The sequence below is a fragment of the Mercenaria mercenaria genome, chromosome 9 (genome assembly GCF_021730395.1).
Source record: "Mercenaria mercenaria strain notata chromosome 9, MADL_Memer_1, whole genome shotgun sequence".
NCBI lineage: Eukaryota > Metazoa > Mollusca > Bivalvia > Venerida > Veneridae > Mercenaria > Mercenaria mercenaria.
Window position 1 is genome coordinate 58,443,100 of NC_069369.1, and position 128,870 is coordinate 58,571,969.

Below are 128,870 nucleotides of genomic sequence, written 5' to 3' on the forward strand. Positions count from 1 at the left end.
ATAAGAGTTTGCAGTATACATATTGTACTATGAAATTAACTAAATTTTGTCTTTGTAATATTTTTTATTTTGGAGTTTGACTGCACATGAAATTTCAATATTTTGGGGTAAGCTTTCGGTCTAAACAAGACTCAAACATTTTACAAACAGCATATGTACTATAAATCATCATATGCTTATGTTGATGATAATTTGACCAGCTGTTAAGGCTTTAGTGCAATTTTCAAGAGAAAAATACTCGGCCTGAAAATAGGGAACAATTAACCATGGCACAGTCCTGTTATATATAAGTTATTTATATCTGGAAATTAAACATCTTTCAAAATACAGTCCTTATTTCATAAAAAAGCCTATTTGGCGAGGGATATAAATTCACTGAATTTGCTTCATTCTCCATGTAATTATTATGCTTAATGTTATATTATCTTTTCATCAAAACTGAAATTTAATTTTTATTTATTCATTAGGCAGTTACCATGTAAATGAGCTAATAAGGCAAATCAGAGAAATAATTGATTCTGATATCTACTGAAGAGTTCGAAAACAAAGTCATACTGTCTCTCAATGGATAAAAACTGATGATCGAAACAAGTGTTCAGAGGAAACGCAAAGGCTTATGGGTGAAAAATGAGGTCAATATCATTTAACATGCGTAAATCTGCTGTGACTTATCCATTCATCTAATCCTTTCCTATATATATTTTGATATGTATTCAGAAATAATGTCTTAGGCTTCAGCCAATTCATTTTGTATTACTCAAAATATCATGCTGTTAGACAGCTTAAATTAGCAATTTCGTACCCAGGTATTATTTGTCAATTTCAGCTAAAATGGCTGTCATCCCCTTAGCATTATCCAAAGTAACTACTTCTTTTCTTTGTGCATATTTTAATATGCCATGTGATTTATCCTCTTAATGTCATAATTAAAAGTCAATTTTTCCTTAATGTATGAATGGCAGTTACAATGGCACCAGACCAGAAAGAAAATGCCTCTGAACATGTTATACCCTACCCTTAGGTATGCTACAAGAACCATGGTCATGAACGGGGAAATGCACTAAACCATTTCAATCTTATATTTCTCACTGATTTGACACTGAATCACTTCTACTTGCAAATATCTTGACTATTCCCCCATATGAAAAAGCAGTATTTTTCTGTGCTTTCAACACTTCAAAAGATGCACTTTGTGCATTATCTAAGCCGCCGATTGTTAATATAACTGTTCTTATCTGGAATAGGCAGGTATTATTCCTCCAAATATTTTGTCCCAGTCCTTGATTATTTTTTGTATTTCCTTCCGTGACAGAGTGGTTTATGTCGCTAATTTCCAATCACTTATCTCTCACTGATGTGGATTTGAAATACTACTGCAGAAGAAGAATTATTTCATGAAAGGAAGGCATCTAGCTAGTTTAATTCTACACAGGAGCCTGAGAAAATAACTGGAGAGGCACACAAGTGTTTCCCCATCCTTAACGCTAGAAATAAGCCTTATTACTTAAAATCATGACGTAAATCATAACCAAATGGAAGCTATTATCATGTACCTTCGGCATACCTTTTGACTAAACACTTTCGCGAGACCTTTTGACTAAATGCTTCAAAGAGACATGCCAAGAATTCGTGACATTGTCTAAATGAGATATGAAACCAAAATGTTTAGTCCTGTTTGGCGCCATATAACCTATACTGTGTTGATGCGCCGTAAAATCCAAATAAATAAATAGTCTCGGACAGATTTGAGTTTTCAAAATTTTCTAATCCGTGATGAAGTTTAAGAGTGTTTAAATAAAGTTTGTACATGTATTGACTACTTACCTGTCAAAAATTTTATAACAAATTTACAAGAGAGCCATTAAGGCCTTGTATCACTCACCTGTCTTAGTTTTGATCCCTAGACAGTTGAGTTTCAAATTTGACCTAGATTTCAATAAGAATTTGATACTGGGTGCATGCAGAACCTTAAACAAATTTTCAAAGTAAACAAGAGGCCCAAATTGGCCTAAGTCGCTCACCTGAGACCGACTTTGACCTAATTAGATCTTGCTTGTGAAAACGTATTCAATTTAAACTTGGGAGAGGACCATTTAATGATGCCACAGACCAAGTTTAACGAAGATCCATCAAGCGGTGCATCGTAAAAGGTTGTTTAAAGGTATTTCTATTTTTAGCTCTAGCGGCCCCTAAAAGGGGCCAAGTGCCCTCCATTTGAATAAACTTGGGAGAGGACCATATAACAATGCTACAGAACAAGTGTGATGCAGATCCATCAAGTGGTTCATCAGAAGAAGTCGTTTCAAGGATTTTCTATTTTTAGCTCTAGCGGCCCCTAAAAAGGGACCAAGTGCCCCCATTTGAACAAATTTGGGAGAGGACCTTATAATGATGCTACAGGCCAAGTTTAATGAAGATCCACCAAGAGGGTCATGAGAAGAAGTTGTTTAAAGGTTTTTCTATTTTTAGCTCTAGCGGCCCCTAAAAGGGCCAAGGGCCCGCATTGAACAAATTTGAAAGATGACCTTATAATGATGCTACAGACTAAGTTTGATGAAGATCCATCAAGCGGTTCATGAGAAGAAGTCATTCAAAGTTTTTTTCTATTTTTAGCTCTAGCGGTCCCTAAAAGGGGCCAAATGCCCCTATTTGAAAAAATTTGATAGAGGACCTCAACAGGATGCTACAGACCAAATTTGGTGTAAATCTGACCAGTAGTTTCAGAGGAGAAGATGTTTAGGTAAAAATGTGGACAGCGGATGACAGACGTCGGACGAAAGACCATCCACCCTACACTAATAGCACACCCTGAACCTTTGGTTCAGGTGAGCTAAAAAGGGCCATAATCTGGATTGAATTCAACTTAGAGTTTTATAACTTATTAAGATGACTGGGAAGCAATGTGTCAAGTTTCAAGCCAATACATGCAATGATTACTGAGCTATGAACTTGCACATCAATACCTAACTAAGGTATGATGTCAACGCATACACCCAGGTGAGTAGAACAGCTCTCAATATTCTTCGAACAGTCAAGCTAAAAATAAAATTGGAGGAATGCAGCTTTTAGGCTGCCTCACAAACACTGTATGGTTGACTTTATAGACAAAACTGACAGCTAATTACTGTAAGTTATCTATTCAAAAATGGGTAAGAAATAACATGTAGAAACAGATAATGAAAAAGTATAAAATGCTAAAATTACATGCTAATAAAATACTTCATGAAAAATTTCTAAAATGTAAACCGGGACCTATAAATCTGAGAAATAAAAGATATATCACTAAACTACACTACCATGAGCTATAACGTAACATGCAATGTACAGAAAACATATGCCTTAACAATTCATTTGAAGAAACCCTGAAGATATAAAATATACATAATGATATGTATAATGCTGAATATTCATTTGATAAAAACTGTCCATAATAAACAGACACATATTTAGCAAAAGTCTACTTAAACTTACAATTACACATTTGTTTAATTTGCTGTTTTTAACACTGCTTTTTTTTTGTCCCAAGAAAGTTTTACAGTTGTAAAGGGCATTTTGGTCTCTGCACATGACTTTGAGGATACATATGTTCAGTCAATGAGTACAAAAGGCCCATCTGGGACTAGATCCAACAACAAACTGCTCAACTTTTACAATTCAATTGTAAATCATGTGATCTGAAGTCCTTCGACCCCCTCCCCAATCAGAAAATCCTGTGCTCTAATCATTTAACTCTCCAGGCCAACTCTAGATACCGTGATAAAGCAAATATTCATGGAAGTCTAATATTTTCATGGTTCCTCAATCAAACAAGAGGGCCATGATGGCCCTATATCGCTCACCTGTTATCATTGCACTTAAGGACAAGTCTTCAAAGCCAAAAGATCATAATAAAGATCAATCAAAAGAATTATGAGAAAATATAGTTGAAATTTTCTTAAAGTAACTTTAAATAAAATTATTCTCAAATCAGGCCAGTAGTTTCACACAAGAAGATTTAATTTTAAAGTTTTCTATATGGCCATATAGGGATAATGAGTTTCTCTTGCGGGCCGCCATGTTTTTTTTTTGAAGAATCAAAATTATCTCTAGGAAGAGGGTCATCCAAGGCACATTTGTGTAAAATTATTTTGAAAACGGACCAGTAACTTTTGAGAAGAAGATTTTCAAAGTTTTCTATATAGCCATATAGGGAAAACAAACCCAACTCCCTGTCAGGGGCCATAACTACAGAACCCATGATGGGATCTGGCCGGTTCAAGAAAGGAACCAATATCTTGTGGTGATACAAGTTGTGTGCAAGTTTGGTTAAAATCAAATCATACATGAAGCTGCTATTGTGCAGACAATGTCAAAATAGCTAATTTTGGCTTTTTCAGGGGCCATAAGTCTGGAACCTATCATGGGATCTGGTCGGTTCATAAAAGGAATCGAGATCTTATGGTGAAACAAGTTTTGTGCAAGTTTGATTAAATTCAAATCATAAATGAAGCTGCTATTGTGCAGACAAGGTCAAAATAGCTAATTCTGGCCCTTTCAGGGGCCATCACTCTGGAACCCATAATGGAATCTGGCCAGTTCAAGAAAGGAACTGAGATCTTATGGTTATACAAGTTGTGTGCAAGTTTGGTTAAAATAAGATCATAAATGAAGCTGCTATTGTGCAGACAATGTCAAAATAGCTAATTCTGGCCCTTTCAGGGGCCATAACTCTGGAATCCATAAAGGAATCTGGCCGGTGCAAGAAAGGAACCGAGATCTTATGGTGATACAAGTTGTGTGCAAGTTTGGTAAAAATCAAATCATAAATAAAGCTGCTATTGTGCAGACAAGGTCAAAATAGCTAATTCTGGCCCTTTCAGGGGTCATAACTCTGGAACCCATAATGGGATCTGGCCGGTTGAAGAAAGGAACCAAGATCTTATGGTGATACAAGTTGTGTGCAAGTTTGGTTAAAATAAAATCATAAATGAAACCACTATCGTGCAGACAAGAAATTGTTGATGCACGCACGGACGCACAGACGACGGACGAAGGGTGATCACAAAAGCTCACCTTGTCACTATGTGACAGGTGAGCTAATAAAATTCTCATTCATTTAACCTTTAACACTGCAAATCCACAAACTCATATCCCTATGTAAAAGGCATTCTGACCATACCATGACATTTCATGCCAATGAAACTGAATGATTTCCCAGTAACTGCAAATATAAATCTATATATACAAATTAAAACTATCTCAATAAATTTCACAAGACGTTTACAAAGACTTTGTCATAAATCTGACATTATGCAAAAAATATTCATTCAATAATGTTTGGAAGTCACACAAAGCACAAAGTTCCTATAGCAGCACAAGTTGGTTAATAACAGTCACTTATGATATCATATACATAAATTTTGCAAATAAAAAAGAAGACTATATAAAACACTTCATATAGCTGGTTTTGTTCTAATAATATAACAATATGTCTACAGTCATTCATATCACATTCCTTTTCTGCTTCATATTCTAAAGAACAGAAAAATATGGCATCAGATAAAATATAAAACATTCTGGATTGTAAGATTGTATTGCCCGAGTACTCAAATATTAATTTGTCACTTTGATTAGGATAACAAAATATCCTTTCTTTTCTTCTCAGACAAGTTTATCTAATTGTTTCTTAACATTATCAGATGTTGTAATTATTACTAAATTATCTTTTGCTCTTGTAGCGAGACTCAGAAGAAACTTCTTAAAGTCTGCATGTTCCTCATTCACATAAGGATTTATACCAATCACAGCTGCCTTATCCAGTCCACTAAACCGCCTTACCGTATCTATGGCAACACCTTTTTCCTCCACAACAGCATTTTGTAGACTGTCTTTCCCTGGGCTCACATGGTCTCTTGATGTGCCTACATCTGGATCTTCAAATTCTGATTCATTTCTATAAAACTTCACTTTGGGTCTTTCTTGATTACTTGTCTCCATGGCAACACTGCCTTCAATTTCATTTTCATTGGTTGCTAAGTGATCTCCAGAGCTTTCATTGGATAAAACTGAATACTGGTTGCTGGTTTCCAGGGGCTCCATATCTTCTAAACTGTCATCAGAGATGTCCTCATACTCAGACTGAGAACTTTCTGGTTGTCCAGGTTTCTGACCTTTACCACTTGAACTCTGACCTATATTTTGTTCTGAGCCACACTGTTTCAAGTGCTCCTCAACTGATCTAAAAGACACCAAAATGTTGAAATTTTATTCTCTGAATCTAGATACTGAATGTCCGGAAATAGGAGAGATCGTATTTGTATACAAACCTGTTATATTTTCTATATTTAGAACCAATAAGACAGTGATCGGGTGGGCAGAAGCCGACCATCCATGTTTTTTTGCAAACAGTGATGTTTTTCTAACGGTCTAAACTTTCTTAAAATGCAAATTATATCAATAACTTTTTGATCAATGGAAAGGTTATTAAACAAGCAAATTATTAATTACTTTTAATTTTTATTTCAAAATAAAATGGATTAATTATGAACGCTTAACTTACAGTGTTTTTCTAAAAGATTTGAACATCGCTACGCCGCTTTTAAAATTATTATGTCATTTCGAAACGGTTATTCATTGAAAAAAGATATTTGAATACGAAAATATGAAAACTGTTAGTATTGCAAAACTTTTTGAATTTTGAAAATCCATAAATGAGCAAAAAGTTATTAAAAATTAAAAATTCCGATCCCATACACAAATGATGTAAAAACTTTGTTTTCCCCACCACCAGATAAACAGATGTTAATGCGTGACGTCACGGCGATCTCTCCTATATACCTAATGGTTTTATTTTCTCAACAACAGCCACAAACAGCATAACTAAGAAAGAAACACGAATTATTTGCAAAGTGAATATTTTCATTGTCTATAAAATTGCTTAACAAAAGTGATGTCAAAATAAAGAATTTACATTAATATCAATCCCTTACCTTAGTAATTTCATGCAGGAAGTTACAAATATTTCACACAAAAATTATACACTAGCTTTGTTAAAAATAGCTATGCATAAAATAGTTTATAAACAAACATCTTTCCAGTCAAATCTGAGTGGACTTGACCTCAAATAGTGTGACCTAAATACAGTTGATTCAAATGTTTCCATACCTCCTTGTTGACATTTCCATCTCTTTCTGTTCCTGTTCTATGTTCCCAGGTGTGCATGATTCATTCAGGTGTATATCTGACAATGTAGACTGTAGCCGGTCAAGTTCTGTTCTTTTTCCAACCAAAATCGCTATGTCATTTTCATGGATGCCATTTTTCAGCAGACCAGAGACAACCCTGTTCAGTAAATTCTTCATTTCTGTTTCTTTACAAGATAGTATGTCCACACCTGTTATTTTAGAAAAAATAAAATATTACACATTTCTAACAATAAAATTTAGCATTATTAAATCTATATTTACAGTTCTTTCCTTTGATTTAAACATAATCATATGATTAAAGATAAAAAAGCTCTACAGACACATAAGCAAAGCTAAAAATACGTACTGGCCTTCAACAGTATGTCATGACTATGAAACAATGGGAAAAATGACCAATGGCTGCAAATATTCGTATTTGATTTTTCTTTTCTCAAGTAACCATCGATTTGTTGATTTAAACAATAAAAAAATTGCTGAATTTTAGGTTAGGTTGATATAAGGATTTATCAACCAGGGAAAAATAGATATCATCCTCAGGCTATGCCTTTGGTCAGTTTCTAATCATTTTTTAGGTTGACATATTCTCATACTGCCAGATCTCAAACATAATAACTATACATTATTAACAAATTTTCTATATGCATGGTTTTTCTCAATATTAGCATTTTCTCATAAATTCTATCAATCCTTTTAGGGATGAACACAGTATATACTGTTGCGCTGGACAATGAACTATTTCATGCACAGAAGATCTGCAAAAAGTCATTCAGGCACTTCCTATTGATGGAGCATGTAACTAGCAGTGCATAAAGCATTTTGAAACTAAGTTTTTGAAAACTTTGTCTAACTGATTGGGCTTTTTTACCATAAAGTTTGGTAATCAGTCATTCTGATGAGTAAAAATCATGAAGAAATTAGAACATCAACTGGTATAAACTTAAATCACTTGAATACAACTTCATTTTAAATTTCATATTCATTACTTTTTCCTCTAATAATAACATCATTGTTCCCTTTAAAAGGATTTCAAACCAATCATTTCATGTAAATCAAGGGTCAAGTCGAGAGCAAGTCTAACATCAATTAATTTTTCTGAAAAAAATTTAAAGTTAAATTTTGCATACCTTTTCCTGAAGAGAAGTTATGTGCCAGTTTTGGTAAACTCTGTATGTGCTGATAGACAGGACTGCATAAATTGTCCACATTCTCTGAAGCCATCATGAGGCGGGACGTGAAGTCGAAAATCTCCTTCGTACTTCTACTCACTTCACTGAGCATGAAGTTATTCTTCCCTATCACCGACGGTAAACCTGCCTTGAATTTGTGCACCTTTTGAGCATAGTCCATGAAAAGCCAAAAATAATTGCAGCACCGGTGTAAATGATTTGGTGCCTTCTGACTGGACAATTTCTCTGCCAATGAATACCAGTCACCATCTCTGTCTTTGAAATTCTGGACTTCGTCTACTATGACATTGCAGATTCTCCCATACTTTCTGTCCATAACACTTTCATTGCTGGCTTCTGCCAACAACTCCCTCCGTGTTGTAACCACACAAAGGTCATGTGACCTGTAACAAAAATGCAATTTTCATTTTTGAAAATATATCCATCTTTATGTATGATAAGGGATCTCAGCTGAACTGAGCTGTGCTAAGTCTTATTATTAATAATATGAAATAGAAAATATAAACCAGAGCTGTTTGTAAAACACACATGCCCCCATGATGGCCTATTTGAGGCAACTGAGTACAGTATGTCTTTTCAGTTTGAAGTATGCTGTAACTTTGAACACCAAACTAACACGCTCATATGTATGTTTGCATTTGATACCATGCCAACATTATTTCATTATGTAGCCTATAAACTGTATTATGCTTGAACAAATTATGCATATTCGTAATACACATGAATTTGAACAATGAAAAAAATGCAAACAGTCTAATTTAAAAAATTATTATGCGAAATGAAACTGATTATAATATACCTGACAAAATCACATAGTTTGTCATTTTCTGCCAGGTAGAGTATGTTGTCATGACTACAGCCACGCCTTCTCAGCTCCTGAATCATCTGAATGGCCGCCACAGTTTTACCTGCACCAGCCGGACCATGTACCCATAATTCCCTGACAAACTGTTGCATCCATAGCAACTCAAACTGATCATGAGTCAGCAGAAAATAGTAGCTGCCATTTTGATTCATTGAGGAATTTGTCTGAGATCTGGCCATATATGCACCCATACATATTGCCATTGAGTTTATAATCTTTTCAAATTTTCTTTTATTTGAGCAAAAATGAGTAGGGTATATGTCTCTACTTGACATCTCTCTGTCTAAAATCTCATGAAGGTTTGATTGTCTAATATCGATTATGTGTGAAGTCACGCTAAATTTTTCTGTACAGCCACCATATTGGACGAGTTTGTTTTTCAATACAGCAGCCGCTGTCTGAGAATGATGTATAACCTGCTGCGATACAGAGACAACTAATGTCAGAACATGTATACTCTCAAACTCAGTTACCACGGCAACATCACATAGAATATCACTGCAATGCATCATGGGTATTTTCAGTCCCCAGCACTCCATGCCAAGGCAAACTGAGTTCTTTCCCTTGAAATAATTAAAAATATTTCTAATGGCTTCCCTATAGTTGGTGTCTGCGTAGCTCTCAATATACAGCCGCGGCTGGACATCATCTGGTTTTGCTGTAAAGAGACAAAACCAATATCATTGGTAACGTAACTGATACTGAAGCATATATTTAGCATTTTACACCTTACACAGAAGAGCAGCATCATGAGGTGCACAGTGAAATATTTAGTATTGAAACATTTATTATTATGTTTAACCTTTACCCTGCTAAATTTCTAAAATGGACTGGTCTATCATTCAATTTGGGCAGTACCATTTATTATTCAAAGGGGTATTCACTGATTTCTTGATTGAATAGCGAACAGTGCAGACCGTGATCAGTCAGCATGGATGTGCAGTCTGATCTTGGTCTGCACTGGTAGCAAAAACAAAATCACTTGCCACAACCAGGCTAAAGGTTAAGAGTGAAACAACCACTATATTTAGCTGCTACTATTTAAAATTGTTTGTTTATTAGTACACCCAGACATAAATAGTGCCTGTTCCTGTTATTGGCATGGCATTCAGCATACCATTGTGCACATATCTGGCAAATAAAAGTTTGTTAAAATTTATAGTAAGGTAATTCAATAATGCTCCGATATCTTTAATAAATTTATTGTTTTATAACAAATTGCTGCTGTAGAGAAATTTATTAACAAAGTAACAGGTCTTGCTGAAAAAAAAATATCTACAACTATAAGGAGATATGATATCATATTTGCTCTGAAAAGTGTGGGCCGCAAAAATAGTGTAAACTTGCAGCCACTTCTGGTCTCATTGAAAACTAAGACATTGTCTACCTTCTTTCTTTTGTTTTCATGCTTTTAACTAATCATGAGTCAGCAGAAAAACAGTAGGTGCCATTTTGATTCACGAGATACTAGTCCAAGCTCATGCTATGCATACATTGTACTTGATCTATTTGTTTTCCTTTGAGAATAAAATTTAGTATCTTCCGATAATTGTTTCTTAACTCTTGTAACTCACCAAGAAGAACTTTGTTTTTTATCATCTCTACAGTGTTTGGCAGTGTAAACACAAGTGGAGCCCTTGGTACCATCAATGATAACTTCTGGAATCTGTGGTGCAACTCTGGTACATCTGTAAAATATACAATTTTGCTGCATTCACATTTGTAAATCAGAGTTTTGCATGTTATTTGCTTAGGCAATACAGCAACTTGGAGGTAAATATAGTTCAATATGTACAAAACTTCTAGTGAAAACAGAGAATGCCTAAATCATATCCAGAGAATACATAATTTGCCGGGTGTCATAATTTATGTGTCAGCTTCCTTATCACCACTTTTCAACATAACTGCAGACAACTGACATAGCAACTGTTTCCAGGACTGACATTGTCTCAGGAAATTAACAAAGTCGAATAAAAGAATCTGAGGTAGAGGAGTCTTGACTTTAGACATAATAAATTATTGTCCGAAAAATTGCCTTAGAACATTTGTCCTGCCTGGGGATCAAACTAGTGACATCTAGATTCAAAATCTTTTGCTCGATGTACTGACCTTACCTGCCAGCTGTATTCATATACATGTAAAGTACTGTTTATATTGTCAGTTCACTTCAAGGTCCAAGGTTATAAACTAGGGATGGGAATGAATACTGAAATCAATATTCGAGTATTCGGTTTGCCATATTTGAATATATTCGATATTCGAATATTCAGCTTGTTTCAATGGAAGCTTTAAATTCTTATTAAGTAATTGGCATATACACAATCGTACGTAATAAGGCCTAAAAAATGTTTGTTTTGGGTAACCCGACCTTACTTAGTTAAACTGTCGACCCTAGTGTTTTATTTCACGATTCTGTCAGTATAATCATGAACATATTTAACTAATTCAGTCATTTTGAAAATTTTCAATTGGCATGTAAAAAGCCGATAAACTTAACGAGGGCAGACTTAAACCTCCTTCAACATGATCTTATGCATCAATCATAAAATTATGTTATTTCTTGATTTTATTATAAACTACTTCAAAATTTATTTCAAATACGGCCGATTTCAATATATGAATTGCCCGGGCGGTGAATGAAACCGTGTCTGCAGACGGTCTGAAATGTCGTACAAAATATTGTAAAAAGATCGCCAATATCTACAAGTTTTTTGTTTTTGAAAAAAAAAAATTCTAAAATGTTAAATAAAACAGGCGCCAATAAAAAAAATTTCAAATCAGTCTAGCAAACAAGAGGACCATGATGGTCCTGAATCGCTCACCTCTTCCCACATGACCCAGTTTTGAGTATGACGTCGTTTTTTCTATTATTTGACATAGTGACCTAGTTTTTGAGCTCATGTGACCCAGTTTTGAACTTGACCTAGATATTATCAAGATAAAAATTGTGACCAATTTTCATGAAGATCCATTGAAAAATATGGTCTCTAGAGAGGTCACAAGGTTTTTCTATTATTTGACCTATTGACCTAGTTTTCAAAGGTACGTGACCCTGTTTTGAACTTTACCTAGATATCAAGATGAACATTCTCACTAATTTTCATGAAGATCTCATGAAAAATATGGCCTCTAGAGAGGTCACAAGGTTTTTCTATTTTTATACTACTGGCCTAGTTTTTGACCGCACGTGACCCAGTTTCGAAACTGACCTAGATATCATCAAGGTGAACATTCAGATCAATTTTCATGAAGATCCATTGAAAAATATGGCCTCTAGAGAGGTCAAAAGATTTTTCTAATTTTAGACCTACTGACCTAGTTTTTGACCGCAGTTGACCCAGTTTCAAACCTGACCTAGATATCATCAAGATGAACATTCAGACCAACTTTCATACAGATCCCATGAAAAGTATGGCCTCTAGAGAGGTCACAAGGTTTCTTTATTATTTGACCTACTGACCTAGTTTTTTAAGGCACGTGACCCAGTTTCAAACTTGACCTAGATATCATCAAGGTGAACATTCTGACCAATTCTCATGAAGATCCATTCAAGGGTATGGCCTCCAGAGAGGTCACAAGGTTTTTCTATTTCAAGACCTACTGACCTAGTTTTTGATCGCAGTTGACCCAGTTTCAAACTTGACCTATATATCATCAAGATAAACATTCAAACCAATTTTCATACAGATCCCATGAAAAATATGGCCTCTAGAGAGGTCACAACGTTTTTTCATTATTAGACCTAGTGACCTAGTTTTTGACGGCACGTGACCCACTTTCGAACTTGACCTAGATATCATCAAGATGAACATTCTGACCAATTTTTATGGAGATCCATTCACAAGTATGGCTTCTAGAGAGGTCACAAGGTTTTTCTATTTTTAGACCTACTGACCTAGTTTTTGACCGCACATGACCCTGTTTCGAACTTGGCCTAGATATCATCAAGATGAAAATTCAGACCAACTTTCATACAGATCCCATGAAAAATATGGCCTTTAGAGAGGTCACAAGGTTTTTCTATTATTTGACCTACTGACCTAGTATTTGATGGCACGTGACCAAGTTTCGAACTTGACCTAGATATTATCAAGATGAACATTCAGACCAACTTTCATACAGATCCCATGAAAAACATGGCCTCTAGAGAGGTCACAAGGTTTTTCTATTATTTGACCTACTGACCTAGTTTTTGAGGGCACGTGACCCACTTTCGAACTTGACCTAGATATCATCAAGGTGAACATTCTGACCAATTTTCATAAAGATCTCATGAAATATATGGCCTCTAGAGAGGTCACAAGGTTTTTCTATTTTTAGACCTACTGACCTAGTTTTTGACCGCACGTGACCCAGTTTCGAACTTGACCTAGATATCATCAAGATGAACATTCAGACCAACTTTCATACAGATCCCATGAAAAATATGGCCTCTAGAGAGGTCACAATGTTTTTCTATTATTTGACCTACTGACCTAGTTTTTGATGGCACGTGACCCAGTTTCGAACCTGACCTAGATATCATCAAGATAAACATTCAGACCAACTTTCATACAGATCCCATGAAAAATATGGCCTCTAGAGAGGTCACAATGTTTTTCTATTATTTGACCTACTGACCTAGTTTTTGATGGTACGTGACCCAGTTTCGAACTTGACCTAGATATCATCAAGGTGAACGTTCTGACCAATTTTCATGAAGATCTTGTGAAATATATGGCCTCTAGAGAGGTCACAAGGTTTTTCTATTTTTAGACCTACTGACCTAGTTTTTGATGGCACGTGACCCAGTTTCGAACTTGACCTAGATATCATCAAGATGAACATTCTGACTAATTTTCATAAAGATCCCATGAAAAATGTGACCTCTAGAGTGGTCACAAGCAAAAATTTACGGACTGACGCACGGACGGACGGACGACGGACGACGGACACTGCGCGATCACAAAAGCTCACCTTGTCACTTTGTGACAGGTGACAGGTGAGCTAAAAATCAAGCACACGATCCTCTCTTTTTTATTTGCTGAATTTCGTAGATATGTTCTGAAGTTTTGAAAAATCAGGATTAAATCAAATTCTACATTGTAGAAAAGAATTTCGATCCAAACGTGCAGAACTACCTTAATCATCAACACTTTCAGTTCTTGACTGGTAAATTTATATTAAGATTTTGTTGTTGATGAAATATCTTCATAGTATCATAGTACAGAGTTCATACCTCTAAGTGGATTAAGGACGGCTTCTTTCCACTGGTCAAATGTGAAGTCCACCATATGACCGTCTGTGTTGATGTATGTACTAGTTGGGCAGTTTGTGAAAACCCCACCAGGGAACTTACATACAGAAACCACAACCACCACTCGGCTTACCTGAAAAAAAACCAAAAAAACACAATGTTCAGTTTGTCAAGACTGGCATATAAAGGTAAAGGTTTCTTCTTTAGCATAGGTAAATGACATAAGTCCCTGCCTGGATTGGATGAAGGAACTTATTTCAAGTCAAGCCTATGGCAGGTATCTCCCAAGCATCCAGCCTAGGAAACAGCACCGATTTAAGTAAATCACTCAGCAATGAACGTTATTCTCGATACCAGATGTGACTCGACCTGCTAACCACCGTGCCACTTACTGCCTATGTAACCTCCAAGGATACAAACTTTCAGTTTTTAGATTAAATTGAGCAACACCTACTCTTGCTAAAAATTAATGTAACCTGTTTAAAAAAACGTTTGTCAAAATTACACGCTTTTTTTTTCTATGGTAAGGAAAACATTGGTGAAAGTAGGGATACTTAAATACTTACTGTCTGATCCATGAAATAAACAGAACATTTTATTTTTTTAATATTCTTTGTTTTTGTTGAGATTAAGGTCACACCGACACAATAATAGGTCATATGGTGACTGTCCAGCTTTTCATGGCAGAGGAATACCCAAGGTCCCCTTCCTGGCATTATTTGCTCACAGGTGGGCACCTGGGTAGAACCACCAACCTTGTCTTAGCCAGCTGCATTGCTTCCTCTTATAGGAATTTTATCCCCAAGTTAGGTTCGAACCCGTATCAATTAGGGGCGATTGGAAGTCAGGGATGTTACCACTCAGCCACTGAGGCCCCCTTTTCATATGAGATCTAGATATAAAATATAAATCATTCTAAAGGCCTCCAGGGGTAGTATAGGATTTTTTTTTAAAATTTTGTAAATATATGTGAATCTTAATTTACAACCAAAAAAGTATTTCACTTGGTGCACAATTTTTGCCAATGAAAAATATTTATTTTTTTCCGAATTTTACAAAATTTCTACAAGAAATCGTTTTTACTTAGACATCCTGAAAGTTTAATAATATTTCATTGAGAAATAATTTTAATACCTTTAGGTGTCCAATTGGCAGAAATTTATAGAGAACAAGGCAGTCTAAAAGACAGCTATATCCCCTGCCGTTGTTACGGATAGTGGCTCAAACTTTTGACCTTGAGTTATGACCATGACCTTGAACCACCATGGCTGACAAATGGGTTCTGCACATCGTCTTGATCAGGTGATCATTTGATCCAAGTTTCATGATTATCCTTCAAGGGGTTTAGGAGATACAAAGCAGACATGAAATGGAAGGCTCTAACCTTTGACCTTGACTTGTGACCTTGACATTAAGTCGACATGGCTGACTCATGGATTCTGCATATCGTCTTGATGAGGTGATCATTTGATCCAAGTTTCATGATTATCCTTCAAGGATTTTAGGAGATACATTGTGGACACAAAATGGAAGGCTCAAACCTTTGACCTTGAGTAGTGACCTTGACCCTGAGCCGACATGGCTGACTCATAAGTTCTGCACATTGCCTTGATTAGATGATCATTTGACCAAAGTTTCATGATTATCCTTCAAGGGCTTTAGGAGATACAGAGCGAACATGAAATGGAAGGCTCAAACATTTGACCTTGAGTTGTGACCTTGACCTTGAGCTGACATGGCTGACTCATCAGTTCTGCACATCCTCTTGATGAGGTGATCATTTGATCCAAGTTTCATGATTATCCTTCAATGGGTTTAGAAGATACAGAGCGGACACGAAATGGAAGGCTCAAACCTTTGACCTCGAGTTGTGACCTTGACCTTGAGCCGACATGGCTGACTCATCGGTTCTGCACATCATCTTGATGAGGTGATCATTTGACCCAAGTTTCATAATTATCCTTCAAGGGGTTTAGGAGATACAGAGCGGACACGGAATGGAAGGCTCAAACCTTTGACCTTGAGTTGTGACCTTGACCTTGAACTGACATGGCTGACTCATAGATTCTGCACATCGCCTTGATGAGGTGATCATTTGACCCAAGTTTCATAAAAATCCTTCAAGGGGTTTAGGAGATACAGAGCGGAACTAAAAATGTTACGGAAGACAGAAGGACAGACGGAGACCATTCTTATAACCCCAAACCACTCGTGGTGGGGGATTAAAAATACCCTAGATATGTTAATGATAAAATTCAAAACTTACTATTACTTTTTAAAAGTATTTCCCACCTCTGACTTTTTTATACTGATGAATAATATGAATGTTATTGCCTCATATTTATAAGTAGAAATCAAGGAAAAACTTTGTTACAGAAAAGGTTTCTAACAATAGGAAAGATTGTAGTCCTGTAATAATTAGTTGTATACAGGATATCAGAAATATAATGACATGCAAACCTCTGTCTTAGTTTCTACGCCTATAAATCAACAACCTATACCCACCTTTTTAGGCACATTTTCTACAGGAAAGAAGTTGATATCCCAATGAACTCCTCTCACTGGCCTAACAGAGCTGTCACGCCACATCATATTGTACATTCTATTTGTCACCAGCCACTCTGTAAAGAAAGGACATTTATTTTATGTTAATGGATGGATTACTGTCTTTCATCACTAAGACATAATCCGTATTACTGCATACCACTCACTGTGAGCGAGACAGCTTTGCGGATCCACTTTTGTAACCATGCTTTATTCTTTATAGTATATTTCTCAGTTCAAATAATGTTACTCAAAGAGAATTTCATAATGTTGTAATAATAATAGAATGTTGATGGCTTTAGTATGATGTAGTCAGGGATCAAACCCCAACCTCACGCACTCAAAAATGGACACTAACCGTTTAGTTATTGCGGCGAAATATTAAATAAGCCTTCTTCTCATTATTCTGAGCTCTTTTAATTGTATTTCAGCTTTTGTCGAGTATAGATGTCAGTTACAAAAGTTTATTTGCTACATTCCATTACGTTTACAATTCAAGTAACAAAGTTCTTAGAATTGTTTTTATTCAACAATCAAAGCTTTACATGATGACTTCCACACTCGCTTTCACATTGGACCAAAACTTGTAATCATCTGTACTGTTTCTCCAAAACAAAAATTTTCTTTTTAATAATTTGTTGTTTTTTTTTTCAAATTTGAACTGTTGCTTTTTTTATTCAAAATGAAGGCTCTATAAAAGCCGAAACGTAGGTCTAATAAATAAATTGTTAAACTTAACCTGCTTTGATTGTGTGGTTACATTACACCTCGGTGTCTTTTTATAGTTATTCAAAAAAAGTTAAACCACAAATGGTCACTGTTTCTAATAATGAAGTGATAGATTACCCCACTGATTTTAATGGTTTGTCGTAATATTTTCAAAAGAGACAACAGCTGAAAGTGCAATCAGTATTTCCAAGGTCTCAGTTCAATGAGAAGGCGTATAATTAAGAGAGAAGGGTGTATTTATGTTTTCAAGCAGCAAACTGAAAACCTACACAAAGCCATCTAAATGCTCCCATGCTTTCAATACATGTGTATGCTTGTCTGTAAACCCAGTCAGAGTGCTCCATATGATCAACTTAAACCTATCAAACAAGGACTCAGGGTTGCCAGCACTCTGGGTGAATAAAATTCCCTGACTTTTCCCTGACCAATTCATGTTTTTCACTGACCAAAACCGCCAAACATTTAAACGGACTCCTAACCTCCCCTATAGCCGTCCAATCCTCCCATTATTTTTTTTCCAAATGTTTTGTATTTATTTTCCAATATATTAAACATAAACATCAAACACAATGATAATAAACATGGTTTTCTTTCTTGTATGACTGTTTGGTGGTCAAGTCAATGAAACATAATTGTGACTATTGGTCAGTGAAACCTAATTATTAAGAGATACATATCAAAAACATCTTTGCAAGACATGTAACTATCAAAAATCTAACATCTTTTAAGGTACACTTTCCTCATGGTAAAATATGAAGTATGGTTAATAACAAGACCATTGGAACCCTGCTAGTATTAGCAAAATATCATTCTCAAAAATCCAAGATCTGTTATTATACAGTTTCCTAGAGGCAAAAACAATAAAACACCATGACTAATAGCAAGACCATTGGAATCATATTGACAAAGCATCACTCTCAAAATCCAAGATCTCTTAATATACAGTGTCCTAGTCACTGTGGCAAAAACAATAAAGCATCATGACTAATACTGTAGTATGTTTAAAGAAAAATGGGGGATTTAAACAAATTAAATGCATGTTACAGTATTACATCATTAAACTTTGTTTTTAATTACTTAAATTTAATGCTTGAAGACTGCCATAGCCACAAAAGTTTAAAATAATTAACTTCTTCGAGCTTTGAAATCATTTTTCCCTGACTTTTCCCTGACTTTTCAGGATTTTCATTTTTCACTGACCAAATTTTAAAATTCCCTGACAATTCCCTGACCTTGAAAAAGAAACCAATTTCCCTGACTTTTCAAGACTGCTGGCAACCCTGAAGGTGTCATAAGATTGTTCCCTTTACTTGTAAGTCAGTATCACAGCAATACATTTAGGTCATTGGTGACTTTCAAACTTTTAGTGGTGGAGGAAGATCTACCCTGTAGGGGCATGAACTACCACTCGCCTTTCATGAGCAAATTGAATAGCTCTCTTATATCAAAAAATTCTGCAACCCGAGCAGGGTTTGAGCTATCAGCACTGAGAGGCAAATTACTCCAGACATTAATAAGAAGCTGCGTTCAATAAATGCTTCATGCCACCAGTGGCAGCCTTGTTGATAGATTTTGCACCTAAGTCCAAAACGAGGTCAAGGTCAAACTGAGGTAAGGTGATGTTTGAAGATGGGGAATGGTCACAGTTTACATCTGTTTAAGTATCAATTCATTCTAGTAAGGGGTATTGATGCTAGACGAAACGGTCCCATTTGGTTAACCAAGAGATGGCCAATATAAAGCAACCTAAGTCCAAAATGAGGTCAAGGTCAAGGTCAAACTGAGGTCAGGTGATGTCTGAAGATGATGAATGGTCACAGGTTACACCTGCATTAGTATCAAGTCATTCTAGTAAGGGGTATTGATGCTAGACGAAACGGTCCTTTTTGGTTAACCTCGTACGGATGGACGAACGAACGGACGGACAGGACAATCACTATATGCCTCCTGCATCAGTAGATGCTGGGGGCATAACAACTCAGCCAAAAAGGACACCTCCCAAACAGTGATGCAAAGCATCCAAATGTACAAAACCCCTAATTTCAGTGCTGAAACACTAGTAATTCTGTCAGTGTATAACCATGCGCAGATCCAGCCAATTTTCTTTGGGGGGAGGGGGCAAGGGTTCTGACCGAACCCTTACTATGTCAAACATGTGTCTTTATACACTAAACAATTTGATGTGATTTTTGTGGATATTAGCCGTTTACAAGTACAGGGTTGTCAATAAGTTTTTGTTGAACAGGGTGAAATAAAAAAGTAGGCGACCAGCTGCTCCGGGTGCATTTCCCCTGGAAAATTTTGAAATTCAGCGCTTCATTTCCTGCATTCTGGGTCATTTTAGGAGCATTTAAGAACACCTTTTCCACTGCAATTTTATATAAAATATACCCCTTATTTTCACATTTTTATGAGCTCATCTGTTAAATTTGGGAAAAATAATAAAATTGTGTTTTGTTAAAGGTAAAATTCTTTGTTTCTTTAAGATAATTAACATAAATATGAATTACGTCGGGGTAGTATGTAGCAGCAGCCACATACACTTTGAATGCGGTCCTAATGTTGCCTTTTCGAAAAAACATTTTCTTTCCTTCTCCTTTTCTTACCTTGTTTTAGGATTTTCCAGGGGACCCCCCACTCTGGATCAACGTATGATAACTATGTCCTACCTAAATTCCTTTGATCGGCTGGACTTAGTTCCTCTCCGATGACAGATGCACGCGTGTCGCCTATTCCAAAATAGATATGTCCTCCCTCGTGGTTAGCAAAAGCAGAGACATACTTGATCATCAGTCCACTGACACGGTCTGGTAATGTGTTCTTGCCACCAGATCTGTTAAGAAAAAAAAATCTTGAAAAATTAAACAATTTTGTTTTAACACTTATCTTGCTATATTTCTATAATGAACTTATCCCCTTCCAATTTGTCACTGTGACCTTGATGTTTGACCTACTAATGTCAAAATCAATAGGGGTCATTGGCTGGTCATGATTTACCTCCCTATTAAGTTTGGTGATCCTCAGGCCTAAGCGTTCTCAAGTTATTGTCCTGAAACCGTTTAACTGTTCTTGGTCACTGTGACCTTGACCTTGAACCTACTGATCTCAAAAACAATAGGGGTCACCAGCTGGTTGAGACCAGCCAACTTATCAACTTTCGTGATCCTATGGCCAAGCGTTCTTGAGTTATCATCGGGAAACCGTTTAACTGTTCCGGGTCACTGTGTCCTTGACCTACTGATCTCAAAATCAATAGGGGTCATCTGCTGGTCATGACCAAACTCTATATCAACTTACTTTGATGATCCTAGGCCCAAGCGTTCTAGAGTTATCACCTGAAAACTGTTTAACTGTTCTGGGTCACTGTGACCTTGACCGTTGACCTACTGGCTTTAAAATCTTAAGGGGTCATCTGCTGGTCTTAGCCAACATCCCTATCAACTTTCATGATCCTAAGCCCAAGCGTTTGTGAGTAATCATCCGGAAACTGTTTAACTGTTCCAGGTCACTGTGACCTTGACCTTTGACCTACTGATCTCAAAATTATACGGGTCATCTGCTGGTCATGATCGACCTCCCATTCAATTTTTATGATCCTAGGCCAAAGTGTTTGTGAGTTATCATCCGGAAACTGTTTAACTGTTCTAGGTCACTGTGACCTTGTCCTTTGACATACTAATCTCAAAATCAATAGGGGTCATCTGCTGGTCATGACCAACCTCTGTATCAACTTACTTTTATGATCCTAAGCCCAAGCGTTCTAGAGTTATCACCCAAAAACTGTTTAACTGTTCTGGGTCACTGTGGCCTTGACCGTTGACCTACTGGCTTTAAAATCTTAAGGGGTCATCTGCTGGTCTTAGCCAACATCCCTATAAACTTTCATCATCCTAAGTCCAAGCGTTTGTGAGTAATCATCCGCAAACTGTTCCGAGTCACTGCGACCTTGACCTTTGACCTGATGACCTCAAAATCAATAGGGCTCACCTGCTGGTCATGATCGACCTCCCATTTAATTTTTATGATCCTAGGCCACAGTGTTTGTGAGTTATCATCCGGAAACCATTTAACTGTTCCTGGTCACTGTGACCTTGATCTTTGACCTACTGACCTCAAAATTAAGGGTCATCTGCTGGTCATGATCAACCTCCCTATCAACTTTCATGATCTTAGGCCCAAGCGTTCTTGAGTTATCATCCAGAAACCGTTAACTGTTCTGGGTCACTGTGACCTTAACCTTTAACCTACTGATCTCAAAGAGGGGCCTCCGTGGCCGAGTGGTTAGAGTCGTTGACTTCAAACCATTTGCCCCTCATCGATGTGGGTTCGAAACCTCATTTGGGGCGTAGAATTCTTCACGTGAGGAAGCCATCCAGCTGGCTTACGGAAGGTCGGTGGTTCTACCCAGGTGCCCGCTCGTGATGAAATAGTGCACGGAGGGGCACCTGGGGTCTTCCTCCACCATTAAAAAGCTGGAAAGTCGCCATATGACCTAAAATTGTGTCGGTGCGACGTTAAACCCAACAAAATAAATAAATAAATACTGATCTCAAAATCAATAGGGGTCATTTCCTAGTCATGACCAACATTCGTATCAATTTTCATGATCCTAGGCTCAAGCGTTCTTAAGTTTTCATCCGAAAACCGACTGGTCTAAAAACTGACCGATATACCAACAAGAGGGCCATGATGGCCCTGTATCGCTCACCTGAGTACCATTGCTCAAAATGATATGATCAAGTTTTGACATAGAGCACATAGGAATACATATTACATATCATCAAGATAATCATTTTCTTGTAACAGTCCCTTTTGACCTAGTCAGGGTCAATTTCCATACCAAGTTTGAGGGTCCTAGGCTCAAATGCTATATTTTTTGTACTAACATGACTATTCCTTACCCTGGAAGATGTAAATAACATTTAAAACCAATCTCAATGAAATTTCAAATCAGTCCTATAAGTACTAACTGATATAAATCCATTTTGATTACGATCAGGGGAGGTAATCAGATATAAAATAACTCTGGAACCTATGATTGGATCTGACAGATTTGTCATGGAATCCAAGATTTATTGTTGTTGAAGATATTTTGGAAGTTTGTATCAAATCAAACCATAAATGAAGTCTCTATATGGCTGCAAAAGCCAAAATAGCAAATTTTGGACCATAACTCTGGAACCCATGATGGAATCTGGCCAGTTTAAGAAAGGAACCAAGATCTTGTGGCGATACAAGTTGTGTGCAAGTTTGCTTAAAATCAAATCATAAATGAAGCTGCTATTGTGCAGACAAGGTCAAAATAGCTAATTTTGGGCCTTTCAGGGGCCATAACTCTGGAACCCATAATGGAATCTGGCCAGTTTCAGAAAGGAACCAAGATCTTATGGTGATACAAGTTGTGTGCAAGTTTGGTAAAAATCAAATCATAAATAAAGCTGCTATTGTGCAGACAAGCTCAAAATAGCTTATTTTGGGCCTTTCAGGGATCATAACTCTGGAACCCATAATGGAATCTGGCCAGTTCAAGAAAGAAACCAAGATCTTGTGGTGATACAAGTTGTGTGCAAGTTTGCTTAAAATCAAATCATAAATAAAGCTGCTATTGTGCAGACAAGGTCAAAATAGCTAATTTTGGCCCTTTCAGGGGCCATAACTCTGGAACCCATAATGGGATCTGGCCAGTTCAAGAAATTTAAGACATCGAGATCTTATGGTGGTACAAGTTGTGTGCAAGTTTGGTTAAAATAAAATCATAAATGAAACCATTATCGTGCAGACAAGAAATTGTTGACGCACGGACAGACTGACTGACGACGGACGAAGAGTGATCACAAAAGCTCACCTTGTCACTATGTGACAGGTGAGCTAAAATAGTCATCACCTCTCTCTAGCATCTATTTCGGACATTTCACTTAATCCAGTCAAAGTGTAAATATTATGCAATTTTTACAATAAGTATACTTTGTTTAAACTGTTACTGTTCCATGTTCATGATGTTAAATACATCAGATGACTAAGTATTAATATCTGTTTTTACAGTTTACATTTACATTTACAGTTTTGATGGGAGTTTAAGGTTTAGGCAAAGCCTCTTGTGTCCCATGTCTCTTAGTTACATTCCAGTGGTGGTCTAATCTTTTTTTGAATGTTTCCACTGTCTGAGCACTTACAACCCTTTCCGGCAATCCATTCCATGCATTTACTATTCTGATGGAGGAATAATTTTTCCGAAGAAGGAGTCCTTTCTTAAAGAGTTGGTTTATAAAGCTTGAGTGAATGTCCTCTGGTAGATGAAATATCTGATAACTTGAAAAACTTGTCAGGATAAGAATTGTATCCTGAATTGTATTTACCAGTCAAAAACTTATAGGTTTCAATTACATGCATGAAATAATGTTCACTTGCTTTTACTGCATTTTTTTCACAGAATTTGACATCTGTTTAATATATTCTTACATGTGCAATGACAGCAAATTATCTAAAACAAGACATTATGTTTTTACAAAATTTTAATATGTTTTTACATGTGCAATGACAGAGGATTATACTCCCCTTAACTCTTGGTTATAAAACAAACAATTATTTTTTTAATTCACACAGGCAGTGAATACTGTATAAAATGCATTAAAACTTTTGGGCATAAGGGTCACCCTTAGTTGTAAGCCTTATTAAAAAAATTATGATATTAAAGTAAGACAATTTTTAAGACCTTATGTGTAGAATCTACATGGTTTTACAGTTAAATCTCTTTGATCAATTTTACTATATCTGTTTAAACACTTCAAATACCTTTCCAAATATAAATGACCTACTTTAGCCTTTAACATTTCATAAAGTTTTATCAGTAAGGATTACACTGTGTTCAACAGGTAATGCAAATTTGAGGTAGCTAGTGTAAAAAGATATGAGGTTAATACACTGCCGATTTATAGTCATATCCATTCATAGTTTGCAACTAGACAATTAATCTTTCTGAAGTTGAACAAATTTAAAGATCTGAAGCAAAAAATATCTTGCACAACTAATGCTCAACTATTCCAAGCAAGAATATTACCCATAATATTAACCCTTAGCCTGCTGGTGACAAGTGATTCTGCCTTTGTGACCAGTGCAGACCAAGATCAGCCTGCACATCTGTGCAGTCTGATCATGGTCTGCACTGTTCGCTATTCAGTCAGTATCTTTTTGGCAAGGACCCCTTTTAACAGTTAATGGAACTGAAAGATGGACAAGTTCATTATAGAAATTTAGCAGGGTAAGGGTTAATATATCTCTAGAGTTTCAAGCAAGTATCTGCATTAGTTTTGAAGATAGTAACTTGCATAAAAAGACTTTAACCAGAAGTTTTTAAGTTCAAAAGGGGACATAATTATGCAAAATACATGTCAGAGTTATGGGACATGATGCTATGACCTAGTTTTATAAACCCGAAAAAACATGTGAAGTTTCAATTCAATATTTGCATTAGTTTTTGAGATAGTAACTTGCATGATAGGTACTACAAAACTGGTGTTACCATTTTTCTGTTAACACCACACCTGGTTGTATTTATTAGAAGATGCTTAATATAATATATTTTCATGTGGCAGTGCTATCACTTCAGTAAGATTTCTTTTATAAATAAATTTACGCAGATAATGTAGATTTTCTCATGGAAACAATGGCCATATTGGTGCACATTTGGGTCTATTCCAAAAATCAGCATTACCAGTTCATCACAGTGGATTAGAACAGGAAGTAATCAATAAATAAATTATGGTTGTTTTCAACAAAAATGGACTTTAACCAAAAAAAGTGGCTATATTGAAACAGTGCCTGTGTAAGTGTTGGATCATCGTAAATGATTATTGCAGGTGAGTAAAACTTAAATAGTTTTTTCAAACTGCTACTTTTCCTTTTAAGTCTAAAAATGTTTTCATGTCTGAGCATGCAAAATAAAATATTAAAGAAGTCCTACCGGTAGTAGGTGTATAATGTGACCTCATTACCCCAAATAGTGATTATATTGTTGAACAAAATCATTGTTTGGACTTCAGATGTGTAGAAATTATATGTGTTATCTAGGTGGACACAGATGCTTCAACATACTGTCACTGTACAGTCATATATACAGGATATATTTTCTATATCATAATATAAACCATGATTTTATCACATACTAAATTACACTTTCAGTCTTCTTTGTTTATCCCCCTGCCAAAGACGAAGGGGATATTAGAAATGCTCTCCGTCCGTGCGTCCGTCCGTCTGTCTGTCCGTCCGTCCGTCCGCAACGATCTTTGTCCGGAGCATAACTCCAAAAGTACTGGAGGGATTTTCTTCAAACTTCATACACTGATAGAACACATTGGGAGGAAGTGCAGTGTGCAAGAACAATAACTCTACCTTGCCTATTTTTTGAGTTATTCCCCTTTATCATATTTTCTTAAAAAAATTTGTCCGGAGCATAACTCCAAAAGTACTGGAGGGATTTTCTTCAAACTTCATACACTGATAGAACACATTGGGAGGAAGTGCAGTGTGCAAGAACAATAACTCTACCCTGCCTATTTTTTGAGTTATTCCCCTTTATCATATTTTCTTTAAAAATTTTGTCCAGAGCATAACTCCAAAAGTACTGGAGGGATTTTCTTCAAACTTCATACACTGATAGAACACATTAGGAGGAAGTGCAATGTGCAAGAACAATAACTCTACCTTGCCTACTTTTTGAGTTATTCCCCTTTATCATATTTTCTTAAAAAAAATTGTCTGCAGCATATCTTTTTCATGCATGGAGGGATTTTGATATATCTTGGCACAAATGTTCACCACCACGAGATGGAGTGTCGTGCGCAAGAACCAGGTCCCTAGTTCTAAGGTCAAGGTCACACTTAGAGGTCAAAGGATACAAGAATGAAAACCTTGTCCGGAGCACTTCTTCTTCATGCATAGAGGGATTTTGAAATAACTTGGCACAAATGTTCACCACCGCAAGACAGAGTGTCATGCGCAAGATCCAGGTCCCTAGGTCTAAGGTCAAGGTCACCTAGAGGCCAAAGGTCAGATACAAGAATGACTTTGTCCGAAGCATTTCTTCTTCATGCATGGAGGGATTTTGATGTAACTTGGCACAATTATACACCATCATGAGACGAAGTGTCATGCGCAGTTCCCTTCTTTAGAATTACTTCCCTCTGTTGTTACTTTAAATAGCTTTTATTGTAACTTTTTCATTACTAGTCGTAGGGAAAAATCGAGACCACTTTTCAGTAGTACAACATGCATGCTACATCCAATTTTGAGGTGTATTTTGACCAATCTCTACCTAGTAAAGATTTTTGTGTGGACTTACAATTTTTTTTTCTTAAGATTAACTTCCATTAGTTGTTACTATAAATAACTTACGTTGTAACATTTTTATAATTGACCACAGGGAAAAAACAAGACCACTTTTCTGTGGTACAACCTGGATGTTACTTTCCAATTTTAGGTGTATTTTAAGACATCTCTACCTCGTAAGGAGTTTTTTTGTGGACTTAGAAAAACAAAAGACTTAAAATGATTACTAAACAACCACAAAATTAAAATTCCATTTGCAAATACAGCTGCTAGAGTAAAGAAATTTGCTGTGACGGGCATATATTGTGACATTCTGGCACTCTTTTTCTCTGTTAGCTTTCCATTCCTTCTTTTTACAGTAGCCATATAGAAAAACATCATACAGCTATACTGTTCATGAAAATTAATAAAATTTAGCAGTAAACCACTTCACCACTGAATAATTCTTTCCTCCACATCTTTAAAACCCGTGATGTGGACCACAACTAAACGGTTTTTCAAAGCTTCTCCCAAAAAAAAAAAAAACTTTCAGACACTAACTTACCAGGAACTTTAGCCTTCAATTATAATATGCCCGGCGGGGGGATTGGCCATGTCTAACATGGCTCTTGTTTAATATGAAAACACTTCTAGTCTTGTTAGAGTTTTATCAAATAAATATTAGATCTACTAATTTATAGATTACTCTTTTCAATTAATCTTAAATTATAATTGGTTTAATTTCTGTCATTGTCAATTTTTATGTTTGGTATTACAGTTACAATAATTGTATCAATGATTAGTATGACTTTACAGTATTACAATGTTTCTTGCTCTAATAGAATGAATGATACTGATCCAGTTTTTATGAGAAATGGCATTTTGTTCTACAGGATATGACGTGATGCTGCTATTGGAATGAAAGTGTTATTCCACACAGACTTTTCATTGTAATGATAAATATAGTCAAACTTGTCTTAAGCAGCCAGCAAAGTGAGCAGCACAATCTGGCTGCATAAGGGAGTTGACTGCTTAGGACAAGTTTAAATCAGAACAAAAGGTAAATTTGGGAAGTAAGCTGACTGGCTGCTTAAGACAAGTGGCTGCTTAATACAGGTGACTGCTTAAGCAGGTTCAACAATATGTTGTTCCTTTTTCTAATAATATATACACCAATAGAGTAAATGGTCTTATCTTTTATACTATAAAGTCTTGAAATTCTTTTTCAGAGTGTGATCACAGTAAAGGGAAATGGAAGTATCTGAGAAAAAGGCAAAGCAAATTCCCTCAACATCCATTCTTCAAGGTTCCGACGATGATGCCCAGTTTTACTGCATACCATGTGAACAAGAAGGGCACTGTGTACAAGCCCATGGTTACTGCCAAAACTGTGCCGAGTATCTCTGTGAAACATGCTATAGAAGCCACAGAAAACCTGCCCCTTGCAGAAATCACGTCCTTCTGGATAGTTCCAAAATGCCAAAATCTCAAAAGTATCAAAGGTCCCATCCAGTTGCACATGACCTAGTTGAACCCTGTCCAAAACATCAAGGGGAAATCATAAAGTATTACTGCCATGACCATGCCTTCTTTGGATGCAGTCCATGTATTACAATCAATCACAGAGCGTGCAAGGCAGACTACATACCAGATGTTTCAGAAAACTTTGTTGCCAGTCAAGAATATACCAATCTTCTTCATTCTTTGAAAACCCTATGTAATAGCTGTAAGGAAATCGCAGTAACAACCAAAGAAAACAAAAGGGAGATAAAGAAACGCACGAAAGATTTAAGGGAAAAAATTGTAAAGTTTAGACAAGACATTAATCATACATTGGACAAATGGGAAATGGAGCTCAATCAACAAGTCGAACATATCTTTGGTAAAGAGAGCTCAAAAGCTGAATCTGTAGAAACAGAGTGCATTGAAGCATCAACTGAAGTTCAAAAGATGCAGAATGACATTGAAACATTACACGAATCAAGCAAATTAAATGAGCTGTTTATCAAAGTAAAGAAAAATGAAAATAATCTGAAAAAATATGCAGCACTCATTGACCAAATGCAAGAAAAGAACACAGTTTCTGATGTCACATTTGAACCTAATTTGGCTATAGAAAGAATGCTGTTGGAAGAAACCAGCTTAGGATGGCTTATACTGCAGCAAGATGGTGGTAGTAAGTGTCTTTCTACGACAGCAAAAGAACAACCATACAAACATCATAAAGAACCAGCCATGGAAAGAAAACAACAAAATCTTGCTAAACAGGCAGGAGGTCAAAATACCAACACAAAAAAGGTTTCTGACAAAGAATCTGTCAGCCAAAAGCAACAAACCATCATGACAGAGGTTAAAGGTCAAAAGAACAGTGGAACAGATGTTTATGCCAACATTACAGCCACCCAATCTGGCAAAATAAAGGTAAAGACAGAAAAAGACAGTAAGAACTGCTAAATCACAGGAATGACAATCATTTCCAGAGACAAACTTGCAATAGCTGACTATGGAAACAGTTCCATTAAAATAGTTGATACAAAGCAATCTAGAATTTTATCTGATAAGAAACTGAATTCTCCTCCATGGGATGTGGTACTTTTGCCAGCAGATGAACTGGCAGTAACAATTCCTGGGAGCTATATGATCCAAGTATTATTTATATCAGATCAATTTTCTACTAAAAGACAAATCAAAGTTAAAGGCCTATGCCATGGACTTTCTTACTTCAATCAAAACTTTGTAGTGACATTTAAATTACCTACAAAAGTTGAGATATTGACAGTACAAGGTGATCTTCTAATGACATTCATGAATGATCAAAGTTTTCAAATGCTCGACCATGTTGCTGCAGATGACAGCAAAAATCTTATCTATGTCTCTGATGCTCAAGTTTCTTCTAACAAAATAGCTTGTCTAAGTTTGAATGGAGAGGTTACAGGTATATATGAAGACAGTAAACTAAATTCTCCACGTGGCCTTGCTGTTCTAGAAGATGGGTCACTACTTGTTGCTTCTTCTGGAAGCTCAAAAATATGCTTGGTTTCACCAGACTTCAAAACCAGCAGAGTCTTGCAGAAAACTGATGGTCTCAACATGCCAGAGAGTGTAGCACTTGACAGGGAACAGAAGAAATTATATGTTGGTTCTTGGAATGACAGTTTCATATCAATATATGAATTAAAATGGTAGCAATGGTTGATGGTGTAAGTACGTCAGTATGATCAAACTATACCAGACTATCTTCCTATGGCTGAAGAGTATTATGTCTGATACTTATGTACAGAAATCAAACTGTTAATTGCAATTTGCTGTTAACTGTTAAAACACTACTACCCAGAATTATGCTGTTAAAATAATTTTGTTACAAACAAATTCTGCATCTGTAAAAGACCGCCTCGGTAGCCTAGTGGTAGAGCGTCCGCTTCGAGTGTGGAAGGTCGTGGGTTCGATCCCCGGCCACGTCATACCAAAGACGTAAAAAATGGTACTAGTAGCTTCCAGTTTGGCGCTCAGCATTAAGAGGATAGTGCTAGGACTGGTCAGTCTGGTGTCAGTATAATGTGACTGGGTGGGGTATCATGCCACGTGTCTACGGCGTGATATTCCATTGAGGCAGCACTATAAAGTTGGGCATTGTGCTCATTGCTACAAGTAGACACCGTCGTTTATATGACTGAAAAATTGTTGAAAAAGACGTTAAACCCGAACACACACACACACACACATCTGTAAAAGATGAAAGAAATAAACATACAAGCAAAACAGTACAGCAGAAGTCTTAACCCTTATAATGCTGGACACGATTCCGCCTTTGCAACCAGTGCAGATCATGATCAGCCTGCACATATGTGCAGTCTGAACATGATCTACACTGTTCGCTATTCAGTCAGGATCTTTTTGGTATGCACCCCCTTTAACAGTTAATGGTACTGTCCAAATTGAAAGATGGACAAGTTTAGTACAGAAATTTAGCATGGAAAGGCTTATACTAAAGCATTCTGATTGGTTGTTTCAGGGCAGTCATGAAACTGACCAATGACAACACTGCATTATCTAACTGGCCTCCATACCAAATGTAATTATCTTGGAGCATGCGCAATATTTTCAACGGAAAATTTAAACTTTTCTTACTAACTAAGTCTAGAATAATGTTTTGATAAGTAATATGAAAATGTTACATTTAGGTATGAAACCAGGGTGTTTAATATTAGATCAGCTATTTATTTTTTTTTTGGTGAGAAAGTCTGACAATAATATTAGGGTTGATCCAAAAGTAAGGTCAGCACATCCATTGCAATTATGTCAACATGTATGCTTATTCAATGAAGATTAAATAGGTAAATATTACTTTTTTGGGTTTTAAATAATATAAACCACTTCCAAGTGTGCCATTGAGGACATTTGGTCACATCAATAAACTGTAAAAACAACAAAATAAAGACAATCATCAGTGATATCATAACAATGCACCTAATTATATGAAATAATAATGGTGTGAAGCTACTTCTTTCAGAAGTAAACCATGAAAACTTTTGTGCCATCCTATAAAGATCGCTATGTGGTGCTTAGAATTGTTATTTGTAAGAAAACAAAAATATATATTTTTGATGTCAATAACGTCCGTAACTAATGGCAATAACTGCTACGATGCTTTCTGTATGTTTTAATTCTAGAGAAATAAACAACAATTTTTTATGATATTTTAAGAAATATTGTAAATAAATCAAGGTAAATGGCAGGATTTTTGTTGTTTTCTTTTAACTTCATATGTTTTTATGGCCCCAATAACACTACTTCCGAATCAACTGCCCTAGGTGACATTGTGACTTTCCAGCTTTTCATGTTGGATTTGCTGACTTTTAACTACAAAAATCTTCTTACAGTCCAAAACAATTATCTCGACTTCAGTTATTTTGATATCTCGAGTGCATTTTCCCTGTCTCGATTTTTTCCTTCTTATTTCAAATAAATCAACTACGGAAATCTTGATTTGGTTATTTCGATTTTTTAAAAATATTTTGACTAAATTTTCTATCCCCAACTTCGAAATTTACACCGGTTATCACAAGTAGATATTAACTGCCTGCCATATGCAGGTGCGAAGAAGCTGCATGCAGGTGTCGTCTGCATCTGTAGGTACAAGAAACAACATGCAGTTATTCACTCAATGATCCTGCGTAGACTTGAAGCAATTTAACTGGTGCTCATGCAGGGCCTGCTCTGGGTCAGATTTTCTTTGAGCCAATTGTATGTCGCGGTTGTGGGGCGAGGCGCGGGGCTGTTTGCGGGATGAAAACTTTTGTGAATTTCAAGTGTGAATGGTGCCATGATAGCTATTTTGACTGAAGTGCAACATACATACATGAAGTTATGGCTAACACATTTACTTTGTTAAAAAAACAACATAACTTTAAATTTGGTCTTTTAAACAAGAGACTTTCAACTTGAGCAATTGTAATTACATGTACAAAACTCTTAATAAACTATTAACAATACCTTTGCTTGTAGCACAGGAGCCTGAAATTCTATCTATAATGCTCCAAAATGAGTCATGTGTCATTAATTGTTTGTCTGCGACATAAGCTGTGTGACATATTATTGAGTGCATTTAATTGCACTTATAAACATTAAGAAACCCAAGAGTAAGTTTTTTCATCATGTGCATTGCACAAATCCAAAGATGATGGAAAGAGGTATTAGAAATAGTAAGTTGAAAACAAGATTAAAATTAACATGAAACAAACAGCAGAAGACTTTATTAATGATTAATTTCAACAAGGAATGACCAATCAATATGTAAAACATAATATTCATGTACAAAGTTATATATTTTGCTTAAAAAAAATCTTTTTATCAATACAAAACTTAATTACCACACCTACCAACCAAAGTTGACCTAACTTCACTAATCTTGATATTTTGATACATCAACTTTTTTCCCTTGGTCCCAACGAAGTCAAGATATCAATCTTTGATTAATCTATGATTATGCTATTTATAAAATAGGATTTTTTTTTTTTTTAAATGTAGAACTTTTTATTTTTGTTTGTATTTTGTGGCATGATCCACTTTGATGATGAAGCCAAAAAAAACAAACAAAACAAAAGACTTGTCCATAAGACAGCCCATGCTAGACTATTTGAATTGTTGTCCCAGAAGCAGGAATATTACCCTAAATGTTAAAATATCTATAAAGTTTCAATGCAATATCTGCATTAGTTTTGGACCTAGAAAAAGAAACAAGAGGGCCATAATTGCCCTATATCGCTCACCTGTCATCATGGCACTTAAGGACAAGAAGGTAAAAAAATCATAATCAAGATCAATCAAAAGAATCATGAGAAAATATAGTTGAAATTTTCTTTAAGGTACAGATATGTCAAAATACACCTATAAATTGGAGGTACCATCCATGTTGTACCACAGGAAAGTGGTCTCGGCTTTTCCCTAAGGCCAATAATAAAAAAGTTACTAAATAAGCAATTTATAGTAACATACAAGAGGGCCATGATGGCCCTATATAGCCCACCTGTTATCATTGCACTTGAGGACAAGAAGGTCCTCAGAAAAAATATCTAAGTCCAAAGGACAGGAACAACAAAGGGAAGAAATTTAACCCAAAAGAAAATCTTACAAGGTATAGATATGTTAAAATACACTTCAAAATTGGAGGTACCATCCATGTTGTACCACAGAAAACTGGTCTCGTGTTTTCCATACGGCCAATAATAAAAAAGTTACTAAAAATAAGCTATTTATAGTAATGTAAAAGGGAAGTAATTGAAAAAAAATAAATATTGTAAGTGGACAAAAGAAGGATCTGCCAAATAAATCTGTTGACATAAATGAAATTTCAGATCAGTATCTTCAGTAGTTATGGAGATATAACAATTTTAATTTGAAATAAAGGGAGGTAATTTGACATAAAATCAGTCCACAGTTATCTACCCTGATTGTCTCAGTCCAACCAATAACAATAATGAAATTTCAAATAAGTCCTGTAAGTACTTACTGATATAAATCCATTTTGATTCCAATCAGGGGAGGTAATCAGATATAAAATAACTCTGGAACCTATGATTGGATCTGATTTGTCATGGAATCCAAGATTTATTGTTGTTGAAGATATTTTGGAAGTTTGTATCAAATAAAACCATAAATGAAGTCTCTATATGGCTGCAAAAGCCAAAATAGCCAATTTTGGACCTTTAAGGGGCCATAACTCTGGAACCCATGAAGGAATCTGGCCAGTTGAAGAAAGGAAGCAAGATCTTGTGGTGATACAAGTTGTGTGCAAGTTTGGTTAAAATCAAATCATAAATGAAGCTGGTATTGTGCAGACAAGGTCAAAATAGCTAATTTTGGCCCTTTCAGGGGCCATAACTCTGGAACCCATAATAGAATCTGGCCAGTTCAAGAAAGGAATCAAGATCTTGTGGTGATACAAGTTGTGTGCAAGTTTGGTTAAAATCAAATCATAAATGAAGCTGCTATTGCGCAGACAAAGTCAAAATAGCTAATTTTGGCCCTTTCAGGGGCCATCACTCTGGAAACCATTACAGGATCTGGCCGATTCAAGAAAGGAACCGAGATCTTAAGGTGACACAAGTTTTGTGCAGGTTTGGTTAAAATAAAATCATAAATGAAGCTGCTATTGTGCAGACAAGGTCAAAATATCTTATTTTGGCCATTTCAGGGGCCATAACTCTGGAACCCATAAAGAGATCTGGCCAGTTCAAGAAAGGAACCAAGATCTTAAGGTGACACAAGTTTTGTGCAGGTTTGGTTAAAATAAAATCATAAATGAAGCTGCTATTGTGCAGACAAGGTCAAAATATCTTATTTTGGCCATTTCAGGGGCCATAACTCTGGAACCCATAAAGAGATCTGGCCAGTTCAAGAAAGGAACCAAGATCTTATGGTGATACAAGTTGTGTGCAAGTTTGGTAAAAATCAAATCCAAAATAAAGCTGCTATTGTGCAGACAAGGTTAAAATAGCTAATTTTGGCCCTTTCAGGGGCCATAACCCTGGAATCCATAATGTGATCTGGCCAGTTCAAGAAAGGAACCAAGATCTTATGGTGATACAAGTTGTGTGCAAGTTTGGTTAAAATAAAATCATAAATGAAACCACTATCATGCAGACAAGAAATTGTGGACGGACGACGGACGAAGGGCGATCACAAAAGCTCACCCTGTCACTACGTGACAGGTAAGCTAAAAAACAAATGTCTAAGCTATATGCCTTTAAGTAATAGCTATACTGACTTGCACACAGAACTTTAACCAGGATTTTCTAAGTCCAAAAGGGGGCATAATTTGACCAAAGTGCATATCAGATTTATGGGATTTGATGCTATTACTTAAGATTTATAACCCCAAAGACACCTGTGAAGTTTCAATTCAATACCTGCATTAGTTTTGGAGATAGTAACTTACATGTAAAACTTTAAGCAGGATTTTTCTAAGTGCAAAAGGGGGCATAATTTGCCCACAATACAAGTCAGACTTATGAGACTAAATGCTATCACCTGATGACACATGTGAAGTTTCAATTCAATACCTGTATTAGTTTTGGAGATAGTAACTTGCCCAGGATTTTCTAATTCCGATAGGGGGCATAACTTTCTCAAAATACATGTCAGATTTATGGGATTTGACCAAGTGCGGTTGATAATTGACTTAGAAAAAGAAAAACAAGAGGGCCATGATGGCCCTATATCGCTCACCTGTTATCACTGCACTTGAGGACAAGAGGGTCCTCAGAAAAAATATCTAAGTCCAAAGGACAGGAACAACAAAGGGAAGAAATTTAACCAAAAAGAAAAAAAAATTCTTACAAGGTACAGGTATGTCAAAATACACCTAAAAATTGGAGGTACCATCCATGTTGTACCACAGAAAAGTGGTCTCGGTTTTTCTCTACGGCCAATAATAAAAAAGTTACTAAAAATAAGCTATTTAAGTAATGTAAAAGGGAAGTAATTAAAAAATTTTTATTGTAAGTGAACAAAAGAAGGATCTGCCAATTAAATCTGTTGACATAAATGAAATTTCAGATCAGTATCTTCATTAGTTACGGAGATATACCCATTTTAATTTGAAATAAAGGGAGGTAATTTGACATAAAATCAGTCCATAGTTATCTACCCTGACTGGCTCAGTCTAACTAATGACAATAATGAAATTTCAAATAAATCCTATAAGTACTTACTGATATAAATCCATTTTGATTACAATCAGGGGAGGTAATCAGATATAAAAAAAACTCTGGAACCTACAATTGTATCTGATTTGTCATGGAATCCAAGATTAAACTATAAAAGAAGTATCTATATGGCTGCAAAAGCCAAAATAGCCAATTTTGGACCTTTAAGGGGCCATAACTCTGGAACCCATGATGGAATCTGGCCAGTTTAAGAAAGGAACCAAGATCTTGTGGTAATACAAGTTGTGTGCAAGTTTGGTTAAAATCAAATCATAAATGAAGCTGCTATTGTGCAGACAAGGTCAAAATAGCTAATTTTGGCCCTTTCAGGGGCCATAAGTCTGGAACCCATTAAGGGACCTGGCCGGTTTAAAAAAGGAACCAAGATCTTATGCTGACACAAGTTTTGTGCAAGTTTGATTAAAATTTTCAAATCATAAATGAAGCTGCTATTGTGCAGACAAGGTCAAAATAGCTAATTCTGGCCCTTTCAGGGACCATAACTCTGGAACCCATAATGGAATTTCACCAGTTGAAGAAAGGAACCAAGATCTTATGGTGATACAAGTTGTGTGCAAGTTTGGTTAAAATAAAATCATAAATGAAGCTGCTATTGTGCAGACAAGGTCAAAATAGCTAATTCTGGCCCTTTCAGGGGCCTTAACTCTGGAACCCATACTGGAATCTGGCCAGTTCAAGAAAGGAACCAAGATCTTATGGTGATACAAGTTGTGTGCCAGTTTGGTAAAAATCAAGTTATAAATAAAGCTGCTCTTGTGCAGACAAGGTCAAAATAGCTAATTTTGGCCCTTTCAGGGGCCATAACTCTGGAACCCATAATGGAATCTGGCCAGTTCAAGAAAGGAACCAAGATCTTATGAAGATACAAGTTGTGTGCAAGTTTGGTTAAAATAAAATCATAAATGAAACCACTATCGTGCAGAAATTGTTGACGCACGGACGGACGCACGGACGGACTGACGACAGACGAAGGGTGATCACAAAAGCTCACCTTGTCACTATGTGACAGGTGAGCTAATAAGTTTCAAAGCAATATGCTGTAAAGTAAAGTAATAGCTAAATGTACTTGCATGCAAAACTTTCACCAGGATTTTCTTAGTCCAAAAGTGGGCATAATTTGGCCAAAATACATGTAAGAATTATGGCACTTGACCCAATGAGGTTGAAAATTGACCCAGAAAAAGAAAAAAATAAGTTTCAGTGCTATATGCCTTTAAGTAATAGCCATTATGTACTTGAAAGCAAAACTTTAACAAGGATTTTCTAAGTCCAAAAGGTGGCATAATTTAGCGAAAATGCATGTCATAGTTATGGAACCTAATCTAGTGAGGTTGATAATTGACCTAAAAAGAAACAAAACTTTTCTTTGAAGTTTTATGCCTTTAAATGATGGCCATATGTATTTGCACGCAAAACTTTACCCAAGTTGTGATGCTGACGCTAACGCTAGGGTGAGTAGAATAGCTAGATTATTCTTCAATTAGTCAAGCTGAAAAAGAAAATTTAATGATTTGTTTTTTGGTGGAGGTGTGGGAGGGGGAGCAGGGTGTGTGTGTTCTGCGGTGGTGAGAGGATATCAAAGGGCAAGGAACTAAATAAAATCTTGTTTTTTGGGGGGATGGGTTGGGGAGGAAGGTAGCGGGAGGCCTTTATGTAGGGGGAGTGTAATGTAGATTGTTGCAGTCTGCACTTTGTCTCATCACAACCCGCCTATATGCCAAGTTTCAAGTCAATACCCGAAATATGATAGGCATATCTGACCCTGACTTTTGAGCTACCACAACTGTTCATGCACTATGCACATCAATTCACCACCACCTACCTGTATGCCAAGTTTGAAGTCAATACTTTGAATGGTTAATAAGTTATGCTCTAGACACAAAATATGATGGACAGATTTGACCTTTCAGCTCAATTTGTAATCTTGACCTTTGGCCTACAGAGCCGGTTCAAGCACTCTGTACATCGTCTTGCTGCCATCTATATGCCAAGGTTAAAGTCAATACCTTTAATGGTTAAAAAGTTGTGCTCCGGACACAAATTGAGATGGACAGATGGACGGATGTGCCATCATAAGACGTCAATTTGTTCAAAATGCGCATATAAAAATGAAATAAAAACGTCATAAAATGTTGCTAAAATGTGATTAACCACCTTTAAAAACTAAAAGTTTTTCTATGATTTGACTTTGTGAAGTTCTGACTCAATTTCAAACTTCACCGAACTTTCATAAAAACAAATATTCTGACAAAATAAACAAGAGGGCCATGATGGCCCTATATCGCTCACCTAAGTAGAGTTGCTTGCTTGAACAAATTTCTTAGCTAAAGCTTTAAGATCTAGGCCTTCTGGTTTTTTTTAAGCAAATTTATGAAGATTCAAGTAACACTGGGGCTGGGTCAATTTGACCCTGTGGGGTCAAGATTTGAACAAATTTTGTAGAGGTCCATTAGGCAATGCTACATGTCAAATACCTAAGCTCTAGGCCTTCTGGGTTTTTTTTTAGAAAATTCTGAAGATTTTTCTATATACAATCAAGTAACCCCATGGGGCGGAGCCAATTTGACCCGGGGGTCATGATTTGAACAAATTTTGTAGAAGTCTACTAGGCAATGCTACATGTCAAATATCTAAGATCAAGGCCTTCTGGTTTATTTTTAGAAAATTTTTGAAGATTTTCATATGTAAATTCAAGTGACCCCTGGGGCCCCGGGGGTCATGATTTGAACAAATGTTGTAGAGGTCCACTAGGCCATGCTACATGTGATATATCTAAGCTCAAGGCCTTCTGGTTTATTTTTAGAATTTTTTTGAAGATTTTCATATGTAAAATCAAGTGGCCCCATAGGGCGGCGTCAATTTTGACCCCAGGGTCATGATTTGAACAACTTTAGTAGAGGTCCACTAGGCAATGCTACATGTCAAATATCTAAGCTCTAGGTCTTCTGGTTTTTGAGAAGAAGATTTTTTAAGATTTTCCTATGTAAAATCAAGTGACCCCGGCGGTGGGGCCAATTTTGACCCCGAGGGTCATGATTTAAACAAATTTTGTAGAGATCCACTAGGCAATGCTACATGTGAAATATCTAAGCTCTAGGCCTTCTGGTTTATTTTTAGAAATTTTTTGAAGATTTTCATAGGTAAAATCAAGTGACCCCTGGGGCGGGGTCAATTTTGAACCCGGGGTCTTGATTTGAACAACTTTAGTAGAGGTCCACTAGGCAATGCCACATGTCAAATATCAAAGCTCCAGGGCTTATGCTTTTTGAGAAGAAGATATTTTAAGATTTTCTTATGTACAATCAAGTAACCCCTGGGGCGGGGTCAATTTTGACCCCGAGGGTCATGATTTGAACAAACTTGGTAGAGGTCCACTAGGCAATGCTTCACACCAAATATCTAAGCTCTAGGGCTTCTGGTTTTTGAGAAGAAGATTTTTTAAGATTTTCCTATATAAAATCAAGTGATCCCTTGGCCAGGGTCAATTTTAACCCAGAGGTCATGATTTGAACAACTTTAGTAGAGGTCCACTAGGCAATGCAACATGTCAAATATCTAAGCTCTTTGAGAAGAAGACTTTTTTAAGATTTTCCTATGTAAAATCAAGTGACCCCTGGGGCGGGGTCAATTTTGATTTGAATAAATTTGGTAGAGGTCTACTAGGCAATGCTTCACACCAAATATCTAAGCTCTAGGGCTTCTGGTTTTTGAGAAAAAGATTTTTAAAGTTTTTCCTTTTGGTTGCCATGGCAACCAGAGTTCTCCATGGAATTCAATTCTTTGAACAATTTTGAAAGGGGGCCACCCAAGGATCATTCCTGTGAAGTTTGGTGTAATTCTGCCCAGTGGTTTTCAAGAAGAAGATTTTTTTACAAATTGTTGACGCACAACGGACGACGCACGATGGACATCAAGCGGTCATAATAGCTCACCTTGTCACTTCGTGACAGGTGAGCTAAAAAGTGGAAAACCACAGGTCGCCCAACACGACGTAAACGAAACTGTTGCAGGCTCAGTTTGATTGAGCCTGTTCATGGACGGTAGTGGAAATGCAAGCTACAGTCCACGCCCTCTAGCCCCAGGTTGAGCAGAACTCAACATTTACACATGCTATAAGTACAAGAATATAATTTGGAGACATCCGCAGATGTATTCATACGGGGGTGCACATGGAACCTTCAATGATGCACTGAGTGCAATTCCATGAAAAGCGGCATATGGTCCCCATATAAAAAATTGGCTTTGCCCTAAACGAGAAAACAATGGGCAGAACTAAACAAACTGGAATTTAGAGAGGGGATCTGTGGTTATGAAGCCTGCATATCACAGAAACTGCCAAAAGACAAAATTAAAAAGCAGGCACCATATCCATGGAGTGATTAAACAATACCCAAAGCTTTAAAAGCTGGGGTATTGGAACAACCCAAGCTGAAAAATTAAACAGTACACTAACACAACATAAATGTCGTGCTGAACGATCTGAAGAGATCGAAATAGAACAGCTCTGATTGAAGGTACGGTTTCATGTAGGTTAAGTAGAAACTGGGCATCTAAAGTGTTAAAATGGTTTTTCTATGATCTGACCTAGTGACGTAGTTTTTTACCGAATCTGTCTGAGACTTTGTTGAGGCTAACATTATGACTAAGTTTTCATTAAGATTTGGCAAATCTGTGATCTCAGGAGTATTCACAGTAAAACTGCAGAAGATAGATGATGGACCTTCCACCTTTTCTAACAGCTCACCGATAACCTTTGGTAAAGGCCGCCTAAAAGACTTTACTTTTCGAAGAAGTGATGTAAGTATGTGGTCAAAATATTACCACAGAATTTGAGACAAAAGAAGAAAAATATATAAGACAATGTACATTTTTGTACCTGTATTTGTGGAACTTAATAAGTATTGCACTATATGGCAATGTGTGACCATGATGGTAAACAAGAGTTCAAAGTTTCAAAGCCACTGATGGTAAACAAGAGTTCAAAGTTTCAAAGCCACTGATGGTAAACAAGAGTTCAAAGTTTCAAACCCACTGATGGTAAACAAGAGTTCAAAGTTTCAAACCCACTATCAAACAGTTTAGACAAAATACAGAATTATATGCGAAATTAACTAATTTCTATGTCAAAAAGGGCCATAACTGAGCCAATGTCCTTGTCCTAGTTATGAAGTCTTGCCTATGTATGTAGACTTTGATGGTAAACAAGTGGTCAAAGTTTCAATGCCATATGACAAACAGGTCAGAAAAATATGGACTGAAAAAATTAACTGATTTCCAAGTGGTTGAAGTCCAAAAAGGGCCATAATTAAGCAAAATTATTTGACAAAGTTATGTACTCTTGCCTACAGATGGAGATCCTAATGATAAACAAGTGTTTGAAGTTTCAAAGCCACATGTCAAACAGTTTTGATAAAACATGGACTTGTACGAAAACTGAACCAATTTCCAAGTCCAAAGAGGGCCATATTTAAGCCAAAATACTTGACAGAGTTATGTACTCTTGCCTACAGATGGAGATCATGATGATAAACAAGTGTTCAAAGTTTCAAAGCCACAAGACAAAACAAGGACATGTACAACAGGAGCTGTCCGTAAGACAGCCAATGCTCGACTATTCGAATTATTGTCCCAGAAGCAGGAAAATATTACCTTAATGTTAAAATATCTATAGAGTTGCAATCCAGTATCTGCATTAGTTTTGGAGATAGTAACTTGCATGCAAAACTTTAAGCAGAAGTTTTAAGTCCAAAAGGGGGCATAATTTGCCCGAATTACATGTCAGAGTTATGGGACTTAACCCAGTGAGGTTGGTAATCGATCTAGAAAAAGAAAAAATAAGTTTCAAATCTATATGCCTTTAAGTAATAGCTGTATGTACTTGCACGTAAAACTTGAACCAGGATTTTCTAAGTCCAAATGGGGGCATAATTTGGCCAAAATGCAGGTCAGAGTTATGGGCCTTGATGCTATCAACTAGTTTTATAACCCCACATGTGAAGTTTCAATTCAATATCTGCATTAGTTTAACTGTTTTGGAGATAGTAACTTGCATGTAAAACTTTAACCAGGATTTTCTAATTCGAAAAAAGGGGCATAATTTGCCCAAAATACATGTCAGAGTTATGGGACTTGACCCAGTGAAGTTGGTAATTTATCTAGAAAAAGAAAAAATAAGTTTCAAATCTATATGCCTTTTAGTAATAGCTGTATGTACTTGCACGCAAAACTTTAACCAGAATTTTCTAAGTCCAAAAGGGGGCATAATTTGGCCAAAATGAAGGTCAGAGTTATGGGACTTGGTGCTATCAACTAGTTTTATAACCCCGAAGACACATGTGAAGTTTCAATTCAATATCTGCATAAGTTTTGGAGATAGTAACTTGCATGTAAAACTTTAACCAGAATTTTCTAAGTCCAAAAGGGGGCATGATTTGCTCAAAATACATGTCAGAGTTATGGAACTTGACCCAGTGAGGTTGGTAATTGACCTAGAAAAAGAAACAAGAGGGCCAAGATGGCCCTAGGTCGCTCACCTAAGAAACACACCATAACAGTGTAAAACATGTTTGACCTAGTGATTTCATGGAAACAAATATTCTGACCAATTTTCATTAAGATTGGACCAAAAAATTGGTCTCTTGCGATAAAACAAGCATTTTCTTAGATATGACCTAGTTTTTGACCCTAGATGACCCATGTTCAAACTCGACCTAGATTTTATCAAGGCAATCATTCTGACCAAAATTCATGAAGATCAACTGAAAAATACAGCCTCTATCACATACATAAGTTTTTTCTTTGATTTGACCAAGTGACCTAGTTTTTGACCTCAGATGAACCATATTCAAATTCAACCTAGATTTCATTAAGGCAATCAACCTGACCGAATTTCATAAAAATCAATTGAAAAAAACAGTCTCTATCGCATACACAAGATTTTTCTTTAATTTGACCTAGTGACCTAGTTTTTGACCTCAGATAACCCATATTCAAAATCGACCTAGATTTCATCAATGCAATCACTCTGACCAAATTTCATGAAGATCAATTGAAAAATACATCCTCTATTGCATACACAATGTTTTTCTTCGATTGACCTAGTGACCTAGTTTTTGACCCCAGATGACCCATTTTCGAACTCAGACTAGATTTTATCAAGGTAATCATTCTGGCTAAATTTAATGAAGATCAGTTGAAAAATACCGCCTCTATATGTATACACAAGGTTTCTCTTTGATTTGACCAAGTGACCTAGTTTTTGACCCAGATGACCCATTTTCGAACTTGGTCTAAATTTCATCAAGGGTATCATTCTGACCAAAATTCATGAAGATCAATTGAAAAATACAGCCTCTATTGCATACACAAGGTTTTTACGCGATATTACCTAGTGACCTAGTTTTTGAACCCAGATGACCCATTTTCGAACTCGGCCTAGATTTCATCAAGGTAATCATTCTGACCAAAATTCATGAAGATAAATTGAAAAATACCGCCTCTATCGCATACACAAGGTTTTTCTTTGATTTGACCTAGTGACCTAGTTTTTGACCCCAGATGACCCATTTTCGAACTTGGCCTAGATTTCATCAAGGCAATCATTCTGACCAAAATTCATGAAGATCAATTGAAAAATACAGCCTCTATCGCATACACAAGGTTTTTCTTTGATTTGACCTAGTGACCTAGTTTTTGACCCCAGATGACCCATTTTCGAACTCGGCCTAGATTTCATCAAGGTTATCATTCTGACCAATATTCATGAAGAAGAATTGAAAAATACAGCCTCTATCGCATACACAAGGTTTTTCTTTGATTTGACCCAGTGACCTAGTTTTTGACCCGAGATGACCCATTTTCGAACTCAGCTTAGATTTCATCAAGATTATCATTCTGACCAATATTCATGAAGATAAATTGAAAAATACCGCCTCTATCGCATACACAAGGTTTTTCTTTGATTTGACCTAGTGACCTAGTTTTTGACCCGAGATGACCCATTTTCATACTCGGCCTAGATTTCATCAACGTTATCGTTCTGACCAATATTCATGAAGATTAAATGAAAAAGACAGCCTCTATCGCATACACAAGGTTTTTCTTTGATTTGACCTAGTGACCTAGTTTTTGACCCAAGATGACCCATTTTCGAACTCGGCCTAGATTTCATCAAGGTTATCATTCTGACCAATATTCATGAAGATTAATTGAAAAATACAGCCTCTATCGCATACACAAGCTAAATGTTGACAGACGACGGACGACAGACGACAGACGCCAGACGACAGACGACAGACGACGGACGACGGACGCCGGACATTGAGCGATCAAAAAACTCACCTGAGCATTGCTCAGGTGAGCTAAAAATAAGTTTCAATGCTATATGCCTTAAATGATAGCTGTATGTACTTGCATGCAAAAACTTAACCAAGGTGTGACGCCGACGCCAGGGTGAGTAGAATAGCTAGACTATTCTTCGAATAGTCGAGCTAATAAGTTTCAAAGCTATATGCATTTAAATGATCGCCATATGTACTTGCATGCAAAACTTTAACCAAGGTGTGACGCTGACGCCAGGGTGAGTAGAATAGCTAGACTATTCTTCGAATAGTCAGGCTAAAAACTGAACCAATTTTCAAGTCAACGGGCCATAATTCATCAAAAATAGCTGACAGAGTTATGTACTATTGCCTACAGATAGAGACTGTTATAATGAACAAGTGATAAAAGTTTCAAAGTCGTAAGTCAAACAGTTTCCACAAAATATAAACTGGTACAAAAAACTTAACCAAGATTTTAAGTTAAAAGGAAGCATAATTCAGACAAAATCCTTGATAGAGTTATGTACTCTTGCCTAAAACTAGACATGATGATGGTACACAAGTATTGAGAGTTTCAAAGCTTTATCTCAAAAAGTTTTCTCAAAATGTGAACTGATACAAAAAACTTAACCAAGGTGTGACGCCGACACCATGGTGAGTAGGATAGCTTTACTTATTCTTCGAATGGTCAACCTTATAAAACATGAACAGGTTGCTATGTGCTGAACTCCTCTATGGCAACTTTCAAATGACACCTTGACACTGACCACCCAATTACCAAGTATAAAGTGTAATATGAAATATACTGATTCCCTAATCCAAAACGGTTTTAAAGGCATCAACTAAAGCACCAAATTCATACTTGTTCTGCGGAGTCGCCAGCTGTTTGAACTGTATTTGTTTGGTTTCTTTCTTCAGTTCCTCAGCAGATCTTCCAAATATATATCTGTTAGGGATGGGAGGTAACTCTTGCAGACTTCCTGCCTCTCCATGATTTACAAGCAGACGTAACAGTGACTGATAGGTAACCTCATGAGTTGCTGTATCTAAAACAGACATAAAGTTCACATTTCAAATAATGTTTAAAAACTCAAACAACATTGCTTACATTTTTTGTGATCTTTTTTTTATGCTGGAAATAATGTACATCCTACATTCTAAAACAACGCTATGATTATGTATTCAACAGGAAGTTCAACAGCAGATCCAGAGCAAAGTGTCAGAGGTAAATTGTAGTCATTTTTAGTTATATGCATAAGTGAGGTAAATATCTTCCATCATCTTTTAAACCACAAAATAAGATCATCTAAAAGAAATAATCCGGCACAGCAGACTTAAAAGTCATCATTAAAGAAATAATTTATAGCAAAAGAGTGTTTTAACACTACTTATGCACGATGGGCGGTTATACGTCTGGCGTAATAATTTCACAAGGGCGCAGCCCGAGTGAAGTTATTTGTACGACGTATTACCGCCCGAGTATATAAATAGTGTTAAAACACTCTTTTGCTATGAATTATTTCGATTCTAATATGCCCTGAATCTAAAACAGTAGATAAAACATAGTAGCGCTCTTTCTTGGTCACAACAAAAACACTGACGTCACCGCACGTTAACGTGATGTCATTCTAGCGCAAGAGTGTTTTAACAGAGAAAAGCATATTAGAATAAACAGTAGAGTATTTGTATCCATTTTTTTAACAACACTGTACATACGAGACATACAGCTTACAGATTTATCCACCTAATCCTAATTGAATTTGAGTGATGCCAAAATTAACACATTCAACTCGCCCTGATACAAACATCTCCTTAGTATAATATTCTTTATGTACCAGCAGACGACTACATGACGCAAAGCAGGGTGTCTTCATGCCAAAACATCGAAAAAAAGATAATTCATAATGTAATGTACAAACTTCTTACCAGTTGGAAGCCTACAGTGGTAGCGGAGTGTGCACAAATGTTCAGCAGTTTTCACGAACAAGTAGAGATCCTTGTCATCATGGTTACCAACAAGATCAAAGTAATTACAGATGTCGTCACGAGACAAAATCTCCGCCATCTTTATCTCCATACCACTCCACCAGGTGTCTAGATGCTTAGAGAGGACTACTCCACGCTGAAAATTTGGTTTTTCCATGTTTCATAAATATACTCAGGCAATGAAATATATACAGACTTTTGAAAAACCATACCTGAAACTTTTTTGCGGCAGCAGAGAGACTGAGATTTCATACTTGTACAGGTCGAGTATGCATGCTGGTGTGTTAAAGTATCTTTGTAAATGACTGTTGTATGACAACTTTCAGCCTGAATGAAATTCCTGGTTTTTGCAAAACAGCTACTTTGTGGGGATATGACTTTATGGATTTAAAATTTTGAACATAAAATGAATAGGAATTTTACTTGTTTTGTAAGATTTTATTCTGGGGATTGATTCAACAACAAAATAAATTTTAAAAAATCTCCCGTGAATATTGATGATTTTACAATACTTAGAGGTACAAGTTCTTAAAACTTTTGTAAATTCAAACAATTACATTGAGAACCATATTTATAACCACCCAATAAATTAATCGGATAATTTTTAGTAAACAGTCATTATTATGTATGCGAATTTACTGAATGTGTACAAATAAACATATTGAAACCCTAACCTCTCGCTTATTTTGGGATAGTGCATCATAATGAACCTTGTCCCAATTTCAAGAGAATAGCTTAATACCTTCAAACTTTAAGTAAATCAAAAGTTAAACTACTGTTACATGTTTGCAAGATAGAACATCTTTGTTTCTACCTCGGCATCAAGGTTCCGCATGTGCAGAATGCCACCACCTGAGTTCAGTAATGCACACACATACTTCAACACGACTGAGTTCCCACATGCACGTATACCATAGGTGATGTTAACAGTGCAGTGAAGGATTATCTCCCCATAATGGCTCAAGTTCTCTGTTCTGTTAACATAAAGAAACAAGAGGGCCATGAAGGCCCTGTATCGCTCACTTGACCTATTGACCTAAAGATCATCAAGCTTAACATTCTGACCAAGTTTCATTAAGATATGGTCATAAATGTGGCCTCTAAAGTGTTAAATAGCTTTTCCTTTGATTTGACCCAGTGACCCAGTTTTTGACTCTACATGACCCAGATTCGAACTTGACCTAAAGATCATCAAGATTAACATTCTGACTAAGTTTCAAGAAGAATCAGTCATAAATGTGGCCTCTACAGTGTTAATAAGTTTTTCCTTTGATCTGACCTAGTGACCTAATTTTTGACCCCACTTGACCCATATTTGAACTTCACCTATAGATAATCAAGATTAACATACGGACCAACTTTCATTAAGATATGGTCATAAATGTGGCCTCTACAGTGTAAGATAGCTTTTCCTTTGATTTGACCTGGTGGCCTAGTTTTTGATCCTACATGACTAAGATTCAAAACGGACCTTGAGATCACTAAGATAAACATTCTGACCAATTTTCGTAAAGATATAATCATAAATCTGGCCTCTATAGTGTTAACAAGCTTTTCCTTTGATTTGACATTGTGACCTAGTTTTTGACCCCGGTTGACCCAATATCAAACTTGTCCAAGATTTTATTGAGGGTAACATTCTGACCAAGTTTCATTCAGATTGGGCCCAAATTGTGACCTCTAGAGTGTTAACAAGCTTTTCCTTTGATTTGACCTTGTGACCTAGTTTTTAATCCCAGATGACCCAATATCGAACTCGTCCAAGATTTTATTGAGGGTAACATTCTCACCAAGTGTCATTAAGATTGGGCCAAAATTGTGACCTCTAGGGTGTTAACAAGCTTTTCCTTTGATTTGACCTGGTGACCTAGTTTTTGATCCCGGTTGACCCAATATCAAACTTGTCCAAGATTTTATTGAGGGTAACATTCTGACCAAGTTTCATTCAGATTGGGCCCAAATTGTGACCTCTAGAGTGTTAACAAGCTTTTCCTTTGATTTTGACCTTGTGACCTAGTTTTTAATCCCAGATGACCCAATATCGAACTCGTCCAAGATTTTATTGAGGGTAACATTCTGATCAAGTTTCATTAAGTTTGGGCCAAAATTGTGACCTCTAGAGTGTTAACAGTCAAACTGTTGATGACGGACGACTGACGGACGACGGGCACAGGGCGATCACAAAAGCTCAACTTGAGCTAAAAATATTTACACATTTACGGTAAATCATATAACACTTAGAATGAAACGTATCTTCATTTGTTTTGTTGGGTTTAACGACGCATTGACTAAATTATAGGTCATATGACCACTTTCCATCTTTTGACGGTTAGTGGGACCAGGTGCCCATTATTTCAGCACCAACCTTCACAACTGGTTTCCCTTGATTATGCCTGAATTAGGTTGAAAAATTCATGAATGGCAGTTCTAAAACCCCAGCAAGACTGAGCTGCTTTAATATTTATCTTCTGGCCTGTTCTCTTAGGCCCTCAATGGTGTTTTTGTGTTTTACATATCAAACCTTTTGTTACCATTACATGTGTAAGGGATTCACCTGACAGGAATAACTCTGATATATACTCTATCCTGTAGCTTTGGAACATGGTGGGTATTAAGAGTTAGAATGTTCATGCAATTAACTGGTTCTAATCTAAGCTCTACCAACTTTTCAAATCGTTTTCCCAAGGCAGTGCCACAATGCATTCTTTTAAGTGTTCATTACATTCTTCTCGTCTTTTCTCCACATCCCTGCATACATACACTGATATAGGTAACCCTTTTGGGAAGGCTGCGTTTTTTTACCAACGTTCTAGTTGGATCTTCAACATTGTATCAACAGAACTAAAATCATTAAGTGTATATAAAATTCAAATAGATTATATCTACAACAGAAAGGGGGAGATAATATAAGCAGATAAGAAGTTGATACATACACATGTTGTGAGTTGAGTGTACTTCCCCCACTTGATGTTCTCTTCCTCTTTCTATCTCTCTCTTATAAACAACACAGAAAATAACATAAAACTCACATGTTTTGAGAATATACAATTGCCTTATCAACAAGAGCTGTCTCCATAGGATGACATATGCCCCCGATGGCACTTTAAATGAATAGTTATGGCCGATGTTAGAGTTTAGGACCTTTGACCTACGGAGCTGGGTCTTGCGCACGACACGTCGTCTTACTGTGTCACACATTCATACGTAGTTATTTTAAAATCCATGCATGAATGACAAAGATATGGACTGGACACGCCCATCAATGCACTATCATGAAAAATGACCTTTAACGCCTAAGTGTGACCTTGACCTTTGAGCTACGGACCTGGGTCTTGCGCGCGACACATCGTCTTACTGTGGTACACATTCATGCCAAGTTATTTGAAAATCCATCCATCGATGACAAAGATATGGACCGGACACGCCCATCAATGCACTATCCCTTAATGTCTAAGTGTGACCTTGACCTTTGAGGTACGGACCTGGGTCTTGCGCGCGACACGTCGTCTTACTGTGGTACACATTCATGCCAAGTTATTTGAAAATCCATCCATCGATGACAAAGATATGGACCGGACACACTCATCAATGCACTATCCTTTAATGTCTAAGTGTGACCTTGACCTTTGAGCTACGGACCTGGGTCTTGCGCGCGACACGTCGTCTTACTGTGGTACACATTCATGCCAAGTTATTTGAAAATCCATCCATCGATGACAAAGATATGGACCGGACACGAAAAATGCGGACAGACCGACAGACTGTTCAAAAACTATATGCCTCCCTTTGGGGGCATAAAAACTAATTAATACTTGATCATATTTCAAAAGTAACATCTCAAAATTGACTATACACTTTTTTTATCGCATTACATATTTTGTTCTGATAGTGAACTCATGCTTTAAAACGTCTACTAGCACCATCTTAAAGAAGACCTGTGAAAATCGAAACATCAGACTCGATAAATAAACTTGATAAATCATAGCTTGTGTTTGTTTTTGGTACCACTTCCATATCATTTAAAAACTAGAATATGCTTTTGTAAAAAAGCGCATGTCTCCCCCAATGCAAAGTCCTATAGGCAAGAAGTCAGTAGGGGTCAGGAGCAAAAATCAAAGAGACACTGATGGTTGGCTGCAACAGGGATCATCTACTTGGCATGTCCAGTCATTCCGCTAAATTTCAACACTCTTGGCCTAGTGGTTCTCAAGTCACTGTTCAGGCTCCTGTGACCTTGACCTTTGATCAAGTGACCTCAAAATAAATAGGGGTCATCTACTCTGCATGTCCAATCATCCTATTAAGTTTCAACATTGTAGGTCAAGTGGTTCTCAAGTTATTTCCAAAAAATGATTTTACATGAACTGGCCACTGTGACGTTGACCTTTAACAGACTGACCCCAAAATCAATAGGGGTCATCTACTTTGCATGTTCAATCATCCTATGAAGTTTCAACATTCTGGGTCAAGTGGTTCTCAAGTTATTGATCAGAACTGGTTATCAATGTTCAGGCCCCTGTGACCTTGACCTTTAACAGAGTGGCCCCAAAAACAACAGGGGTCATTTACTCTGCATGAATAATCATCCTATGAAGTTTCAACATTCTGGGTCGAGAGGTTCTCAAGTTATTGATTGGAAATGGTTTTCCATGTTCAGGCCCCTGTGGCCTTGACCTTTAACAGAGTGACCCTAAAATCGTTAGGGGTCATCTACTCTGCATGACCAATCATCCTATGAAGTTTCATCATTCTGGGTCAAGTGGTTCTCAAGTTACTGACCGGAAATGGTTTTCAATGTTAGGGCCCCTGTGACCTTGACCTTTCACAGAGTGACCCCAAAATCGTTAGGGGTCATCTACTCTGCATGACCAATCATCCTATTAAGTTTCAACATTCTGGGTCAAGTGGTTCTCAAGTTATTGACCGGAAATGGTTTTCCATGTTCAGGCCCCTGTGACCTTGACCTTTGATGGAGTGACCCCAAAATCAATAGGGGTCAATTACTCTTTATGACCAATCATCCTATGAAGTTTCAACATTCTGGGTCAAGTGGTTCTCTAGTTATTGATTGGAAATGGTTTTCAATGTTCAGGCCCCTGTGACCTTGACCTTTGACGGAGTGACCCCAAAATCAATAGGGGTCTTCTACTCTTCATGACCAATCATCCTATGAAGTTTCAACATTCGGGGTCAAGTGGTTCTCTAGTTATTGATCGGAAATGGTTTTCAATGTTCAGGCCCCTGTGACCTTGACCTTTGACGGAGTGACCCCAAAATCAATAGGGGTCATCTACTCTTCATGATCAATCATCCTATGAAGTTTCAACATTCTGGGTCAAGTGGTTCTCTAGTTATTGATCGGAAATGGTTTTCAATGTTCAGGCCCCTGTGACCTTGACCTTTGACGGAGTGACCCCAAAAACAATAGGGGTCGTCTACTCCAGCAGCCCTACAACCCTATGAAGTTTGAAGGTTCTAGGTCAAATGGTTCTCCAGTTATTGCTCGGAAATGAAGTGTGACGTACGGACGGACGGACGGACGGACGGAAGGACGGACGGATGGACGGACAGGGCAAAAACAATATGTCTCCTGGGGGAGACATAATTAAACTATACTTCTGAAACTAATATTTAAACAACAAATCAATACCAAGACTTTATAAAAATTGGATGGTGTGAAAAAACTATCATACCTGGATCTAGAGCCATTGTTTCAAGTGAGAGATGCCAGCCCCACTGAAGATTTCAACCTGCTGGATCAAAACTTTGGGTATGGACCATATTTCCTACAAGAAAACAACTGAAGAATAAATAAACTGTAACTTTAATCTTTCAATACCATTTATGGCAAGCCATTTATTTTATTGGGCACCATTCCCCCCTGCCAGAACCATTAATTCTGGTAAAAATGTCCGTCATATCTTAAAATATTTTTTGAATGTTTAATGTTGGGACAATTATTTATATTTTTGGTTTTCCAGTGACATTATTCTTGATAAACAAGTATTGAAAGAAAGACGTTTGTATGGAGGGGGTTTGCAGGCGGGGTGTATTCTGGTGTGTTAGTAGGTGTAATGGGTGTAAGTAAGGGGGTGTAATGAGTGTAAGTAAGGGGGTGTAATGGGTGTATGGGGAGCTAAAGTTGGGAGGGGCAGGTGTGGGGAATACGTAGAAAAAATATAAGACATAATTTTGTTTAAAGACCAGGAAAAAAGTATATAAGGAATCCAAGCAAAAACTGCCATTCTTGTATACTACACCATAAACTTACAACATCTAATGAACAGATTATTGCAAAAAATACATAAAAAAAAAATTTTAGTTTAGATTCCTTCATTCCTGAAAATTTGTATTATAAATCAGCCCAGAATTGTGTTTGCCAGAAAAAGTTTTTGAGGTCTGATAAAGAAATGAAATTATCTCCTGGAGGATTGGCAAGTACACCATTGGCTGAGAGTTAAAATCTCAGCTAGCTGCAGAATGAATCCCCTGAATTTATCATCAACATTTTAAAACTACAGCTCTTATAGTATCATTGAAGATGAATTTCATACAATAAATTCCAATATTTTAGAAATGCATAAAAAGACATATTTCTAACAAAATAGAATGAAGCGCTATGGTTCTTGGTCAACATACTCAACTAATAAAGCTAAAGAAGTCTGCAAGGTTTCAAAGATATTGCAATTACAGCTAGTACATGTATTCATGAAAAGTGGACCTATTAAAACAACAATTTTAACCAATAACTTCAAATTTTCTATGAAGAAAAAGGGCCAAAGTCTGGAAAAAATGCAAGCAAGAGTTATGGTTCTTCGCCAACATAATCAACTAACAACGCAAAAGAAGTCTGCAAAGTTTCAAAGTCATTGCTCTTATAGTATAAAACCAAAATGAACCTATACAAAAACTTTAACCAAGAAATTAACTTTTTCAAAGTACAAAAATGGTCATCATACTGACAAAATGTAAGTGAGAGTTATGATTTTTGGCCTACTTATTCAATTTATGATGATAAACAAGTGTGCAAAGTTTCAAGCAGTAGCTCTTACAATTGTTGTTGTTGTTTTTTTGAGAAAAAGTGAACCATAACATTAACCAATGCCAATGATGAAATGACAACAATACCTGTTAAAATCAGGCAAGCTAAAAATGGTTACTAGCCATTTTCTCATGAAATCACTGAGACCATTACATCACAAGGCTAGATAATTATTAAGCAAGGTAAAAAAAGAAAGCATGTATCGAGATATCAAATTTTTGTCATGAGATTTAGAGATTGCACTGTACGTTAATAATGATTTTGAAAATGTCAAATCTCTTTTATTTCAGAGACTTTTTGAACATGGTTTATATCCTAATACTAATCATTTCTGATTATTTTACAGTTATTATTCATGTCCAACAATTTATTTCATGGTTTTCAGGGCTTACATAGAAAAATATGCTGATATTGTACATGTAGCATATGAAATTTACAAAATAAATAGTGTAGTCAGTCCATAGCCCCATTTATGCAAATTTACAGTGCACATAGTATAGTATATTATATGAGATGACAATACATAGTTAATTATTTTGAAATTATCAATGGACTTCATTTATGTTGTAAATGTTAATTATTTTGATTAACAAAATTATATTCATATTATATAGTTACCGCATGGATATAAATCAACACTCAGACCCTATTAGCCATCTGGGCTCCTTACAGGCAAATTCTAGGGGCCCAGCCTAAAAGTTAGGGGCCCAGCTATTATTAGCGGAAAAATATACTGACAGTGGTTTAGATCTACATAATAATAAGTCTTGTAATTTGCTTCCTGCCAAAATACATCAATTTCTTAAATACAGATCACTCATCAAATTCACACTGAAAGAGGAAAGTTGTAATCAACCAGTGCATGATATGTTCTAAACATAGGGCACAGCCTCTCAAACACGGATGATTTTTGCAGCACTAGAGGATATGGGTTTTTTATGGGCATTTTTGATAGAGGCTGCACATCTGAATTCTAGTATTTTGTTACATTGTCGAGTTACACGAAAGTTACATATAATTACTTGTACAAAAAGTACAAACCATGTTGCAGTCACGGTCTGTTAACAGCCCATTTCTCATTAAAAGTCCTCTTTGACCTTTAGGACATTTCATAATCCTGATAATATTTCCTTTTGTCGCCGTGACAGGCCAGTCTCGGAAAACCCAGAATATTGACATTAGAAGAATCCAAAGCCATTTGCCAGCTGGGCGACTATCTTGGAAAATTGACTCGACCAGCTTTAAACCTGGTCGCACTGGGCGAGTGTTAATTTATATCCCTGTAATCGGAAACAATGGCATAATTTAAGAACTGTTGTCCTTTGGTACCGCCTGCCTCAATATGCTGTAAATCAGCCTAAGCTGAAGGGCTTTAAGGCCATTCTAGGAAATATCAACACATTCTAAATGTCAGTCTTTATTTATCAGATTTTTTAACTGTGTACAAAGAGAGACTTTTAGCCTTGTTATAAATAGTTGTCTCTTGAGGTTGCGCATGCACAGTATTTTAATCAAATTGCGGGTATACTCTTTTAGAGTGGGGGGATTATTGAAGATGAGATGATGATGATACCTTACTCATTTGGCTAATGGTCAGAGACCACCAATTCCAAAAAGTACAGGGAACTTACTGGGAATGAGGTAAGTGTATACCTGGGAATAAGGTAGCATCTGTGCGTTCTGATTGGTCAGTCATGTAAACAAACCCAAGAAGTGATTATTTTTTTCAAAATGGAATATTTTTACTGCATTTACAGTATTTCATTATACATTTTGACAAAATTTGCTACATTTTATGTGTATTGAAGAAAAGTTTCATCAAATGAATTTCTCCCGCCATGACAACGGTGTAAACAGGGGGTCATCTCATTCACACGAAAATTACTTAAATAAAGTATCACTATTCATATGTTTTTCGTCCGATATTTTGGTGGAACTATGATAGTTCTTGAAAAAAATGTGATTGGATATACATGTTTCGATATATGGAAAGCCGTACACGCCATAATGTTATAATGGAAGTCTATGGGAAAGCAATTGGTGTTCTCTACCCTTATCAGGATGACTTATTTTACGGTCTGATATTTTATAGTTGTCATCCCTCTAACAGCTAGGACAGCGACAGTCAAAAGTTATCATGCTGTCCTGAAATGTCCTATTATTTGGACTAGACTATAGTATCATTGTCTTTAATACTGGCAACATCAGCAATTTTTCCCTATATAAGTGATACCAAATATCGGACCAGTTCACAATTGCAAACGGTCTTTCCCAATTTTCAAACTGGGTCCACTGGTCCCATTCACAATTCACAATTGGTGTGAAAACCACTAAAAATAGTAGAAAAACATAAAAGGCAGTGGCTACGATTACGGTACCGTAATCCTAGCCTCCGGTTCTAGGATTACGGAAGTTCCGTATTCCTAGACAACCCTAGGAGAATAGGCTAGGATTACGGAAGTATTTAAGAGGCATCAAATTTATGTTAGGACATTCATAAATAACACTGTAAACTTACTCATTTCACTTAATTTCACTAATATTCCGTGCTATCGATCGGCCGTTTTTGGTTAGTATAATCTTAATGGCGGTGCGCGGAAATATTATAGAATTATCTATGTTTTGTATATACCTGCATTTTTTTCATCAAGTCAACACAAATTGTCCTTGATAATAACATACAATATGGTTATAAATCATAAAATTCAAAATATAGAATATTTTTTAAAATCTAATTTGGACACTCATATTATTTCTAATATATTTCCGCGCGCCGCCATTAAGAATATACATGTACTAACCCCAAAACGGTGGAAAGATAACACGAATTAATAAGGCAGGCATGAAATATTAAGTGAAATAAGTAAGTTTACAACATCATTTATGCCTGTCCTAACATACACTTTATGCCTCTTAAAATACTTCCGTAATCCTAGCCTATCCTCATAGGGTTGTCTAGGAATACGGAACTTCCGTAATCCTAGAACCGGAGGCTAGGATTACGGTACCGTAACCGTAGCCACTGCCAACATAAAAATGCATTATATGTCTTGCTGACTTAAAATAAAATTTAACTTACTCAGACAACAGCAAAACTATATCATTTCAATATTCTCAGGTTATTAAATATTGTTAGTTTTAACTCTGTTTCCAGCAACAAACCAGAATTTTATCCGTTTGTCCGAATTACACTATCCAATAGTATCTGCACTTTGCAAGCGTTTTCCTCACTCGGAAGAAATTTATAAATATCTAGAACGAATGCAATAAAATCGAATAAATAATAAAGCTGCAAAGTAAAATGATGTATGACATGTTCAATAAATGAAGTTTGTACATAATTTAATAAATAAATACTTGCTAAAGTTTATTGCACAGATAAAACGACATGCCTTTCTGTCACAACTTTTACCTGGCTCAAAAAACAAGCGTCTGTCTGTTCACGCATCATAACAGGAGGCAGTAAACAGTTTTCTGAGCTCCTCAGCCTAGAGTCGCCTACCTAACTTTCAAAACCTCACACAAAAGTCTGTAACCACACACCTGAAATAAAGATATTGCAACATTAACATCACTGTATGTCTATCGTTACAAACCATCTACAATACATCTCTAATATCTAGTTTTCTGTTTACAAGACCTGAATTTTGTGCTCTCCCGGTCGCGGAAACTGATGACGAAAAAAGCTAAATTTGCCAATTTTTAAATCGCTGCAGAAAATTTCCTGAAAATGATAGCCCCAACTGCTACACTGTTCCATACTCCAGTAACACTGTAAAATCTGAAAATAAGCTCAAATATATGTGCCATCCGTACCGTTTCTTCACTGTTCCAGTTTTCCTGAGGTCCCTGCTAAAATGACAACCCCACTTTAAGCTAGCTCAGAGGAAGCATGTATACGCTCCTGCAAGTCATTACGTCATACTATCAAGATCAAGGCTACTCAACTGATTTTTTTTAAATAAGTGAAACTCAATTCTAGCCGCTGAAACTTCAATTCTAGCAATTATTATTATTTAGAAGTTCAAATATGCACTTCATTCCGTAAATTGCCTCTTATTTGTAAATTTCACCCCGGCCAATTCGACACTAACGGCTCAAAACTGTTTACTGCCTCCAACACGGAAGCAACCAGTTCTACTTTCATTTTCAATAGGTATACACATTAAAACTTATTTTGACGTTGACAGTACGTAAATATGTTTCATAACAGAGTCTATAGACGTATCAGTTTCCTTCTTCAATCATTGTTTATGTTCTTAACTTGTTATTAAATCAATAAAATGCTTACGTGATGGTGATTTCAAACATATAGTTGGTAAAAGTAGGTTTTTATAGTTACATAAGTATATGAAGCTTCTGTGCTTGATGTATATACTAAGATGCACATGATAATCACAACAATCTAAGTGTGACAGTCCACATGCGCCTTATGGCTGCATATTCTGTTAATCCACATTAGTCAAGCAGATTTAAGGGAAGGCCTGTAGGAAGCTTGCCATTATGCGCAAACTTGCTGGAACAACGTGGGGAGCAAATGAGCAAATACTCAAGACAGTATATCAGGGAACAGTGAGACCCCATTTAGAGTATAGCTCAACTGCCTGGTCAACTACTGCCAAAACTAACCAACAGGCTTTAGACAAGGTTCAGAACCAAGCATTGCGGATCATGACAGGTGCTACAAAGTCTACACCAATCTCCTTCATGGAGAAGCTAACAGGCACACAGCCATTACAAGACAGAAGACATGCAAAGGTTCTGCTTCAAGAAGAGAAGTTCAGGTCTTTTCAAGACCATCCCATGAAAGCCAAGCTAGATGGCTACACAAAGAATCGGCTCAAACATAGTAGCTTCATACATGAGGCAAAGAATCTCAACCGAGAGTTCAAAACTGAGCTGAGCATACCAATGACTCCCCTAGGTAGTGAAGACATTATTAATCCACTAGCGAATGATCTGGCCTCAGTGACTGTGAGACTTGCTGTTCCTCGTCTTGACCACGGGAAGCAAGAGGATGAAGGCATTCGGAAGAGCCTCACACTTGCTATGATCAATGAAGACTATCCTCCGGAATCATGGACTCATGTCTGTACAGACGGATCAGCCACATGTGCCGTCAAAGATGGAGGAGCAGGAGTTTTCATTCAATACCCATCTGGCAAGAGAGAAACACTACATGCAGCCACAGGAAAACACTGCAGCAATTACAAGGCAGACACTGAAGCACTCATGAAGGCCGTCTCAATGGTTGAAGACTCGGCAGAAGAAAGCTCCTCAGTCGTCTTTCTCACAGATGCACTGTCTGTCATAGAAGCTCTGATCAACAATAAAGCTCCGCAGCTTGGTCTAAGCCAGGAGAATGCAGAGCCTGAGTATAATCTGCAAAATAGCACTTCAGTGGATTCCATCCCATTGTGGACTTGCAGGCAGTGAAGAGGCAAACAAACTGGCTAAGCTAGAAGCTGAGTCAGAACAACCAACAGAACCTGTGAGTTACAAGGAGAAAGTCACCATCATCAAGACACTAACAAGACCAAGGATGGAGGAAGATGCTTTTCATCTCCTTGATCGGTCTGAACAAGTGATGATGGTCAGGCTCTGCTCGGGGCACAACAAGCTCAATGCTCACATGTACAAGAAATACAGACTGGCATCGTCGCCAACTTGTCCATGTGGTGAAGAAGATCAGATTGTAGAGCATATACTTCAGAGATGTAAAAGGCATGACCAGGAGCGAGCTGCGACTTGGCCGATAGATACCTCAATCCACCAGAAACTCTATGTAATAGAAAGAGCATTGAAACTCGAGGGTAATCGATTTGTACGAGGGGGCATAGCCCCCGAGTATAAATCGTTTACTCGAGAGTTTTAATGTTCTTTCTGTTTTGTATCATAGCCATCCATATATGGTAGTTCAGTAGGCGTTCCACATTGCTATATACAGCAGTTCAGCGAGTACTTAAAATCCTTGCTTTACAAATGTGTAAAGCTCAGGTAAAATAAACCAATGCAAGCGCAGAAAATCAATAAAATACACGTCGTTGTCTGCTGTTAGAGACACGCCCATACACGCTGGCATACTTTATTATCCAACAGTGCGGTAACTAGCGTGCGGGTATTTAATACCTGCACACTTTTAGTTACCGCACCCTGCGCTCAGTGTATACGATTTACCTGCACTAAATTTGTTAAGAAAAAACACCGAGCTATGATACAAGGAGGCATTGAGGATCTGCGGCAAACCACAAGTTTCATCGAGGATACTGGTCTGACAATGTAGTCGTGAACGACAAGAAGAAGATTTACAGGAATATAAAGGTCAACTCAAAACCTCTTAAGTCCATGGCATATCAGACCCTCATCAGACAACAATTGGAATATAGCTCTTAAGTCTGGTCTCCATACACACAAACCCAAATAGACCAAATAGAAGCAGTCCAAAGACAGGCAGAGCATTGGGCTGTGTCCGTCTTCGGCAGCATTTCCAGTGTCACTGACATGCTGTACAGTCTAAAATGGTGCAGGTTAGATCTTCGGCGCATTGACTGCCAACTCTCTCTTATGTATAAAATCTCAAATCAAGAGGTTGCAATCTCCATGTAAGATTATCTCATCCCCCTAACAAAGCAGTCAGGCCATAATTATGCGCTGTCTTACAGGTTAATCTCTGCAACCATTGACTATTTCGAATACTCCTTTTTCCCCCCAAGAGTTATAGTCCTATGGAATAATCTTCCACCGGACATTTCCTTTCTTCCAACCATTGAGCACTTCAGTACTGCAACATTGAATATATACTTCACCATAATTTTGCTGTTCACTTTTAAATCACAAACACATTTTTCTTTCCTTCTTATTGGCCCAATTATCTTTTATTTTGTACTAACAATCTTTGAGCCTTGATGTGTATGGAAGTGTCTACGTCGTTGTAAGAGTTAGACAGTAATGGAAGATAGATAGATAGGCACAGTCAAAAGATCTATCCATCTTTACTTGATGTTACAATCTTTACTTACTTTTGCTTTATTTTTCACTGACTTTTTTTGTCTCCTGTTACCTTTTTCATGTTTTCACCCCTATGTTAAGGATCTTTTGCCATCTGTCTTTGAAGTCACATATTCCTGACTATTTAGTATGTTTCTGTAAAGACAATCACATTTAATGAACAATCAATTCAAATGCAGCTCATTTGAGTTGTTGTTGTTTTTTAACCAGATTTAGAAAACCAGTTATTAGATTGGGGTATGTCGACGGGCGGGCGGGCGTCAAACTTGGTTTCTGCACAATAACTTTAGTTTGGAACAAGCTATAGACACCAAACTTGGCCTGTAGATAGATGGTAAGGAGACGAAGGTTGGGATTGCATCTGGGGTCATTTTGGTCAAGGTCAAGGTCCCTGTTGCTAAAAATAGAAAAATTGGTTTCCGCACAATAACTTTAGTTTGCATTGACGTATTAAAATTAAACTTGGCCTATAGGTAGCTTATAGAAAAACCAAGGTTGGGATTGTATATGGGGTCATTGGGATCAAGTTCAAGGTCAGGATAACTTATTTAATCTTCACACTTAGAAAATACCAGGGCGGCGCAGTGGTCTAGAGCGTTGGGCCGAAAGCTACTTTTTAGTCAGTGGGACAGAAGGGCATTGGTTCATATCCTACTGAGATTCAAAAATTTTTGTTTCTTTTTTTCTTTTTTTTTTTTTTTGATAAAAAGGTCATGGTCAAGGTCACAGTTACTGAAATAGATTATTTTTCTCTAAAAATAGATTTTTTTCTCAGTGTGATCATCAAAAAGGTGGTTTCTGCTTTATAATTTTAGTTTGGACTTACTTACTGCCACCAAACTTTGTGTACAGCAAGCTTATCTGAAAAATTAGGTTTGAATGATATTAGGGGTGACTGTTACTAAAAATAGAAAAATGGCTTCCACTCAATATCTAGTTTGGTACACTTTTTGTCAGTATACTTGGTGTGTAGATAGCTTTTATCAAACGCAAAAGGTTGGGAATGTATTTGAGGTCACTTGGATCAGGGTCAAGGTCATTGTAGCTAAAAATAGAAAAATAGGGTCATTTTTGAAATAAAAAATAGATTTTTGTGCTGTGGAATGGAAGGGTGTCGGTTCAAATCTCACTGAGATAAAAAAAAAAATTTTTTTTTTTTGTTTTCTGTTTTTTTGGTGACATAAAGGTCATTTTAATGACATTGGGTAACTAAAAATAGAAAAATATGGTCATAGTTATAATAAAAAATATATGTATAATAAAATATGACCGTTTTTTTTAAAGAACCTGTTGGCGTGATGCGTGGAATTTCCACATTTCTTGTCAGTTTTCTTTTTTTTCTCTTTGTACTCCTTGCCAATTTCTGCTGCTTCATGATATATTAAAGAGATAGAGAATGAACTAGTCCTCTCCTGAACCATAGCCCTTACCCGATATCACGTTACAATTTAAACACTTACTTTTGGACCAGCTGGCCTTTGGAATGACTGGCCTTCAAACTGTTTTGTGTCGCTGCTATGTATGTTTACTTTTATAATAGCTGGCTTCAGACTAGCCAGCCTTTAGATGGACAATGGCGCGGATCTGTGATCAGTGTTGTATTTAGGACTGGCAGGCCTTCTGTGTGACTACGGTAGAGGGCCTTAGGACTGCGTTTCTTTTGAACCAGTTTGAGCATGGTCATTTCCTTCTTGTAATGTTTCTACTTTCTTCTATTTACATGTGTTTTATCATTGAGAAGCAGAATTATCTTAATACATATACCATATGATTCTAGTGAACAAGTTACAGTATAATGTTACTGCAGCATAAGCTTTATACCATATGATACTAGTGAACAAGTTACAGTATAGTTACTGCAGCATAAGCTTTATACCATATGATACTAGTGAACAAGTTACAGTATAGTTACTGCAGCATAAGCTTTATACAACGGCATATGATTCTCATGAACATAATATTACAGTATAATTAATGCAGCATGAACTTTTTTTTTATATATAATTTGTTTCCTTTTCCACATCAAAAGTATCATACATTCATCACAAAATTGATTTTGTGTGCCAGAAAAGATATTTACATATATGATATCAAGCGTAGTTGGAGAAATAAATCTACATACATAAACCAGAATTGTTTGAAAGTGCATAAATGTACATATTGATATACATTGTTCAATATCATCAAGTGATACATGCTGTGTTCCGGATGGAGACTATTCTAAAGAGAAAGACTAGTAATATCTTAACAGTGAAAATAACATGCACATGATCAGATAGTTTTTCAAACACTGTTTGAGTAACTAATCAGTAAATAAACTTAACTTGCAATGTTTGGGTATACATTAATATCGTTAATAGTTATATTATAATTTGGTATCCTTGCTCGAAAGAAAAGGAAATGAGTGCGAAAATGACAAGGACAAGTTGACCAGTAGGTTCCAGAAATCCAATTACACACAATAAGTTAGCGGCTTAATTAGCATACATAGTTACCTTGCTTATGTTTAACCGCAAGGTTTTTTATCATTAACTAGGGATTGATCTAGGGGAGGAAACTCAAACAGATACTTTTGTGTGGAGATTGCAGAGTTGCATATCTTTTCTAAAGTAACTTTTTCAACAAGTTATATGGGAAAAAAAGGGAAAAAATGTAGTTTAAAAAGTACAAGGTCAGAATGGAAAAGAGTCAGTAAAAATATCCATTAATGAAAAGCTAATAATATGCTCCATAGATAGCATGTAATTCAGACCTAAGTTAAATTTTTTACTGAGAAATAAAAACAGAACTAAGAAAACAAAAAAGACAACAGGCGCAGTCATTGCAGCATGAACTTTATACCATATGTCACTCATGAACAAGTTAGAGTATAGTTACTGCAGCATGAGCTTTATGCCATATGGTACTCGTGGACAAGTTACAGTATTGTTACTGCAGCATAAACTTCATACCATATAGTACTCGTAAACAAATTACTGTAACAGTATAATTAATGCAGCATGAGCTTTATACCATATGTTACTCATGAACAAGTTACAGTTTTTTTTACTACAGCATGAGCTTTATACCATACGGTACTTGTTAACAAGTTACAGTATAGTTACTGCAGCATGAACTTTATACCATATGTCACTCATGAACAAGTTACAGTATAGTTACTGCAGCATGAACTTTATACCATATGTCACTCATGAACAAGTTACAGTATAGTTACTGCAGCATGAACTTTATGCCATATGTCACTCATGAACAAGTTACAGCAGCATGAGCTTTATGCCATATGTCACTCATGAACAAGTTACAGTATAGTTACTGCAGCATGAGCTTTATGCCATATGTCACTCATGAACAAGTTACAGTATAGTTACTGCAGCATGAACTTTATACCATATGTCACTCATGAACAAGTTACAGTATAGTTACTGCAGCATGAACTTTATACCCTATGTCACTCATGAACAAGTTACAGTATAGTTACTGCAGCATGAACTTTATACCATATGTCACTCATGAACAAGTTACAGTATAGTTACTGCAGCATGAACTTTATGCCATATGTCACTCATGAACAAGTTACAGCAGCATGAGCTTTATGCCATATGTCACTCATGAACAAGTTACAGTATAGTTACTGCAGCATGAGCTTTATGCCATATGTCACTCATGAACAAGTTACAGTATAGTTACTGCAGCATGAACTTTATACCATATGTCACTCATGAACAAGTTACAGTATAGTTACTGCAGCATGAACTTTATCCCATATGTCACTCATGAACAAGTTACAGTATAGTTACTACAGCATGAGCTTTATGCCATATGTCACTCATGAACAAGTTACAGTATAGTTACTGCAGCATGAGCTTTATGCCATATGGTACTCGTGGACAAGTTACAGTATTGTTCCTGCAGCATGAGCTTCATACCATATAATACTCGTAAACAAATTACAGTATAGTTACTGCAGCATGAACTTTATACTATATAATAGTCATTAACAAGTTACAATATAATCAGTGACTGCAGCATCAGTTTTAACTAAGTTGCTATACTTTTCAGTCAAACTTATTTCTAATTCCTATTATGAGCAGATTTAGCTTTTGTATGTCCAAACTTTTACAGTTATCCATGGTCTGATGCCAGCAGGTGAAAATGTCTAGTGCAGACTGGGTGCATGTGAGCAATGACTGGGGCTCAGAGCACAGACCGTCCAGTAACTGGGGCACAGATGACAGATCTGCTGGGTGGTTAAGTGCAGAAGACCGACATTCCTCTCTGAATCATATACCTGATCTCTCAGAATTAAAATTGGGATCTCAGGATATTGGACGTCAAGGTAAATATAGTAACACAGTGAATGTAATGTTTCCTTATTTGTGCAGGCAATGTAGATTTAACTATTTTAAAAAAACACGAGAAAAGGTTTCTTTTAGTCTGAAATATATAATATATGTAAGTGTAAATTGCACATGTTTGCAATGAGTTAAATGTGTGTCTGAAACTGTACAGTTTCGACTTGTAACAAAATTTGGTTTCCTTACCTCGGGAAATATTAAAGTCAATGTTTTGGTATAAAGTACAGTGAATTCCTGGCATATTAATTTTTCAGTTTGGCATTGTGTTTTTACTTTGTTTTATATGTTTCAGTTGTTGACTTCACAACTTAAGGTCACATACTACTTCATGCTTTTTGTGCTTCCGCAAATTTTTTTTGGGGGAAAGAGATTTAGTGTTGCCCAGTCCATCAGTCTGTCTGTCCGTCCATGCATATCTCAAAAAGTAGTAGATCTGGAGTTATCAAACGTCACAGGATTGTCATTCAAAATGTGAAGTTGTGCATCTGCTGTTTTAATTTGGATTTTGCAGAGTTATGGCCCCTAAATGGCATAAAAGTTTATGTCACCAGCATCTCAAATGGTATTTGACTATATATAGCATGAGAAGTTGTGCACCAGGTATTCTGTTTGGGATTTCACCCAGTCGGACAAGAGTTATGGTCCTTAACCTAGTGAAAAATACTCAAAAAGTGCTTAAAAGTTTATGATGCATATATCTTAAAAAATATTTGATCCATAGTCATGAAACCATGTAGGAATATCATCCAGCATGTGAATTTATGCACTGGAGTTTTGTTTTGGATTGCAGTCTGCAGGACCAGAGTTATGGCCCTTGATTTAGTCAAAAATAAGCATTAAATGCATAACATTTTGTGTCACATATATCTCATAAAGTATTTGACGTAGAGTCTTAAAATATATGAAGATTTTTATATAGCACATGTTGTGCTCCTTGTTTTCTGTCTGTGATTCCAGTCAGTCAGACAAGAGTTATGGCCCTTGACTTAGTTAAAATACACATGAACTGCTTAAGTTTATGTTGCAAGTATCTTAAAACATATTTCACCTCAAGTCAGTGACAGGAAGGATGGCACCAATGTCCAATGGACTCACATCTAGTTTATTATTGCATTTAATCTGCAAAAACAATGTAATTTATAAAAGGTACAATTTGTAAGAAAATCATTTTAAATGTGATACAGTGGAACCCTTCTTAACCAAACGACCTTCTGACCAGTAAAAGGTCAGTTTGGAGGGGTTTTCAGTTTAGAGGGGTTTGTTTGTGGAATGTGTGCTGTATTGCATATATAGTTATACAATAAGCAAGCAACCTGATTCCTTTTAAATCCTGGTCTTGTTCGGTTACTGTATGAAACAACAACATTAAAGTTTTTTTGGACATATGCTACCAAAAATAGAATAAATTCTGGTAATCGTGATGAAAAACTGTTCCATTTTCAGGGGAAATTTTATATTGTTAGATAGAGGAAGTATGTTTCCAAAATCGTTAACTTAACCATTTTTGTTTGGTTACAGAAATAACAAGAAGACACTGGGTGAAAAATGAGGATAGACCTTACTGTAATAACAAACAATGTCATAAAAAGTTTACGTTAATTGAACGTCAGCATCACTGCCGACATTGTGGTGAAGTGTTCTGTAACGAATGTGTCAAGTATCGGAGGAGACTGAGCATTCTAGCACACTTAGATCCCGAAGGGAAGCTTTACAAGGTGAACATATTATTCTTCAGTAAATTTTGGACCTCCATGGCGGAGTGATTTAAAGGTCTCTGGCTTCAAATCACTTGCCTCGCGTGGCTGTTGGTTCAAAAGATGATAGTTAAGTCAGCTAATGAAAGAAACAATGAGGTTACTACCAGATTATCCTTTTGTAAGTTTTTAGCCTCCATGGTAGCAGCTGGCTTAAGAGACATTTGTCTCTCAACACAGTTAGTTCCAAACCTCGCTTTAGGTGTTATAGAATTCTTTCATGTGAGTGAGGAAGCCATCCATCTAGTATAGGGACCTGCTGATGCAATAAACCGCATTTTTTGTAGGTTGGTCAATTTACTTAATTTAACTATATTTTGTTGCTCTAAGTTGCAAATAGCATAGATATATGCACTTTTACCATGAAACAAGGAACAACAGTGTGTGTATGTAAGCTTATTAGCTCACCTGTCACAAAGTGACAAGGTGAGCTTTTGTGATCGCGCAGTGTCCGTCGTCCGTCGTCCGTCCGTGCGTCCGTGCGTCCGTAAACTTTTGCTTGTGACCACTCTAGAGGTCACATTTTTCATGGGATCTTTATGAAAGTTGGTCAGAATGTTCATCTTGATGATATCTAGATCAAGTTGGAAACTGGGTCACGTGCCATCAAAAACTAGGTCAGTAGGTCTAAAAATAGAAAAACCTTGTGACCTCTCTAGAGGCCATATATTTCAAAAGATCTTCATGAAAATTGGTCAGAATGTTCACCTTGATGATATCTAGGTCAAGTTCGAAACTGGGTCACGTGGGGTCAAAAACTAGGTCAGTAGGTCTAAAAATAGAAAAACCTTGTGACCTCTCTAGAGGCCATATATTTCAAAAGATCTTCATGAAAATTGGTCAGAATGTTCACCTTGATGATATCTAGGTCAAGTTCGAAACTGGGTCACGTGGGGTCAAAAACTAGGTCAGTAGGTCTAAAAATAGAAAAACCTTGTGACCTCTCTAGAGGCCATATTTTTCATGAGATCTTCATGAATATTAATCAGAATGTTTATCTTGATGATATCTAGGTCAAGTTCGAAACTGGGTCACGTAGGGTCAAAAACTAGGTCATTAGGTCTAAAAATAGAAAAACCTTGTGACCTCTCTAGAGACCATATTTCTCAATGGATCTTCATGAAAATTGGTCAGAATGTTCATCTTGATGATATCTAGGTGAAGTTCGAAACTGGGTCACGTGGGGTTAAAAACTAGGTCAGTAGATCTAAAAATAGAAAAACCTTGTGACCTCTCTAGAGGCCATATTTTTCATGAGATCTTCATGAATATTGGTCAGAATGTTCATCTTGATAATATCTAGGTCAAGTTCGAAAATGGGTCATGTGGGGTCAAAAACTAGGTCAGTAGATCTAAAAATAGAAAAACCTTGTGACCACTCTAGAGGCCATATTTCTCAATGGATTTTCATGAAAATTGGTCAGAATGTTCACCTTGATGATATCTAGGTCAAGTTCGAAACTGGGTCACATGCGGTAAAAAACTAGGTCAGTAGGTCTAAAAATAGGAAAACATTGTGACCTCTCTAGAGGCGATATTTTTCAATGGATCTTCATGAAAATTAGTCAGAATGTTTACCTTGAAGATATCTAGGTCAAGTTCGAAACTGGGTCACATGGGTTTAAAAACTAGGTCAGTAGATCTAAAAATAGAAAAACCTTGTGACCTCTCTAGAGGCCATATTTTTCATGAGATCTTCATGAATATTGGTCAGAATGTTCATCTTGATGATATCTAAGTCAGATTTGAAACTGGGTCACGTGGGGTCAAAAACTAGGTCAGTAGGTCTAAAAATAGAAAAAACCTTGTGACCTCTCTAGAGGCCATATTTCTCAATGGATCTTCATGAAAATTGGTGAGAATGTTCAGCTTGATGATATCTAGGTCAGGTTCGTAACTGGGTCATGTGCGGTCAAAAACTTGGTCAGTAGGTCGAAAAATAGAAAAACCTTGTGACCTCTCTAGAGGCCATATTTTTCACGAGATCTTCATGAAAATTGGTGAGAATGTTCACCTTGATGATATCTAGGTCAGGTTTGAAAGTGGGTCACGTGCCTTAAAAAACTAGGTCATTAGGTCAAATAATAGAAAAACCTTGTGACCTCTCTAGAGGCCATATTTTTCAATGGATCTTCATGAAAATTGGTCAGAATTTTTTATCTTGATGATATCTAGGTCACATGTGCTCAAAAACTAGGTCACTATGTCAAATAATAGAAATAACGACGTCATACTCAGTTGAACACTGGGTCATTTGGGGATAGGTGAGCGATTCAGGACCATCATGGTCCTCTTGTTTATAGTAGCCACTGGTAACCCATATGGGTGACTCCTCCAGAAGACTGTTAGACTAAGTAATGTTGGTAGGAGGATAGTGCAAGATACAGAAGACGCCCCAACCTGGTTCTTTAGCATGCCAGGTGTAAAGCACCCATACACGGGACTCTTATCCCACTGTTATTAATTTTTAGTTTGAGGAGCAGGGTCTCAAACTCACAACCCCTGGTTTCGTAGTCAAACATTGACTTTGTTACCACTGGAATACTGTGTCCGCTCTAAGAAACAACAGGACCATGCAACAGCTATTTCAACATCGGCACACACACACACACACACACACACACACACACATTCCTTCTCTGTAATACTTAGAAAATGGTCCGGCTAGAAAAATGCCTGCCTTTGTAATGAGGTATTTTGTTTTTAGACGTATTGATAATAGTTTAACTGTACAGTCATGTATATTTGTATATTTAGGTGTGTCAGGCGTGCTTCGAAGAAGGTCATGACAATGATGTACCATCTAGAAGTTGGATGAAGAATTTTAAAGACCTTAAACTACAATGCAGACAACATAAGGTTGCTGTAAATCAGGGAAAATCAAATCTACTGAAGTCTTGGAGAGACAAGTAAAGTTTTTTGTGCTACTTAAATTGCTTTTTGGTTTACTAATTCCATGGCAGTATAGTTTTTCTCTAAATTTGGTATGCATTTTCTAACACTTGATGATATTCATTGAACTTATTTGACCCCAAAAAATATTTTTCTTAGGAAAATCTCTATAATAATTATTATGTGTAGAATTTTTTAATGAAAATATAGAACTGTTTTATTTATTAACTTTACAATATTTTAAATGAATATTTGAATGAATACATGTATTTTGCATTTATTCTGGAAGTTTCATAAGAACCTGAGAATCTGAGTCAGTATTACAATTTTAATGTCCAAAATGGCTGAAAATTATATACTATGAAAAATACACCTAATGTTTAAATGATATGCTCAAAACTACCGGAGATGTTGTGAAAAATTAAAGAAATTTCTTTCACCACCCTTGATCTGTAGAATGATGTGTCCTATTAAGACATGTATCATCACAAATTAAAATATTATGTTAAGAAACCACTATTAAGGCCTCAACAGACAATAGTACTTAGTCATTCGCTGCCATTTAAAAAAGGAAAATCAGAATGTCATTTTTTATGTATATTACTTTCACTTCAGTTTGTACCAAGTATGCCTTGAAACAGCAAATAGGACATGCTGTCTTCCTTAGGACCTTCCTAGCTTCGAATATGCAGATTGAATGGAATTCAGAAACCAAGAGAATCTCAGTGTATCTTCATTTCAAAATTTGAAAACTTTTGAGACCGTTATAGGTGTACGACTTAGAAACGCTGTCTGTTGATGGCTTTATATTAACGAGAATATGTGCCAAATATCTAAAGAATTTCCTACTGGTGCAGTGGTTGATCCATACAAGTAGATGCGTATCTATTCATTGAAGTTTGTTTGTACAGGGTTTTGATTTTCAGTTTTAAATAAAGCGTTTACTTCCTGTTACCAGGTTGGATTTACCAAAAGAGTGTAAGAGGTTGCGGGAAGGTTTCATGAAGACTGTCGGAGCGTCTGAGATGAAGAGAACTCTTCACGAAGTGAAAGTTATGATTACCACCCCTGATTGGCAAAAGTCGGCAAATTGGATAGTTAGTACACATGTATCCAAGTTATAAGTAACTTGTTCAAGATTTTGTAAAAAATGCAATAATTATTGTCTTTACTTGTATTTTGCTCAAGTAAATTTTAGTTGATAATACGACATAGAGACATTTTTGTATAAAATAGTTTCTTGCATTTGTAATAAAAAAATAACTCTCTGTTTTGAATTTTTGGCCACTTGTTACTGTTTTTTTTTTTTTACTAGAACTTCCCTTAGTCAAAAAATAAAAGTTTGTGCCACATATATCTCAAAATGTACTTGACCTAGAGTTATAAACAGAGGATTGTTTTATAGTATGTGAAGTTGTGCACCTTGTGTTCTCTTCGGGATTTCAGTCAGCTAGGCCAGAGTTATGGTCCTTCACTTAGTGAAAAATACACATAAAATTCATAAAAGTTTGTGTTGCAAACATCTTAAAAAATATTTCATCTAGAGTAATGAAACTATGTACAGTGACAGGAGTGGGGGGCACCTGTGTCCTATGGACACACATCTAGTTTAAAATTATTTTTACAGCAAGAGAGTATGTCAGACAAGTGTCAGCACTGCTCTGCAGGATTTGGTTTGCTGAAGAAGAAATACACGTGTAAACTATGTGGCCGGGCTCTGTGTAAGACGTGTATACACAAGGAGCTGCTTGTTTACATACCAGATGACGTGAATGAAAATCTGCGTACAGAGGCTGAACTTGTTATCATCAAAGTCATTGGGGTTAGTTTGTTTACATTCTACTTGAAAGAATTTTACCAGTAGTTCGTTCAAAACAGATGTCAAATTTCCAGCTTGACTTCGGGCTATGTTCAGCCTTACATGTCTGCTGTACTCCTAGTTTTTATGCCCCGGAAGGGAGGCATATTAGTTTTCAACTGTCCGTCCGTTTGTTCGTCACAACGTTAACTTTTTGCATGAAGGCCAACGTTAACTTCAGCATGAAGGCCAACGTTAACTTCAGCATGAAGGGACTTTACTCGCAAACCACTGCACCCAGGACCTTCAAACTTCACATGCTGATAGTACTTATTGAGTTCACGACCCCTACTGACATTGGGGTCAAGGTCACAGGGGCCAATGTTAACTTTTTGTATGAAAGCACTTTACCTGCGAACCACTGCACCCAGGACCTTTAAACTTCACGTGCTGATAGTAGTTATTGAGTACACAACCCGTACTGACTTTGGGGTCACCAGGTCAAAGGTCAAGGTCACAGGGTCCAATGTTAAATTTTTGCATGAAGGCACTTTACTCACGAACGACTGCACCCAGGACCTTCAAACTTCACATGCTGATAGTACTTATTGAGTTCACGACCCCTACTGACATTGGGGTCACCAGGTCAAAGGTCAAGGTCACAGGGGCCAATGTTAACTTTTTGCATGAAGGCACTTTACCTGCGAACCACTGCACCCAGGACCTTCAAACTTCACATGCTGATAGTACTTATTGAGTACACAACTCCTACTGACTTTGGGGTCACCAGGTCAAAGGTCAAGGTCACAGGGGCCAATGTTAACTTTTTGCTTGAAGGCACTTTACTCGCGAACCACTGCACCCAGGACCTTCAAATTTCACATGCTGATAGTACTTATTGAGTACATGACCCCTACTTACTGGGGTCACCAGGTCAAAGATCAAGGTCACAGGGGCCAATGTTAACTTTTTGCATGAAGGCACTTTACTCGCGAAACACTGCATGCAGGACATTTAAACTTCACATGCTGATAGTGCTTATTGAGTACACGACCCCTATTGACTTTGGGGTCACCAGGTCAAAGGTCAAGGTCACCAGGTCAAAGGTCAAGGTGCTGCGGGGGCATTTGTCACCATTAGTGACAGCTCTTGTTATGTCTCCCACCACACAGTGGTGTGGGAGACATTGATTTACTCCAGTCTGTGTGTGTCTGTCTGTCACAAAGCTTGTCCGCACTCTAAGTCAAACATTTCTCATCCGATTTTCACCAAACTTGAACAAAATGTGTTTGACCATAAGACCTCGGCCAAGTTCGATAAATGGTCAAATCCATCCTGGCATATTGGAGTTATGACCCTTGAATTACCAAAAATTGGGCTTTTTACTCTTGTCCGCACTCTAAGTCGAACATTTCTCATCCAATCTTCACCAAACTTGAACAAAATGTGTTTGACCATGAGACCTCGGCCAAGTTCAATAACTAGGCAAATCGGTCCAGGCATTTTGGAGTTACGGCCCTTGAATTACCGAAAAATCAGCCTTTTTACACTTGTCCGCACTCTAAGTCAAACATTTCTCATCCGATTTTTCACCAAACTTGAACAAAATGTGTTTGACCATAAGACCTCGGCTAAGTTCGATAACTAGCCAAATCGGTCCAGGCATTTTGGACTTACGGCCCTTGAATTACCGAAAAATCAGCCTTTTTACACTTTTCCGCACTCGAAGTCGAATATTTCTCATCTGATCTTCACCAAACTTGAACAAAATGTGTTTGACCATAAGACCTCAGACAAGTTCGATAATGAGCCAAATCGGTCCAGGCATTTTGGAGTTCTGGCCCTTGAATTGTAGTGAGTAAACAGTATATAAAACTGACATGCTATTTAGATGATTAGGCAGTTGTGGGAGACATTTGCTTTTCTCAAAAGCAGCTCTAGTTTCTAAGTGTCTTGGCTACTAAGATAAGTCTGTAACCCTTATTAGATAAACATTTTAGAATATGAGCCGTTAAAAATACATACTCAAAGAAAAAAGTTACTTAAAATGTAAAAGGTATTTTTGGAGGGTGTAGTTGGTAGTTGCTGTTGCAAAGTTTAAAATCTAGGGTTTTATAGTGAACAAAGTTAGCCTTTAGTTATATCTAATCAGATTTCTCTCTATAAGTATATACAAGTGTTGCCATGGTGATATTTAAGAGCACTCTATACCAACTAATAAGTTTTTTTTATCAAATACATGTTTACACTGAATAAATTACATAACAGTTATGAAATTAAACACATTACAAAGTTTGTTCCCCTTGTCTCCTTTTAGGGGCTGCCAGAGTTAAAAATATAAAAGTCCTTAAACAACTTCTTATGACCCACTTGTTGTATCTTCACCAAACTGTTTCTGAAGCATCCTTTTATGAATGTCTCACATTTTTCATGTTGTTCTGCTAAAAATAGAAAAACCTTTAAACAACTTCTTCATATGATAATAATCTTCACTAAGCTTGTTCCATAGCATCCTTGCATAAGGACTTTTATTTTATGCTAAGTAATGAAATACTGTATTCTATCAGTTAAATATTTTTATATCATCACTCACACTGTGAAAATATGAAATCTACATTTTCACATTGTGAGAGATATAGCTCCGCCCCCGTCATACATTGTGTATGAATTTTAAATTATTTGCTTAAAACAGGATGAAAATTGTAGTCGCACTTTGTTCTTTATAGTATATTTCTCAATTCAAATTATTTTACTTAATGAGACTTTCATAACGTTATGCAGCAAAAAATAAAATAAAATGGAACTTTATGTTGTGTGCGTCTTTATAGCCTCACAACACGTCTGACGTCATGACTGTTTACGCGCGTCTGTTTCCCGCGCTGAGATTGAAAATTGTTGCAAAATGCACATCCAACGTAATTGAGCATAAAATAAAAAGACTATTTTGTTAAGATGATTTGAGTAATAAGTCGATCTGTAGAACACTTTGCTTGGACTTTTCTCAAGTTTGCTCTAATGTTTTTACTTGTCTTACTTATTGCATGAAAACATAGCATGTGTCAGACAATTCATAAAACATCCAAGGTTTTGAATTCCAGAGTCCGGAAGTTGAACCAGAGATATCCCTGCTGTTGCATGTGTGTGCTTCATGCAGACAGTATGTGGTTGACCGTCAGGTTGACAAGGCTGAACAAGAACTAAGGTCAGAGGTCAAGGACACAGAGGAAGGGGCCATTTCAAAGTTAATTGGTGTTAATGTGACTATAACAAAACTGCAGGATAAAATTCATGCTCAGATGACAAAGGTATTATTTTGACTTGTATTTTATAATCATTTTATATGACATTTACATTTATCTACATGTATGAAAATTCATGAAAAGATTTTTACAAGACACTTGCATGTATTTTCCATTCTTTTGTAAATAATACTGCAATCTATATATTTGACCAGCAGTGATAAAATTCAGTTATTAGAAAGATATTACATTTTTAATCAGGTTTTCAAAAAATCTGGTTATTAGATTGCCTAATGTTGGCAGTCGGGCTGGTGGGCGTTAAACGTCAACTTTTGGTTTCCGCTCAATAACTTTAATTAGGAGTGACCAATCCAAATGAAACTTGGTTTACAAGTAGCTTTCATGGAGACAGAGTTTTGGATTGCATATGAGATCATTAGGTTTAAGGTCAAGGTCACTTTTGCTAAAAATAGAAAGAAAACAGTTTCAATAACTTTAGTTTGCATTGATGTATTGAAATTAAACTTGGCCTATAGGTAGCTTATAGAAAAACCAAGATTGGTATTGTATATGGGATCATTTGGGTCAAGTTCAAGGTCAGCATAACTTCTTAGAAAATTCCACAGTGGCGCAGTGGTCTAAGAGCATTGGCCCATAAGCTACTTTTTAGCTCATCTTATTTTTTTTTTAAATCTACGAGGTATTGTCGTCACTTGATTGTCAGCATCAGTGTTTGTTAAAATTTTTGTTAAGTTCCACCGTTTCTCAAATTTTTTTCAGAAGTATTGCCCCTTTTTGTACTTAGAAAATTTGAGTTTATTGGTTAATATATTTGTTTAGGTCCATCTTTTCTCAAAAATTATGAGAGCTACAACTTTGAAACTTTGCACACTTGTTTATCATCATTAGGGACCTATGTAGGCCAAGAACCATAACTCTGATTTGCATTTTGGCATAATTATGGCCCTTTTTGTACGTAGAATAAAAATTTGAGTTTCTTGGTTAAAATTTTTGTTTAGGTCCTTCTTTTGTAAAAAACTGTAAGAGCTACAACTTTGAAACTTTGCACACTTGTTAATCATCATTAGGGGCCTATGTAGGCCAAGAACCAATTTAATTTATATCATGGAATGTTTATTATATGAAAGAATGTTAATTTGACCCTGCTTTGTGTAAATATTTTCAGTACCAGGATATTGTTGAGAGCCTAGAAGACAGTAGTAAGTCAACAGGTGATGGCAGTAACACTAAGGTGCTAGCTAAAGCTCAGGTAACACACTATACCAGCTGTTTAACTTTAGTATGGAGATTTTAGCTCACCTGACCACAAAGTGCTCGTGAGCTATTGTGGTTACACTGTGTCTGTCATCCGTCGCTTGTGCGTGCGTTCGTCCATCGTCAACAATTGTGCTTAAACAACATCTCCTCCAAAACCACTGAACGGATTTTGATGAAAGTTGGCCTGGATGTTCCTTGGGTGGTCCTTTACCACAGTTGTTCAAACGGTTCTGCTTGGTTACACATAGGAGCCAAAAAAGCTAAGAAAAAGAAAAATCTTCAAACGACATCTCCATCTAATTTAGATGGTCCGATTTTAAAATAGTTTCACACAAATGGTTCTTATGTCAACCTCCAAGACTGTTAAAATTATTTTGATTCATCAAAAAACATGGCCCCCAGAGGGCATGATCACTTTTCTCTTTATGTATAAATTGGAAATTTTAAAAGTCTTCTTTTGTGAAACTGCTAGCACGATTTTAAATAGTCTGTGTGAACCTCTATCAAGATTGTTCAAGTTATTTCGATTTGTCAAAAAAATGGCTGCCAGAGGGCATGGTTACTTTTCCCTATATGTATATAATGGAAACTTTAAAGTCATCTTGTATGAAACTGTTTGAAGGATTTTAAAATAATTTTACACAAATGGTCCTTGTTTGACCCTCTACCAAGATTGTTCAAATTATTCCGAATTGACAAAAAACATTGCTGACAGTAAATAGTAGAAACTTAGAAAATCCTCTTGTATGGAATTGTTAGCCCGATTTTAAAATTATTTCATACAAATTGCCCTTTTGTAATATTCTACAGATATTGTTCAAATTTTTCTGATTCATCAAAAAACATGGCCACCAGAGGGTGTGGTCACTTTTCATCAACAATTACTTTAAAGGCCATAAAATCAAACTCACTCACGACTTTTTTTACTTGTTTATGTCTATGCTTTCATTCTTTTAACTTTTTTTGTGTCAATACAGGATTTGACCAGTTTTACTAGCAAAGGTGAGCCCCACTGTATGAGTAACCACTAATATCTCTTTGCCATTGGTTCCAGCATGACTACTTACTCCTAGCCACTACCATCTCTTTGCCATTGGTTCCAGCATGACTACTTACTCCTAGCCACTACCATCTCTTTGCCATTGGTTCAAGCATGACCACTTACTCCTAGCCACTACCATCTCTTTGCCATTGGTTCAAGCATGACCACTTACTCCTAGCCACTACCATCTCTTTGCCATTGGTTCCAGCATGACCACTTACTCCTAGCCACTACCATCTCTTTGCCATTGGTTCCAGCATGACTACTTACTCCTAGCCACTACCATCTCTTTGCCATTGGTTCAAGCATAACCACTTACTCCTAGCCACTACCATCTCTTTGCCATTGGTTCAAGCATGACCACTTACTCCTAGCCACTACCATCTCTTTGCCATTGGTTCCAGCATGACCACTTACTCCTAGCCACTACCATCTCTTTGCCATTGGTTCCAGCATGACCACTTACTCCTAGCCACTACCATCTCTTTGCCATTGGTTCAAGCATGACCACTTACTCCTAGCCACTACTATCTCTTTGCCATTGGTTCAAGCATGACCACTTACTCCTAGCCACTGCCATCTCTTTGCCATTGGTTCCAGCATGACCACTTACTCCTAGCCACTGCCATCTCTTTGCCATTGGTTCCAGCATGACCACTTACTCCTAGCCACTGCCATCTCTTTGCCATTGGTTCAAGCATGACCACTTACTCCTAGCCACTGCCATCTCTTTGCCATTGGTTCAAGCATGACCACTTACTCCTAGCCACTACCATCTCTTTGCCATTGGTTCAAGCATGACCACTTACTCCTAGCCACTACCATCTCTTTGCCATTGGTTCCAGCATGACCACTTACTCCTAGCCACTACCATCTCTTTGCCATTGGTTCCAGCATGACCACTTACTCCTAGCCACTACCATCTCTTTGCCATTGGTTCAAGCATGACCACTTACTCCTAACCACTACCATCTCTTTGCCATTGGTTCAAGCATGACCACTTACTCCTTGCAAATATTTGCCATTGGTTCAAGCATGTCCACTTACTCCTAGCCACTAACTTCTCTTTGCCATTGGTTCAAGTATGACCACTTACTTCCAGTCAATAACTTCTCTTTGCCGTTGGTTCAAGCATAACCACTTACTCCTAGCCACTGCCATCGCTTTGCCATTGGTTCAAGCAGGACCACTTACTCCTAGCCACTAACATCTCTTTGCCATTGGTTCAAGTATGACCACTTACTTCCAGCCAATAATTTCTCTTTGCCATTGGTTCAAGTATGGCCACTTATTTCCAGCCAAAAACTTCTATATGCCGTTGGTTCAAGCATGACAACTTACTCTTAGCCACTACCATCTCTTTGCCATTGGTTCAAGCATGACCACTTACCGCTAGCCACTAATATATTTTTGCCATTGGTTCAAGCATGTTTCCCTTACTTCCAGCCAACAACTTCTCTTTGCCATTGGTCCAAGCATGTCCACTTATTTCCAACCACTAATTTCTCTTTGCTATTGGTTCAAGTATGACCACATACTTCCAGCCAATAACTTCTCTTTGCCATTGGTTCAAGCATGTCCACTTATTTCCAGTCAATAACTTCTCTTTGCCATTGGTTCAAGCATGTCCACTTATTTCCAGCCAATAACTTCTCTTTGCCATTGGTTCAAGTATGACCACTTACTTCCAGCCACTATTTTCTCTTTGCTATTGGTTCAAGTATGACCACTTACTTCCAGCCAATAACTTCTCTTTGCCATTGGTTCAAGCATGTCCACTTACATCCAGCAAATAACATCTCTTTGCCATTGGTTCAAGTATGACCACTTACTTCCAGCCAATAACTTCTCTTTGCCATTGGTTCAAGCATGACGACTTACTCCTAGCCACTGCCATCTCTTTGCCATTGGTTCAAGCATAACCACTTACTCCTAGCCACTACCATCTCTTTGCCATTTGGTTCAAGTAGGACCACTTACTTCCAGGCAATAACTTCTCTTTGCCATTGGTTCAAGTATGGCAACTTACTCCTACCCAGTAACATCTCTTTGCCATTGGTTCAAGCATGGCCACTTACTCCTGACCACTAATATCACTTTGCCATTGGTTCAATATGACCACTTACTTCCAGCCAATAACTTCTGTTTGCCATTGGTTCAAGCATGGCCACTTGCTCCTAGCCACTAATATCTCTTTGCCATTGGTTCAAGCATGTTTCACTTACTTCCAGCCAACAACTTCTCTTTGCCATTGGTTCAAGCATGTCCACTTATTCTCAGCCACAAACTTCTCTATAGGGTAGAGAACACCAATTGTTTTCCCATAGACTTCCATTATAACATTATGGCATGTACGGCCTTCCATATATCGAAACATGTATATCCAATCACATTTTTTTCAAGAACTATCTTAGTTCCACCAAAATATCGGACGAAAAACATATGAATAGTGATACTTTATTTAAGTAATTTTCGTGTGAATGAGATGACCCCCTGTTTACATCGTTGTCATGGCGGGAGAAATTCATTTGATGAAACTTTTTCAATACACATAAAATGTAGCAAATTTTGTCAAAATGTATCATGAAATACTGTAAATGCAGTAAAAATATTCCATTTTGAAAAAAATAATCACTTCCTGGGTTTGTTTACATGACTGACCAATCAGAACGCACAGATGCTACCTTATTCCCAGGTATACACTTACCTCATTCCCAGTAAGTTCCCTGTACTTTTTTGAATTGGTGGTCTCTGACCTATAGATGAATGTTTCGTTTCACTTTTTCCCATTTTACAGTTTTATTGTTATGTACAATCCAATACCAATTGTTTCACAAAGTTTCATCAAGAAATGTTCAGTTTTAAGAAAGATATAGACAGTTTACTAAGGTCACCCCCTGTCGATTTACAGGCCCAGATTCAGACACTGTCGTCATTTTATTGCATTTTTTTGCGAAAATTTAAGTTATTGGCATAGGATTTTGTTTGGAAGCTGAAATATGATTCATTCCGTAAGAAATAGAAATAAAGTCTACCAATTTTGATCATTCTCCGACATTACAGACATAAAAATGAGCCTTTCTGGTCCAAAACCTCAGATAAAAATGGGCACACCTGTCAAACAAAGAGGCCAAAATTTAAAAAATATTCAAAATTCACGCTTACTTTTGTACGAAAACGTCTTTCTACATCATCTGCAACAGATTTGTGACCATTAACATTACCTGTGATCGCTTTCGACAAAAGTCACGTTTTAGCTCTAATATAGGGTAGAGAACACCAATTGTTTTCCCATAGACTTCCATTATAACATTATGGCGTGTACGGCCTTCCATATATCGAAACATGTATATCCAATCATATTTTTTTCAAGAACTATCTTAGTTCCACCAAAATATCGGACGAAAAACATATGAATAGTGATACTTTATTTAAGTAATTTTCGTGTGAATGAGATGACCCCCTGTTTACATCGTTGTCATGGCGGGAGAAATTCATTTGATGAAACTTTTTTTCAATACACATAAAATGTAGCAAATTTTGTCAAAATGTATCATGAAGTACTGTAAATGCAGTAAAAATATTCCATTTTGAAAAAAAAAAATCACTTCTTGGGTTTGTTTACATGACTGACTAATCAGAACGCACAGATGCTACCTTATTCCCAGGTATACACTTACCTCATTCCCAGTAAGTTCCCTATACTTTTTTGAATTGGTGGTCTCTGACCTTTACCATTGGTTCAAGCACGTCCACTTATTTCCAGCTAATAAGTTACCTTTGCCTTTGGTTCAAGCATGTCCACTTATTTCCAGCCACTAACATCTCTTTGCCTTTGATTCAAGCATGACCACTTATTTCCACCTAAAGCCATTAACAGCTTTTCCATTGGTTCAAGCATGGCCTTTTATTTCCAGCCACTAACTTCGTTTTGCCATTGGTTCAAGCATGACCACTTATTTCCAGCTTAAGTCTTTAACATCTTTGCCATTGGTTTAAGCATAGCTGCTTATTTCAAGCTAAAGTCTTTAACATCCTTGCCATTGTCAATTCATTGAGGGGAAATGTTAGTCTTCCTCCACCCATAAAGATATGACCTTAGAAATTAATAATAGCTTTGTATCATCAGAAGGGACTGTTTTGGCATATGGATATGATCAGCCCCTGCATACATTTATAAGTATGGCATCTCAATCTCTCTAGTGTTTGGAAATTGCACTTGGCTTGTCATATGTATTTTAATAATGATATAAACCCAGTGCTAACACTGTCAAGAAATATCTAACAAGAAAAATTCCATAATTTCCAGGATGATTTATCAGACTATTTTTCCACCCTTGTGTTGAAAATACCTACTTTGAAGAAACTGCAGGAAGGGTGTGAAACAGACACACAAAGGAAACTACTCAGGAACTATACTAAGGTACTCATTTCATGTAAATTGGCAAGAAAACTGCCAGGAACTACATCAAGGTAATCATTTCATGTAAATCAGCTAGAAAACTGCCAGGAACTACATCAAGGTAATCATTTCATGTAAATCAGCAAGACAACTGCCAGGAGCTATATAAAGGTATTCATTTCATGTACATAAGCAAGAACACTGCTCAGAAAGTATACCAAGGTATTCATTTCATGTAAACCAGCAAGAAAATCATCAGGAAGTATATCAAGATATTTATGTCATGTAAATCAACAAGAAAACTACTAAGGAACTATATCAAGATATTCATTTCATGTAAATCAGCAAGAAAACTGCTCAAGGGCTATATCAAGGTATTAATTCATGTTAATCAGCCAGAAAACTGTCAGGAAGTATGTCAAGACATTTATTCCATGTAAAATCAGCAAGAAACTGCTCACGAACTATATCAAGGTATTTTTTCATGCAAATCAGCAAGATTTATCCAGATAATAGCATCTAAACACCTCTGTAGTTATGTACAGGTGTTCCGATGTCCTTGTAACCATTACAGCTTTAAACTTCAAATGCATATAGACATGTAGTACTTTTATCATCAGAAATGTTTTTTGCTGGCTGAATCTCCATTCAAAAATCATTACTGATAGGCTTTTTTCTGTTAAAATGTTTTTAATTAAATCTTACAAATATGATTAACGGGTTACCAATTTCTGCTAACTGAAAATTGGATGTTCAGGTGGATAACCAATTAACCATTGACATTCCTATTCTGAATTATTACAGTTTTTTCACCTTGATATTTGGTAAGGTATGTCGATTGTTTTGTTTGTTGTTTTTTTTTCAGGCGAAAAGTGACTTCTACCTTGACAATATAAACATGTTCAGGACATTGAGAAGAAAATTAGGCGAGTCAGCACCACCTCAAGTACTCGAATATATACAGAAAATAGTTGACAAAAATGTAACTACTGCTATATTTCTATATTTTCATATATTGTCCTAAAATTGTTGAAATAGTTTTGAATGGCTGCTTTTTTAGGTGACAGATGACTGAAGCACTTACCTGTTACCTCTGCTCAAACCATCCATTTGGCTGGTGCCCACCAGTTCCTGAAATTATATCTTAATGGCAGCTGACATCTTACTCTATCAATAAGACTGGAATGTTTTAATTTAAATGAAAACCAACAAAACAAACAAACAAATACAGGATTTTACATGAGTGTCTTTTCATATTGAGATTATTAACCATTAGCCTGCTGAATTTCTAAAATGGACTGGTCCATCATTCCGTTTGGGCAGTACCATTTATTATTCAAAGGGGTGAACACTGAAGATTTAATGACTGAATAGCAAACAGTGAAGACCATGATCAGCCTGCACCGGTCACAAAGACAGAATCACTTACCACCAGCAGGCTAAAGGTTAAACAAGTTTAATAAATTCAATGTGGAAAGACACAAATTTAATATTCTTTTTTATCACTTTTTGCTGAAACGTTAAAATTCCTTCCTTCTTCTCCAGTTATAGACTAGGTTAATTTGACCAACATCTTCTATACCTGGAATGATGTCTAACATCAAAATGTTACTACTCTCAAGTGTAATACCAAAATTATCTAATGTTTCACCTCCATGATGTCAATGCAAATGTGTGCTAAAAGACAGTAGTTGATGAAGGCTCACATGTTATTTCTTGGTATTTCATATGTAGAAGGTCTTCTAACAACCAACAAATGATGTAGTGTATTTTTTCTAGGGGTTCAGGGTGCTTTTATAAAATACACTACAATATTCGTAACTACTGTATAGCATTGTATTTGAATACATCATCAATAGCAAGGAATAGAAGATGACAACAATATCAGCTGTATTACTCTGTATTAAATGTAATCTTGCATTATAACAGACAATAACATTTGAAATAACAATCCTAAATCTTAAATAATTATAAAATATGAAGTGTGCCAGATTAAATATGTATGAATGATTGTCTATTATCATCATTCACAGGCAATAGTAAGTGCCCAGATCTACATCCGTCAACTCGTGTTTGAGTCTATTCATCTTGGTGACAAGTACAAACTGAAGGGACTGGTGCCTGAGCTACTTAAACCTTTAGATGATGTATGTATAAATTACCTAAAGTATCTAATATATGAGTTTGGTATGTACTTGCTATTAATTTGCATATGAGAACAAGTCTTTTATTTTAGGTAACAACATAATTTTCCCCTCTTGACAAAAGTGACGCAAGTTTTCCTTTAAAATTAAGTTTATTAGTAGTGGTTCTGCTTTCACTGTTTCATGTTGAAATATCTCCTTCTGAATCTGCAAGTCAGTTTTCAATGTAATTTACCAGCAGTGTTTCTTGATGTACGTGTTAGTGCTGTGAAACTCTGCTGAATGATATAGGACACTGACCTCTTGTTTAGGGATAGCTGTTCCTTGTTTCTGGTAACTCTTGGTCATTTTATTATGACTGACTTGAGTTCCAGTTAATGAAGCCAATGAGATACCAGCATCTGACTGGTCATTTAAAAATATATTCTTAATTTCGATCCATGGAATGGATGTATCTGTAGGGGCCTCTGTAGCCAAGCGATTAAGGTTGCTGACTTAAATCACTTGCCCCTCACCAATGTGGGTTCGAGCCTCACTCAAGACGTTGAATTTTTCATGTGAGAAAGACATCAAGCTGGCTTACAGAAGGTCTGTGGTTCTATCAATGGTGCCCGCTTGTGATGAAATAATGCACGGAGGGGCACCTGGGGTCTTCCTCCACCATCAAAAGCTGGAAAGTGACCTATAATTGTGTCAGTGCATCGTTAAACTCAACAAATACAACAACAAAAAAAAAAGAAAAAAAAGGATCCATGTGTGAGGTGTAGTCTTTTCTCCAAACTCACTTTTATTATTATCCCCCGCCGATGAAATCGGGAGGGGGGTATTGAAATGGCGTTGTCAGTCCGTCAGTCCGTCCGTCCGTCCGTCCGCAGCCATTTCTCAGTAACTACTTGGTAGAATTTCATGAAACTTGAAATAAACATGAACCAACATACTGCGATGATGCCCGTCAAGTTTTTTTTTTGATTGGTCAATTTCCCTCAGAGTTATTGCCCTTGATTTAATAAAAAATGTCCGTCTGCAGCCATTTCTCAGTAACTAACAGGTAGAATTTCATCAAATTTGAAATAGACATGAACCAAGATACTGCGCTGATGCCCGTCAAGTTTTTTTTTTTGATTGGTCAATTTCCCTCAGAGTTATTGCCCTTGATTTAATAAAAAATGTCCGTCTGCAGCCATTTCTCAGTAACTAACAGGTAGAATTTCATCAAATTTGAAATAGACATGAACCAAGATACTGCGCTGATGCCCATCAAGTTTTTTTTTTGATAGGTCAATTTCCCTCAGAGTTATTGCCCTTGATTTAATGAAAAATGTCCGTTTGCAGCCATTTCTCAGTAACTAGCAGGTAGAATTTCATCAAACTTGAAATAGACATGAACCAAGATACTGCGACGATGCCCTTCAAGTTTTTTTTCGATTGGTCAATTTTCCATATAGTTATTGCCCTTTAATTGTTTAAAAATCCACAGATCTGTACATAACAAACCAACCAATTGGAAGAATTTCATTAAACTTCTTTCATTCTTTTCCATGAACATTTATTATAAACATGTGATGTTGTGTACCTACACCTGGTCACCCCCCTCCCCCCCCCCCCCCCACCCCACCCAATTTTTTTTTTTCATTTTTTTTTTTTTTTTTCATTTTTCGTTTTCTATCAATATTTATAATCAACATGTAAACTGTTGTATCCTCACCACCCCACCCCCACACCCAAACAAACTATTCATTTTCTTTTAATTTGATTTTGACTAATGAAATTATTTGCTTCTTGGTAACATTCTTAATTTTTTGCTGGAGATATTTTTTGCCGTTCCTCAACTCTGACCCTTTCGGCGGGGGATTCCAATTCATCGAATTTGCTTGTCTTAGAACAAGAACTTCAAATGTCTTGTTTTTGTGAAAAAGCAGAAAATTTTTGATTAATTTTATTTTAATTGCCATATTCAAATTTTGTCACAATGATACTATAGGTTCCATTTAGTCATGGTTATTCATCTACTTTATAAAGGCAATAGAGGAAGAGGCAGACACCTGTCTGGCATCACAGGGAGAAGACCTGGAACAACATCAACAATATCTGATGGAAATTATCAAAGTTCAGATGAAGGTAAGTCTCTTGTTCTCTTCATGTGACAGTATCCATTAATCCATTCTAAGTGACAGGTTTCTTAGAGAATGTTCTGGAAAAACACTGTTACAATTATAATAATATTTTCTTTACCGGACTTAAAAATGAACATACCCTGGGCTTATTAAAAGTCAAAAATATTCCACATTATATAATATAGACTTTGCTAAGTTTGACAGATATTCAGTTAAATAACATTAATATTTTAGATACTGTAAAATCATTACATTTTATTGGAATGAAATTTTGTGGTTTTGGTCTAAATCACTATTTCATGGGGATGTGAGTTTATTGATTTTAGAATTTGAACATAAAACCCACGAGAATTTAAGGTGTTCATTGGGATTAAATTTGGGGAATTGAGTCATCCACGAAATCCACAAAAATTAGTTAGTCCCCAATTAATATTAATGAGTTGACAGTAATTATGAACATAAAGTTTCTACTCGAAACTCCAGACTTGAATTTTCTGTGACTTTAGTGTGGTCAGACACATAAAAAAGACAAGTGATATTACAGTTTTCTCAAATTCAACCTTTTATATTACAATACCTTGAATACTAAGGAAAATTAAAAATATTTTGTCTTTATTTTTAAAAAATTGTAATGAGAGCAGTAAAACAAAATTTTCTTTAAATGTTTAGTCTAGATTTGCACATGTTCAGTCAAGCTCAAAAATTAAAAAGCACTTGTACTGACTTGACTTATATTGTCACAGACAGTCAGACAGCCCAGCATGATTAGTGCTGAATTATGTAAAGGAAATTATTGCTTGTTTCTTAAATATCTGTTAATTTCATTTTGCCTGTACAAGTTCTTTTTTTATTAGATGGACATTTTTCTCTGGACTGACTGACATATATAAGTGGTCAATGTTCTTACATGGTTGTAATTAAATCGATTTATCTTTAGTAGAAATATACCAAGGGAGGTAACATAATTGCTACTACATTGTGAAAGTTTACCTGATAAAATAAGGTACACAAGTTACCTGGTAGCAAATGGTCATGACTCATAATTATATAGCTACCAAAAGATGGGGCAAAATACTGTATATTTGGAAATATTCACAACATGGAAATGCTCATGAATTCATGAAATTTGTGAAAATATCAGCTTGCGTAAATTTTCGCATTCAATAGACACATCATATTAGTCATGAAAAAAAATGAACCTACCTTTGACACTTCAGTTTTCGGTGATATATGATTATTTGTAATTACTCAAAATAAAAGACAAAAGCACGTGCAGTCTTCACTCTATTTATTAAGCGCCTGAGCGGCGAATAATCAAACATTTAATCAATCATCTAATACAGTTTACATTAAAATGAATGCTCAAACATTTATTAATATGAGTTGGGTAAAATGGCCGCTCTGAGTTCGGTATGTTAGGCGTTAAAGCTCGCTACCAAACTATTGAAAACTAATATCAAACGCAATAAGGAAGTTAACCGAAAGGAGACCGGGCGTGTCATATAAAAGGCAACCAATTTTAATGAATAAAACGCACTTGCATATTTACACTCAGGTCACTGAGATATTAACTGTATCCATACACAAAACCTTTAGCCATAAGAGTCCTACCGACTGTGTAATCGTAAACCCCCAGTTCCCCAATGTAATGTACCCTCAACAGGTACCAGCTTAGGAAACTAAAAATGCACAACCACACATTCGGCGTTAGGGAATGCCATTGGCTAAATACATCTAAAACGGTAACCACATTAACTAGGTCTTACCAATACACAAAGGGCCAGACCTATAGACCCGAAGCGACATTCGAGTCAACAACAACAATAACAAAAGACCCAAAGCGACATTTGAGTCTACAGTCAAAGCTAGCATAAGGACCCGAAGCGACATTCGAGTCGGCAACAAAATAACCAAGTGACCCAAAGCGACATTTGAGTCTACAGTCAAAGCTAGCATAAGGACCCGAAGCGACATTCGAGTCAACACAGTATAATGACCCGAAGCAACATTCGAGCCATAACAATTATTTTACCACGTTACTAAGCTTGTGACCTGAGATAACCCAAAACAAAAGTAATTAAACAGTCTACGGACCCGAAACTGTCAACTCAATTAAGTCACAGACGCACAAGTCTCATCTGTAGCGCAAATAATGCCATCGACGAGAGTTGATACACCCGTAACCGGAAGTTTCGAAGGTAAAATTATGAAGTATATGGTTCAATTTTCTTAGCTTAAACCACAGCGCCCGGTCACCTTCCGGTCAATAAACAATTTTTTCCGCTTTTTTGTTTTGTTTTTTGCAAATTATCCATTAAAGAGCGACTATTAAATTGTAATTTAAAAAAGAAGGAGCATGAGACCGTCATTTCCATAAATATACACGTTATAATTGATATCTCATAATGAAAAACATTATTAACATATATCAGAAACAGTACCGTTTGCCAAAATATATCAAATAAAACAAAGAAACTGTCCTTTGAGAATGACACAAAATTTACATGAACAGAGTCTGTGTTTCACTAAATAACACTTTAAAAGTAATCACAGTCTATCATTTCTCTGTTGGTGAACCTAGGAACTTTAATAAATCTCATAAAATACAACAGTCTGACTGAAACGTTAATACGTATGCTGTCCATTCGTTCCTGGTACCAATGAAGACGTTGGCAAACGCAGACGATCTTCTGATTCCCATACAACAGATATCGATATTAAGCAGACGACACAGTCTGAAATAAAAGTACTAGACAGCAATTCTGTTTCCAATAACATTCTAACAGACATATGCAAATGTTAGACAGAAAAATGATACAATACATCGTATATAAAAGATCAAACTGCAACATCTAAAAATTTGTTGACTTATCGAATTTACGGGGTGTGGCGGGTGGGAGAATTTATCGGTGTGACTTGTCAAAAGAAACAGCGTAAGTGAGACAGACTGCACGTGATTTTCGGTTTTATACTGTTATTTTAGACGACTGGCTCTCGGTTGAATGGTTTATTGCTATAAATAAAGGACTACAAAATCGGGAACCAGATTGACAGCTGATTGGCTACGTTTCTATGACAACAAACAAAACATTTCTCGAAATAAATAAATCAAATTATTTTAAATTAAAAATAATTTTTATTATTTGTAATTACTCAAAATAAAAGACAAAAGCACGTGCAGTCTTCACTCTATTTATTAAGCGCCTGAGCGGCGAATAATCAAACATTTAATCAATCATCTAATACAGTTTACATTAAAATGAATGCTCAAACATTTATTAATATGAGTTGGGTAAAATGGCCGCTCTGAGTTCGGTATGTTAGGCGTTAAAGCTCGCTACCAAACTATTGAAAACTAATATCAAACGCAATAAGGAAGTTAACCGAAAGGAGACCGGGCGTGTCATATAAAAGGCAACCAATTTTAATGAATAAAACGCACTTGCATATTTACACTCAGGTCACTGAGATATTAACTGTATCCATACACAAAACCTTTAGCCATAAGAGTCCTACCGACTGTGTAATCGTAAACCCCCAGTTCCCCAATGTAATGTACCCTCAACAGGTACCAGCTTAGGAAACTAAAAATGCACAACCACACATTCGGCGTTAGGGAATGCCATTGGCTAAATACATCTAAAACGGTAACCACATTAACTAGGTCTTACCAATACACAAAGGGCCAGACCTATAGACCCGAAGCGACATTCGAGTCAACAACAACAATAACAAAAGACCCAAAGCGACATTTGAGTCTACAGTCAAAGCTAGCATAAGGACCCGAAGCGACATTCGAGTCGGCAACAAAATAACCAAGTGACCCAAAGCGACATTTGAGTCTACAGTCAAAGCTAGCATAAGGACCCGAAGCGACATTCGAGTCAACACAGTATAATGACCCGAAGCAACATTCGAGCCATAACAATTATTTTACCACGTTACTAAGCTTGTGACCTGAGATAACCCAAAACAAAAGTAATTAAACAGTCTACGGACCCGAAACTGTCAACTCAGTTAAGTCACAGACGCACAAGTCTCATCTGTAGCGCAAATAATGCCATCGACGAGAGTTGATACACCCGTAACCGGAAGTTTCGAAGGTAAAATTATGAAGTATATGGTTCAATTTTCTTAGCTTAAACCACAGCGCCCGGTCACCTTCCGGTCAATAAACAATTTTTTCCGCCACAATAAATTTTAATTTATCCCCCAAAAAATTATTATTGAGCAGAGTTTTCCTGTATTGCAGTCTTCAAATAATCTAGATAAAACTCCAACCCCACATCATTTAAGTGTACACCGTCATCGCTAAAAAAGTTAGTTTCCGTATCTATGTCAGGGCTTATGAAATCTCCCCTGCCAGAACGGCATGTTGCTATACGGCCCAACCTATTGATACGCTTGCGCTTTGTCTCCAACGACTTTACGTTCGTGACCCCCCTCCAAACACGCCTGGGTAAAATGTCAACCCATATCAGAACGGTGTCGGGAAAAGCCTCACGGAGGTATTCGATTTCCCCTTTTATACTTCTTCTCATTTTGATTAAAGATAATGAGGCAAGATCGTTACCACCTAAATGTATGATGATAATCTTGGGTGGAGGCGATAGCAGCACCTGGGTCTCTATGGAGTTGCGGAAAGAGGTCCAGCCGAGTCCCCTCACTCCCCACCAAGCAATTGTTAAGTCAGGCAAGCGAAGGTTGACCTTTCCTGTGTCCGTCGCTCGGATGCCGGCCCAGTAAGGGATTGAATCCCCTAAAACCCATACATCTACAAGTATCGAGAAACAGAATTGGTAGTCAGAATTTGCCGCTAAAGCGAAAATGAAATAAGTACAGTGCAACCCCTATAAAGTAACACCGTTTGGGAAATACAAATATTGACTATTATGTAAAGGTTGTTGCCCTGAGGAAGTAATTTTGACGGTATGTTACAGCATGAGGAAGTTTGAATGTTGTTCTAAAGAGGTTTTTGCTTAATAGCAGGATAGCCTTAAAGAGATTGTACTGTACATTTCGTAAGTACACAAAGGCCACGCAAATGCCGTACTTGGGAAACAAGTATATTTATTGAATCAAGAGTGATAGAGTTGTGTGCCTTGACCTATTTCTGATAGCGGATATATAATTTATAACAGTTTGATGTCCATCTACCCAATTTCATAATAACTTCTGGTGGAAAACCTTGAGACGCTAAATCAGTAGCCCGACCGATTCTAAAACTATGTGATCGAAAAGTACCAGGAATTTGACACTTTCCAACGCATTTTGACAATACAGCGGAGAATTGTGACCTCGTAACGGGGGTGCCGTCTTGATGACAGTACAATATTCCAACCTGTTTTGGTCTCACCGCTAAGAATTCAAGTAGTGATTGCACTGCGCAGACAGAACCTGATTCTCTGGGTATTTTTAATGTAACCACTTTACCTCTTTGATTTGTTTTAGAATGACGAAGCTTAATTATAGCGTACTGACTTCCTATCCGGGACAAGTCAGATAACTGAAGCGAAACCTCTGATAATCCTTTACACGGAGAAACTAATTCGCTAACCCTAAAAAGTCCAAAGTAGGCCAGGGTAAATAATGAATTAAACAATTTTGATTCATAATCACTAAAACAAATGTGAGGGAGTTTTCTGCATATATCAATCAAGATTGGTAAAGTCAGAGGAGTTCGATTATCTTGCGTTATGCGGTTCCTATGGCAACCCTCCAGCAGTTTGTTAATAGCAAAGACCCCGGATATATTATAATATCCGAACAGTTTATGAAAATAATTTAAACCTGCTATATACGTCGTAATAGTTTTTGGTGACAACTTCATTCCGAAACAGAATGCAGTAAATAACATAATGTGTTCTTCGGGTAGAGGCCAACACTTTGGAAGATTATAAGACTGCCTGAATTTCTCAAAGGTTCTTAAAGCTGTATTATACGTCAGTCTAGAGTTTACTGCGATTCCTGAAAAAAGGAGCTGTTTAGCTCTAAACTGAAGATGTCCCAAAGGAAATCTGGTACCGGGTGAGGACACTGGTCTGCGTCTGGAGCTAGCTTCCGAAACCTGTCCAGCTGAAAGCGAGACAAAGCATCACAAACGTTGTTAGAATGACCTGGGACGTGAACTGCCTTAATTACGATGTTAAGGTTAAAACATATTAACGTTAAGATTCTTACAATGCACATGACTTTTTCCGACTTAGAAGATAATTTGTTCAAGATCTGAACTACTGCCATATTATCGCAGTTAAATTTGATCTTCTTATTTTTTAGATCTTTTCCCCAAATAAATATAGCAGCCAAAATGGGGAACAACTCTAAAACTGTTATATCGGACGTAAGACCACGTGCACGCCACGTGATTGGCCATTTCGCGTGACACCAATGACCTTGAAAGTAAATCCCGAATCCTAACTCCGTGCCCGCCGCGCTATCAGTGTACAATTGTGCGTCTTCATTTGTGACCCAATATTGATCATGAAAAATGGAAATGCCGTTGAAATTCTGAAGCAGAGTTAACCACATTTTTAAGTCCAGTCTTATCTCTTCATTTACCCGGATATGATGATAAGGCTTTGTAAGGCCGCAAATAGAGTTTATTAGGCGGCGAATAAATGGCCTGCCCACAACTATTGCCCTGCAACAAAAATTCAGAGACCCTATGAGAGACTGCATTTTCTTAAGTGTTGTTTTTTTTCGTGAAAGTATTTCTTTAATTGTTTGAACAACCGTTTGAATTTTTGGCATTGGGATTCTCACCGTCATATTGATTGAATCAAGTTCTAATCCTAAGAATATTAAAACTTCTGTCGGGCCTTCCGTTTTTTCGAGAGCTAGAGGTACACCAAGTTCTGACATTGTGTTTTGAAAATTTCTAATGCTCGAGTGCATGATTCTAACGACTTGTCTCCCCCCAAAAAATCATCAAGATAGTGAATTAAATTTCCGTTTTTAACTTAAGCTTGACACAGAACTCCAGAAATCTAGAAAACCTTTCGAATGTAATACAACTAATCGACGCTCCGAAAGGAAGGGCCTTATCAAAATAAAAATAGCCATTATAGCAAAATCCTAGCAGTTCGAAATCTGACGGCCGGATTGGAATTAAGCGATATGCACTTTTTATATCGGACTTGAAAAGCTTGCAGTTTCGTCCTAAATTTTGAACCAGTTTAACCGCTTCGTCAAAACTAGTGTATTGGACCGTGCATAAAGCCGGGTCAATATGATCATTGATTGAACCGCCAGAGGGGTATGACAAATGGTGAATCATGCGGAATTCCCCAGGAGCTTTTTTTGGAACAAGGCCAATCGGTGACACGATTAGATTTTTAAGCGGGCGGTGAATGAATGGACCTGCAACCCTGCCTGCCTCTATTTCTTTATTAATTTGATTTTTTATGATATTTGGGTTTAATGTCGTAGAACGTAGATTGTTTGCATCTCGTGCTAACCTGGGACCTGTATATTGGATTGGAAATCCTTGAGTAAAACCATTTATTAAAAACTTTGATTCGTTGGGGTCGTACAAACGAGAATAGCGCCTAATAGCCTCAATTTTGACAGGGGATTTTGCTAAATTTACAACATCCAAGTTATGCGGCTGATCTGATGCATTGATCAAGGGCGTAATGACCTTAGGCCTATTAATTTCTCGGGTTACCTCCTCTTGGTCTTCTAAAGGGTCGGCGGAAGCCTCTGCCACGAAAATTAGGCTGAGCTTTTGAGTTTTGAGCTTGAACAAAGGATCTTGACTGAAAACAAGCAACCTCTGGGTGTCGTGCACGGCATTTTGAGCATACATGTGCGTATTTGCAGTTAGGCCAGTTGCAGTTACCCATATTGAAATCATTACAAGTGTACTTTCCAGGATTTAACCTAGTATTATTTGACGTCTGCTCATCCTTAACTTGTATGCAGCGCCACCAGAGTTCATTATTCATTTGTGACCAGGAGCCGGGTGTTAAGGCTTGGCGGATTCGAAACTGCTCATCGTAATCTCTCCACCCATTTCCCCCCTGGCGCATAGCACAATCCCGAATATTGAACATGTAATGAAGTAATTCATGGACTTTGTCACTGTGTGTTTGTAAATAAATGGATGCGTAAATGATAAAAGCGTTCGTCCATTTTTCTATGGTCATTATTTTGTCTTTGCACACTTGCTGTGACGCCTCAATATGACCGTCTGACGACAGTTTGAAAATGTTACCTGTGCAATAGTCAGACAATTCAACAGCCCCTTTTAAGAGTAAAGCGAGATTAGTATATTCCCCTCGACAGATCTGTTGTTTAAGTGTAGAGGGTACGTGAGCCGACAGGTCGTCGTTTGCCAAACGGACGGACGGAAAACTTCGCCCCGAATCTGACACATGCAAAGTTGACTCATTAAGTTGACTAGGAGGCAGGGAAACAAAATTATTACGAGCGATGCCACACCCCGTACTCGCATTTTTACTCAAACCTAACGGACTACATGGGTTTCTGCTGTTATCTGAAGGGAGAACACCCGAATCCAGTAAAATACGTTCAAAATCAATAACTGACCCACCTTTTTCTCCTTGCAGGAGCTGGTTGTCCCCTTCATCAAACTCTTCGTCTCCTAACGCCTGTGCTGCCGGACCACGTTGTGGGCTTCTATCCTCCTGACCAAGGTCATCGGCCCTCCTCTTCTGTCCGCGTGTATTCGGGCGGTTCTCCGGCTGATTTGCCACTGGTACCGGGTTGGCGTCGTTGTCTTGGGGTCTTGGCATACCCCTGCCATGCGCTCTACCTCGTGCCCTGCCTCCTCGTTGCCGCACTCTTCCACGTGGCATCTTACTAGCAGTTAAATTACTAATCTTATTACTCAGAACTAAAGAATTTATCGGTGTGACTTGTCAAAAGAAACAGCGTAAGTGAGACAGACTGCACGTGATTTTCGGTTTTATACTGTTATTTTAGACGACTGGCTCTCGGTTGAATGGTTTATTGCTATAAATAAAGGACTACAAAATCGGGAACCAGATTGACAGCTGATTGGCTACGTTTCTATGACAACAAACAAAACATTTCTCGAAATAAATAAATCAAATTATTTTAAATTAAAAATAATTTTTAATATTTTCGCTCACAAAACAACTGGAATTGAGATATTCGTGGAATTTTTGACCTGCTATTACATCCACCTATACAGTAGGTTAATTCACCGATGATTTTGCAGAGGGCTATGTAAACTGTTTCTGATTTGTGTTGTGACACATAAAATATGAAAGTTGTTTATATTTTCAGGACCATCGTGTTATTAGACCGTCCAAGAGACAGCTGGCAGCACACGGACGGACGCACGCTGCTGATATTCTGAGAACAAGGGTAGTTGAGATACTGGAGCAGGTTGATGTTCAACTAAACTTGAAATCTGTCAACAGAAGTTTTCAGCGGACCAAAGCCGAGCTAGAAACTGCCTGTAAAACTGCACAGCAATTACAGAATAGAACTTTGTTGAGTTAGTTTGGATGGGGCCTGAGATCAAAATTGCTTCAACATTCCAAGGCTTTTAAATGCTCAATTTTTTGTTTGCATGACCATGGGTTCAAATGAAACTTTGTATTGATATTGTTACTGTAAATATGGAAGTAATACTTAATTAGCTCAGTAGATAGAAATCAGAATGATGGACCTGGAAAGTTATTATTATTTTATTTGTTCTTAACCTGTGACTCATGTGGAGAAGTTGTCACTTACTTGTGGAGAAGCTAGGGTTAACTGATGGTGGTATGAAATAACTGAAATACTGTTGAAAAAAGAAATAATTCCAAGAAAACAAGTAAGCAGAAGTAAGCTCTGCTAGGTTTAGCATAACAGATATATATCATTTTAACAAGGTTAAAATTCTTTCACTCTTAAATCATAATTTGAATTTCAGTATCAAAATTATTCTTTAAGATGTCCAATTTGATACTTAAACTTACTGTAGACTAAAGGGGTAACAAATTAGTTAACCATAACTTTCTTTATAGTTAAGTTTAATTACTTAAACTTTCTAGAGCCGTTTGTATTTCTGTGCTTTATTCATGCAAAATGTCATTGAAAACAGAATAAGGAATGCAGAAATGTTTGCAAGTCTAAATCTTAACTTTAGATTTTAACCAATGATTAAGGACATATACTTTTATTTTAGACTCAGTGATTAGTTATTCTTTTAATGTTTTATGTGATATAATTATTTTTAGAGCTTTTGTTTTGTTCATATTGCTCAACATGTAGATTTTAGGTTCTGATATTTGTCAGTAGTATTTTGAACTGACTTGTTCAATTGATATGTGCAATATCTTGAGACCCAGGAGACATAATAGTGTTTGAAAAGTCTGTCGGTCTGTATGTCCTTCGTGCTCACTTGTGTACTGAATTCCTACAGTTTTTATCCTATTCAAATGAAACTTGGTATACATCATCAACATCAATTATCTGGTGTTTCATGTCCACTTTTTTCTTCAGGTTGTGCCTCTTTGTTGGACTTGTTTACAATTACGTCTTGTGTACTTCTCTTCCCCTCTTAGCAACAAAGCTTGGAATCAATCATCAACAACAGTTAAAAAGTACATGTTATTAAACTGGCTGTTCAATCAAACATTTTCAGCGGTCGTATGTCATAGAATGTTGATATATTTACTTGTTTTATTGATGTACATCAAAATTCATTCTTCACTACAAAGACCCTTTATTATGAAAGACATATCCCTTAATGGAAATCATGAAAAAGTTGCATTTTTAGCTCACCTGAGCAATGCTCAGGTGAGTTTTTGTGATTGCTCGATGTCCGGCGTCTGTCTGTTTGTCGTCTGTCAACATTTAGTTTGTGTATGCGATAGAGGCTGTATTTTTCAACTGATCTTCATGAAATTTGATCAGAATGATTACCTTGATGAAATCTAGGCCAAGTTCGAAAATGCGTCATCTGGGATCAAAAACTAGGTCACTAGGTCAAATCAAAGAAAAAACCTTTTGTATGCAATAGAGGCTGTATTTTTATGCCCCCCGCATCTACTGATGCGGGAGGCATATAGTGATCGTCCTGTCCGTTCGTTCGTCCGTCCATACGAGGTTAACCAAATGGGACCGTTTCGTCTAGCATCAATACCCCTAACTAGAATGACTTGATACTAATGCAGATGTAACCTGTGTCCATTCCTCATCTTCAGGCATCACCTGACTTCAGTTTGACCTTGACCTTGAACTTGACCTCGTTTTGGACTTAGGTTGCTTTGTATCGACAAGGATGCCACCGGAAGGATGCCACCAGGGGGGGCATCAAGCGTTTATTGAACGCAGCTACTTGTTCAATTGATCTTCATGAATTTTTGTCAGAATGATTGCCTTTATAAAATCTAGGTCAAGTTCGAATACGGGTCATCTGGGATAAAGAACTAGGTCACTAGGTCAAATCAAAGAAAAACCTTGTGTATGTGATAGAGGCTGTATTTTTCAACTGATCTTCATGAAATTTGGTCAGAATGATAACCTTGATAAAATCTAGGCCAGGTTCGAAAATGGATCATCTGGGGTCAGAAACTAGGTCACTAGGTCAAATCAAAGAAAAACCTTGTGTATGCGATAGAGGCTGTATTTTTCAATTGATTTTCATGAAATTTGGTCGGAATGATAGCCTTGATAAAATTAAGGTCAATTTCGAATATTGGTCATCTGGGGTCAAAAACTAGGTCGCTAGGACAAATCAAAGAAAAATAAAATGTTTTGTATGCGATAGAGGCTGTATTTTTCAATTGATTTTCATGAAATTTGGTCGGAATGATAGCCTTGATAAAATTAAGGTCAAGTTCGAATATTGGTCATCTGGGGTCAAAAACTAGGTCGCTAGGACAAATCAAAGAAAAATAAAATGTTTTGTATGTGATAGAGGCTGTATTTTTCAACTGATCTTCATGAAATTTGGTCAGAATGATTACCTTGATTAAGTCTAGGCCAGGTTCGAAAATGGGTCATCTGGGGTCAGAAACTAGGTCAAATCAAAGAAAAACCTTGTGTATGCGATAGAGGCTGTATTTTTCAATTGATTTTCATGAAATTTGGTCGGAATGATAGCCTTGATAAAATTAAGGTCAAGTTCGAATATTGGTCATCTGGGGTCAAAAACTAGGTCGCTAGGACAAATCAAAGAAAAATAAAATGTTTTGTATGTGATAGAGGCTGTATTTTTCAATTGAGATTCATAAAATTTGGTCAGAATGATTGCCTTGATCAAATCTAGGTCTAGTTTGAATGTAGGTCATCTTGGCTCAAAAACTAGGTCACTAGGTCAAATGGAAGAAAACTACGTGTTTACACTCAAGAGACCACATTTTTGGTCCAATCTTAATGAAAATTTGTCAGAATATTTGTTTCTATGAAATCACTAGGTCAAACATGTTTACACTGTTATGGTGTGTTTCTCAGGTGAGCGACCTTGGGCCATCTTGGCCCTCTTGTTTCATTTTAATATTTTTGTTTTGTATTGCTGTGTGTGTGTGTGAGGGGGGAGGGGGAGGGTTTAGAGTCACTCTGATATGGCATCTTTTCCAGCTTTTGATGATGGAGGAAGACCCCAGGTGCCCTTCCAGGCATTATTTCATTATAGGCGAGCACCTGGGTAGAACAACCTACCTTCCACAAGCCAGTTGTATGGCTTCTTCACATGAAGAATTCTACAACCTAACCACTTCACCACCCCCCCCCCCCCACCTTAAACATAAGAGTGATTGATAACATGTAGATATCTTTTAATTAGTGCTGAGTTAAAATCTTCCACAAAAAGTGAGTAGCTTGTTACATGTAAATTCTACAAAATCATAAATATTCCTAGTGGACTGATTTTTGCACATTTCATAGTTTTGTCAACCGATGAAATAAAATCCAAACAAACAAATGAATTGCTCATTCATTTTGTCTTCAGGAGTTGAAATCCACAAAAATCATATCCCTGTAAAAATAGCCATTTTGGTCAAAACCATGAAATCTCCTGCCTACAGAATTAAGTGATTTTACAGTATACTGTTTAATCTGTCTTAGCAGCATGTCTGAACAACAGACTTCAATCTACAAAGGTAGATTTTCATTCCAATGAAATATCAATACACTGTCAGATGTTGTAAGATTTACATTTTTTTCCTGTAATTAAAAATTTGCTATATTTTTGTAGTTGTTCCTGGTCTGTCCCAGTTAAACGAGAATTTAAGGTCTTGAGATGTATGTCATTTTTTATTTAATTTAGAAATTATCTATTTTGTTTGTTACTGTAAAATCCGATATTTTTCAAAGCCTAATATTTCACAATATTTGAACTGGACTTTGTTTTGCAAGATAATATATTAGCGTTACCTGACCAGTTTGAGAGGCAGAAAAAGGTATTTTTATAAGAGCCACGCCATGAGAAAATCAACATAGTGGCTTTGCGACCAGCATGGATCCAGACCAGCCTGCGCATCTGCGCAGTCTGGTCAGGATCAATGCTGTTCGCTAACGGTTTCTCTAATTGCAATAGGCTTTAAAAGCGAACAGCATGGATCCTGACCAGACTGCGCGAATGCGCAAGCTGGTCTGGATCCATGCTGGTCGCAAAGCCACTATGTTAGTTTTCTCATGGCGCGGCTCAATTAACAGTTTTAACATTTTAGGTAGTATTTCTTTTCACAAGAATGGACAGTTAGTGAATAGAGTGAAAATAAATCCCTCGAAAAATCTCAGATTAGACAGTACTAACTAATTAAAAAGTAAGAAAACAAGTGCCTTGTAAAGGTCAAGCACAATTTTGTATATGATCAGACACTTACAGTCTATATAAAATAGGTAGAAGAGCTCTGTACTGCGTTACTCACACAGTAACAATTTGATCTAAAAATAGATAGAACTTAACATATTGTATAATAAATTCATAAAATACTAAACAGATTTATTATGCCCCCCTTCGAAGAAGGAGGGGTATATTGTTTTGCAGATGTCTGTCGGTATGTAGACCAATCCGTTTCCGGATGATAACTCAAGAATGCTTGGGCCTAGGATCATGAAAGTTGATAGGGAGGTTGGTCATGACCAGCAGATGGCCCCTAACGATTTTGAGGTCAATAGATCAAAGGTCAAGGTCACAGTGACCAAGAAAAGTGAAACGGTTTCCGGATGATAACTCAAGAACGCTTGGGCCTAGGATCATGAAACTTGATAGGGAGGTTGGTCTTGACCAGCAAATGACCCCTATTGATTTTGAGGTCAATAGGTCAAAGGTCAAGGTCACAGTGACCCAGAACAGTGAAACGGTTTCCGGATGATAACTCAAGAACGCTTGGGCCCAGGATCATGAAAGTTGATAAGGAGGCTGGTCATAACCAGCAGATGACCCCTATTGATTTTGAGATCATTAGGTCAAAGGTCAAGGTCACAGTGACCCGAAACAGTTAAACCGTTTCCGGACGATAACTTAAGAACACTTGGGCCTAGGATCACGAAACTTGATAGGGAGGTTGATCATTATCAGCAGATGACCCCTATTGATCTTGAGATCAGTTAAGGTCAAGGTCAAGGTCACAGTGACCTGGAACAGTTAAACGGTTTCTGGATGATAACTCAAGATCGCTTAGGCCTAGGATCATAAAAGTTGATATGGAGGTTGGTCATGACCAGCAGATGACCCTTATTGAATTTGAGGTCAGTAGGCCAAAGGTCAAGGTCACATTGACCCAGAACAGTTAAACCATTTCAGGACGATAACTTGAGAATGCTTAGGCCTAGGATCACGAAACTTATAGGGAGGTTGATCATGACCAGCAAATGACCCCTATTGATTTTGAGGTCAGTAGGTCAAAGGTCAAGGTCACAATGACCCAGAACAGTAGAACTTTTTTGTACAGTGACCAAATAATTTCTGTTCCTTGTGCAATTACTGAATGCATCAAGGGGGGGCATTTCGTGTTCTACGAGCTCTTGTTATTTTTGATACTGTTAAGATGTTATGTGTTTGAAAAATTGTGATTTTGTGATGTTTAGCTTTAAAAATGTCATTTATGTGTAAGTATATGTTATTCCTTTATGTATTTAACTTAAGCTATAGAGGCTTGACTGATGTGATTTTTTTATACTGGATTGTAATTGAAATATTCCTTAAATGATTATTTTTATACACCCGTTATAAAAACAGAAGTGACATGTTGTGTTTTGTCAGTCCATCAACATTTCAGACAAGAAGTATCTTTAAAAAAGATACACAGCCGTATTAGTCATTGCACACTTTAAGCTACGAAACATGCATGCACTCTGCTCGGATATTTATAAAGCAAAATCAAAGGCCTGAATGGCCTGAGTCGGCTAATGATTGATGTACTGACAGTATAGTCTACCAGTTTCAGTTTGTTTTTAGTTTTTTTCATAAAATTTCATAACACAGCTCGATATTTACCCAAAATATTATATCCGGATACGATTACACTTTTCTCCAGTTTGAACAATAGATTTTAAAAATTGTGATGATACGAAGACATTTAGCAGCAATTGGCAGTATCTGACATTGAAGTTTATGGTTAAATTACCTCTTATTTAAATCTTTTCAGAAAAAAGTTATTTCGTTTCGTGAAAGCAGCCAAACATAGACGATTTACTTTCGATTTCAAAAACTACAAGAAAATACAATTTAATGTTTCGCCGATTTGTTTATTTCTCGAAAAATAAGAATTAAAATCATTTTTAATATCAGTAGTAACTAAACAAACCAGTAAGAGCTTCTTCTTCCGATAATTTATCCGTTTACTGACTGCAAAATTCAACCCACGCAAAGTTTATAGAAATCATACGATGCGTGTTTACGTTCAATGTGGGAGAATTAAGGCTGATAGGCTATGTTACCTAACGCATCCAGACGATTCAGATTTTGTTTTTAAAAAAGCATTGTGTGCGTTTCTGTAATTTTATATACGTTTTTATACGCTTAGAAATTATTAGACATGCGTATTTGCATTATTTCTATACGTAATTTACGCTAATACGCATCTTATCTGGAGCCCTGTGGAACGATTTTTTGTCTTTCGCTGGATGTTACCCAAGCTTTGTAAGCCTGCGCAATTCTTAAAATGCACATTTATGCTTAATGAGTTACATTCGAGAATTGCACAATTACAAGTCATAAATATGACAGATTACATCGTATATTGGTCATAGCAAAGGGAATTGACACAACTTAACTTCATTCATGCAGTGAACTGTTTGAAGTTTGAGAAATCTAATGGAACTACATCCCTTCACTGTGTTATTTGGTCCATTTAGAGAATCGTTGGATAGCAAGGACTCGTCAAAAGGCTTTCAGCCTTTAGCCGACTCAACAAAAAATAGTTTCTAAAGTAAAATTTTCATGTTTTTTATGTAGAACATATTTCACAGAACACATATTTTAATCTTAATTATGTATATTAAGGACACGTCATGGCTGAGATATATTAGTATTATTGCAATACATAATTGGTATTAAAATTGTGTTTCCAATACATGTGCTCATTAGATAAATCCTCAATATTTATGAGACGTAAAAAAAATATTTTTTTCCGGTATCCCGACCTACCCTAAATTTTTGGCCCGACCCTAAATGTTTTATAGCCTTGGAGAATTTTTTTTCAACTTTTTAACAAAAAGTTGCAAAACTGCATTTTTTATGCTTTAAACATGGTCAGTGATGTTAGAAATCAACTTGCTGATGCTCTAAAGGCATAATTCCCTTATTTGTAGTCATTTTTTGACACAAAAATAATTTCCGAAAATTCTCTTAATAAAAAAAAAATTAAAAAAAAAAAATTCCAACCTACCTACCCCAATTATTTTGAGCATGTTACCGGAAACAAAGAATTTTTTTTTTAGGCCTGATGAAAGATGAAGTCAATACCGGCCTGCCTCAGGAAAAATATTGTACTTCTGGCTTTCTAAGGTTATACAATGACTTTGTACCACCTTAGGGAGAGCCCTATTGATGTTTTGGTCAGTGGCTTAACGGTCAAGGTCAAATGACCCCAAACTAACTTTTATGATTTCATTTTGTTTCCGGACTCTTAAATCAGGAAGTATTATAAATATGGCTTTCTTACTTCATACAGTATGTACATTACCAATATAGAAAGATTATAGATGTTAGAGTCAGTTGTTAAAAGGGCAAGGTCAAAAGGTTCCAGCTTAACCATTAGCCTGCTAAATTTCTAAACTGGTCCAACACACAATTTGTGTTATACCATTTATTATTCGAAGGGATATTCACTGAAAATTTACTGACTGAATAGCCAAAAGTACAGACCATGATCAGCCTGCACGGATCTTGGTCTGCACTGGTAGCAAAGGCAGAAATCACTTGCAGCCATCAGGCTAAAGGTTAAATGTTATCATTGTTTCCTTTCCCAACTTACAAGTCGGTCAGTATTTTACAGTGACTTCTACCATTTGAGGTCAGTGGCACAAAGATTAAGGTCACAGGAACTTGTATTAATTTCATTTTTTGTCATAAATTTTCATCCACCTTTACCATAATAAAATAATTTTTTGCATATTATTTTTCTGTTATAATTATCATTAACCATGAATTTCCATTGTATTCGATACAATGTATTTTTGTATTTATTGATTTTGAAAGCAATTTAGAATTGTATATTGCCAAACATTTATATATTTAAAATTATTGCAATTTGAAATGAATAAAATTTTATGATCTTTGTTAATTCAATACCATTTAGTGTTTAGTGTATTAGAGTCTACAAGATGTACATATTAGCCTCTTCAGAACTAACCGTGTTATTTAGAGCCTGACTTATTTAGAGCTGTATTGAAAAAGTAGAAAAACACTTACTTAATGGAAGCTATGAAGTGAAATTTTCAGCTTTAAGAAACCTTGGTCAGTCACTCATTACACTACTTCCCTTTCGTTTTCTCAGAGCAAAAGTCTGCAGCTGTTGTGATACCCCTGTGTCTGCCATGTGTCTCCAAAAATTTTACTGTTAAAGACCCACCACAATGTAGTGACTTACTTTTTCCTCCTACATGAACTTCGTGAAAATTTCTGATAATACTGGTATAATCCAGCTATATAACAAGATGGCAGATAGACAATTAAGGCCTTCTCTAAATTAATGCATTTTCACAACTTTGTCTGCAAAATTATTCAGTTAATCTTTTTTCAGTATTGTTTTAAAAACATAGATAAATAACTGTCTTGCACTGTAGTATCAAAATGTGATCAAAGCTCAACTTAATACATCAAATAGTGAGCATACTGCTACATTCATTCTATGAAATATTTAGACATTAAACTTATTCGTTATTGTCTTGGCCTAATATATGTCACTGTAAATTTGTAACAAGATACTTGTTTTTCTCGATTTTTTTTTCACGCAAATCATGTATAATTACCATCATGGAAATACAAAAGAATACCATTATTCTGTGGCGCATGTTTAACACTCTAGAGGTCACAATTTTGGTCTAATCATGATGAAACTTGGTCAGAACGTTTGTCCCAATGAAATCTTGGAAGAGTTCAAAACTGGATCATTTGAAATAAAAAGTAGGTCACTGGTTCAAATAATAGAGAAAAAAAAACTTTGTTAACATTCTAAAGGTCATATTTTCTGCCTGATTTCATTAAACTTTGTCAGAATGTTTGATTTTATGAAATCTAGGTCAAAATCTAAATTTAAAACTGGGTTATCTAAAGTCAAAAACTAGGTTACTAGGTGAAATCATAAAAAATATTGTTAAAACTCTAGTGGTCACATTTTACACTTGATCATCACAAATATTTGTCGGAATGTTTCTCTCCACAAAATCTGTGTCAAAAACTAGGTCACTAGGTCATTAAGTTGATTAAGAACGATAGCTTTTTTTGCATTTTGTAAGAATTATGTCCCTTTTAAATTTAGCAAATTTAAATTTCTTGGTTAAATTTTTTATATAGAATGGTTGAACTTATGCTAGTCGTATTTTCCACATATTGTTCTTGGCACAGAAAGTTAAAATAAATTACCTGTTATAATTGATATGAGCCGCGCCATGAGAAAATCAACATAGTGGGTTTGCGACCAGCATGGATCCAGACCAGCCTGCGCATCCGCGCAGTCTGGTCAGGATCCATGCTGTTCGCTAACGGTTTCTCTGATTGCTATAGGCTTTGAAAGCGAACAGCATGGATCCTGACCAGACTGCGCGGATGCGCAGGCTGGTCTGGATTCATGCTGGTCGCAAAGCCACTATGTTGGTTTTCTCATGGCACGGCTCATATATTAAAATATAGAAATATTATGATTTCATGATAATTGAGGTTATTGACACAGTCTTGTTATAGCACATGAGTCATGCTTCAGCATGGTATGCAAGAAGTAGGTCAAAATTATTTAACATTTTCCTGTATTTCAATCTATGAAAGATATGCCACCTAGCACAAGATCTGGCACGTTAAACACTTCAGATGTCTCATTTTCTATATAATTGTTTTTACCATCACCTGAACTTTGTTCAAGATGAGTTATTAGTATAGGTGGATACTCCGGCGTCCATAGTATCATTATAAGGTCCTCTCCCAATTTTGTTCAAATGGGGGAACTTGGCTCCTTTTAGGGGCAGCTAGAGCCAAAATTAGAAATACCTTTAAACAACTTCTTCTCATGAACCGCTATAGGGATTTTCATCAAACTTGGTATGTAGCATCATTATAAGGTCCTCTCTTAATTTTGTTCAGTTAGGGATACTTGGCCCCTTTTACGGGACGCTAGAGCCAAAATAAGAAATACCTTTAACGACTTTTTCTCATGAACTGCTGGTAGGATTTTCATCAAATTGGTCTGTAGCAACATTATAAGGTCCACTCCAAATTTTGTTCAAATGGGGGCACTTGGTCGCTTTTAGGGGCCACTAGAACTAAAAATAGAAATGCCTGTAAAAGACTTCTTCTCATGAACCACTTATGGTTCTTCATCAAATTTGACTATAGCATCATTATAAGGTCCTCTCCAAAGTTTGTTCAAATGGGGGCTATTGGCCCCTTGTAGAGGCCGCTTGAGCCAAAATTAGGAATACCTTTAAACAAGTTCTTCTCATGAACCGTCTGTAGCATCATTATAAGGACCTCTCCCAAACTGATATAAATGGGGGCTGTCGGTCTCTTTTAGGGGCCACTACAACTATAAAATAGAAATGTCTTCAAAAGACTTCTTCTTATGAACCGCTTGATATATCAACATCAAACTTAATTTGTAGCTTTATTATAAATTCCTTAATTCACCATAATTTTTCAATTGGGGACACTTAGCCCGTTTTAGGGGTTGCTGGAGCTAAAACTAGAAATGCCTGTAAACAACTTCTTTTAATGAATGGCTAGATGGATTTTCATCAGACTTGGTATATGTAGGATCATTATGAGGTCCTCTTTCAAATTTGTTCAAATGTATATGTAGCACAATATTGTATATACATCATTGACACGGTTATACAGGCTGTATTATTTGTCTCAAATTTTGACTTTGTACTTAAAATCCTGAATTTTCATTCAATATTTTTCAGATGTTGTCATTGGCTAGAATTTTACACATGGGAAATATATTTAGGCCATAAAATTGACTCAGATCAAGATATTTTAAAATTAAAAAATAAATATTCTATTGGAATGTCAAACAAATTCACTCCCCTTCCCCCAGTTTGACCAAGACAGACGAAATCTCCCCTTTGATTATTTTTTTTTTAATGAAAACTCTAAAATAAAAAAATACACTTGATTTATTTACCCCTCTTATCCCTGGCATTCTCGCATACCAGAGGTCTACCGTGGTTCCCCGGATGAACTCGTCTCGGGATTTTGACGAACATCTGATGGATGAGAATGATCCCTGGAGACTAAAATTTTAGATAGAGGTAAAGCTTATATCTGGAAAGCAAAAACCTGTGTTAAATTATGATGGACGAAAACAATAGGTTTTTAGGAAATGCGTAATTATTTTAGCTACTTCACTGAATATCAATAATATTACCATATGGCCATTTAATACAAATTAATAGCATACAGTTTAAATCTAACAACTTTTGGTCAGAAATGCAGATGCAGATAATATTATTGATTCTTTTGGGACATACTTTTTTATTAATACAAGACTTTTGATTTAAGTTTGTAAAGGTACAATGAATCAAGAATATAGACATGTAGCCTTAAATTGCATCTTGTCCGTACGTTTCGTTTGTTCATGGGGGTTCTAACAGCTGTCTTAAGAGGTTTATCTGTCGTCAGTTCCATTTCCAGTCGTCTGCCAAATCGCAAGTGTTGTTATTCCATTTTATTCGTCATAGTGGCCTCGTGGTAGTTGTTAGTACTTCGCGTTGTGTCCGCGCCGTTTTGAAGATTCGTTTAAATCCTGGTTCTTTTAAGGTACCAAATCAACCCGTGTGGTGTAACAGTATCTAAAGTTCACTATTCTAACTACAACAACAACAACTCTGTTCTGTATGATAACTGCTATTTACTAAGTTCTAAGGTAATCTATACATCAATGTCTTTCTTCATAATTCTCTAACATAGTTTTCTAACATTCACAGTTATTAACAGAACTTCTGTTCTTCGACATATAATTACTTCAACGTTAATTGCTTCGGTCCTTATCTAACTTATTCATTTTGCATGTATCGTACATACGCATCTAACCTAACTGAGTACCAGAATGATACTAAAGCTCTGCCTCAAAGTATGCTGTATTTAAGGAAAACTGTCTATCGGATGACTAAAATGTTTTTCTCGGAGCACACACGCAAATGACCATTAGAAAATAAACATGTCATAATTCCTATTTAGTCAGCTTGTCAAAACAATTAGTAACTGAACAAAAACAACAATCATGACGTGGACAGAGGGTAGTTAACCTGGGCGAGATATCATGACCTGTCACTTTCTCATATGACCAAGTGCTGAAATTATTTTAAGTAGCATTCCGAAATTCTTTTGTGTGTGACTTATAACTTGACCGAAAAACAAGATGAATAATGCTTATCTAATAAGTAAAATGAATTCTTAAAGCCATTATACGACAGATGCAGCGGTTTATATATTTTCGATTATAAATGAGATCAGTATAAAAGGTTAATTGTCAATAGCTTTACCTCTTTGTTTCTTATAAAGTGTTTTGTCGGAGACTGTTCACAGAGTTTCTTAAAAAATGTAGATAAAAATGTATTAAAGTATCAATTGTAACCTTGCTATTTTAAGATTTATCAAATAATTATGAATCGTTCCTGTCAACTTGTCAAAATTGATGGTTAAATGACATTTGTAAAATTTCTGCAGTATTCTGCGGCTAGACATATAGCTGGCTTATCAATGAAAACGGCAAAGTAAAAGAGCGAGGGGTTATCACTGCTAAACCGGACTGAAAAAATGGCGCCAGGGCTACCATGTCGTTTTTTTTAGCTCACCTGAGCACGAAGTGGTCAAGGTGAGCTTTTGTGATCGCTCTGCGTCGGTCGTCGTCCGTCGTCAACAATTTGACTGTTAACACTCGTGAGGTCACAATTTTGGCCGAATCTCTATGAAATTTGGTCAGAATGTTAATCTTGATAATCTTTAGATCAGGTTCAAACCTGGGTCATGTTGGGTCAAAAACTAGGTCACAAGGTCAAAAAATCTAAGGTAAAGCGTGTTAACACTCTAGAGGCCACATTTATGACTTATCTTCATGAGACTTTGGTCAGAATGTTAATCTTGATGATTTTTAGGTCAAGATCAAATCTGGGTCATGAGGGGCCGAAAACAAGGTCACCAAAGTGGGGTCGAAAACAAGATCACCAGTTCAAATCTAAGGAAAAGCTTGTTAACACTCTAGAGGCCACATTTATGATTTTATTTTCATGAGACTTTGTCAGAATGTTAATTTTGATGATCTTTAGGTGAAGTTCAAATCTGGGTCAGGTGGGGTCAAAAACTAGGTCACCAGGTCAAATCAAAAGAAAAGCTAGTTTACACTCTTGAGGCCACATTTATGACCGTATCTTAATGAAACTTGGTCAAAATATTATTTTGATGATCTTTAGGTCAAGTTCTAATCTGGGTCAGGTGTGGTCAAAAACTAGGTCAGCAGGTCAAATCAAAAGAAAAGCTAGTTAACACTCTAGAGGCCACATTTATGATCATATCTTAATGAAACTTGGTCAGAATGTTAGTCTTGGTGGTCTATAGGTCAAGTTCAAGTCCGGGTCAGGTGGGGTCACCGGGTCAAATCAAAGGAAAAACTTGTTAACATGCTAGAGGCCACATTTATGACAATATCTCTATGAAACTTGGTTAGAATATTAATCTTGATAATCTTTAGGTCAAGTTTAAAATCCGGGTCAAGTTGGGTCAAAAACTAGGTCACCATGTCAAAAAATCAAAGGAAAAGTTTGTCAACACTCTAGAGGCCACATTTATGGCTGTATCTTCATGAAACTTGGTCAGAATGTTAACCTTGATGATATTTAGGTCAAGTTTGAATCTGGGTCATGTTGAATGTGACCTACTGACCTACTTTCTTGTATTTTAAGATACAGCCTTGAAATTATGACATGTACAGTTTTGCATATCGATCTTAAAACTGACTTTCAGTGACCATGAATGTGACCTACTGACCTACTTTCTTGCTTTTTAAGATACAGCCGCCTTGAAATGTGAATGACGCCAACCCACCATTTAAACACTTGTAAAATGTAGGGCCTTGCTTCAACAAACATAAATCTGGACATTTGAAAGCCAGTACTCTATAAGTATGATAATTTTAAATATAAGGACTGATTCAAGTTTTGTCTACAGAAGGGTCTTTACCTTTTAAAGACTCTGCTCTGTCCATCTCATCACCTCAACTTCCTCGGACGATACGGAAATACCCTAAGTTTCACGGTTACAACTTTTTGTTGGGTTGGCTCAATTATAGAGCATATGGCGACTTTCCAGCTTTGATGGTTGAGGAAGAAGCATGTGCTCCTCTGTGCATTATTTCATCACGGGCGGACACCTGGGTAGAACTACCGGGCTTCCGGAAGCCAGATGGATGACTTCCTCACATAAAAAGTTCAACGCCCCAAGTGAGGCTTGAACCCACATTGATGATGGGTAAGTGATTCGAAGTCATCGACCATAACCATTCGGCCACGTTGGTCCCATTACAACTTTTGGTGTGAACCAATTCAACACCTGCTCATGATGACCTTGAATATTTCCATAAGTAAACAGTATAGTCCAGCCGAAGGTGACATTTTGATGGTGAACTGAAATAACTCCAAGATGAAAACAGAATAATAAAACGACTGCTAAATTAAACACACATATAAAGTAAACTTATTGAAATATTATTCAATGTTCAGAATATAACAGCTCAGCATATGTAAGCCATTAATTGATTAATTTGACTGAAGAACGCATCTCCGTATGGGTGAAGTTGTTCGTGGTTGTGGGCAACGGAAATTGACCAAACATCCAGGTATATCACATTATTCATTAGTTTTGAAAACTCTTCTCTAACAATTTGTTTATAAAGCAATGAAATTCTCGGATCAAACCAACGTGCATCGTTTATACAAAGATGTGGTCCTTTAAAGAGTATTTTAGTTCTTGGTTTTCTGCTCAGAAAACTTTCAATGGCTATTGCTAAATATCGTATCCGTTCCCTGAATTTTGATGGCGGATGAGCGGAAAAATGGGAATTATAGTTGATAATTAAAATCAGAGAGTTATCTTCTAAGTCATTATCCTCCATGGTACGTAGTATCTGAGGCACGGAGGAAATATCTTTCGCTGGCAAATTTGGATTGTGAAGTGGCATCTCGTGCTTTATATACATTAAATTTATTCCAGAACCTTTGAATAGTTTGTAGCCATGATATTGTCCATTTGGACCCTTTGAACCTTTCATATCAACAGGTCCAAGTCCTAAAATGTATCTGATAAAATATGCCGCGTACTGTCTCAGGGTCGAGTCTCCGATAATTACAACATTTTTATTTTTCAAACACTGTCTATACGGAGCTATATCGTGCTTAATACTGCTGTAACATTTCACAAAATTCCAATGACTATCTAACCAGAATCCGCTAGGCTCAGATTCTTTCCATGACAATAATGGTGGACGCAAGCTGCATGAACAGTTTCTCTTTCCCGTGCGATAGTTTTGTATATCTAATAATAAGTTCTGGTTAAATATTCCATGTCCATTATTTTGTATCCTTTCACTCTGACCTACCATACTAGTATCAATACGTCCGGTACCGAACGAATCTATACTGGAACATGGTAGTTTTGTGTGTTTCGGTTTTCCACAAAACCATGACATACCACCATTAAGGGATGTAAAATTGCACACATCTTTGAAACCAAAAATCTTTTGATTGGTCCCACAAACAGTATCCTCCCGAATAAGATTCGTTCTGAAGGTTCCTCTTATACCCCACGCTTTCTGCATCGCAAAGACTGTATTTCCGTACTTCTTTAAGGCTTTCAGTCGAAGGCAAGTATTTTCAAGCGATGAGGCCAATTTTACATTCACTTTTGTAAATCCGGTCCAGAAAACTTTAACTGTGCCCGTGTAGGAGCCATTTTTGTGGTCGATCACGTGGCCGGAAACAAGCCCGTCCCCGTCTGATTGGCTGGCCCAAACGACTATTACGTCATCACCAACTGTTTTGGAGTTGTTTTTCATGTCATATGTTTCTATAGCAACAACAATATTTCCTTCATTGTCATATTTGATCGTTTTTAATCTAGAAAATTTAACACTAGTCATTTTGAACCTGTGGATGGTGTCAACATATTCACACAGAGCACGAAGTTTTTGCTCGGGTTTTAACGAAATCGCAGTAAAATTTGAATCTGTCTCCTTCCACGTATTGGCAGCTTTAAACTGGAGCAAAAAGTTGGCATTTCTTTCCACAAGGTATGAACTTGGTATATTTGTCAATAATAGAATACAAAACAAGAGCACTGCGATAGCTCCGGAAATAAAGAGCAGCCTTTTCAATGTACACGTCGTCATTATATTATCAGACTCCTGCGCTTTTAATCATTTCACTTTTTACCATACTTTGCCAGTGCTAGAAAACAAAAAACAAAAGTTTTATCTAAATTCAATTTAGTAAATACACAAGGTTTTGTCAAAAAATGTATAGCTGACATTATCTATGAGATTATGTAAATTCCACAACTTATGATATCCTAACGTACTCCAAAATGGGTATATTCTATGAGAGGCCGATAGACAAAATTTACAGTGTACAGATTCTCTGTACGCCCAAACGGAAGTCGCCAAAAACTAGGCGTTCACTTTTGTTTTCCAAATTTTTGGAAGCTGTCGGTAGAAAATATTTTTATGCTTTTCTCTGTCTATTTGAAATAAATATTCTTGTATATATTTTTCAGTACATGTATTTGATAAATGTCTCTGCAACACACAGTCGTTAAATAGACAATAATGCTTGAAATTAAAACGTATTTTCACCAAAAACACAGATGGTCAAAGCAAAAAACGAAGCATTCAGGCTAAAAATGCGTTGCAAAGGAAATCCGTGTCAGAACCGCTTCTGAATGTTTCATTATCAATCCATACATATGAGTTTATACGTACAAATATGCATTTACATTCCTGAATAGTTGAAACATTGTTTAATCCAACATGCATCTGAATTATGTACTGACCGCCTAGTCGCAAAACTTGATATAAAACTGTTCCAATATTCGCCAAAAACCTGTACGCCAGAAATGATGATGTGTTTGGACTCCATACACTGTACTCATTGAATTAATAAATAAAAGTTCTGTATTGTATTGTCTTGGACAAGAAATAGAATCTATATGCGTGTTTCCGCTAACATACGAGAAATATGCATATTTATTCCGCTCAATTTGACAGGACACTTTGTTTTTCTTTTTTTTTCTTTGTGTTTTTAGCTACACTATTCCGAGAATAATTCTACTCGCCCCGGCTTTGACGTTGGCTTCCTTGGTTAACGTTTTTTAGCAACCTTTGTTTTTCTGTCACATCTTTTTTACTATTGCTTATATCTTACTGTTACTTCACATAAACAATGAAAAGCATACAAACAAAGTTTATGCAGGGTCTGTGCCCATTATTCCCAAGGTCAATGTCACCAAGGTGTTATACTTTGGTTATTGTCATGTTAAAGGTTTAGGGCAAGCTTCGTTTTCTGGACATATCTTTGGTACTATCAAAGATAATGACTTGAAACTCATACATCTTTATCATCAACATCTGCATGTGTGGAAACAATTCCCATAAACCTGATTTTTTGACAGAATTATGCCTTTTTCATACTTGGCAAGCTTCGTTTTCGGAACATATCTTTGTTACAATCAACATATGGGAAAATTAGACCCATCGTGAAAATCACCACAAAAGCCGATAATAAGTTTGGCCAGGTAAATCGGCTGTCGAGACTGTTCGCTAGTTTTCGGCCTACTCCGTACTTTAGGCCGATGTCTAACAAGTAATCCCTTTTTCATCAATGTACCGTTACATTAATACTTTTGATCATATGGATTTAAGAAATATTGTCAAGACTAATTTACAGTGATTGCAAAGATAGATTAGAAAATAAATTGGAACTAATCGGAACCTAAATGGTATTTGGTGGATTAATCAGAATACCTTTATAACGGTATTCTCAACCGAACAATCATTTTGCAAAAATAATTTTTACTATCTTACAATCAGATGGAAGCTCGCTTTTATAATACTTTGTTTGATGATCATGATTATGAAATAAAGGTTTTAAACAGTTTTTTGTGTAATCAAATAACTGCACATTTATTATTATGTCGTGAGCGGTGTCCAACTAGCTTAGAATCTTAGGCCAGCTCGAAGTCATAACTTGTCGAATTTTGATCCCAAGCTACCCCTGAAGATCGAAAAACGTCAAATTTCAAAATAGCTTTTAATTTCGAGCCAGTTCAATGATCGAAATTCATAATATTCCTAAAGCAAATTTCGATCTTGTATTGAATGAGACTGATGTTGATTTTTTAAAGTCAAATATCGAGCAAGCAAACCTTCTCTTTTATTACACTTGATATTGAAATAAACATCCAGGTGACAATACCCGGAGGCAATAGATATCGACATCGCAATACCGGTCACCTGTTACCAATACCATATAGCTGTTGTCTCCCCTGATATCGATTTTCTGCAATATCGGTCATGAGGTCAATTCTTCCTCATGGTCGAGCCAGCTCGAAAATCGTACTTCAAATTTTGAAAAGCTGAATTTCAATATAATACTGAAACTGCGATCTGCTCAAGATCATAATTCAAAGATTAAAAATCGTGCTAGATCAGATATATCGAAATTCAAGTTTTTAAAAATAGATTATTCCCGGTATTATAGTTCAAGCCTGCTCGAATTTTCAAAGCAATCGAATTTAAAACTGGGATTGAATGTGAAACTAACTTTTGAAACAGCTGGATTTCGATCTTGCATTAATTTTATTTGCGAGCTCGCTCGACGTTTCGAAAATCTAGCTCTGCATGTCGAAGAAGTTCGAAAATCAAAGTCAAATTTTCAATCTGAATATTGAGCAGGTATTGAATTAAGAGCCAGTTTAAAGATCGCAATTTGATTTTTTTAAATGCCGATTGACTAGAAATTCATGCTAGCTCAAAATATTTAGTTTTGTTTATACTAATTTGTCGATTGTGACGAAAGCTTCGAGCTTATTTTAACCACTCTCGAGTCTGCTTCCTGGAAAAACCAGTACTGGTGTCATATGAGAAGTCATGGTCGTGACCCCAGTGGGGCTCGAACCCACGACCTCTGGGTTGAGCGACCGACACATTATCCACTTGACCACCGCTCCCCTCAAAATGTTTGAATTTTGATTTTCCTTCTTCTTTTCTTCTTGTCGTTCGCATCTACACTGGTCGTGCCTTTTACATCTCTGAAGTATATGCTCCGCAGTCTGATCTTCTTCACCACATGGACAAGTTGGCGATGATGTCAGTCTGTATTTCTTGTACATGTGAGCATTGAGCTTGTTGTGCCCTGAGCGGAGCCTGACCATCATCACTTGTTCAGACCGATCAAGGAGATGAAAAGCATCTTCCTCCATCCTTGGTCTCGTTAGTGCCTTGATGATGGTGACTTTCTCCTTGTAACTCACAGGTACTGTTGGTTGTTCTGACTGAGCTCCTAGCTTAGCCAGTTTGTCTGCCTCTTCATTGCCTGCAAGTCCACAATGGGATGGAATCCACTGAAGTGCTACTTTGCAGGTGATACTCAGGCTCTGCATTCTCCTGGCTAGCTGCGGAGCTTTATTGTTGATCAGAGCTTCCATGACAGACAGTGCATCTGTGAAAAAGACGACTGAGGAGCTTTCTTCTGCCGAGTCTTCAACCATTGAGACGGCCTTCATGAGTGCTTCAGTCTCTGCCTTATAGTTGCTGCAGTGTTTTCCTGTGGCTGCATGTAGTGTTTCTCTCTTGCCAGATGGGTATTGAATGAAAACTCCTGCTCCTCCATCTTTGACGGCGCATGTGGCTGATCCGTCTGTATAGACATGAGTCCATAATTCCGGAGGATAGTCTTCATTGATCATAGCAAGTGTGAGGCTCTTCCGAATGCCTTCATCCTCTTGCTTCCCGCGGTCAAGACGAGGAACAGCAAGTCTCACAGTCACTGAGGACAGATCATTCGCTAGTGGGTTTATGATGTCTTCACTACCTAAGGGAGTCGTTGGAATGCTCAGCTCAGTTTTGAACTCTCGGTTGAGTTTCTTTGCCTCATGTACGAAGCTGCTACGTTTGAGCCGATTCTTTGTATAGTCATCTAGCTTGGCTTTCATGGGATGGTCTTGAAAAGACCTGAACTTCTCTGCTTGAAGCAGAACCTTTGCATGTCTTCTGTCTTGTAACGGCTGTGTGCCTGTTAGCTTCTCCATGAAGGAGATTGGTGTAGACTTTGTAGCACCTGTCATGTTTGATTTTCCTATTGGCTCTAATTTCAATTCTGCCTCGAAATTCGATGATTTCTTTTGATTTTAATTTAGATTTCAGAGTTTGTGCGAAATTCAATGTCAGCGAAATTCAACGTCATCCTTTCGAAAATTTGAATTTCGATCTTCTACTTCTAACTTGCCCAAAATATGCCGCCTCAAATTTCAACGTTTAGAAACTTTTAAGTCTTTTTTCTTCTTACACGCTCGAAATTTATTTCAAGCTCGAAATTTATTTCAAGCTCGAAATCAGTTCCTTAAGATTCCTTTTTCGACAAACTCGATGTTCAATGCTGGCTCGAATAAAGCACTGAACATTTCAGTTTCGAGCTTCGAGCAAGATCCAAATTCGATGCAAACTCGAAATTCTTCTTTGAAATTTTGAATTTCGATCCTCAAGCTGTTTAAAATTGACTATTGGCTGGAAACAAAATCATATTATGGAGCGTCCACTAATTTATAAATCCGTACATGTGTGCAGTTTAGCGGGTGAGAAGAAATCAGTCTTTACCGTTAAGGAGCTTAAATTCCGTAAGAATTGACGGAAATATACGAGAATGTTCGAGTCTTTCCGATAACGAAAAAAAAGCTATACTCATCTGCAAAATGCTTAAAAAGACCATTTTCTTCTTCACCTAGAAAACTGAAGTTAATATGAAACAATAGCTAAATGAATATAGATTACTAAGTCGTTTGCAATGGTCTTCAAGGGCAAATAAGAATCTATTTATTCTTTGTTAAACAGAAGAAATTTCAGCAAATTATCCATATTTTACTATGTATCTAACTGTAGATGGACAGACATAAAGTATACGCAAAAAGACAATTTTCTTTTAAATTCATTTAAAAAATAAAATATTCATAAGAAAGACAATGCATTGAATATTATCGCATCGTTTGCAAAGCTAAAATATCTATAATACTTTTTCCATAAATTTAAATAAAGTAAAGGGCTCCTTCTTTGCGCTATATAAAATATTTTCACTCGTGCGAAAAATCGATGGGTCTAATTTTCACATATGAAGATAATGACTTGAAACTCAAAATATATATTCGTTTCCAACGTCTGCATTCCCATCACTGTTTTTTTATTTTATTTTTTTTTTTTGATTTGTTTTTTGACAGAATTATGTACCTTCCATACTTGGTAAAAGTATTTAGATATTTTTACTTTCCAAGCCTCTGATTCTTGAATGCAGGTTATAAATTTGTTTTGAGAAGAAATTTTTGCTGGAATAATCTGAAAGTGTTTTTTTTTGTGGACAGGGGAAATGTTTTTTTTTTTTTTTTTTTTTTTTTTTTTAAATATACTTTCTGTTTTACTTTCAAAGTGTTGTCATTGTCTTTTGTTGAGGTGTGATCTATTACTTCAGGAAAAGTGGAATCGAAACTGCAGTAATAATATCTAAACTGTGGAAACGAAAAAAATTATAACTATTATTTTTTTAACTGTTGGTTATCATAAAACAATGTTGTCAATATTGAAATATAAGAATGAAAAGAAGTTTTGAATAGGCGTACAGTTTTTCGACTAAGCGTACTACAGTCCTGATTTTAAAAATTGCGATTAGTAGGCCAGTAATGTATCGAATAGTGGGTCAGTGTAATCGGCATACATGTCCCAGAAAAAACACATTTTCTTGGAAACGTATTCGTTACCATAAAGCCATGCTAGTATTTATCGATGCGTAAGATATCTATCTACGAAGTAGCAAAGGTTTCAAACCTTTGCAAACTCAAGATACATGTATTTCAAAGAACTGATAGTTTCATTACGAAATCGAACAAATATTAACACGTGATTTGACTTGAAATTAAGTACATAATGAGTTTCTACGTAAACAGTAACTCTTACACAATACGTAAATTAAAAAATACACTTACTTTAAGCGATATTAACGAAATAAACAAAGAAAACACAAGCCATCCGGGACAGCAAAAATTTGTTGTTTGATTTTTTGGCGACACATAGTCTATACACTGTGAAATTGGTAGGTGACAAGTGATAGGTAATATATTCTATTGCTAAAAATTCCGCTTCCATCACTGACAACTGTTAAAATGTGTTCATCTAGTAATGCTTAAAGATGTGTCAGGGCTGTTTCTGCAGAACACACGATATCTAAAATTTTAAATAAAAACTATTAGAATATCCTTTGATGGACACTTCCTTTTAAAATGATATTCATATTGAGAAAAAAAAATCGTAAGATCTTCATCATATCGAGGACTTAAATTACAACTCGAATTTATCTACATATGGGAAATACCTAGTATATCTCCATCTCATTTTTTTATTCTGGATCATTTCTATGTACTAAATATATAATCGAAAGTATACTGTGCCAAACAAAAATCTTCAATTAATAGAATATTTAATTTTTCTTTTTATTTCATAATTTGACTAAACTTACCCATTTTATAGTTTCTTACCAGCAAAAAATATATTTAATGTTTTTCGCTGTGCAAATGTCAGATATATTTCACACTAATATTTTAATAATTCACTGAAAAAAACATGTAAATTAAATAATGCACGTTATCCACTAGATGGTAAAACTTCAAAGAACTGGAGTTTTGTAACGAACCTTAGTCAAAAATATTTATTATTTTCATTTATAAGTAATAAAAACACTGCTTCCTCGTATACTTCTAAAATCATTCATATACCGAAGTAAATTGATTTGAATGAACAACAAGTGTTTCTTTGTTGTTCTGATAAGTGAATTTTTCCTGTAAAATTTCAAACATTTTAAAATTGTTATAGATATGTTTGATACTTACATGGACACACATAAAGATCCATACGTAATAATAAGCATTTGCTAAATTTTGTCCCAAAAATGTTATCGAGTTGCTGCTTACACGTAAATCTACATGTGATACAAACTACATAATGTACAGCCTAACGAGGCGAAAATTGTAAAAAATATATTGAAATAAGAAATGATAGAATCAAATGACAACCTTTTTATATTGTATCGATCCTATATATGAGCCGTGCCATGAGAAAACCAACATAGTGGCTTTGCGACCAGCATGGATCCAGACCAGCCTGCGCATCCGCGCAGTCTGGTCAGGATCCATGCTGTTCGCTAACAGTTTCTCCAATTCCAATAGACTTTAAAAGCGAACAGCATGGAGCCTGACCAGACTGCGCGGATGCGCAGGCTGGTCTGGATCCATGCTGGTCGCAAACCCACTATGTTGGTTTTCTCATGGCACGGCTCTATTCTATATTAGTTTATCAATAATTCAAGTAGCCATAATATTTCAGACCTGAGTTGCTTTTCTGACTCAACTGAATTGCTGAATCAATAGAATGTTTCAGAATTGAATTTATTGAACAATGTCATATTTATTTTTCCATAGAGAGGCGTTTTTGAATACTATGATATTTTGTTTGAACAACACCCTGCCGGTTGATATTCATTTTTAGTACTAGTATAGTTGACCTGTAAAATCTCCAACGGAGATTGTTTCTGAAGACTATATTTCAAACAATATCAAGGTATAAGACTTGTTTTAACAAGACTTAAGATTTAAGTTTGTAAAGGTACAATGATCAAGAATATAGATACTGGCAGTAATAGGGTTACTTAAATAGTAGAGTGGATTTTTCCAAGTGTGACCCGTTCTTGGAAAATCCACGAGAGCTGAATATAAAATCCCAGATCTAGCTACTGTTGTAATGACCCTTTTATTATATCTCTCCACCTTTTTGTTTGTTGTTCATTGTTTGTCATGAGTGAAGTTTGTGTGTGCGATATCTATATAACTGTGTCAGGACATGCATATTAAATGAAAATAGTCCGGCAACAAAAAATACAAAAGGTACAATACGGATTTTTTTCTGCCTTTCATATTTACTTGTGCATACAAGCTGTATTTTCAACAGAATAATATAGGTATATAATAAATGTAAATAATGATACAACGGTTAATAATTATACTTTCAATCATAAATGAAATCAGTATAAAAGGATAAATGCCCATAGTCTTATGTCTTTTTTGCTTATAAAGTGTTTTGTCGGAGACTGTTCACAATACTTGTTAAAAATGTAGATAAAGTATATTACAGTAATATATTCTTTATTATAGTCTCTTCACTTGTGTCTGAAATCATTAGTCCTCCACCTCTGATTCATGTGGGGAAGTTGGCAGTTACTTGCAGAGAACAGGTTTGTACTGGTACAGAATCCAGGAACACTGGTTAAGTTAACTGCCCGCCGTTACATGACTGAAAAACTGTTGAAAAACGGCGTTAAACCCAAAACAAACAAACAAAACATCAATATACAACATAGATCATAAAAACATTAATACAGTGTACAATGTCAGTATAAATTGTAACCTTGTTATTTAAAGATTATCAAATAAGTATGTCTCATTCCTGTCAGTTTGTCAAAATTGATGTTTAAATGACATGGTAAAATTTCTGCAGTATTATCAAATCGGTCACGTTGTGTAAGTTGACATGTGGGCACCTGTGTGTCATAATTGTATGATAAAGGATGTATTTAACAGTATGAACAATTATACCATGTCTTATGACTCAAATACCTTACATTTTATTGCATTTTTATTTTAGAATTCTCGCCAAGCACACTTGATACAGCGGTCCGACTTCGCAAAACAGCGTATTTGTGTGTGTTGGAGCGAAGGATCGAGCCCAAATTTACATAGGAGCCATTTACATAATTTCATCCCTATCGATTCCACAGTCCTTTCTACATGATGTGTCGATGATATGGGCAAACTCTTTATTGTATCATTTTGGCTAGTGCGATTGTTTAACTCATCGACTCTTTAACATTTCAATAACTCAGATTTTACCCTGCCAATTAAGTTATGAATTCATTATGAATTCCAAAATTTAGTAAAAACACTGAAGTTTAATAAATTCATTAATTTTATAACTGATCGCGGGTGTTCCTGGCCTGGTTACTCCAACTGCGGTGTCTGACGCGTGGGTGGGATGCAAGGCATTTTATCACATTTTCACGGCACTTTATTAAAATTGCGAATGTAGATAATAGAAATTTGCTTCAGGTAAGGAAAACTGGGTCGTTCGAAGCTCTATAAGGCCGATGTTAAGTTTTTCACAGAGCAATGGTACTAATATTCACCTTTACCATGCCATGAAATTCATGATTAATGTTTAATATGTATATATATATATCTAAAGGAAGTCTAGCTTTCGCATTATTACAATTAACGGTATACATAATAACTGATTTCGTCAGATAACATAGCAAGATTTTTTTTTTATTTTAGGCACACGTCTGCAACATATTCATAGCCTTCTGTCGTAATTGCAAACAAGAATAATGAAAAACGAACTTCGCAACTTTATTGTTTCAGAAAACAATACAACACGTATTAATAAAAGAGTGTTCACATTTGTGGTGCAAAAAGTGTATATAATTGTGAATGACGCATTTAAAATGGCATTAACCCACCATTTAAACACTTGTAAAATGTAGGACCTTGCTTCAACAAACATAAATCTGGACATTTGAAAGACAATTCTCTATAACTGTGATAATTTTGAATATAAGGACTGATAACATATATACTGTTCAAGTTTTGTCTACAGAAGGGTCAATTTTTAAAGACCCTGCTCTGTCCATCTCATCACCTCAACTTATTCGGATGATACGGAACTTGACTATAAGTTTCACGGTTACAACGTTTTGTTGGGTTTAGCCTCGCATCAACACAATTATATCTAGCATAGCTTTGATGGTGGAGGAAGAATCATGCGCCCCTCCGTGCACTATTTCATCACGGGCGGGCACCTGGGTAGAACCACCAGCCTTCCGAAAGCCAGCTGGATGACTTCCTCACATGAAAAATTCAACGCCCCAAGTGAGGCTTGAACCCTAATTGGTGATGAGCAAGTGTTTCGAAGTCATCGACCTTAACCACTCGGCCACGTTGGTCCCATTACAACTTTTGTTATAACCCAGTCCAACACTTGCTCGTAACGATATCGAGTATTTCTGTAGGTAAACGGTATACTCCAGGCAGAAGTGACATTTTGATGGTGAACTGAAATAACTCCAAGATGAAAACAGAGTAATAAAACGGCTGCCAAATTAAACACACAAACGAAGGTAACTTATTGAAATATTATTCAGAGTTCAAAACTTAACTTGATGTAATTGTTGATATCAGCATATATAAGCCATTAGTTGATTAATATGGCTGAAGAATGCATCTCCGTCTGGGTGAAGTTGTTCATTGTTGTGGGCAACGGTAATTGACCAGTTATCCAGATATATCACATTATTCATAAGTTTTGATAACTCTTCTTGAATAATTTGTTTATACAGCAATGAAATTCTCGCATCAAACCAACGTGTATCGTCTATACAAAGATGAGGTCCTTTAAAGAATATTTTAGTTCTTGGTTTCCTGCTCAGAAATCTTTCAATGGCTACTGCCAAATATCGTATCCGTTCCCTAAACTTTGACGGCGGATAAGCGGAAAAATGAGAGTTATAATTTATAATTAAAATCAGAGAATTATCTTCTAAATCATTATCCTCCATGGTACGTAGTATCTCTGGCACGGAGGAAATGCTTTTCACTGGGAAATTTGGATTATGAAATGGCATTTCGTGCTTTATGTACATCAAATTTATTCCAGAACTTTTGAATAATTTGTAGTCGTGATATTGTCTATTTGGACCCTTCGCATCTTTCATATCGACAGGTCCGAGTCCTAAAATTTCTTTAATAAAATATTCCGCGTACTGTCTCAAAGTCGAGTCTCCGATAATTACAACATTTTTGTTTTTCAAACACTGTCTATACGGAGTTATGTCATGCTTAATACTGCTGTAACAGTTCACAAAATTCCAATGACCATCTAACCAGAATCCGCTAGGCTCAGATTCTTTCCATGACAATAATGGTGGACGAAGACTGCATGAATAGTTTCTCTTTTCCGTGCGATAGTTTTGTATATCTAATAATAAGTACTGGTTAAATATTCCATGTCCATTATTTTGTATCCTTTCACTCTGACCTACCATACTATTATCAATTCGTCCGGTACCGAACGAATCTATATCCGAACACAGCAGTTTTGGGTGTTTCGGTTTTCCACAGAACCATGACATACCACCGTTAAGGGACGTAAAATTGCACACATCTCTGAAACCAAAAATCTTTTGATTGGCCCCACAATTAGTAACCTCCCGAACAAGATTTGTTCTGAATGTTCCTTTTATACCCCAGGATTCCTTCATCGCAAACACGGTATTTCCGTACTTCTTTAAGGCTTTCAATCGAAGACAAGTATTTTCAAGCGATGAGGCCAATTTTACATTCACTTTTGTAAATCCGGTCCAGAAAACTTTAACAGTGCCCGTGTAGGAGCCATTTTTGTGGTCGATCACGTGACCGGAAACAAGTCCGTCCCCGTCTGCTTGGCTGGCCCAAATGACTATTACGTCATCACCAACAGTTTTGGAGTTATTTTTCATGTCATACGTTTCTATGGCAACAACAATAGTCCCTTCAGTGTCATATTTGATCGTTTCTAATCTAGAAAATTTAAGACTAGTCATTTTGAATCTGTGGATGGTGTCAACATGTTCACACAAAGCACAAAGTCTTTGCTCGGGTTTTAACGAAATCGCAGTAAAATTTGAAACCGTGTCCTTCCGCGTTTTGGCAGGTTTGAACTGAAGCAAAAAGTTGGCATTTCTTTCCACAAGGTATGAACTTTGTATATTTGTCAATGAGAGAACACAGAACAAGAGCACTGCGACAGTTCCGAAAATAAATCGCAGCTCTTTTGATGTACACGTCGTCATTATCAGACTCCTGCGTTTTTGATCATTTCACTTTTCCACTATACTTTGCCAGTGCTGAAAACAAATGCAAATTTAAATTATAGCAACTATCTCCCAAAGACATATTACAATTTACTTTCAAGACACTCCGCAAGTCGTCTAAGTCGTCTAAAACAAATTGTTCGACGACAAACGCGGTTGTTTTAAACCAAACGTGATAGTTTGGTTACCAAAAATGAAACTAAAAAGAATTTAGTAAATACATAAGGAATTTTATGAGAAAAATTAGTAAAGCTTACATTAACCACGATATCCTAATGTATTCCCAATGAGTGTATATAACTAATGATATATCGATAGACAAAATTGTTAAGTGACAAGTGATAGATAATATATTCTGTTGGTAATAAATTCCGCTTTCTTCGTCACTCTGACATATTATGTCACATCATATCATCCGTCACTGACAACTGTGTTAAAATACAAGCAAATTCGATGAATTGGAATCCCCCGCCGAAAGGGTCAGAGTTGAGGAACGGCAAAAAAATATATCCAGCAAAAAGTTAAGAATGTTACCAAGAAGCAAATAATTTCATTAGTCAAAATCAAATTAAAAGAAAATGAATGGTTTGTTTGGGTGGGGCTGAGGGGGGGGGGGGTGAGGACACAACAGTTTACATGTTGATTATAAATATTGATAGAAAATGAAAAATGAAAAAAAAAAAAAAAAAAAAAAAAAAAAAAAAAAAGGGGGGGGGGGGGGGGGGGGGGGGGGCACCAAGGTAAGGTGGTGACCAGGTGTAGGTACACAACATCACATGTTTATAATAAATGTTCATGGAAAAGAATGAAAGAAGTTTAATGAAATTCTTCCAATTGGTTGGTTTGTTATGTACAGATCTGTGGATTTTTAAACAATTAAAGGGCAATAACTATATGGAAAATTGACCAATCGAAAAAAACCTTGAAGGGCATCGTCGCAGTATCTTGGTTCATGTCCGTTTCAAGTTTGATGAAATTCTACCTGCTAGTTACTGAGAAATGGCTGCAGACGGACATTTTTCATTAAATCAAGGGCAATAACTCTGACGGAAACTGACCTATCAAAAAAAAACTTGACGGGCATCAGCACAGTATCTTGGTTCATGTCTACTTTAAATTTGATGAAATTCTACCTGTTAGTTACTGAGAAATAGCTGCAGACGGACATTTTTTATTAAATCAAGGGCAATAACTCTGAGGGAAATTGACCAATCAAAAAAAAAACTTGACGGGCATCATCGCAGTATGTTGGTTCATGTTTATTTCAAGTTTCATGAAATTCTACCAAGTAGTTACTGAGAAATGGCTGCGGACGGACGGACGGACTGACGGACTGACGGACGGACTGACTGACGGACAACGCCATTTCAATACCCCCCTCCCGATTTCATCGGCGGGGGATAATAATCATCTTGTAATGCTTAAAGCTATCTGTGCCGGGTCACGTTTAAATAAAATGAAAATTAATACATTTATATGGATAGTACCGAAGTCTACACCAGGATAACTCTGATTTGAAGTCGAGCGTGCTGTCTTACGGACAACTCTTGTTAAATAATGAAAAACATAAAAAGATAACGTTTTAAGTGTTTATATATACTGAACAGCAAAAGAAACTATCCAGATGTATAACTGGTATATTTTGAAATAAAAAGATAATTTTTAAATTTTGAAATGTTTCTTCATACCAAAATTACACTTGAAGATCTTCACGTGATAAAATTATTAAAATCAATCAACCGTGAAGTCAGTAGTCCACCAATAGCCGTTTGAAAGGCTATATCTTCTGCGCGTAAGTTGCATTGTAACATCCCAATTGTATGGAAGCCCTGGAGGGACAATTGATTTCCGTACTTCCCACTTCTGACTTCTAACTTTTGCACTTCTCACTTCCAACTTCTTGACTTCCTACTTCCTACTTCTAACTTCCACACTTCTGACTTCTAACTTCCGCACTTCATACTTCCAACTTCCTGACATTCGACTTCTGATTTCCAACTTCCACACTTCTTACTTCCGACTTCTTGACTTCTTACTTCCTTCTTCTAACTTCCTGACTTCCGACTTCCAACTTCCGCACTTCTGACTTCCAACTTCCAGACTTCTTACTTCCGACTTCCAACTTCCGCACTTCCGACTTCCTGACTTCTTACTTCCGACTTCCAACTTCCACACTTCTTACTTCCGACTTCCAAAGTTAGAAGTCGGAAGTAAGAAGTCAGGAAGTTGGAAGTAAGAAGTGCGGAAGTTGGAAGTCGGAAGTCAGGAAGTTAGAAGAAGGAAGTAAGAAGTCAAGAAGTCGGAAGTAAGAAGTGTGGAAGTTGGAAATCAGAAGTCGAAAGTCAGGAAGTTGGAAGTCAGAAGTGCGGAAGTTAGAAGTCAGAAGTTAGGAAGTTAGAAGTAGGAAGTAGGAAGTCAAGAAGTTGGAAGTGAGAAGTGCAAAAATTAGAAGTCAGAAGTGGGAAGTACGGAAATCAATTGTCCCTCCAGGGCTTCCATACAATTGGGCGCTCGCGCTAAATTTGATTCAGTCATGCGGTGCAACCAACAATGTTTTTTAAACTTTATGCTGATTTTTGAGTTAGCCACTTATCAATATTTCCAATGATAATAAAATTTCACAAAGAAAATTGTTAATTTCACGCGCACGTGCATTTCGTGCAAAACGGCTATTGTGGGACAACTGACTTCACGGTTGATTGATTTTTTTTAAACTTTACACTTGAAGTTCTTCAAGTTTAATGTGATATCAAAAACACACGTGATTTATAAATTAAAGTTTTTAAATAAAAAATACCCCAGTTATAAAACTGGATAGTTTCTTTTGCTGTTCAGTATATAACATTTAAGGATAACATGGTGTAATAGCCATATTTCATATCTTGTAACTGGATGTTAATAATTAAATGAAATTTGGTAACTTTAAAGACATTCAAAATTAAAAACGTTTCACCGAGAGATTTCTGAAATTTTATCATATCTTGGGGAGATAATCGGTATTGAAGTTAACATTGATGCCTATGGGAAATATATAATTTCTTTGATTATAAGAATCGTTACTTGAGTTTCGAGAAAATTTTGCGGTAGAAAGCTGCATTATATGATTCTGATACAAATATCAAATAAAAATCTAAAATTCCCCGTAGGGAAAAGGAGAAAATTATTTTTTTCTAGTTTTCAGGGGAAATAACTCATGAAAAAACAAAATTATCAGGTGGGGGTGGGGGGGGGGGGGGGGGTACTCTAAAGGATTTTTTTAGAACTCCTGTCACTATAAAACTTGTCAATATGCACCTTATTTCTATTGTTTAACATTTTCAAAGCTTACATTATCAAGTTGTATGTACGCTTTTAGTGAAATTGAGGCCTATTACAGGTAGTCATCCTTAAGACCAAGTGTAATACAAACCTTTTCAATTTCCATGTATCGCCTCTTGTATTAAATTACTGATACATATTGACTCCCCAGTTGTAATTGGATTATTGCTAGAAGAACGTGTCTGACTGTAAAATAGTTGTCAAATACATGGATATTTTCATGACATCAGAAAATCATTTTAAGTCTAATAAAATAAATTCAGATCCACTATTGAATCTGAAATGTCAACATCAAGAGCATACTGTCCTACCGTAAACTATTTGTTGAAAATTAAGCTGATTATTTGTTAAGCAGTGCAAGATTCTAACAAGGTCTTTGTTCCATTGTTTGCCACTTCGTTTGTGAAAAGACAAGAAATAATGCAGCATGCTGGTAAAAAAAAGAAAGGGCAGTTAGTTTGTGGACATCCACAGAACACGTGCGATATACATTAATAATATACATTAATATTTAATTTCTATGTCAGTTCGGTTATCCGAAGTTGAAAGTGACAGTAAAGTTGTTACTAGTATTTAATTATACTAACTGGATAACCAGTGTTTAAAAGCTAATTGAAAAATAACCTTTAAATAAAAGAAGAAATACTTAAGTTTACTTTAAAATAGAATACATGTATAGTAAATTCACTTGCCTGTTCAGTATATAAAAATAGTTTAATGTCCGGAGAGGCTATGTGGCCTTCTAGAATTAAGCCTACATTTATAAGTGATCATAGAAAACTGCGACAAACATTCACGGACTTGTCATACAGGAGAAGTTAGAGCGATTGATGTAACAGTTTATACTTTTTTTTAATTTAAGAGTAATGCTAGTCATATTTCGAGAAGATTTTCGTTGAGTGAATTAACTTTATTTTAGAGTATCAAAGATTTTTGAAAACTTTGGCTTTTGGATTTTTCAGAATTATAATCAATTGCGTAGCAACTGTTGACAACTTCTATGTTCTATAATCTATGTTGATCTTCAAGAAATTTACGCGGCATGTACATACAAAAAAAAAAAACAGAGTCAGTAAAAATATACAAATTGCATGCAGGAATGATTTTGAAACTAAAATATAAATCACAACTTTATATAATAAGTTTTTATATAATTTGGTCATAAAATAGCCTTATGGCACATCTTATAAGCTGTAACTGTTCAGACAGTGGTGATTCAGAGCTGTAACTCTTCAGACAGTGGTGATTCAGTAAAGTAACGGCTTACAGTTTTTTAATCATTCGTTTTAAACTAAATTCTTTCAATTTTCTTAAAATTTTCTAATAAATTTAGACATACAAAAGTAACGTCAATGTATTATATTTAAGAAATAAAGTATAGAAAACACCGTGTTTTAACATTATTAATACACAGAAAGTGGTTATACGTCCGCGGAATAATTTCACGAGGACGGAGCCCGAATGAATTATTCTTTCGAAGTATAACCGATTTGAGTGAATTAATTTAGGTATAGTAGCGCTCTATCTTGGTCGCAACAAAAACATTGAGGTCATCGCACGTTAAGATCGGTGTGCAAAACTGTACATGTCATCCAAATTTCAAGGCTGTATCTTAAAAAACAAGAAAGTAGGTCAGTAGGTCAAGGTCACAGTCAAGTGACCCCTAATCGCTTGTGGTCATCAGGTAATTATAATTAAACAGTCTAGGAAATATGATCTGATAATTCTTTAAGTATTTATTCCTATATAACTCATATAACAAGTGACCCCCAGGGCGGGGCCTCTTTTCACCCCAGGGGCATAATTTTGATATCTTGATAGAAATCCACTAGGCAATGCTACATATCAAATATCAAAGGCCTAGGCCTTGAACTTTCAGACAAGAAGATTTTTTTTCTCCCTATATAAGTCTATGTTAAATTTGGGACCCCCAGGGAAGGGCCTCTTTTCATCCAAGGGGCATAATTTGAACAATTTTGGTAGAGGACCACAAGGCAATGCTACAGACCAAATATCAAAGGCCTAGGTCTTGTGGTTTTAGACAAGAAGATTTTAAAAGT

At 36.5% G+C, this 128,870-nt stretch overlaps 5 protein-coding genes and 1 long non-coding RNA gene across 7 annotated transcripts; 2 read left to right on the plus strand and 4 right to left on the minus strand.

Moving 5' to 3' along the window:
• Nucleotides 1-3,121: 3,121 nt before the first annotated feature.
• LOC123547220 (schlafen family member 13-like) lies at nucleotides 3,122-56,828 on the minus strand. Its single transcript, XM_053551496.1, has 14 exons — nucleotides 56,704-56,828; nucleotides 52,276-52,368; nucleotides 49,516-49,576; nucleotides 47,397-47,556; nucleotides 46,523-46,718; nucleotides 45,459-45,642; nucleotides 20,415-20,578; nucleotides 16,978-17,093; nucleotides 14,455-14,605; nucleotides 10,811-10,924; nucleotides 9,171-9,894; nucleotides 8,309-8,754; nucleotides 7,144-7,372; nucleotides 3,122-6,217 (listed from the first exon to the last, which is right to left on the minus strand). Exons 2-14 carry the CDS (start codon nucleotides 52,289-52,291, stop codon nucleotides 5,641-5,643), a joined length of 3,138 nt encoding a protein of 1,045 aa, XP_053407471.1. The 5' UTR covers nucleotides 52,292-52,368; nucleotides 56,704-56,828; the 3' UTR covers nucleotides 3,122-5,640.
• On the plus strand, nucleotides 25,445-31,784 carry LOC123547221 (E3 ubiquitin-protein ligase TRIM33-like). Its single transcript, XM_045334149.2, has 2 exons — nucleotides 25,445-25,601; nucleotides 28,278-31,784. The coding sequence occupies exon 2, from the start codon at nucleotides 28,300-28,302 to the stop codon at nucleotides 29,500-29,502; it is 1,203 nt and encodes a 400-aa protein (XP_045190084.2). The 5' UTR covers nucleotides 25,445-25,601; nucleotides 28,278-28,299; the 3' UTR covers nucleotides 29,503-31,784.
• A 298-nt stretch (nucleotides 56,829-57,126) lies between the features above and the next one.
• Nucleotides 57,127-57,578, minus strand: LOC128559533 (uncharacterized). Its single transcript, XR_008372442.1, has 2 exons — nucleotides 57,441-57,578; nucleotides 57,127-57,167 (listed from the first exon to the last, which is right to left on the minus strand). It is a non-coding gene; the product is annotated as an uncharacterized LOC128559533 (long non-coding RNA).
• A 149-nt stretch (nucleotides 57,579-57,727) lies between these two features.
• Nucleotides 57,728-95,507, plus strand: LOC123547224 (uncharacterized). 2 transcript variants are annotated; one of them, XM_053551499.1, is made up of 13 exons: nucleotides 57,728-57,780; nucleotides 64,755-64,968; nucleotides 66,506-66,702; nucleotides 69,499-69,650; nucleotides 70,592-70,730; nucleotides 71,261-71,455; nucleotides 74,530-74,736; nucleotides 75,857-75,940; nucleotides 81,300-81,413; nucleotides 82,258-82,374; nucleotides 83,426-83,539; nucleotides 85,556-85,654; nucleotides 94,924-95,507. In XM_053551499.1, the coding sequence occupies exons 2-13, from the start codon at nucleotides 64,785-64,787 to the stop codon at nucleotides 95,140-95,142; spliced, it is 1,821 nt and encodes a 606-aa protein (XP_053407474.1). In that variant the 5' UTR covers nucleotides 57,728-57,780; nucleotides 64,755-64,784; the 3' UTR covers nucleotides 95,143-95,507. The 2 variants fall into 2 exon arrangements, with proteins under 2 accessions (XP_053407474.1, XP_053407475.1); XM_053551500.1 differs by lacking the exon at nucleotides 57,728-57,780 and adding an exon at nucleotides 57,793-57,813.
• Nucleotides 95,508-110,021: 14,514 nt separating this feature from the next.
• On the minus strand, nucleotides 110,022-111,443 carry LOC123555878 (NXPE family member 3-like). The gene has a single exon (XM_045346467.2). It carries the CDS (start codon nucleotides 111,423-111,425, stop codon nucleotides 110,022-110,024), a length of 1,404 nt encoding a protein of 467 aa, XP_045202402.2. The 5' UTR covers nucleotides 111,426-111,443.
• A 9,550-nt stretch (nucleotides 111,444-120,993) lies between these two features.
• On the minus strand, nucleotides 120,994-123,519 carry LOC128559531 (NXPE family member 3-like). Its single transcript, XM_053551501.1, has one exon. The coding sequence runs from the start codon at nucleotides 123,469-123,471 to the stop codon at nucleotides 121,819-121,821; it is 1,653 nt and encodes a 550-aa protein (XP_053407476.1). The 5' UTR covers nucleotides 123,472-123,519; the 3' UTR covers nucleotides 120,994-121,818.
• Nucleotides 123,520-128,870: the final 5,351 nt, after the last annotated feature.

Bases quoted from the DNA above. Each gene is read 5' to 3' on its own strand.
- LOC123547221 (XM_045334149.2), top strand. From the start codon at position 28,300: ATGGAAGTATCTGAGAAAAAGGCAAAGCAAATTCCCTCAACATCCATT.
- LOC123547220 (XM_053551496.1), bottom strand. The intron at 20,579-45,458 runs GTATGAATTTGG...TTTTCTTAACAG, and splicing joins CTGGCGACTCCGCAGAACAA to ATCTGGTGGCAAGAACACAT. The intron at 17,094-20,414 runs GTAGGACATAGT...CTTTCTTTACAG, and splicing joins AGCCGATCAAAGGAATTTAG to AGTGGCTGGTGACAAATAGA.
- LOC123547224 (XM_053551499.1), top strand. From the start codon at position 64,785: ATGTCTAGTGCAGACTGGGTGCATGTGAGCAATGACTGGGGCTCAGAG. The intron at 66,703-69,498 runs GTGAACATATTA...TTGTATATTTAG, and splicing joins CCGAAGGGAAGCTTTACAAG to GTGTGTCAGGCGTGCTTCGA. The intron at 83,540-85,555 runs GTATGTATAAAT...TACTTTATAAAG, and splicing joins TACTTAAACCTTTAGATGAT to GCAATAGAGGAAGAGGCAGA.
- LOC123555878 (XM_045346467.2), bottom strand. From the start codon at position 111,425: ATGACTAGTGTTAAATTTTCTAGATTAAAAACGATCAAATATGACAAT.
- LOC128559531 (XM_053551501.1), bottom strand. From the start codon at position 123,471: ATGACGACGTGTACATCAAAAGAGCTGCGATTTATTTTCGGAACTGTC.